A 144179-nucleotide genomic window follows, 5' to 3' on the forward strand; every position below is an offset into this window, starting at 1 on the left:
GGTGGCTCATGCCTGTAATTCTAGCACTCTGGGAGGCCGAGGTGGGAGGACCGCTTGAGGTCAGGAATTTGACACCAGCCTGAGCAAGAGTGAGACCCCGTCTCTACTAAAAAAATAGAAAGAAATTAGCTGGACAACTAAAAATATATAGAAAAAATTAGCTGGGCATGGTGGCGCATGCCTGTGGTCCCAGCTACTCGGGAGGCTGAGGCAGAAGGATTACCTAAGCAGAGGAATTTGAGGTTGGTGTGAGCTAGGCTGACGCCATGGCACTCTAGCCCTGGCAACAGAGCAAGACTCTGTCTCAAAAAAAAAAAAAAAAAAAGTTATACTTAGATTTTCAACTGTGCAGAGGGTCGGCCTCCTAACCCCCACTTTTTTCAAGGGTCGACTGCACTCGAAGTACTGGGAGGCAAGGATGAATAAAACAAGTCCAGTCTGGAAGACACACAAGTAAATAGAGCATTTGGCTATTAGGCTGCAGGTGCTGGGAGAGAGGCCAAGTGGGTAGGGGACCAAGGATCCTCCCTGGACAAGAGGACTCCAGGACCCAACCTAAAGGACCCAACCCAAAAACACCACGTGCAGGAGGCACAAAATCCAGACCGAGGGGATCAGAGAGGGCACTGCTGTGCCCTGTGGAATCGGAACCCTAAGCAGTTGTCTGTCCCCAGCACAGCGGAGTGCAGAGAGCAGAGAGCAGCTGGAGAAGGCAAGTCAGCACAAGGCAGGGGACCTTAGAGGTCACGGTAAAATGTTTGCTGAGAAACAAATTTAAGGCTTTCAGCCAGGGAGTAACTTGGTAGATTTTATTTAGGATACAGCCACCATCGCTCAGATAACTGTTTGGAAAATGGATTTTGAAAGAGAGCAAATCAAGAGATAGACTAGTCAGGAGGCAACAGGGAGGGAGGCAGGGACACGAGTGGCAGATAGTCAGAAGGTGAAGAGTGACCGTGAGGAGCAGGAACAGCGCATGGTCCAAGATGACCGCGTTTGTGATCTGGAGCTGCCTTTGACGGAAGGAGCGCGTCCTGGGAAAATGGTGGCTTGGCTTTTAAACACACTGCCTTCGCTGGGTCTGGGGGACGTGTAAGGGGTTCCGGACGCCGCAGAGGAAAGCACGAAACTCAGAGAAGAAACAGCACAGAAACCCAGAGGCGGGCAGTGAAACGGCACATGCGCACCGGCGCCCCGGGCGACGCGCCGAGAGCAGCGCACGGGCCACACCGGCGACCGGGGAGAAGGGGCCGGGCGCAGCCGCAGGGCGGAGGGGCGGCGAGGCCGGGGGAGGAGGAACGGCCGCCGGAGCGGAGGCCTGAGAGGCGGCCCGCGACTGGCCAGCAGGGAGGTCACTGGGGAGGTGGCACAAGCAGGGTCGGGGCGCTGGGCGAACTGCGCCTGGGGGCCGGGTGGGCCCCGAGCTGAGGTGACGGAGAGGAGGGAGCAAGGGTGGCAGTTGTTCTCAAGGCCTGGTGGGAAAGGCGAGTCCACAGACGGAACAGGAGCAGCAGGGGCTCCTCTGTGCTGCCACTTGCAGGATAAGGGAAATCTGAGCCTGTCTGTACCGCGACACGAGCTTTCGCAGCTAGAGCCAGGCATGAGGGGTAAGGTTAGGGCTGAAAACCCAAACCCGCGCTCCCCGACGACGTTTCCGGGACGGAGCAGCGCGGGGGGCGGGGGCGGGATGGGCACAGGCGGGCGGGCTCCCACCGGAAGGGGCGGGCGGGCTCCCACCGGAAGGGGTGGGGGCGGGCTCCGACCGGAAGGGGCGGGCGGGCTCCCACCGGAAGGGGCGGGCGGGCTCCCACCGGAAGCAGGCTGCAGGGCCGTAGCCACATCCGGAGCAGAAGCGAGGCTGCGCGATGCTCTGGGAACGTTGACAGGGGTCTCGATCCGGGTTCTCAGAGTGGGTCGTGCCTAGCTCTGACGGAAGCCGAGTGCAGGCTGGTTTCTCGTGCCGGGATCGAGAACTCGCTGGCCTCGCCCCATGCCCACTCGCCGGTACAGAGCGCGACCTCCCGGCCACCCACCCGCCGGGGGGTTGATCTGACTGTGTCAGAATGGGGGTAACTTTAAACAAGAGTTTTTTCCCTGGTACTGATTGCCCTTCCTTCCACTGCCATCCCCTCTGTCCCTCACCCCCGGGGGCAATGCCTGCGTGTGGTGCCCTGAGAGGACAGGCAGTGCGGCGTGGTGTGTGCGCGCCTGTGTGCGGGGGCGGGAACCGCCCACTGCACCCTCCGGGGCGGGCGGGGGCGCAGGCAAAGCACTGAAGCCCCCTGTGCCCTCCCCGGGGACCGCTGGCACCGCCACATGGAGGGTCCCTGGGACACTGTCCGGGTTAGGGCCCGTGGGAAGTGCCGTGTCTGTACTGGTCTGTCATCCTCTGGATGTCATTCAGTCCCTGCCTGCCCCTCCAACCTACACGTGGTTAAAGGAGAAATCCGATGGCAATTTTCAACTCTGCTTTGATTTTCTAGTACGGACATTGTTCTAGAACTGAGATGCTGGTGGGTGAAATATAACCAGACTCCTCCACAATTAGGCTCAATTATTATACCATTTTTCTGGGTAATGAAATTATTTTTTGTCCTTCTGGTTTTTACTGACAGCAGTTAAAAATTATCTTCGGACTTATTGGGAAAGTTCTTGGAGTTTCATCATAGGAATAAAATTAATTCCCAAGACTAACTCAAATTAATTCATTATCTCAATACTTTACATGTTTTTATGCTGGGGGATATGAAATTATTGTTATTTGACCATTTCTGGCCTACAAAATGAATATTTCATGTGGTTCGAACTAGGATTTTGAAGCATTGATGGAACTCCTATTTATGCGGGCAGGGTAGAGGAAGTGAGTTATTTACTGTCTAACTCTTGGGGAGGGAACTATTTTTTTCTTTAGGGAAACATCTTAGTGGGCATTTGGGTTTTGCAGAAGATTAAGATGAAACCAAGCTTATGTTTCCGAGACAGAAGCCAGCTTCCAGAGACGAGGAAGCTATATAATTACTCCCAGAATTCTTTCAGGTGGGGATGTGTGTGTGTGTGTGTGCGTGTGTGGGGGGGGGGGGTGTGGGGAGGGAGAGAGAGAGAGGTTTTGGAAGGTCACCTCCATAGGAATAACGCTGTGTTGTGATTCATTTCGGGGCTCAGTGATGAATCAGCACTATGTTTTCCTCTTAGGAGAGACACTGTGTCATTAGGCAATTGTCTGATGACCCGCACCTACCTCCGAAACAGATACCCGCCACCACCATCAGCAGCACATAAACATTTAGATGTAGCGGGATTTCCCATGAGCAGGGAGATTAAGCAGCGTTGTTGGGGGATGGGCCACACCCTGTCAGAAGAAAAGGTGGACATAAAAGGTGTCTAACTCTCCTTTCTTCCCCTTCCGTGCTACAGAAATCACAGCACAGAAGCACATGTAGAACTCGGCAGGGGCTGTCCCCAGGGTCCTCACTGTCACCCCATCAGGCTGCGTAGCTTCTCACCATGTGGCTGTGGTGGCGGTAGGAGGGCTCCATCTTACACACCCTGCCCCTGCCCTGGTGGGGACATCCTGGGTGAGTGGACATTCTTAAAGAGTAGAGAAGCTCATTTGATCAGATTAGTTTATGCAGAAGAAAAGGGATACTTTGGAGACCAGTGGGATTTCATTGAGAAAAAGAGCCTTTTTCTTCTTTGTAATTTGACTCTATAATTTGGTTATTATTTTTGTTTAATTCTACAAGCAGCTGGTGACAGAACTGACTCTACACAGGGCCATCTTGTCAATGTTAGCAACTCCCTTATTTATTTGCCTTGGAGAATCTTCCTCTCGTTTTGATATACACCATCAGAATCATGGCTTATGTTTGCCTGGCTGCTGCTTGAGACCTTACCAGTCAAAGAGGCACTTGTCCTGAGACCTCCTCTGGCAGGGTCTGCACCGTGAGTTGGGGACATCAGGGCACAGGATCAGGTTCCACATCAAGCAGGCACAGCTGTACTGGCATCGACCTGCCCTTCCCACCTTGCACTTTCTTCCCAGGACATCCTGAGTCCTGGACACCGGACGGTCACAGTCCCACCTGCTGTGTCATTTTTTAGCTGTTTCCTCCATCTGATCCCTCTGTGCGCACTTGAAACGCCCAGGCAGCTGTATAAACAGACCTGCTTCCTCTCTGCTTGTTTTCTACTCTTCCTTATTCAGCTTGTCTGCTTCACTGTGCTTTTGGCTCCCATTTTGGTCTTGCTCCTTTGAGTGGGCCACCCGACCTGGACTTCAGTTCCCTGAGGACCCCAAACTTCCTTGGACACCTGTCAGTCCCTAACTGGACTCCATCCTGATCCTCCACCCATGGGCAGTGGGAGGGGATTTTTGAAACACGTAATTTAATCTAGTAATAGATTTTTCAGGCATTCAGGAAGAGGAAAATGTTCCATACTGAAGACATAGAACGAAGCACCAGGTTTTCCTTGAATGTGTATGAAAATGCAGATTCCTGGGCCACACGCCAGCCTCCCTGAATCAGGGTCCCTTGGGAGTGAAGCCAGGGGGTGTGCATTTTATGACCTTCCCAAGTGTGTCTTATGCCTTCTCATGTTTGAGAACCACAACGTCTAGATTTGAGAGAAAGTGATTTCTCAATTTTATGTCATATATTTAAGAACCCCAGCAAAGCCTTGATCAAGCTTAGGACTGTCCTCACAACATTATTGCGGGGCCTGTCTCAAGTTATTTCTTTAAATAATGACAGATAATTTTTGAGCAGTTAACATGTCAGGTTAAATGTCAAATCTAATCTTCCCAACAACACTATGACATCAGTACAAGAAACTAAAGCTGCAAGGGGTTGAATGGCTTGCCCAAGCTCGCACAGCTAGTTAATCATTCAGTTAATATCAAAACTAGATGCTGCCACACACAAATACAGGAAGGGCGGATCAGGTGGGTAGCCTGGCTTAGGCTAACGCGACACAGACTTAACACAGAATTCAAAGCCAGGGAGTGACAGAGAGGCAAAGGACAGCCTCAAAAGGATGCTCATTTGGACTCAAAGCCACTAAGCAGACAGATGCAGTGTGAGTTCTCAGATGAACAAAAAGGACTCAAGTCCATCTACACGTGGGCTAGATTCCGGCTGGGCTAGGGGCTAACTCCATGACCAACCTCTTAAATTGGACTAAAAGGCAGGGAGAAGTAGATGTCTGGCGATGTCTAGCAAATTTGATCAGGGTAGACACCAAAATCAGAAAATTCAATTCAAATAACTGCCCTTGCCATTAAAATATTACATATTTTGTACCCAAATGATTCAGTTATTCGGGTAGTCAGTCCACAGTATTTAATGACCTCAGTGTATATCACTTGGGCTCTCAATACATGTCTAAGCCACTCTTTTCCAGTAACCCAGTGAAAAACAAAGTACACGGGAGAAGAAAAAGGTAGCCTCAAAGTAGTGCCCCTGGAAGCTGGAAGGAAAGTGTGAGCCAGCTTCTGTTTGGCCGTACACTTGACCGTCCCTGGGAGACCCATAGGTCTACTTTGTAATGTCACCAGCAGGTCTCCATTATGCATGTCCGATCTACATTTGGGACTGAGACATAGCTGCTATATGCACAGGGGAAAAAACTTTAATGTTATTTTAAGTTTTTTAATTTGTATTTTTATCAAAGCAATACACCTATAAAGGTTTTTACATTCAAATGTACCACAGATTCCTGGAAAGAAAAAAAGAAGTCTCTTGCCACCTTTTCTTCGATTCTGAGTCCCAACTCCCAGAGGCAACTCTTTTAGCTTTCCTTCTGGAAATTTCCTCTGTATTTTTGAATAATACACTTATATGGCTTTTTTTTTATTTTACAATTTTAAACATCATCTACTGATTTCCTGTGACACGATATTAGAAGCTAGCTCTCTTATGCCAAAAAAGCCCTCTCCCACCCCTAGACAGACTTTCTCTCCCCCATTCTTTTAATATAGCTATCTCATCATTTTTGGCCCAATCAGTATGTAATGTTTACATTATTAACAGCAATGTAAACAGCTCAAGGCTGAGCAGTATAATACACTGTGATTATATTTTGTTTCTAGTACAATGATGGTTTTCTGGAAATAATAAGTACATTCTCTTTATTTACATAGTTTTCTGTGTACCTATTACTTAGTCTAATTCTCCAAACAAAGCTACAAAACTCCTCTCAGTATAGACAAAGACATCAGGTATTGGACCAATATTTTTTCCTTGGAAATGCTCCTCCTGCAGGGGCAGTTCCCAGGCCTGTCCCACACGCCTGGCTCCTTCTGCCACAACCCAGGAGCCCCCTGTGACTCTCGTCTGTGTGGGACCTGAATCCCAAATCATTTTTCTCAATTGACTACTTCTTTCAACTAAGTTTACTAAGAAAGGGTGCGTGGCAAATGCATGTTTTTGAGAGAATGCCTGTCTGCAACCGTCTTCATGATGCCATCTGACTGCACCCAGGCGCCTGCACATGGAGTCCTAGGATAGAAATCATTTTCTCTCAGGATTCTGAGAACTTGCTACTGAGTTTTCTAGCTTCCAACAGGACTGTCGAAAAGTCCAATAGCATTTGAATTTTCATTCTCTATATGTGAGCTATTTCTGTCCTATAGAGTCTTTTTATCCCAGCCTCTGAAAACACATGCCCACAAACCTTGGGGAGGGGGTTCTCATTTGTCACATGTTGGCACGAGGGAGGCCCCAGGGCCTCCTATCTTCTGGTTTTGAGATTTTCAGTTAAATGACACCTTTGACAAACTCCTCCCTCCATTGCTTTCATTCTCCCCTGGAATTCCTGTTAGTGAGATGTGGGGCCTTGTGGATGGATCATTTCATTTTCTTGTCCTTTTCCCATATTTTTAAAATTTCTTTGTATTTTTGTTCCAGTTCCTGGGAGGCTTTCTCATCTTTATCCTACAGTATTTCTTTCTTTCTTTTTTTTTTATTTTTGAGACAGAGTCTCGCTCTGTTTCCCGGGCTAGAGTGAGTGCCGTGGCGTCAGCCTCGCTCACAGCAACCTCAAACTCCTGGGCTTAAGCGATTCTACTGCCTCAGCCTCCCAAGTAGCTGGGACTACAGGCATGCGCCACCATGCCCGGCTAATGTTTTCTATATATATTTGTAGAGTAGGACTAAAACAATATTTTAGTTTGTTTGATGGTGACTTGTTTTTTTGCTCTTAGCTAACAGCCAAATTCCGCTTCTGTACACAAAGCTTGCTTGCTTAGTGCTTGATTACGATAAAGAGCTAAAACCATGCTCAAATGCAGTTAAAAAAAAAGAAAAAACCGCACCGCAGGTGGCTTCCTGATAGGGAGGCCGGCTGTGCAGGGCGAGTGTCCTTGGGGAGAGAATCTCCTGGGAGGGAATCTCTTGGGAAAGAGTCTCTTATCAGAAATAACTAGCAACAGACTCCAGCAAAAAAAAAGTATAAAAGCTTTGTTTTTACCCCAGGGCGGGGTCCTGGTTCGTAAAGAGACCACTGCGTTGGTGCTCCGGGACTTGGACCCTAGCTCGAGCTAGTCAAAATAAAACTCCTTTGCCTTTGCAGCCTCAGTGACTCTGTCTTTCTGTTCCCGGGGCCGAGGGGAACCGGCTCTAACAATTTTAGTTTGCCAGCTAATTTGTTTCTATTTTTAGTAGAGACAGGGTCTCGCTCTTGCTCAGGCTGGTCTCGAACTCCTGACCTCGAGCAATCCTCCCGCCTCGGCCTCCCAGAGTGCTGGGATTACAGGCGTGAGCCACCGCGCCTGGCCTCTTTTTTCCCCACATTAAATTTTGTTTTAATGGTCTTAAAATTCTGAGATCAATCTTTGGTCAAGTTGTTTCCATTTTAAAATATTGATTTTTAAATCTAAAAACTTAAAATTCCCAAAAAACAACTATTCCACTGAGCATTCTTTTCCTTTTGAAGCTTTTTTTAAAATTTCAGAATATTACGGGGGTACAAACATTTTGTTTACATAAATTGCCTTTGTGCCCTTTGAGTCAAAGTTACAAGCGCGCCCATCCCCCAGACAGTGAGCGTTACACCTGCTGGATGTGAGTTTCCCGTCCGCGCCTCCCCCCTCCTTCCTGCTCCGCCCCGAGGAGCAGCGTTATTTCCGAGCGCGCACGAGCGCTGCTCGGCTAGTTCCGATGGAACAGGGCGGGGCGTTATTTCCGAGCGCGCACGAGCGCTGCTCGGCTAGTTCCGATGGAACAGTGCGCACGCGCAGTGTGTGCAGGCCTGCACTGTGCATTGCTGTCAATAGCCAGTCTTCTCTCCAGCACAGATAACTCAGATGCTCTATCCGGCCGAACAGCACCAAGTCAGTTCCACCGCAGACTGAGATTGGGGGGCGGGTGTGGGACAGAATATTCTTTTAGCTTCTGAGGTTTCTGGACAGACATTTTGCCTTGCTGCCCTCGTTCGCCTTCCTGTGAACTGTCTTGCTGACTCTCACCTAGGGGACAGCAGAACCATCCCAGGTCTGAGAAGCTCTTGACCCCTGTGACCCCGCTAGGAACCACAGCAACTGCAGCATCAGAGCCAGATTCCCAGACTCGGCGCCTCTGCCCTCTTCTTGCTGGATCAGACTTCCCGCACGCACGGGCGCGGCCTGGAGGGACTGGGCTTAGTGCCGGCGACAAACTGCGCAGCGTGCGGCGGGGGACGGAGGGGGGGCCATTCTTGCTGCAACGGCACCACTGGTGGGCAGGTTTCTGATGCTGAAGCTCTGTCGTGGGGCAGAACTGTTTTTAAGAGAAGCATGTCAACAGACGCTGCCTCGGTTGCTGTTTGTATTGGACAGAGGTGACCGCCAGGTCTGCTCTTAGAATCCCGGCCACCGCCTGACACACAGGGACAGATCGGCAGCCCCGGAGGAGCCCGCACAGGCCCCGCCAGTCCTGCCGCCGGCAGCGCGGTCCCGCTCCGACCGCCGTCCCCACGAGCACGCGGCTCCTGCCTGCTGTCACCTGAAAGTGATGCAGATGCCAGTGTGTGGGTTTTGGCAACTTTTAAAAAATGTACGTGTGACTGCTTTAGTGACTTCCTCGTACCTCCCCTGACTCAGCAGAATCTGTGTTTTAGCACCGACAATCAGCATTGCGCAGCGCACGGCCCAGGCGAAGAGCGCGCGAGCAGCCCGGCTGTGAATCCCGCAATGCGGCGGCCACGCGCGGGGAGCCCGCCTGTCGCGTGGGAGCCATCACGCTTGGGGTGAAGGCGAAGTTGCCTTTGGTATTTGGTTCTGAGGTGCGGTCGGCCAAATAGCCCCCAAAGATGTCCACACCCTGGCCCCTGGGACCTGTGAATATGTCACATTACACAGCAAAGGGACTTTGCAGATGCCGTTAAGGTTATGAATCTTAAATTGGGGAGATTATCCTGAATTATCCAGGAGGGCACGATCTAAACAGTAGAGAACCCTGGCTGATGTCAGAGACATGAGATGGGAGAAGAGGCAGGAGAGATTGAAAGCAGAAAGGGACTCAATTCCTTTTTGCAGGCTTTGAAGATGGGGGAAGTAGCCAAAGTCAGGGATGGCCTCTAGAAGCTGGGAATGGTCCCCAACCAACAGCCAGCAAGGAAATAGCAACCTTGGTCCTACAATCACAAAGAACTGAATTCTGGCAACAACCTGAATGCTAAAAAACAAGCAAACACAAACAAATGGATTCTACCCTCCACCTCTAGAAAGGAACGCAGTCCTGCTGACACCTTGATTTCAGCCCAGTGAAACCTGTGTAGAACACATTTAAGCTAACATACATTTGCAGCCGGGCACGTGGGCTCACACTTATAATCCCAGCTACTCAGGCAACTGTGGTGGGAGGATCACTGGAGCCCAGGAGTTCGAGTCCATCCTGGGCAACATAGCAAGACCCTGTCTATAAAAAAGGAGGAAAACTGTAAAAGATAATATCTCAGTGTTGGTCTGAGCCATGAAGTGTGGTAATTTCTTACACTAGTGATAGGAAACTGATACACGAGGCATCGGGGGCCGTCACGTAATGCTGACTGGTTTCAGACTCCCACAGGGAGCCATCTCTAGGGACCTACCTTCCTGCTTAGCCTTTAGTTTATCTGCAGCCCGACTTGCGTTTGAGAGGCTCTTTGCACATGAGCATCCTTGCCGGGTCTTACTGGCTTGGAAACTGCACCGCAGGCCTGGCTTTTCCTCAGCAATGGGAGCGTGGGGGGCGCTGCGTGCCCCTCGCTTCTCGGCTGCGTCACACTCAGTGCCAGGACTCTGGCTTCATCCAGCTCCCCTGGCTTCGCTGGCACGTCACGATGGGTGACCCCACTGGCCGGTGGTGGGGTGCAGGGGAGGGGCACATAGAAGGCAGGTGGGCCAGGGCCTCTTAGTTCTCCAAGACCCCCGGCGCCTCGGGGGGCAGGGTCCTCCCATCCCACATGCCTCCGTCACAGGTTGTTGTGAGGAAATGAAATGAAATAAGTTATGTGAACAGTGTCCCCCCCCTCTCTCTCTCTCTGTCTGTCTCTCTCTGTCTCTCTCTGTCTCTCTCTCTCTCTCTCTCTCTCTCTCTCTCTCTCTCTCTCTCTCTCGTGTGTGTGGGGGGGGTGGGGGTTATTCCCTTTTTATTCATTTGTTTAACTTTTTTATTGAAGTATGAACTATTTACCAAAAAATACACAACTTGTAATGACCTAATTCAAAGTGAGCAGACCCAGGATCAGAAATAGAACAGTGCCAGCATCTCAAGTGTCCCCTTCGTGCCCCCCTATTGTGCCCCCAAATATAACCACTCTCTGGTCTTCTAACAGCGTAGATTAAATTTGCCTATTTTTAATTTAAGTAATCATTATATAAATAGAAAAATATAGTATATAATCTGTTGGATCTAGATTCTTTTGCTCAACCTTGTATTTGTGAGATTCATCCATGTTGTCTACAGCTGTCATTCTGAATGTTTTAAAACTATAAAACAGTATATAAAATTAAGTTTTAGCTATACAGTTCAAATGCCATTTACAGCTATCATTTCTCCTACTTGTCTTAAAAGCTACCAGCAGGAGCAAGGAATTATTTGTATGTTAAACATATTCATGTAATGGGTCTAAAATCTCTCCTTTATGCAAAAGAAATGGCAAGGGAACCATGATTTGTCTATATCATCCCAGCCTGTCAAATGCTCCAGGTGCCTAATGGGTTTTGTTAGAATGTCTCTTGCCTGCTGCACCCCGTCAAATCCTGGGGGCCCTCGCTAGAGGCAGCCCCTCCCCACAAAGAAACATCCTCTAACTGCCCTAAGAACAAACAAGAGAAATGACAAGATCCAATCTTAGATGCTGATTTTTGCCTATATTTACGTGTCTGTGTGAATTAGCAGGGCCAAGCTGTCCATCTCCAGGGGAAACAAAGATTAAACTGAATGAGATCAGTGGTAACTACCCGCTCACACCAGAGTCTACCACCCAGTATAATTATGAGGTCACTAAAATTAATGAAACTTTTATTTAGCTAATGAAATAGCCTGTGGCAGATCAAATACCAACAAAATTCATTAACTTCTAATCTCAGGAGCAGGAGAAACAGATCAAATTTTATGTGCTAATGTTTTCAGAAACAAAACAAAATCAAACCACAGCAAAAGAAACGAGAGATATTTGGAAATTCATCAGCAGGTGGCCGATATTTCCTTTGTCTTTACCCTCGCGTCGTGTGCTGTTTCTGGCTCTGTACACAGTCATGTTCTCTGTTGGCAAAGGGCCCCCACAGACGTGACAGAAATCTCTGTAAAGGAGTGAGTGCCTGGAGCAGTGATACGGTTATTACCTAGACAGCAATTCATGGAAACGGCAGACAGTTTTCAGCAGAGCAGATCGTCGACAGCTTGGATGAGCACAGTGCACGGGTTCTGTGTTGGGGTACCCAGGAGGGGAACAGAGGCAGCCACCACTGCCCCTAAGCACTGGTTACTTTATTACCCAATTTCTACTTGCCCTTAAACACATTTGCTCTAGAAGTCAATGTGCTTTTATGGCAATGAAGCCAACTCAATGACTTTCTTTCATAAAACAAAACTTCCCGTCAGGGGCAGTATGTGAGGAAATGAGAATGTAACGACACGGATTGCAGACCTGGCGCAGAGAGCACAGGACTCCCTCCTGGGGCCAGAGCGAGTGCCCACTGGGGCGCTGGCCCCACAACCGGTAATTCAGCCCGGCAGAGGCAACAAGGCCATTGTCAACACCAAATTGCATGATCTTGGCTCCCAGCCCAGTCACTGATTTGTCAAAGGCAGAAGTGACCCCGTGAGCCATTCAAAGGTGCAGGTTACTTTGAGAGGAGAGGAAGTGGAAATAAAACCTATAAAGTGCTCCAGAAAAAAATCAGATGAGAAAGAAAGAAAATCAATATCCTGTAGTGGTTTATTTATAAACAAAACATCTCCCCCAATGCCTCTGGGGACTCACTTTCTCACGTGTCTCCACAGCAGACAGTGGACAGCAGATGAGTGCAGTTTGGAGTTGAAACTGACAACTTCCATCTTACACCTTTGAACTTCTTTTTATTGTTTTCCATTCCAGAATGTTCAAGGTAATTTGAGTGAATGTGAGTTACATTGTTCAGATTACAATTTCTAACCAGTCCGCCATGATCCTTCCTGAGCTCTGTTATCAGATTCCTCTACCAAGAACGAGGAGCCCTGTGCCCAACACTTCCTCGTGGACTCGCTCCACACAGCAAAGTGCAAGCTCCTCTGCTGAGCACACGGGGCCCTTCGTGATCCAACACCCCATCTCCCGCTCCTGTACCGGCCCAGTGCTTTCCAAAGCGAGCCCTCTGGTCCAGCCAGCCAGGCCCTTCCATGTCCCCTACAGGCCATGCTTGGTCCCAGGTTTATTCAGCTCTGCTCCCCCCACCTGCCTCAATTCTGTTGAATTCTGCTGATCTTCCTGTTGCATCTCAGAAGTTATTATCTCCGTGCAGTGCACTCCTGGAGCCAGGAAGATGTGGCAGAAACACAATACATGAAAAGGGACTTTGTGTTCTGGGGTGTTCCAGGGACCAGACGGAATGAAGGGAAATCTTCACCCAGGGGCAGAAAAGGAAATCCAAATGCAGCCAACGAGGAGCACAAGATCGTAGGAGCCTGGGGAGTGTCTCTAAGCTTCTGGTCCAGAGGGTGGACGAGGACACCGTGACAAATAGCCTGGACGCATGTTGGAACATGCTGGTTAGGTGTGGCCACAAGCCAGTGAGGTGAGAGTGGAAGTGATCATCCTGAGTAAGTATTATTTCTCTCTACTGTTTTGCTTTGTTTGACAGAACATTGGCATAAACCATTTCACTTGATTTCCTTTCTCTCTCTAATTGCAGTTGGTCAATTTATTTTGTATTTGGTCACCGTGGCCACAAGCTATCACCAGTGAAATGCAGACCTTATTTTTGTAATCTCGTAATGAGATTGAGTGACAGTACGTGGGAGGCAGAGTCTGGCGGGAGCCAGCAGCTCTGAGTTCTTGGGTCACTCATTTGGTGAGTGAAGTGGCATGCACCTCTTTTTATTTTTGAGGCAGTCTCGCTCTGTTGCCCGGGCTAGAGTGAGTGCCGTGGTGTCAGCCTCGCTCACAGCAACCTCAAACTCCTGGGCTCAAGCGATCCTACTGCCTCAGTCTCCCGAGTAGCTGGGACTACAGGCATGTGCCACCATTCCTGGCTAATTTTTTTCAATATATATTTTTAGCTGTCCAGATCATTTCTTTCTATTTTTACTAGAGACGGGGTCTCTCTCTTGCTCAGGCTGCTCTCGAACTCCTGACCTTGAGCGATCCTCCCACCTCGGCCTCCCAGAGTGCTAGGATTACAGGCGTGAGCCACCGTGCCCGGCCATCTCTATTTTTTTCTTAAGAATACTTTTGACTTACGGAGAAGTTTCAAGAACAGTACATAGAGTTCCCACACACCCCTTTCCCAGTCCCTCTGCGGTCACATCTTACATTACCAGGCTACCTTTGTCATACTTAAGGGACCGACCTTACTTAGCATCACTATTAACTAAATTCCACACGTTATCTGAATGATTTCACTAGTTTTCACCTTATGTCCATTTTCTCTCCAGGATTCCACAGAGCCCCTTGCATATCACATTTGGCTGTCATCTCTTCTTAGCCTCCTCTGTTCCATGACAGTTTCTCAGGCTTTCCTTGTTTTGGTGACCTAGGCAGCTTTGAGGCGTCCCGGGCAAGCGCGTTGTAGAATGTGCTCAGTCTGATGTCCCCGTGAGTAGACGAAGGCTGCGGGTCTGTGGGGGAGACCACAGAGGTCAGACGCCTTCTTGTGACGGCCTAACGGGTCACACTCCCAACATAGCTGATCACTGACGCCTTCGCCTTGATCACTGGGTCAGTGTAGCATGTGCCAGGGTTCTCTGCTGCGGAGGGCTTCCATGCTCCTGGGAAGGAACACGGGAAGGGCATAGCAACTGTGAGGGCTGGGAGGTCAAGGCTGCCTCCTCACATGCACCGTCTGGACTGCGTCCACACAGGCAGGTGCCTCTTTCCCCTTGGGCCTCCCTGGGATGGAAGTTTCAAGTGCCCTGGGGGCTTTGCCAAGCTTTCTCTTCCCTGTGCCATGATGACTGTGAACAGTGGCTTCATGGCCAGGACCCAGAGGAAGGACAATGACGACATGGACATGTCATGTGAACAAGAAATGAAGCATCGTTGTTTTGAGCCATTGAGATTTGGGGGTGTTTGTTACTGCACATTACAGAGCCTATTCTTTCTCAGGGAAAGGATCGTTGTAAGAAGAGATGACAGCCAAATGTGATATGTGGGAACTCAAGGGCAGAAGTCAGCAGGGTTGGGGCCACAGAAGGCCCAGTGTGTCCATTAGTGGTTTACAACTCAGCCTGGGACACAGCCAGACATGGGAGGTCTGCTCTGATGTGATGTGGCCTCCGTGGCTTGATGGGGGGCCAGATACCATTAAATCCCCCTGTCACAGGGTGAAGCTCTCCCTTCTAGATCTCTCCTAATTACTGCAACACACATTGATTTTGTCATACATCTCATCTCAAATCAAATCATCACCTCCCATCAATCATAGCCAAGACCTGCTCCTGACTTTGTATTTCTGACCCTGGTATAGTCCTCTTCTCTTTACCAACTCAGAATCTTAGTATTATTTTTGGACACAGCTTCTGCTGTGGTCAATCACTTGTAGAGGTTCTACCCACAATGTTACACTGACTTTCAACTTTTCAATTCTATGGCTCCCTGTCCACTTCAGAACCTCCTACCCTTCTGTCTGCACCATTATGACAGATGCTATTTAACTTCCTGCTCTCTCTTCACCCTTCCCTTCCTCCCTTCCTGGTGTCTGTCTCTAATCTAAAGACCTGATCAATTCTTTCTACTATGCGAACTCCCTTCGTGGTCGACCATTGGTCTTCCACAGTCCGGTTTCAATCTACTTGCCCAACTCATCTCCCGTTACCCCTGCACCTCAAACTCACAGCCCAGACAGCCTGCTGGGCCCATTTTCCAAGTGCGTGTGGTTCTTTGTGAAAAGGTCACTCTTCCTCTTATGCTTTAACCTCTTTTCTCCTTCTCCAAGTGACAGATTCTGGCAACCCCTCAATGCTTGGCTCAAATGTCATCTCTTCTGTGAAATCTTGATTCTTTTCCTATTCTGGACAGAATTAATCATTCCTTTTTCCTTTTCCAGTTTGGAAAAATCATATTTGCTCTTTGGTGTTTGACTCAAGAATCACCTCTTATTTTCCTTCTTTCTGTATTAGTTTACTAGAGCTGCCATAACCAATATCATGGACCAAATGGATTAAACAACAAGAATTTATTGTATCACAGTACTGGAGGCTAGAAGTTTGAGATCAAGATGTTAGCAGGCTTGGTTTCTTCTGAGGTCTGTCTGTCTCCTTGGCCTGTAAATGTCCATCTTCCCTGTGTCTTCACATGGTCATCCCTCTGTGTGTGTCTGTGTCCATCTGTGTTCTGATTGCCTTTTCCTATTAGGACATCAGTCATATTGGATTAGGGCCCACCTTTGTGACCTCTTTCATATTAATTACCTCTTTAAGGATTCTATTCCCAAATAGAGTCACATTCTGAGATACCTGGGGTTAGGAGATACCTGGGGTTAGGACTTCAACATATGAATTTTGGGAATACACAATTTAGCAAATAACATCCTTCCTTCCTTCCTTTCTACTTCTCTCTCTCTCTCTCTTTCTCCATCTCTTTCTTTCTTTTCTATGAAAAAGATAAGTTGAGCCCTGTACTTTCAGTAGGAATAAAGAGCAATGAATACATGGTCCTTGTCCTCAAGCAGAGTCTAGTCTCTTAAAGGGGACAGGCATGTAACCAAATAAGACCAAGCTCCCTTCAGAAGGAATCATCAGGCTCCTTTGGGGCTCTGTCAGAACTCTGTATACCAGGCTTCAGCTAAAGAACTCCCCACATTGTTCTAGAATGCCTTGTCTAGCTTCCCATTTCAGGAAGAAATAGTGAACTTCTTAAGGACAGGGCCACTTCAGTCATCTCTGAATTTACAGAGCCCAGAATTGTGCCTAATACATAATAAATGATCAACAAGTACTGGTTGAATTGAACCTAAATAAAGTGATGTTGTATTTTTATTCTTGAAGGATTTCTTGCTATGGATGAACTTTTTCAAGACTTAAAAAAGGGACAAGCTTCCTGGTTAAAGTCATGTCAAAGGTGGGCAATTACATCATATTTTGCTTTCAAACTGATACAAATATGGATTCATATCTAAAAGAAGCAATGTTTCTACAATATGGGAGGGACGACCTCAGAGTTTTCTTCTATTTAGAAATCTCGGCCGGGCGCGGTGGCTCACGCCTGTAATCCTACCACTCTGGGAGGCTGAGGCAGGTGGATCACTCAAGGTCAGGAGTTCAAGACCAGCCTGAGCAAGAGCGAGACCCCGTCTCTACTAAAAAAAATAGAAAGAAATTATCTGGCCTACTAAAAATATATATAGAAAAAAATTAGCCGGGCATGGTGGCGCATGTCTGTAGTCCCAGCTACTCAGGAGGCTGAGGCAGGAGGATCGCTCGAGCCCAGGAGTCTGAGGTTGCTGTGAGCTAGGCTGATGCCATGGCACTCTACCCCATGCAACAGAGCGAAACTCTGTTTCAAAAAAAAAAAAAAGAAAGAAAGAAAGAAATCTCTCAGGTCTTTTCCACTGCAATGAGTTATGTATCTAAAAATGATAAGTGCAATGACAAATTAATATTAGTTACCTTTTGACATGAACCAAAAATAAAAATAAGCCTTATGCTCTGTGAAAATGACCAAGAAGTTAATCAGAATCTTACAACAACTTGAAAACATTTTGAGGAAATAAAAAAGTACAAAATTAGAAATGTCTGACTTAATTATTAAATAACTAAGCTTTAACAACTAATTTATAGCTTGAACAGTCGGGTCTAGTTTAAAGTTACTGGTGACAGTGTTTGTAACCGGCGGTTGCGTGGGATCGAGGGCACACTGTGATTGCCCGACACAGAGTCGCACTCTGTTTTTATTCAGAGACTGATGGTGATTTCCCCTCAGTCTCATCTCCGTCATCTGCCCAGGAGGCAGCTTCTGTGGGAGAATCCCGTGTGGCCGTCTGGGGCTACTTGCACCCCGTCGCGGCCCAGGTGGCAGAGCTGCAGCTGGCCCCACTGCACCGGCAGCCGGGCCTGGCAGATGGGCAGAAACTCGAGAGCCAGGCAGGCCATGCTCTGAAGCTCCTGGTTGGTCACCGCCTTTTCAGCAGTGTCCTGCCCTTCCTTTTCCATCTTTTCGGGGTCTTTGTAGAAGTAGAGACCAGATGTGACTTCCCACAGGGATGGGGGTAGTGACAGCCAATACATACCACCCCTGGGAAGGGAAAGGCTGGGGGTGGCTGTGCTGTTGGCAGGTGCAGCGCAGCCACTGCTGGAGGAGTGACGCTTGACCCGCTGGAACTAGAACTGTGATGTGACAAGATGTCATCAAAGTAGAACAACGACAACAACAATAATACCAGCAGGCACTTACATAGCAGTTGCTATAAGCCAGGCAGTGTTCCGCCACTTTTATATATGTGAACACACTGTACGTTATTTTTTGTTTAATATCACAAACACGTAATATGCAAAAGACTATTAACTCCTATGCATTTCTAGTGAGATGCCGTTTCCCATTAAGTCTCTTAACAGATGACCAAAAAATATAAAAAACAAAAAAAAGCAAGCCTTACGTTACGAGAGGCTATCAGGGACCACCCAGCAAACCTTTTTAAAAAGCTACTTATGCCATGTAATTGAGCTCATAGAATTTCCTTTTAAGTATCGAATATATTATGCGACCAAAATCCAAAGTGATTCTTATGAACAAACAGCACATAGCTAAACTGGAAAATTATTCTGGGACCTCACACTGTTACAAAGTTTTCCCTTCCACAGAAGCAGAATCTTCTTCCCCAGAACATCCTTCTTTATTCCTTATGAGATCTCTTAGTGCAGCTCAAAACATGCTTGGTCCTCTGAGAAATGTCTGAGTAAACACAGCAGTCATTTGTCTTGGGTAGCGGCTTTCTTCCTTGCTAAACCTAATCAGTTCTTTTAGCTCTTCTTTATGTGAGATGTGGATAATGCATACGTGCATATAAAAGATACATTTACAAAAATGTGTGCACCGTGTGGTTTAGCAGGGGATGCTCTCTGCATGGCTACGCGAGTACGTGATGCGTTGATAAATCATGCACACGAGTCCTTGTGGGGCGGGCCCTGGTCAGTGCAACGGGAACACACTGCGTAGCTGACCAGTGCAACACAAGCAGCCTGAACAGTACAAGCCTGAACCACGTGGCTCCGCTTCTACACAGATTCTTCTCGATAAAACTTACCCTGACTGCACCTGCCTCTCCTGCCTCTTCTTCCACCTCCACCTCTTCCACAGTGAATATATTTTCTCTTCCTTATCATTTTCTTAGTAACATTTTTTTTTAGAAATGAGTTATTGCTCCGTTGCCCAGGCTGGAGTGCAGTGGCACAGTCGTAGCTCACTGTAACCTCCGAACCCTGCGCTCAAGCGATCCTCCCGCCTCAGTCTCCGAGTAGCTGGGACCACAGGTGCACAACACTGCACCAGGCTCTGATTCTCTTAATAATATTTTCTTTTCTCTAGCTTGCTTTACTGTAAGAACACAGTACATAATGCATATAGCATACAAAATATGTGCTAATTGACTGTTTATGTCATTGGTTAGGCTGCCAGGCAACAGTAGGCTACTAGTAGTTAAATTCTGGGAGAGTCAAAAGTTATACATGGACTTTCAACTGCATGGGGTCAGTACCCCCAACCCCCATGTTGTTCATGGGTCCACTGTACTGACACTGCCGGCCTCTCTTTTCCTTGGTGCGCAGTCAGCATGCATGTCAATTGCAGTTTTAGTTTCTTTCTTTCTTTTCTTTTCTTTTTTTTTTTTTTTTTTTGGAGACAGAGTCTCACTCTATCACCCTGGGTAAACTGCAGTGGCATCATCACAGCTCACTGCAACCTCAAAATCCTGGGCTCAACGATCCTCCTCTCTGAGCCTCCCAAGTAGCTGGGGACTACAGGCATGTGCCACCATGCCTGGATAATTTTTTCTATTTTGGGTAAAGATGGGGTCTTGAACTCCTGACCTCAAGTGATCCTCCCATCTGGGTCTCCCAGAGTGCTAGGATTACAGGCATGAGCTACTACTCCTGGCCTGTAGTTTTACTTTCTCCTAAGCGTATTTCGTTGCTTCGGTGTTTTTGTCTTTGGATCAAATTTATTTATTGTTTTGGTCAGAATTTATGGACAATCTGCAAAGCAGTAGCCATAGGAGGGATTGCCATGCTCGCATTAGTCAGGGTCCCAGGGAAAGAGATGATGCACTCAAAGGGGTCGCCGAAAATACTTAAGTTGACAGACTATCTAGAAAAGCCAGGACAGGATTAAGGAGACCAACAACCTGTAGCAAAACCCCGGAGATAAGCGACAAGCAGAGGCCCTTATCACCTCTAAGCCTGTTGGGGACCGGGAGACGGGGACACTTACCAGAACTCAGGGCTCTGGCTGTGGAGAGGGGCTGCCGACAGAACCAGAGGCTCCAGAGGGGGAGCGAATGTCTCTGAGAGAGTGCACAGGCAGGAAAGCTCAGCCTCTCTCCACCCTGCTACGGACCAAGCCCAGCAAAAAGCAGAGATCTCAGAAGATGACAGGGGAAGAGGCTGGTCTTCTGGGCCACATAACAGGGTTGGTGGGCTCTGGAGGGACAAAGGAAAAATCCAGCCCTACACAAAAGGCAGGAAGAGAACGACAGGTTCCCAGAAGGCAGGGACTATGCACACGGCACCTTTCCATGACCACGTCCAGTGTCTCGTGCAGGGCTTGACACACACATGCTCAACCAGGGTCTTAATGAACCCATGAATAGATTAGAAGTCAGATGCTCCTGAAATACAAGACGTTGCAACTAATAGGAGAGTACTCATGAATTCTGGCTTTTTTAGACAACCAACATGCCACATATTACTATTATTTAAAACGTCCTCTTCTAAAACAATATCTTTCTTTTATTAATCAACAAATATTAAAGGAGAATCTGATAAGTCTGGCTTTTCGGATCGTCCCTAACCTGTGCATGGAGGAATTGTCTTCAGAAGGGAGTTTCTGATGTCCTTAAGCACCTAAAATTTTTATAAGTAAATAAAAGCGCAAAGCTGTCCTGAAGAGAGAACCAAGGCTGCAAGGCACACAGCAGGAGGCGGACTACGGTTCAAACCCTCACTCCACAGCCGGTGTTTCCAGGGGTGGGTCACCCGCTCTCCGAGTGCCTCAGTTTCTTCACCCATTCAATAGAGTATCGACTGGCTTAAAAAATATACAAAATAAAATAAAAATAGGAGTAATAACAGTACTACCTCTTAGACACTCCTTTCTAGCAACTGTCCTACCTTCATCAAATGCCATCATATTGCACAGTGCATGTTCCGATCAGTCAATAACTTCTATTGCTTCCGACAACTCAAAATCTCTTCCTTTAATCTGTCATTGTTTGTTCTCTCCAGCTGACCCCATGGCTTGGTTACTGGACTCTGCCTTACTGTCTAGCTCATACATTAATAAATGGGCACCTTAGCTCTGCTCTGCAGCTCTGGAGACTGTGCTTAGAGCAGGGTTGCCAGAGACGATGCAGACTTTCAAAATGTAAGTAAATACAGATGATGTTTAGATAAAATGCAAAGTAAAAAATTTGAATTTCAGACAGACAACCAATATTTTTTTAGTATAAGTATGTCACAAATATTGCACGACAACCCCAGATCGGAAGCCATCTTTCAAATCAACCTTGAGTTCTGAGGCGCTGAGAAGCACTGCTCAGCTCGTCCATTGCCACGTTGTCCCTCTTTCCCTGGGGCCTGAGCACTGTCAGGGGCGACCCTATCTCACTCTGGGGAGGAGCGTGCGGTGCGGCGGGACGAGCTCAGGGAGTGGACAGCTGCCGGGCAGCCACGCGAGCCCAGGCAGCCCCAGCCAGTCCAGCAACCCAGCTCTTCTGGGAAGGAGGTTTAAACAAATACCCTCCACTGGGAAGAAAGAGATCACGGTGTCTGTGGGTTCTCAGTATTGGGTGTGTATGTAAAGCTGTATGAAATCGTGTGAAGAGATTAAAATTTTAATGACCACCCTTTGCACTCTAAGGATCTATCAAAATTCCGCCTTGAGCTTCCTGAGAAAGAAACTTCCTTTCCCATCTCTTGTCAATAAACTTAAATGGGTTCTGTTTGCTTTGGAAATGTATGAAAAAAGGGCTGGCCTTTCAGTTCCTGGTTTGGTAAGGACTGTTGAGAATCTGGAAGTCCTTGGACAGGCTAATGAAATGGAATTCTGAAGACACTACCCGGAATCTTATCAAATTCAAAGTGAACTATAAATTTTTATCACTTTTTGAAACCCAAGTGCAAGCCCAACTAACCTGGAGGTAGAATTGGGCCTGTCCACCTGGATCGGGAATGGAGGCAGAGGCTGCAACGTGTCCCACGAGTCCGGTGGGGCAGATCCTGGCTGACGTACGAAGACTCATTGTTTTCATCTTCATTATCCGTAGAAATACGCCCCAACTGACTGCAGAAAGGTAATCGAACTGATCAGCAAATTCATATTAAATAAGGCATCTGGAGAAGATATTTTTGACACTCAAAGTTGTGTTTAAAGTTTTGGGTTCTAATTCTTGTCATTTTATTTATTACTGTTAACTCTGCAGATAATAATTTTACCAGTTTTATTTCAAAATGTAGTCCATCTTTTTTTCTTTTAGAGCAATCGCTCTCACTCCCTCTCAACCATATACTTTTCCTCTGTGCTTACTTTCTGAATGTTAATATGAGTGGACTGTCCAGGTCAACATTCTGGAGGCAGCGGTTATGAACTGTCCTTCTACAGCCAGACGTTGTCCTGACCTGTGTCACATATTCACGTGATTAGTCCAAAAGCCTGTCTCCCCCTTCTCCTCCTACCTGCTCCCCCCCACTGTGACCAGGGCAAAATCCCTACATTCTCTAGGTAAGCTGAATGCGTGCCCTCTATTTTTGTAAGAATATAAGACAAGTTTCTACTCTACATGGACGATTGTTTCATTGCATACCTTCAAATCCCCTGGCTCTGCTATTTCTAGCCTTCGGTTGAACTTGGAAAAAGTAACTTAACCTCTTAAGTTTTCTCACCTTTCAAATGTAGAAAATAAAAATTATCTCTGAAGTTGTCTTGAGGCTTAAAGAGAATCATTTTAAACACTGCTGAGCACGTGCTAGAGGCTGTGACAGAGTCATGGTCTTCACTACGGAGCTGTGAGCACGTGGAGCTCTCAGGTCTAAGACTCACCCAGTCAGGGGCGCCCTGTCTCCCTCTGGGGAGGAGCGTGCGGGGCGGCGGGACGAGCTCAGGGAGCAGACAGCTGCCGGGCAGCCACGCGAGCCGAGGCCACGCTCGTCCAGGCAGCCCCAGCCAGTCACCGAGCAGGGCAGGGTACTCAGGCCTGGCTACTCCTGCCCACCGTAGGGCTGCCTTGAAGGGCAGCTGGCTCTGGAGCTTCCCCTTGGATTGATAGAGTGTCCCGTATGTGTCACCACCTGCGGTCACCCTATCCAGACTACTGTCTCCCCTTTATCTTCCCCACACGTTACTCCCACCACGAGCCTTCCACTCTCTTTACCCCATCTCGCTGTGTACTTCCTGGAGAACTGACACAGCGAGGACAAGTCCCCCATACACACCACGCTCAAATACAAGTTCACACAGTGATGGCGCCTGGTACACCTGGAAGGGAATAAAGATGGTAGGATTGGATCGGATTATAGTTGACCCGTGAACAACACAGGTCTGAACTGCAAGGAACCACTCACATGCAGATTTCCTTCCACCTCTGCCACCGCTGAGACAGCAAGATTCACCTTCCTCTTCTTCCTCCTCAGCCTGCTCAGTGTGAAGCCATGAGGATGCAGACCTTAGGATGATCCACTCCCACTGAATGAATACTAAACATATTTTCCCCTCCTTATGATTTTATTAATAACATTTTCTTTTCTCTAGCTTACTTAATTGTAAGAATACAGTATATAATACATATAACATGCAAAATAGTTAATCACCTATGTTATCAGTAAGGCTTCTAGTTAACAGTAGGCTATCAGTTGTTTTGGGGGCATCAAAAGTTACACATGAATTTCTGACTGTGTGTGGGGAGTGCTGGTGCCCCTACCCCTAGCATTGTTCAAGGGTCAACTGTACTGTTAACAAGCAAAGACCTATATGTATGTGGGGGGAGAGAGAGAGAGAGAGAGAGAGGGAAGGAGACAGAGAGAAAGAGAGAGAGAGACCCGAGAAGGAAGCAATGTGGAGAAAAGGAGGTACCCCTGCTCCAGAATTCACCCCTTGAGCTCCTTACTGAAGAGCTCAGAGTCTCAGCCGAAGCAGTAGAACTTCACCTGTTGACTGTATCCCATGCCCGGCTAGAACTCTAAAACTGTGTTGAGCTGAACTCCTGATCCCATACCTTAGCCAGCCCTGGGCCTCTGAATTCCCAGTATCTGGCGGGTTTTCAGAAGTCTGGTAACCATAGCAACTATTAGCATGAGAGATTTTCTTATCTAGAACTCCTGCCTGGTTCCTTACTTTGTCTTATTCTCACAGTTGTCCTTTAAGGAAGGATTTTTTTTTTTCATTGAGGAAATATAGCCTAGAGAAGTTGAGTAACCTGTCCCAGTTCTACCGCAATTAAGTAGCAGAGCCATGAGTTTGAGATTTTTCTGTCTGACCTCTGACCACTCTTACACTGTGTCCCTTTAGGGAGACTGTACTAGCAAAGGTATTTAGACCCGAACTAAATCTCTGATGCACAAAAGAGCAGGAACAAGGTTTATCCTTTACAGTTAAACCCAAACCAGTCTGAAAGTGAGCAATTTCAATGCAAAACTGTTTTATAGTGTCAATCTTGTTGACAAAGTCACAGGCTGTAGGTGGCCTATCATTCGGTGACTCTGCACCTGCTCCCCCCTTTGTCAGCTCTGCCCATCGTCAGCTGCATCCTGCATGCCCCGTCTATGGATCACACAGGCAGAGAGTCTTCTGCTCTTGTAAACTTTTGGAGTCACAGATCTCCCAGCTCCCACATCCCTCTCAAAAGTACCTGCAGATGCAAGTCTAGCCAGAATCATCTCATGATTAACAGGCCAGTGGAGACTGTCTTTGCTGGTGCTCATGTAGCCTGTTCAGCAAATTGTGCTAAAGGGTCACGACCCACCTCCTGCGAGCTGCCCACTCTGCTGCCAGCCCCCAACTGTCACAAAATGTTCTGCTTCTGATGGTCCATTTCTCCACGACCACAGGAAGCTTGAACTGAGCTGTGCTGCAGTTGCATAATTAGTTCAGCTCTTGGAAAACTGTGCTTCCTGAATGTTTTGCCAGCTCTATATGGAACTGAAGCTGTGTTTTATTCTCAGCACAACCACAGCCTAATAGGTTACAAACCTTCAGGGTTTGCAAACGTATGGTCCCTCCATCCCAGTAAATGCATTCTCCCCTGCTCAGGGCCTCTGTGAAGCAGGGTCCAGAGAAAGCTTAGCCTCGTGAGATGGAGCCTGACAAAATCCACCTGCCTAAAGTTCATCCTGTCTATGCAGAAACTAGCCTTGACTTCAATTTTCTTATACTACTGGAAATAAGGAAATGGGGTCTGATAAAATGTCCTATGTTTGTCAATTGTTTGTACAATACGATTGACACTTACCAGGGATAGACAGGCCATGGGGGACCTTGGTCCTGTGAGCCCTGGGGACATTGGAGATGGGGAGGAGGGCTGGCAAGAGTTGCTTGTGACAAAGTCACTTCATGGAACATGGAAAGGAAGTCATTTCTCCTCCAGGGATCCTGGCAAAATGTGGAGTGAAGAGGAGAGGCCAGAAAGCTGTGTAAAGGTCTTCCAGGAACAACCTCCAAGACCCAAGTGCAGATGCTGGAGCCTCCCCTTGGCCTGATGGCATTTCCCGTGGCCACGGCCCACCTGCGCTAGGGCTCAGCGGGGTCCGGCTGTCTAGGGCCTCACCAACCCTGACTCTTCCCGGCTTCCCAAGACCTTGCACCAGACTTCAAGCCCAGGACATAGCCTTTTTGCTATAAAAGAAGGTTCTTAATTTCCAAAGAAAGCACTTGAGGAACAGAAGAGCAGGTTTCTCCCCTATATAAGCAGAATAACTTTAAAACGGCACAAAAAGGAAGAATTTGAGAGAGATCATGGCAGACAGTCAGCAGGTTTTGCCTCTGGAATAAATACAAATGCCCTCATCTGTTTACCCGAGTACCTGGGACCCGCCGGTGGTGGGTGGGGCTGACTGGCTGGCTACATCCTTCCGGAGGGTCTTCCCATACAGGAGAGTCTGGAGGACTAAAAACTGCATTGCCTGGAGTCCCCTGCAGCTAGCACTCTCTAAGTTCCTGGGATTTTAGAGGCAGTCGAAGCAGAAGCAGCTTTAAGACTGTGTGTTCCAGTGTTAATTCTCCCACTTTGAGAGGTTGAGAGGCAGTTTGGGAGGTGGCAGGAAACTCCTGATTTGGGGATTAAAGTTCTGGCTCCAATGGCTGCCTAAGAATGAGTCCATTCTGTGAAGTGCTGAGAGTCATTCCTGAAACCCTGGGCTGATGCTCACCCCTCCAAACCTCCTAACGACTGTGTGAGCGTGTAATTCCCTGTATTCAATCCCTTTCCGAGTAACAGACATAAAGTGGCTTCTGTTCCCTACTGATACAAATCCTTAGTCAGAGACCCATCTGGTCCAAGCTTCATCTTTCCTTACTTATTCTATTCTTACTTCTCAAATTGCTTTTGAGGTTCTCTTCTTATCCAGCTTCACATTTTATTTACCCCTGGAAAAAGCATACATTTGAGAGTTCAGTAGATCTTGTTTTAGAATCTCACTCTCCCACTGATAATCCGCGTCACCGTGGGTAAAGTTTTTAGTCTCCAGCCTCTGTTTTCTGGTCTCTAAAACATGCCCAGGGGCACCTTTCCTGTCAGTCGGGGTGCAGCTCAGGAGAGAAGTCCTGGAGGCCCCTAGCAGGACAGAGGGTAGCACTAAACCGGTCCTTCCCACAGTGAGCTCCACGGTCATCAGTTATCATTTCCAGTGTTGGAGACGGTCACTGCCCCACCAGGGATACACAGCCCAAGCCCCTCTTCAGTAGTTGGGGTGAAAGAGAAGCTCGGTGTAGGGTCTTTCCTGTCCCCGTGTCCATGGGCTGGATGGCACACATCTCAGCGCCCGCGTGATGTCCCCAGAGCTTCATGGTGACACAGCCTCTGCTCAGTGCCCTGCAAAGATGTGGACTCCTCACCCCTGGGGATCTGCTCTCTCAGGCCTTGTCTGAGTCTTGCTGGAGTCCACGTGTACGTTGTCCAGTTCGTTTCTTTTTCTTTTTCTCTCCTTATATGTCTCTCTCTCCTTCGCTCCCTCTTTCTCCATTTCTGCGTTTTCCCACTCCCCGCGTCTGCTCATCGTTCTCTTTCTCCTACGGGGTGTCCGGCCCCCGCTCTGTTGCAGTGTCTGTCCCACTTCCTGTCATTCCTTCTTCCCAAGTTTGAATTGTCCGCTAACTCCGTGTGTTTCTGCCTCTCTCTTCCCTGTCTCTGTCCCCCTGCGCTTTCCCTGTCCCGGTCCCTCTTCCCCTGCTCTGCCGTCCCCTGAACTCGGCCTCCCTCAGCCTGCTGAGCTCCTTGCCTGCTCTGGGTCCCCCTCTGCTCCTGTCACTCCTTAACCCCCACTCTTGTAGAACAGGACTGAAACAACATTTTAGTTAATTCTGTGATGGCTTGCTTAATTTATAGCTAATAGCCAAAGTCCGCTTTTGTATACAAGGCCTGCTTGCCTAACTTATAGCTAACAGCCAAAGTCCGCTTTTGTATACAAGGCCTGCTTGCTTAATTTATAGCTAATAGCCAAAGTCCGCTTTTGTATACAAGGCTTGCTTGCTTAATTTATAGCTAATAGCCAAAGTCCGCTTTTGTATACAAGGCCTGCTTGCCTAACTTATAGCTAACAGCCAAAGTCCGCTTTTGTATACAAGGCCTGCTTGCTTAATTTATAGCTAATAGCCAAAGTCCGCTTTTGTATACAAGGCTTGCTTGCTTAATTTATAGCTAATAGCCAAAGTCCGCTTTTGTATACAAGGCTTGCTTGCTTAATTTATAGCTAATAGCCAAAGTCCGCTTTTGTATACAAGGCCTGCTTGCCTAACTTATAGCTAACAGCCAAAGTCCGCTTTTGTATACAAGGCTTGCTTGCTTAAACGCTTGGTTGCGATAGAGAGCTAAAAAAAAAAAATATATATATATAAAAGACCTGTACTCCCGCTGCGCGGGGTCCCTGCCCATGGAAAGAGACCACTGCGTTGGTGCTCGGGGCTTGGACCCTAGTTCGAACTAGTCAATAAACTCCTTTGCCTTTTACAGCCTCAGTGACTCTGTCATTCTGTTCCCGGGGCCGAGGGAATCTGGCTCTAACATTTTGGGGGCTCGTCCGGGATCCCAAATCCCCCGGAACAGAATCCGGATCCGAGGAGGAGTTGGAACTCTTGAAATCCGTACGGTGTAGGTGATTGGGCCCTGGGAAGAGACCGGCAGAAGACTTAGGCGGACACGCTGGTGGGTCGCTGGTCGGGAGTGACAGGAGACGTCCGTCACCCCCACGGTTGGTTTTGCTTTTTTTTTGGTTTCCAGTCAGTGGGAGGCACTCCCGAGAGGGGAGATGAGTCCGGGGCCACTCGGCAGTCAGTGGGAGGCACTCCCGAGAGGGGAGGTAAGTCCGGGGCCACTTGATGGAAACGGTGTTTGGAAAGGCGAGACCAGGTGGATCCGTTTGACGAGGAATCCAAACGGTAGCCGGCTAAGTTGTGTGTTGCGGGAGGCACCCCCGAGCGGGGATAAGTCCGGGGCCGCTGTCTGTCATTCTGTCTTTGTTTTGCTCCCCGTTGTCGTTACTTTGTCGTCTGGTCTGTGTTTTTCGCTTCTATGACGCGCCTGGTCTTGGAAGGTGCAGTGTTCTGGGTGCAGCTCTTCCTCCTCTGTTCACTAGCCCTGGTGTTTGGTGTCGGTCTATACACTGTAGCACCCCAGGCTTGGAGTACTCCACAGAAGTGTGCATTTACATTCTTCTACTGGGTCGTAGTGGGAGTCCTAGCGTGGCTCCGGATCGACCCTCCCTTCTAAGAGGTAAAGTCTGTCTGTCTGACTGAGTGAATGAACTGTGACTGTATGAGGTTCCACGGCTACGGCTACGGAATCTGAGTGGGTCCTAACCTGCGTTTCTGTGGCGACGTCGTACGGCATAACGGTGATTCACTCCCCTAAAAAGGAGTGACCGGGCCCGGGCTTTATACGGGTACACCTTAGCCAAGACGCGCCTAAGTTCCCGCGAGGGACGCAGCCAGGCGGACACCTGAGTGGACTCCCTTCCCCAATACCCTTGTGAGCATGGGTCAGACTCAGACAACGCCTCTATCTATCCTCATTGATCATTTCAAAAATGTTAAGGAAAGGGCACACAGTCTTTCCTTGGATATAAAGAAAAATAAATTTATCACTTTGTGTGAGGCAGAGTGGCCAGCCTTCGGGGTAAGATAGCCACAGGAAGGAACATTTGATGCTGAGCTTATTAAAAAAATAAAAGGGATAGTCTTTGGTCATCACGGTCATCTGGACCAAACCCCCTATATTATAGTCTGGCAAGACTTGGTCCAGGATCCGCCACCTTGGCTAAGGGCCCTCCTGCCAGCATCAAGGAAGAGGACACAAGCCCTAGTTACCAAAGAGATAAAGAAGAGTGGGGTGCAGGATCCTCAGCCCACAGGGTCACCTGTGCTGCCAGACTCTAATCTATATCCAGATTTAATAGACCTAGAGTGGCATACACCCCCACCTTATGATCCCAGGGTGGCCCAGGGGGCCCAGGCGGCTCCTGCGGCTCCCGCAGCCCAGGGGAAGACGGGGCCTCCGACGGGGGGGCCGGCGAAAGGCACTAGACAACGGACTGGACAAACTCCAGATCTTGAACCAATGAGGGCGCTTCCCTTGAGGGCCGTGGGACCCCCGGGAGTGGATGGGGAGCAGGCACATCAGTACTGGCCCTTCTCCACCAGTGATCTTTATAATTGGAAATCTCAAAATGCAAATTTCTCTGATAATCCGAGAGATCTAATTAACCTTTTAGATTCTGTCCTTTTCACTCATCAGCCCACATGGGACGACTGCCAACAGTTACTTAAGGTTCTCTTTACCACGGAGGAGAGGGAGCGAATCCAGGGGGAGGCTCGAAAGTTAGTTCCTGGAGAGGACGGCAGGCCTACTGTCAACCCTCGGGTCATCGACCAGACCTTTCCCCTTGAACGGCCGCCCTGGGACTACAATGAGGCTGAAGGTAGGGAGCGTCTCCGGGTCTACCGCCAGACTCTGATGGCCGGTCTCCGGGCGGCGGCACGGAAGCCGACCAATTTGGCTAAGGTAGGGGATGTTCGGCAGGGGCCCGAGGAGAGTCCAGCGGCTTATCTAGAAAGGATTATGGAGGCTTTCAGACAGTACACTCCCATAGATCCCACTGCAGAAGAGAGCAAGGCGGCAGTAATGATGGCTTTTGTTAACCAGGCAGCCCCGGACATTAGGCGTAAAGTGCAAAAAAATAGAAAGGCAGAGTGAGAAAACTTTGAAAGACCTGCTGGAAGTTGCGGAAAAAGTCTATAACTATAGGGAGACGCCGGAAGAAAAGTTAGAAAGAATGAGACAGGAAGATAGGAAGTTCCAGGCCGGTGAGGCACGTAAGGCAAATAAGGAGATGGCTAAGATCCTACTTGCAGCCATGGGAAGGGGACAGTCAGGGGCAGATGGCAAAGAACGACCCCGGAGGGAAAGACTAGGCAAGGATCAGTGCTCCCACTGCAAGGAGCATGGACATTGGGCTAGAGAATGTCCCAAGAAAAAGGGGGGCCCAGGGAGCAGAGCATCGCCTAAGAGAGTCTTACTAGCAGGGCAAGGAGAAGATAGTGAATAGGGAAGACGGGGTTCGGTGCCCCTCCCCGAGCCCAGGGTAACTTTGCAAGTGGAGGGGAACCCAGTTAGCTTCCTGGTGGACACAGGGGCAGAATACTCGGTGATTACCAAAACTACTGGAAAACTATCCAATAAGACTAGCTGGGTACAGGGGGCGACTGGAATTAAGCCCTACCAATGGACCACTCAACGAAAGTTAGATTTGAGCTCGGGGCAAGTGAGTCATGCTTTTATGGTCATTCCAGAATGCCCCACCCCATTATTAGGAAGGGACATACTCACAAAATTAAAGGCCCGTATCTACTTTGAAGAAGAAGGAATAATAATAACTGATAATAAAGGCAATCTTATCAGTAGCCCCCGGGTTACTCAAATCTTGACCTTGACTCAGGCAGACGAGTACCGACTGTATCAGCCCATGAAGATCAATCAGGAAGGGGAAATGAGCTACTGGCTTCATGAGTTTCCTGAAGCCTGGGCTGAGACAGGGGGAGCAGGATGGGCAAAGCATCGGCCGCCTCTCTATATTGAACTGAAACCAGGAGCTGAACCAGCCCGGGTCAGGCAATATCCTATGCCCCAGGAGGCCAAGATGGGCATAATGCCCCACATTCGAAGGCTTCTAGATGCTGGAATCCTCCGAAAGTGCCAGTCAGCTTGGAACACTCCGTTGTTGCCAGTGAGGAAACCGGGTGGGAAAGATTATCGGCCTGTGCAGGACCTCAGGGAGGTCAACGCGCGGGTCCTAGACATCCACCCTACGGTTCCCAACCCTTATACCCTGCTAAGCACCCTTCCCCCGACACAAACCTGGTACACTGTCCTGGATTTAAAGGATGCTTTCTTCAGTTTGGCAGTAGCCCCGCACAGCCAGGAAATATTTGCCTTTGAATGGCAAGATGAGGAAAGGGGAATTCAGGGGCAACTGACCTGGACAAGGCTGCCTCAAGGGTTTAAGAACTTACCCACCTTGTTCAATGAGGCCCTTCATGATGATTTGGGTGAATACCGTGCCAACCACCCAAAAGTGACTTTGCTGCAGTATGTAGATGATCTGCTACTAGCTGCCCCAACCCCACAGACCTGCTTGAAAGGCACTAAGGACCTGCTTAGGGTGCTAAGTGAACGGGGATATAGGGCCAGTGCTAAAAAGGCCCAGATCTGCAAAGAAGAAGTCACTTATCTAGGATATAAAATAAAAGGAGGTCAGCGATGGCTGACTGAGGCAATGAAACAGACTGTGTTAGGGATTCCCACCCCAACTTCATGTCAAGAAGTGCGAGAATTCCTGGGGTCAGTAGGGTACTGCCGTCTCTGGATCCCAGGTTTTGCAGAAAAAGCTCGGCCCTTATATGAAGGCTATAAAATGGGCCAGAAATGGGAATGGACTATGCAAATGAAAGACGCCTTCCGGGCCCTAAAAAAAGCTATGTTAAAGGCCCCAGCCTTGGCGCTCCCTGACCTCACAAAGGAGTTCCACCTGTTTATAGATGAGAGAAAAGGAATAGCCAAGGGAGTGCTTACACAGACATTAGGACCTTAGAAACGGCCAATAGCGTACCTGTCCAAAAAGCTAGACCCGGTGGCAGCAGGGTGGCCTGCGTGCCTGCGAATCATTGCAGCTACTGCTTTGCTGGTCAAAGATGCCGACAAGCTCACCCTGGGCCAGCGTCTGCACATCACCACCCCTCACGCCATAGAGGGGATCTTGAAGCAGCCGCCAGGACGATGGATCACAAACGCGAGGCTGACTCACTACCAGGGGCTTCTGTTAGACGCCCCTCGCATCGGATTCCGGACTCCTGCCATCCTGAACCCAGCCACGCTTCTGCCAGATCCGGTGCCAACAATGCCTGAACACAGCTGCCTTGAGATCCTGGCCGAGACCCAGATGGCCCGGAGTGACCTGCAAGACCGCCCCCTCGCAAACAGCGACCTGATCTGGTTCACGGATGGGAGCAGCTTCATCCGGGACGGACACAGGTATGCAGGGGCGGCCATAGTAGATGAGCAAGGCAGGCTTATCTGGGCCACACGCCTTCCACAGGGGACCTCGGCCCAGAAGGCTGAACTGGTTGCATTGACAGAAGCCCTTCGTCGGGCCCAGGGGAAGAGGCTGACGGTGTATACTGACAGCCGCTGTGCCTTCGGGACAGTACATATACATGGAGCTCTCTATAGGGAAAGGGGCTTCATTACAGCTGAAGGCAAGGAAATTAAGCACAAATCGGAGATACTCCAATTACTGGAAGCCATCCTGCTACCCAAGGCAGTGGCTGTGGTCCATACCCCGGGGCACTCCCTTGAGGGGGGACTCCCTTGAGGCCAGGGGCAACCGGGCCGCGGACATTGAGGCAAAAAGGGCTGCGGAAGGGCCGGTACTAACCGATGTTCTGCATCTAAGCTTGCCGCCCCCTGGGATGGGAAAGATGCCCCCCCAGCAGGACTATTCCAGCACGGACATAAGGTGGGCCACAGAAAAGCTGCAGGCGACGCCGAACAAGGACGGCTGGTTCCAAGACAGAGAACATCGCCTGATAGTCCCTGAGGCCTTAGGGAATCACCTACTAAGGCACTTGCACCAGACAACGCATCTTGGCAAAAAGAAGATGTTACAGCTGCTGGCCACGGCACGACTCAGATTCAAATCACAAGAGAAGACGGCAGAGGACATTGTCAAAAACTGCCGTGTCTGCCAGGTTATGCAGCCGGGGAAGGTCAGAGGGACCCATACAGGTACCAGGGAACGGGGGAGGCAACCTGGGTTGTTTTGGGAAATAGATTTTACAGAGATAAGACCAGGGAAATATGGGTACAAATACTTACTGGTCATGGTAGATACCTTCTCAGGGTGGGTAGAAGCCTTTCCTACTAAAGGAAAAACTGCTTTAATAGTGGCAAAAAAAAATATTAGAGGAAATAGTTCCCAGGTATGGGCTGCCAGAGAGCATAGGGTCTGACAATGGACCAGCCTTCACAAGTCAAGTTAGTCAGAGACTAGCCCGGGCACTGGGGACAGATTGAAAATTACATTGTGCATATAATCCCCAGAGCTCAGGGCAGGTAAAAAGAATGAACAGAACCCTGAAGGAGACTTTGACTAAATTGGTCCTAGAGACTGGCGGAGACTGGGTGACCCTCCTTCCCTTCGCCCTGTTCCAAGCACGGAACACCCCCTATCATTTAGGCCTAACCCCCTTTGAGATTGTGTATGGTGCTCCTCCACCAGTAGTGCCAAAAATAACTTTTGGGGCTGCGCCTAAAGCCCCAAAAGAGGTGCTACAGGCTGTGCAGGCTCTACAGCGAGTCCAGGGCCAGATTTGGCCTGCGCTCCAAGCTTTTTACCAGACAACCCAAGAGGGGAAGAGAGAGGATACTGGGCACCTTTACCAGCCGGGAGACTGGATATGGGTGAAAAGGCATAATAACAAAACCCTAGAGCCCAGGTGGAAGGGACCTTTTCAGATTATTCTTATCACCCCCACTGCCCTAAAGGTTGATGGTGTGGCAACCTGGATACACCACTCTCACGTGAGACCTGCCAGCAAGGATGAACAAGAGCAGCAGCAAGATCAGTGGAGGGCCTCAGCAGATCCAAAAAATCCCCTGAAGACCAGACTGACTCGTGTGGCCCAGTGATAGAAGTGCCTGGAACAAAGATGCTTGTGGATTTAGAACAAGAAAAATGAGACGCACATGCGGGGGAATTGAGTCCCTCTACTGTGCATCCTGGAGATGTGTGACCACCAATGATAAAGAGTGGAAATGGCAGGTCCAATCTCTTCTCATCGAAATGTCTTTTGTCCGGCCGTGCTCACGAACCAGAAAAATCCCTAAGCTCACTGTCTGAGGTGGTGCTGCAAAACCGGAGGGGACTGGACCTTATATTCCTCCAACAAGGAGGGCTATGTGCGGCCCTTGGAGAAGAGTGCTGCTTTTACGCTGACCACACTGGAATAGTTAGAGATACTATGGCTAAAGTCAGAGAGGGACTAGCAAAGCGAAAGCATGAGCGTGAACAAAGAGAAGGATGGTTTGAGTCATGGTTCAATAGCTCCCCTTGGCTAACTACTTTGCTTTCCACTATACTAGGACCCCTAATTGTAATCCTGCTCATTCTCACTCTCGGGCCATGTATCCTAAATAGGCTGGTTGCCTTTGTAAAAGAACGGGTTAACACTGTACAATTAATGGTTTTGCGACAGCAGTACCAGAGCTTAGAAATAAAAGACATAAGAGGCCCATAAACCAAATACGAGCAGGAGTGCTCGTATAAACAAAGAAAAGGGGGGAAAATGTAGAACAGGACTGAAACAACATTTTAGTTAATTCTGTGATGGCTTGCTTAATTTATAGCTAATAGCCAAAGTCCGCTTTTGTATACAAGGCCTGCTTGCCTAACTTATAGCTAACAGCCAAAGTCCGCTTTTGTATACAAGGCTTGCTTGCTTAAACGCTTGGTTGCGATAGAGAGCTAAAAAAAAAAAAAATATATATATAAAAGACCTGTCCTCCCGCTGCGCGGGGTCCCTGCCCATAGAAAGAGACCACTGCGTTGGTGCTCGGGGCTTGGACCCTAGTTCGAACTAGTCAATAAACTCCTTTGCCTTTTACAGCCTCAGTGACTCTGTCATTCTGTTCCCGGGGCCGAGGGAATCTGGCTCTAACACTCTCAGTCTGCAGCATCTCCCCGCGCGGACGACTTCTGCTTCTGGCGGCCGCAGCCTCCCCGTCCCCGCCCTTCCTCTCTGCTCAGCTCCCTCTTCTCCCTTTGCTTTTCTCCTGCTTCTGGCGCCGGGTCTCCCCTTCACTCCATTGTTTCTCCAAGTGCACAGGCTCTGTCCCCTGCTGTGTGTCGCATTCTTCTCCCTCACAGGCGTTCTAGTTATCCCTCCCTTACTCTCTGTGTCTGTCCCCCACCCAGCCCAGCGCACATTCACGGGTGCGGATAAAAAAGATATTCGTTGCCTGGAAGAGTAGCTCAAGCACGCAAACACGCCTCAGCGAGCACAGCCGGTGGGATGTGACTTGTGCAGAAGAAACACAGAGGGTCGCCAGACAGGCGCAGGTCACTTCCGCCAGCACGAGAGCCGAGGGCCTGCCCGCGGTGTCGAGTGCCCTGGGGACAGCCAGGGGGCGCAGGGTTGGCCCGAGGGGTCACAGGAGGGGGAAGCGGAGAGAGGGGTGGGGTCTGCAGAATTCCAGGGTCAGGGAGGAGCCCCACACAACACTTGGACCCACCGACCTACCCACATGGTTGTGTGGGGTGAGGGGGAGGAAGGACGTCACCGAAGGGCGTTAAGCAGGAAAGTGACAACACAGCGGATGTCTACCTGGACCTACTGCAGACAAGCAGGGGTGGGGCATCGGGGGTGGCCCTGACTCATCGCGGAATGATTTTAACCCGGGATAAACGTGGATCTTAATCAGAGCAAACAGGACTCAGAAAAATCCCACGTGACACCAGGGCCGAAGGGGTTTTAACACACGGGGTGGCTGCTGACCCCTGGTTGTGACTGACCGGGGGCCTGGGTGACCCGGAGATCACACAGCTGACGGCTCAGCTCCGCCCTTGCTCTGCCAGGTGCCTGCCGCTCACCTCAGCCATGAACCTCTCCAGAGAAGGGGCGATAGGAAATCTGCAATCTTTGTCCCCAAGCTTCCCGTGGTATCTGGAATATAGTAAGGCCGCAACATGAAATAAAGCCATCTCCCCCAGCTCCTTTCCCTGTGGACAGACAGCCACTCGGAGCTTGTGGCCCCTGGGGACTCCGAGCCACACGCGCCTACAGGCTCACCGCTCCCTCCGCCTCTTGTCTCCAGGACTGTGGCCCGACAGGGCTTTTCCACATGCAGCTTCTCCATGTCCGGATCCTGCCCCGCAACACCCCCGGCATCTCCTCTCCACACCGTCGTCAGCGGGCGCTTTGAAGCAAAAAGCGCTTGAAATCATCAACTGACTTCCATCTTAGGAAATAACCAAAAATGAGGACAGAAATGACTACAGAACAGTGTTAGATCCAATATTCAATGTCAAATTTTGTGCTTTATGGTTCTGAGATATAAACCCCCAGCTCGAGAAAATTTCTAGTACCTAGCTAACTTGTGTGAATATTGCTGGGCGTAGGGACAGAGATTACCTAAGAGTTAACATGCTTTGGCAGCAAGTAACAGAAAGTTCGTCTCAATCGGGCTTAAGCGATAAAGGATTTTGTTGGCTCACGGCAGTGGAGATGCAGAAGTTTGGGCTTTGCGATTCTCGCACTCTGTCCTCCTCCTTTGGAGACCTTTATTCTTACAGATGCAGGGAGCTGCCAACTGAGACAATAGTCACGACAAGTGGGAGAGAAAGTCTCTTATCTAACTGTGAAATTAAACTCCCCTCTTCATTCTGATTGGAATCATTTAGTATATGCACTTGTCCCTGAACTAGGAACTGTCACCAGGGAAATGCCACACACTGATTGGCTTAAACTTGGGTTCCTAAAATAATTCCTAGCAGAGGATTGGAATTATCTGACTGGCTTAGGCTGGATCTGGAGTCAATTCCCAAAACCACATTGTTCCTGCTCTAAAGAGGAATGAGGAGACAGATGTTCACACACAAAGAGAACTGCGGAGACGCGTCTAGTCCCTCACTTGGATCAAAGTAGTGTGAAAGATTAAAAAACATTCACAAGACAAAAAGTTGAAACTGACATTTCAGTAGAAGTGAGAAGTCCAAGCCAGAAATCCTGAGGAGGTCCCTGAACTTCCCATAGGATGTAGGAAGAGAAGTTTTGAGTTGGTTTTATCAAAGTCACAAAGAGCAGGACAGAACGACCCAGCTTTATCTGGGTAACACACATAGAATAAGTAACAATGCCTAACAATAAGTAGGCGAGGGGGCGGATAGTGAGGAGGGGGTATAATTGCACAAAAGCAAATGCTGGGGTGAAAATGCTGAAATATAATAGTCTCTGCCATTGGATAAGGGAACTGTGATTATTTTTCTCCTTTCTAGTTTTCCCAATATTCTTCTAATGAGAATATATTAATTTTACGATTAGAAAGTATAAAAATAAATGGCTGTTAATGGTGGTTTCCAGATGTAACTTACTCTGAGACGTGCCATTCCCATGACCCATTCTTTACTCGCCAGCCACAAAAGCCAAATGCACAGTAATAAATTTTCTGATACTTCTTATGCACTGAATTGTTAAGCTCTTGGGAGGCCTGGCAAGATAAAAGTCCCTAGTCAACAAGTACTCAAGGGCTGACACATCACGTGTTGAAACTGTGGTATATTTGTGGTTGAAGGCTATGCTTATGTTAAAAAGTTAATTGTTACTGAGTCAATAAGAGATAACTCTGGCTCCAGCAGAGAAACTGATTAAACTGGGAAGCCTCAGCAGAGCTCCCGCTGCAAGGAGAAGCACATTCTTGTCTCTAGGCGACTTTCCAGGAGCAGCAGGGTGAGTCCCTGGGAGGCAAGAATTCTGTGCAGTGACCATCACATGCACACACAGCGGCATAATAAAATCTTTTCTTGATACAGATAAAAACCAACAAACTCTTGTGGCACAAACTCACTTTAATCAGCTTCATTATTTTCTCTGTTTTGTACTATTTGATCATCTTCATTTCTCTTCTCTCCTTTCTTTTTTAATTTCTTTTCCACATTAACAGGGTTTGGATTAGCAAGGATTTCACTCACTGAACTGCCCGTGTGTCAGGAAGTGAGAGGTTTTGTATCCTCCTGGAAACCCTTTATTTGCGATGGACTTGGCCTGCCACGCTCTTAGGCACCAGAGCTGCCTCTTCTTTCCTCGTCTCTGCGCGGACGCTGCTGACGGGCCGCTGGCCAGGAGGACATGGGCTCGCCCAGGTCGGGCCTCCAGACTCACGCCCAGCCCAGTGGTCTCAAGACATAACTTTCTCTACTTGGAGTTTGGTGAGAACTATGAATTTCTTAACCTCGTATTGAATTTGGTTAAAATAAAAAATCCTAAGCCGGTAAAGGTCAACCAACAGTGAAGAGAATTTTGATTATCTTAAAATTATAGAGAAGAGACAGTAGAGATTTCTTGGTTTCAGCTCCTGGTGAGGTTGAAAAAATTCAAAGCCAGAGAAATTAAACTCATCCTCTAAATGTACACAGCGGGTCCTGGCAAAGGCAGGGTGAGGATTCAGGGTTCCTGGGACCCTGGTGATACCGGGCGGTCCTCTCTGCTCTGTGCCATGCAGCCCCTCCTGGTGACATTGCCAACACACGCTGCCCTAGAGCAACCACCCTTGCTGAAACCCCAGATGTGGGCATATCACAAATTGTATGCAAGAGAAAAGGAAATGTCTCAAAAGTATGGACAGACAGTGCATGTCAGAAGAACAATGGAAGTCAAAATCAGAGAGTGTCTTATGGGATCCTGGGGCACAACTACCCAGGAAAATGCCTTTGGGGAGGGAGAGGGACAGAGTGGGGAATGAAATCACATTCTGGGAACCCATTCTGGTGCTTTGGGAAGTGGCTCAGAGGAGCTGCGGTTCTGCTGGAACACCGCTGCTGAGGGCCACACTGATAATCGTAATAAATTTAACACAAGGTTTTAAAAATGGCCTCCTGTACCCTGTGCTCTACATTGTTCCCATTGTCCAAATGCAGCCTGAATTCTGTTAATTTTGCTAGAAAAGCGAACAGGGGGAAACAACATAAGTCTGCCATCAAAGGGACATCCAGCCTCTAGCTCAGCCGGCTGCCTCTGTGCATGAGCAGGCACCATTCCCCTCAGTGTAAGCGCCCTCCCTCCCCAGCGCAGCAGGACCCAGCGGAGAGTCTAGGCAACATCTTGCCTCACCCTGTGCATAGTCAGACACTGGCAAAAATAGTGTAGGTTACTGCCACTACTGTACGTTTTACCACCAGCATCCCTGGCTGCTAAACCGGTTGTGTTCTCCACCTACACAATAGTGTACGTGCTCCACCTCTCTTTACCCAAAATAGACACGAGCAGTGGACTGTGTCAGCCCTAACAGCCCCCACCTCCCGGTCTCACATTAATCTAGTCGGCAGGCCCCAAGCAAACCACCTCCCCGTGCTCATGCACCCGTGCAACGCCTTCCCCCACCCACAAACATTGTCTCTGGGCTTGCTTTGCCCCACGGACATTACCAAGTGGGATGCAAACAGAGGCTTGGGAAGCCCTCGCACACCGGAGCTGTCTCTCTTGGCACACTCCCCGGTGAGGTCTGGCTAGTCTCCACGCTGCAAGGAAAGTCAGCCTAGACTGCTGAAGATGGCGGTGCACAGGCACGGAACCCCAGACAGGGAGATCTAAAGGTGGAAGCCTACAAAGGGTCCCCCAGAGTCAGACTCCCCGCTGCACATCCCTCAACCACACACGTACACATGGGGCAAAAGAACTGCCTGGCAGAGCCTGGTCTACCCACAGGAGCACAAGAAGGAATAAATAGCTGCTGCTCGAAGCCACTACACGTTGGGGTGGCTTGTTATTCAGAAATAGGCAACTGAACCAGCACTAACCCCCTGCTGGGGGTTGTAAGGGGCTCTTCTGTATCCTCTCCGTACAGGAGCAGAAAGGGAGAGGGGAAATTAAGGCTGAAAAAATATCCTCAAGGAGTAATGGTTCTGCCACCTCCTCAGGCAAAGTCCCTTAGCAAATTAGTCTCTTTGTTTCTCTCTCCACTATATAAGGATAATAGCAACCGATTCTATACATGCCCAGCATGTGTCGTGTGGGGTTAGAAGGGATGATGCATTCATTCATTCATTTATATCACAACTTGGTTGAAAGAAGATTTAGGCAAGTTAGGGCAATAGATGAAATGTTTTTCATGCCCCATAAGCAAAGGTGGTTCATAAATTTCAGATAGTACAGTGTTTACCAAAATATTTTCTCCACCTATCAACTCGCTCTTTTCCCTAGTCTTCTCTACCAACATTTTCATAAGGAACATTTGTATTGTTTTACCTAAATAATTATTAGCCTAATTAATGATTGATCACCTTCAACTTTTTCCACTTTGAAATAGAAACACTTGGCTTTCAGCAGGACCTGATCAGTTTTGGGGGTGAAGGTCAGGCGATTTAGACAAGGGGCAAGGGTAAAGAAAGGGGGGCTGAATCGGAGATATGGGCCAATTAACCATGTGGCCAGGCCGCAGTGGACTGTCTAACTTTGGGTAGGCACTTGGGCACACGGGCCCCACCATAAAAATTATTCAGGGTTGTCACAAAAGTAAGAACTACTCACATAATGACCCTGCTCTCATTCCCACCCCTTAGACTGAAATAAAGTGACAAAGAAGGTAGGTTTTTTATTTGTTCAAAGTTATGGGGTACATGAGAAATTTTGTGACATGTACATAACATGTAATAGTCCAGTCAGGGTATTCAGGGTGTGTGTCATCCAAGGACAGTACACTTTTGTTGAGTACAGTCATCCTAATCTGCCATCAAACACTGAATTTATGCCTTCTATCTTACTGTACGTTAGTACCCTTTAACTCACTTCTCTTCATCCTTCCCCATCCCCCTCCAATGCTTGGAGTCTGTTATCTATTTTTCTACTCACTACCTCCAGGTATTCAAAATTTTTATCTCCCGCCTATAAGTGAGAACACATAATATTTGTCTTTTTGTGCCTGGCTTATTTCACTTAACATAATGACTTCCAGTTCCATCCATGTTGCTGCAAATGACATGATTTCCTTCTCTTTATGACTGAGTAGTATTGTGTTGTGTACACACACACCACATTTTCTCCATCCACTCATTCACTGATGGACACTGAGGTTGGTTCCATGTCCTTGCTGCTGTGAACAGCGCTGCAATAAGCGTGCGTGAGCAGGCGTCCCTATGACACATTGATTCCTTTTCCTGTGGGGAGGTACCCAGTAGTGACATTGCTGGATCAAATGATAATTCCATTTTTAGTTTTTTGAGAAATCTCCGTTGTGTTTTCCATAGTGGCTGTACTACTTTACATTCCCTCCACCAGTGTATACGGGTTTCCTTTACAAGGAGGTAAATTGTGTAGATAAATTAAGCGCATTGAAAATCCACTTATCAGTGACTGTGTGTGGGTGTGTCTGGTTTTAGATCATTAATGTGCAATAATAACCCGTGTGCGGGCCTCCTGACTTTGTGGTTTGGCCTGAGATTTCATTTCCGAATGACCATTGGGAGCCCAAGAGGATCCAAGAGAGGGAAGCACACAGGGGAGGAGGATCAGAGTGGGAGGAAGAAGTTTGGAGACTCTGGATGACTTTGGGGGGAGGCGGTTCTGTTTGGTTTTTGGGTTTTTTTTTACCAATAACTTTTGATGAATAAATGAGTCAAGCCAATCTAACTATTGCAGCTGTTATTGCTGTGGTTGATGACATCACAGACATCACAGAGTTCTAAGCTCCTACCGAGCACCTCTCCAGACACGTGAGCAGATGCAAAATGGAGCCCTGGACTGGCCAGCCGGGTTTTGTATGGTCTAAGTCCATGACAAATTGGAGAGCAAATGACAGTCAGCCTTTCTGATCTTCATGGTAAGATGTCAGTTTTTCTATTTGCTCCTGAAGCACGTGACTCTTTTCCACCAGCTCCATAACAATTTGGTTCTTGTCTTGAAATGCAAACTATTATCCCGCATCTGTCAGAGAGATTGATGCACGGGATATCTCCAAAAGTTTGTGTACTAAGGGATATACTAGAATGTCCAAGTTCTATTTGTGCTTTAAGTTGGGACTATAAGAATACACATCCTCAGGGGAATACTTTTCATAGTGACAACCAGTGTATGCCGAATGGCTATTACACCTCTAGCTAATTGACAGGAAATGATTTTTTTAAAAAAGCCATACGGAAAATGTTTCTCCATCTTGTGCAAAGGCAGGCATTTTTGGTACCCAAATTCAAGGCAAGAAAACAGAATCCCCCTGCAGAGCTTCCAGAAAGCAACACAGCACTGCTGACACTTTGATTTTAGTGCAGTGAGACCCATGTCAGATTTCTCATCTCCAGAATATAAACCAATACATCTGTGGCTGGAGTCAGGCTCAGCAGTGGGATGGCGTGACCTCATGGGCTCCAGGCTGCATGTCCCTTTCATGGGGGACATTCTTGTGCTTTGGACTCTCCAGAACCACAAGGTAAGGGTGTGGCCAGTGGGGGTCTGGGGAGGTGGGTGGTGCAAAGGGACAGTTCTGTGCATCATGTAGAATGTGCCCTAAGCCTGGGGAGTCCCCGTGGAAGAGTCCCCAGAATCAGGGAAAGGAGGCGGGGTGAGATGCTGCTCTTGTGGGAAGACAGAGGCTGCAGGGGGAGGGGCCAGGGTGAGCTGTGAGCAGAGAGTGGGATCCAGGGGTGACCTAGAGAGACGGGCTGCCATGCTGGGGCCAGGGAAAAGAATCACCTGTTGTTCAGCTCACATTCCCCTTCCTCCTCCTCCTCCCCCCTCCTATGCCCAAACCCTCCCTGCCCATTCCCCTCTGGCTCCCCCTCCATCTCAGGATGCCACACGGGGGTGCTATGGTCAGAAGGCCCAGGTCCCCCCATTTCTTACGTTGAAATCCTAACCTGCAGTGTCATGGTAATATCAATAGAAGATGGGACCTTTAGGGAATGATTCGTTCCTAAGGGCAGAGCCCTCTTGAATGGGACGAGGGCCCACATAGAAGACCCCAGAGAGCTGCCTTCTAGCACGTGGGGACACAAAGAGAAAGGGCCATGGACGAATCAGGAAAGGGGTCCTCGTCAGACAGCGAGCCTGCTGGTGCCCCTTGGACCTGTCAGCCTCCGACCTGGGAGAGAACGAATTTCATTTGCTCATAAGCCCCCGGTTCATCGGTTTTGTCGCAGCAGCTGGAATAAGCTAGGACGGGGGTGACAGGGACTAGCACAATAGGCTCGCGAGCACATTTTAATTTATTTTAAATAACTTTATTTGAGGTCAAAGAAAATATTTTAACATAAAATATTATGCTTTCTCTTTATGATAAATACAGGGTAAAATATGGGAAAGGGTACTGTACAGAAATAAATAGGGAAATTAAAATATTTATTCTGAATGATATCCATGTCAACTGTTATAGTTTTTTTTTTTTTTTCAGGTAGAAATGGTACTTTTTCTGAAACACTTTTAGTTTTTTCATAGTTCCAGCAGTACTTGGTATCTGCAAAAAGAAAAAAAATCCAGTGAGAGTCTGTGAGGTTCTGCTGGTGGCTGAGTCGGGAGGGGTGGCTGAGGGGGACGGACCCAGGGCCACACTGGGCTCCTGTGGGAGGCTACGCTGAAGTGGACAGTGACAGCCACAGGGGAGAAGGAAACCTCCCTGAACTTAAGGTCACCCTGAGGGGCAGGATATAGGGACCCTGTCCCTGCCCAACCAGGACCTGGTTCTATCAGCCACTTTCTTCCCTTGTTTGCAGAAAAGTGATGGCTTTTCATGCCTCCTGGTGGGGGACATGCTCAGTGTCAACCACCAGACTCAGAGACAGACAGCTGCAGGGGGAGGGGCCCTTGGCAGAGTAACAGGCCCTCTTATAACCCCACGTCACAGACTTTCAGGGAGGGGTGGGCGGCTGTGGGAAGAGCCCGGCTGTGAGAGCCAGCAGGGACCTCAGACTCCTCCACGTCCCGTCCCCCTTGGACTGACGAGAGCGTGGTGCCGAAGGGCTGAGACTCCACTAAAGCCACGTGACCTGTTGCTGACAACCCCGGAACTAGAACCCCGGCCTGAGGCCCTTTCCACACTGTTTGGAAGGAGGAGAGAAAGGGTCCAATGGAGAAATGAACAAGCCACTGCAGGCTGTGGGTCACCCTGGCTGGGACAGGGATCAGGATTTAGAAACAGCAAAAGTATTTTCCTAGAGAGGGTCGGCAAAGAAAGGAAGAAGGAGAGGTTCCAAATGGAATTGCACAGAGAGAGCAGGGACGCTTGCCTGGACTTGTGGAGGTAGAAACGGGAAGGAAATGGACAGAGAGCAGATGTCTAAGGACCCCATGGTCTATGAGGATTGATGTCCCGCCCTGTGCAACTACTTCTGCACTGACGTCACTTTAGGGTCCCTTCAGTGTCCTTCAGCTAATGTCGGCTCAAATGAGTCCACGGTGCCTGGACACTGAGTCCCTGCAAACGCCACCCTCGTCACAGAGCCCTGCACCTCTGGGGCTGAACACAAAGCTGACAAGGCCACTGCAGGTCTCCTGCCTGGGACCAGGTTCTAAGTTACTCTTTGCCATGAGCAATAAATGTGCTCACTTTTAACTGTTCTCATTCAGAGGTTGGAGGGAGTCACAGCAGGGGCTGCTCCTAGGGAGCTACAGGTTCCCAAGGATGGGAATGAAGGAAAACTCTTGAGTCCTGGCAGGCACATTCCAGGGACCTGGCTGGCCTTGCAAAGTCAATGATCAACTTGACCATCGAGACCAGACGGAGGTTACAGCGGCTGTTGGAGGGAACACACGTGGCAGAGAAAGAGCAGCGGGAGAGGAGCTGTCCGCTTGCACAGAGAGCAGCAGGAGTGTGTGTGTGTGAGACCGCAGGTGGGGTTACCTCTGCACCCGCAGCTGCAGGCCTGAGAAACTGCACGTGACTCTCCACTTGCTGAACAGCAACTTTCTCTCGCTCTTCCTCGGTATCAGGGCACTCGGGCCAGCGAGCAGGGGAGAGACCGTCTGGGCCAGTGCGGGGAGTCTTGGCTGGGCTCCTGGGAATCCAAGAACTAGAAGACAGACCAGAGGGAAGGGCAGAGGCTCAGATGATACAAGTTACCAGGACAGGGGTCTGGGATTCGCATCCTGTGAGCACTGGGCACTTCTCAGGAGCCCTCCCCATGGGGCCAGCCTGGGGCTCCTGACCTCTCGTGACTCTCATCTCATCCTGGGTACCTGGGGCTTGTCACCTCTCAGATGACGGCATGGCCTGACAGAGGAGGCCCAGGCCACAGGCTCCAGGAGGAGATAGAGGGGAGAGAGAGCAAGGAGGGGCAGGACAGGATGTGGGGCCTGGGAGGGCTGTGTTAAGACAGTCTGAGCAAAGTGGGTCCTTCTGAGAAGGAAACTGAGGACCTGGCCCTGCCATGCCTGCAGGTGATGAACTAGAAGGGCAGTCACAGGGGAGACTGATTTGGACAGTTTCTAAAAAAAGGTTGTGCTTTGCTTCAAAAAGAAGATTAAAGAAACGGAATAAAACCTGGATATGTGAGGAAATTGACCTGTGGGCCCAGGATCAACACTGTTAAAAAAAATCCATGTGAAATCACTATGTAAGTGATAAATCACCGAAAGATATAAGGACTAGACATGACATGGTCACAGCTTTCATTGAACAATTGGGCCCCAAAGTCCTCTCCACCCCTGCACGGTGACAGCAACCCCAACATCAGAGCCTCCTGCTCCCCTGTCCTGCCCACCTGGGAGGAGCAGCCACTGGTGCCCAGAGTCAGCGCTGGCTGCGAGGATCCAGGGGTCACAGGGGAGGCTCCATGTGGCAAAGCCACAGCCACGACCCCACTGCTGGTCCAGCTGGAGCTGCAGACAGTCAGTCACCAGGGCGCTTGGCTGCAGCTGTGTGTTTGCAGCTTGCACCTGTGACACGCAGGGGCTCAAGTCTCCACTCCAAGGCCCTTGGGGACAGGCCTCCTGCGTGGGGGCTGAAAGGAGAAGAGGCTTCAGTGGGAACAATCCTAGTGCTCTCTCTGCTACGTCCTCCCAGAACACCCATTTCTGATGTCCCTGCGGGTCAGTGAGACCACCCAGTGACTCTGGCAACACATTGAGTATATGAAGGAGATGTCACCAGTCAGGTGTGAGCCTGGGGAAGCAAAGATCCCAGGTGCCCAGGCTGGTGGAGACACTTCCAGGCACTGGGCAGATGGCAAAGCTCCCAGACCCACCTCCCCTCTGTTCAGAAAATTCTGCCCAAGCACCCGACAGGAACCAACGATGTCTCCAGGGTCAGCCTGCAGGGACATCACTCAGCCCAGGCAGAGGACTGAGCAGAGCGAGGCCACCTGGGACGCCAGTGAGACTGACCAGCTTTCTCATGGGAGGACTCACCCGCTCCATCCAGAACAGACTCGGCCTCAGGCTCGGCAGACAGGGAGGTGGCACTTCTGATCGGCTCTCGGCAGTCAGACAGGTCAGCACCACCAGGAGGGAAACCCTGCTCCGTCAGTGCCTGTGACAGCCCTGCGGTCCCTGCGTCCTCCTGCAGCTCACTGGGCACACTGGGGAGAGGAAGAACCAAAGATGAAGGCAGGAGGGGTGAGACCCCTGAGCACCCCGCGGGGCCTGACGGGAAGTACAAGGGGGGGTTCAATGGCGTGTGGCCTCCCTTCGCAAAGGAGGCAGGACACCCCCTCCTCGGCCTTGGGCACAGCTCGGCTGCCTTGGCCATGGGGGCGAGAAACAGAGACAGAGAGACAGAGAGAAAGAGAGAAAGAGACAGAGACCACATGGCAGTGCAAAGTGCACTGACAAGATGAGGAGCTAAGGAGGAAGAGACCCCAGATGCCCTGTCAGGTGCAGGCAGGACCCACAGCACACAGGGACCCATAACCTTGGGTCAACCCTGGGGACAGATGACGGTGAATTTCACATGCAGCAGTGCAGGGAACACGGGGCCTGAGGCCCTATAGACTCTCTGAGATCTTGTGTGTTCTAGGTCTGCTGTTCCAAACTTGTGCCATGGGGAGACTGTTTGCGAGGACATTCCTGTCAATGACCCAAGGCCACAGTGTGGACAGCAGACAGGCACACCCTGCTGGTCTCAGCCTCACGCAGTAGACCACGTGATCTATCCAAGGGCAAGACGCCCTGAGACTGGTCAGTTCCCTTGGTCAGACTCACGCTACTAGGGCCACGAAGGAGATGGACCATGGGGGAGGTGACACCCTTGCTGCAAGGCTCTGCCAGCTCCGGGGCAGTGAAGGCATCAGTACAACCAGTGGGCTGGGTTTGCCTTGAGCGTGAAATCTTGGTGACTTTGGCCTCACATTCTGTCCTTAGACACCACCCTGCCCTGGCATGTCGTACTCTTGCTTCTAGCCCCTGATAATTCATTGTCACCTGGAGGCCAGTGATTCTAGATCTTCTTCGTCTTCCTCCTCTTCATAGTTCTCTGCAAACAAATTGAGAAATGTCCAGACATTAAATAGTGCCATTCCCACTGTGACACACGCTGGGCCCATCTGTGCCTGGAGACAGATGACCCGTGTGACCTCGGACACCCTTAGAGAGCTGTGCCCATCTCGTCTGCAGACGTTGACGAAGTAGGGAGGGACCACGTATTGATCCATCTTGTAAAATGCCCCCAACATGGCGGATCGTTGTCATGGTGAGCTCTGAACTTACTGGGAAAAGTTATATTTCGGTCTCAAGGTCACAGGACACTTGCACGGGTTTTTTCCGGATTTCTCCAGCTATGTGTCCCGTCTCTCTTGATATCAAGGACAACTCCACATGTGGCCATGACAGGTGTATTTCCTCTGGTATTCCGACACACCCTGGGCAAGGAGCAGTTGAATTAGAGTGGACAGAGAGATTGTGCCTGGAATCCAGGAACTACGGTACCATTTGCACAGACACAGGCAAGACACCAACCTACTGGGACAGTCACTGGTGCTTTTGTAACAAGTATCAGACCCTGCAGGACAGGTCCCAAGTCCCAACATGAAAGAACGGGCTCGTGCAGACCCCTGCCGTGCATGGCCATCAGCGGTGGCTGAGAGTCGGTGACAGTTTCTGCAGTCTCCCCACTCTGCCTAGCTCTGTGGTGCCCACTGTGACCTTGTCGTTGTGTCCCCTGGGTAAGTGTTTGGCCTGGGATTTGGGAGTCACCTGGCTGCCTGACACCCCTGATGTCTGTGCCTAACGCTCAGATGGCCACCTTCATCCACATCAGTGTGTTTCCAGAGTCTGCTGGCATCTCTCTACCTGGTGACAGGTGCGGGGCACAGAGAACGTGGAGGCTCCCTGGGAGGACACTGGGACTCATCTACTTTATACCAGACACACTCACCAGCTGGACCCGGGCAGGCGCAGTCGTCTCCTGCATCGGGCAGCAGGGCAGTGGGAAGGGCGGCGGGACGCAGAGAGGTCCTGGCCACTGGAGAGGGTGACACGCTGCTCATGCAGTGAGGTCTGCTGGGTGGGATTCGCCTCCTCCTCCTCCCTGCTGAGCCTAGGGGTGCACAGGAGAGTAGGTTAAGCTGAGAGAGATCGGGCACCGCGGCATCCCCGGCTGGTCCTGATCAGGGGACACAGGCAGAGGTCCCAGAGGCGGCGAGGCCACCCCTGAAACAGGAAGACAGCCCTCCTCGGACTGCGGCTCAGGGCGGCTGCCGTGGGGTCTGAGGTAGTGGCAGGCGCTCAGTGCACTGGCCACAGGGCACAGTGATGAGGACAGACACCGCCCTCCCCTGCACGGGGCAATCAGGACATGCAGCGCAGCGACCCGCAGCACATGCCGCAGCTGCTGTGCGTTTGAGTCCCGCTCTCCCTGCCCAGCTGCAGGGAATAGACGCACCTGAGGCAGCGTGGCCTTTAGGAGATCTCGGGCCTTCTAGGCCTTGTTCTCTCAGTACTGTGAAATGATGTGACATTTTTCTTTTTCTTTCTTGTCTCCGTATACTACCTGCTGTGGAATCCCTGCCAAAAACCTTAGGCCACCCTTGCAGAGAGAAGCTGTGCCTGTCCTCCCAGTCACCTCCCATGGGAGAGGGAGGTGGTCACCCTGAGTGCAGGGACACCTGAGACTGGTTAGCTCATCTGGGGTCACAGGACTCCAGCTTATTAAACTGGAGAAATTGGTGGGAAGTGGAAACCAGTGTAAGAACCACCAGGTCGACAGACGCATCTTGCCAGGCAGGCCGGGTGAGGGGATCTAGGCTGCACCCTCTGCTGCTCCCTGGAGCGAGATCTCCAGGGGGTGCTGTGGCGCTCATAGCTCATGACTGTCACACTCACCCGGTCTCCATGGGCTCTTGTCCTTCCTGTGTGTTGCTGTCACCTCGAGTTGCTGCAAATACAGTCAGACAGGACCAGTCACCACAGGTACTTGTCTCATGGTCAACACAAACCCAGGGGCCTGTGTAATGCATGGAGGAAAGTACTGCTGGTGGGAGATCAGTTTTCCCTGGGGAATATTCCAGAAGGCCTCAGGCTATGTCTTCTGAGAAGTGGCTAGGCTTCCTGTTCTGAGTCCCTGGGCAGACTGTCCCTGAATTGGTCCATTAGTGTCACACTGTCCTCTGTCCTGTGTCTGGGCAAACAATGAAACATATTTTCCCAGTGAACAGGAAGAGCTTGCCTAGTGGCTCTAGACATGTGGCTACAAGATGCCGTCTTTAGTCATCAGCTGCTGTGGTTGCTATGGGTACAGATGGGATGATCCATTGAGATCAGGTGATGGGTGCAATCTCCATACTCTCAAATAGGAAAGATCTTTGCTGCTACTTAGAGAACAGGATACTTTTCATTCAAGGATATGGAGGGTGTCAAGGGCCCTGCCCTGTTTTCAGGGATAATTCCAGACTCATTCAAGAGGTGTTTGTATTCTGGTGGATAGACGGCCATTTATCAAGGACAGGTCAACATAGAGAAGAGAGAGACCATGGTCTAGAGTTGAGGAGTCAACACTATCTCCAAAGACATAGGCAAGAATATCCACCCAGTCAGACAGTCACTAATGCTCAGAGTATGCTGTTCGGATCAGCATTTAGAAAGGACATTGCAGGAGACAACAGACATCCCATCTGCAAAGAATGGGCTCCTGCAGACACCTGTGTGCACATGCGTCAGTGGTGGCTGTGGTTTGTCACAATTTCTTCAGTCTCCCCACTCTGTGAGCCCTGTGTTCACCACCCTGAACCTGCCATGGAGCCCAGCAGGCATGGAGCCTACCCACAGGACAATGTGGAGTCGTTCCCTTATAACAGAGCACTCACTAGCTGCATCCAGCGCACTGGAGACTCCCTGCTCATCAAACAGGATGGCACCGGTGCAGGGAGGCTGGTCGGTGTCACACAGGTCACGGTGACTGGCAGAAGTCAGGTGGCCTTCACCCAACTGGCTCTGCAGGACTCCATTCACCTTCTCCTCCTGCTCCACACTGCTCAACCTCGTGGGATAAAGAATAGGACCAAACCAAGAGGGACTGGACACCAGATCCAAGGCGGTGCTGATGACAGGCATGAAGGACTGGCCACAGAGTGCAAGGGGCTTTCATTTTGAAGAGAAAGAAAGCTATCCTGTTATGATAAAGGAAGAATGTGGGAGCCTCGAGGGCAGGAGTGAGAGAGGAGCAAGTGCTCTGTGCACTGGCCACGTAAGGAGATGGTGAGGAAGGGGACACTGTCCCCTTGGTACCGTGTTGGCAGACAGCACACACAGAGAACCACGCAGTGGCTCAGCCTCCTGCGTGGACCGTGTTGACTGTTCCCGCAGCAGCACAGTGGGCACAGGCTCCTGACAGTGTAGGTCAGGAGCTCTTGTGCCTTCTAGGACCCTGTCTAGCAATACGGTGACATGGTGCAAATATTTCAGTCTGCTCATATCCCCTGCTATGGAGTCACTTCCAACATTTGAAGGCCAACCACACAGAAAGCAGATGGGCATCTCATACTGAGTTCAGCCATGGGAGGGAGAACAGGTAGAATCTGTGATTGTAGAAATCCTTAAGACTGACTTTTTCTCCTAGTTACTGGGAAATGCCTTGAAGACAGTGAACAACCTTGTTAATGGAAGGAATTTTTCACTGGTTGTGAGAATGTCATCAAAGAACAAACAGTTTTCACACACCTTTGCTGTGAAATTTGTGGCTACTTTGACACCTTGACCAGTGCAACTGGGCCCTCCCATATTTTACCCACCCTCCTCCAGGCCGTGCTTGCTCATTGCTACCTGGGGGCTGGTGGTTCTTCTTCCTTCTCCTCCTCCTGATCTTTGTGGTTTTCTGCATAGAAATTCAGAAATGTCCAGTCAGACATTGAGTAGCTCCACACTACCCCTACAAACACCAGCAGATATCTCTACATGTGGACCGTTTCTATGGTAAGAAAACCTAAGGCATAATTGACCAATTGCTGGAGTATGAGTCTGCAGAAATTTGAGAAATAAAACAATAGGCAGTTGCAGTCACAGAAGTGCCCAAACCCTCAGAAGTGTACTCCTACTGAGCATCACACTGGAAGGTCTAATTGTTTCAATAAGACAAAGAAAGGAAATAAAAGCTAATGTCTATATTAAAAAATCCCAAAGAATTAGCAATGAGGGCACCAACAAAATGCTTCTGGAATGAATAAGCCATTGGTAGCAAGGTTGCAGGATACAGAGCTAATATATGCAATCAATTGATGAGTTAAATATCAGCAATGAAGAGCTGGAATTTGAAATTAATACACAATGCGATTTAAGGTAGCTCAAAAAAGACATTCTTAAGTATGAAGCTAATTACATATGTATAAGGTCCACTGAGGAGTGGGGAACCTTGGGGCCACATGTGTCTTTCCAGATCCTTGAGTGTGGCCTTTTGACTGAATGCAATTTTACAGAACAAATCCTTGGGATTGGTCACCTAGATTTGGGTCCTTGGACACAACACACAAAAGCAAAACCCATGAAAAAAGAATTGATAAGTTCAAGGCCATGGTGCATCAGGAGGAAGGACAGAGTGGGGACATTGGGACCTCCACCCTGAGTATTCTGTCCTCTGCTCCCGCTGGCCAGCCCTGATCCTGTCGTGGCCATAAATGTGACGTGCAAACCAGGATAGCTGGGTGAAGAGCCACATTGTGAGTGGAGTGTCTTGCAAGCTGGCACCTGGGAGCAGCTCAGAGTCCTGAGGGCCTGTGGCCACTCACCTGGGCTGAGGTGCTCTGCCAGCCTGCGCCCCTCCGCCAGGTGCTCACGGAGGTCCTGGCCCTGGCAGCTGTCAGGATTGTCCTGGAGGAGGATGGCCTGCAGGTGCTGCTTGAGGAGAAACGAGCCGTCTCTCCCCTCTCGCAACACCTGCCTCAATTGGGTCAGCTCTCGGGCCTGCTGGTCAATGAGCCTGTTGGCTTCCCTATGGTGGGAACAAAAGCAAATATGAAAAGGCACAGTTGACAATAGAGTATATGCACAGTAGCAGACAGTTCTGTGAAGGTGTCCCCAGGAAGCCTTCCAAGTGCAATTCTAGCACGTATTTGGTGACCTGCTTGTGGCAAAGAGAGAGAAGAATGTGCAGGGAAAGCCTCCCGTGCATCACAGAGTGTCCCTGTGAGATCCTTGATGCTCCCTTCCTGTTTCCTTCTGTAGAGGAGCCAGGTGTCTTCCTGAATGGGCTTCACAACGGTGTCCCTCAGTCCCTCACTGTGGCCAAGGCCTTTTCCACGTGAAGACACACCCAGCACGTTCTGCTGTGACTGGACATGCAGCCACAGGAAGCAATGTGCCAGCTCCAGCTGGGGCCAGTTGAAAGCATGAAAGACACAGGATAACCAGGCCAAGGGGACAACGTTCTTTGGGTAACAGTCTCAGAAGCCACATTCAGTCAGGGTGAGTGTGATTCAGAGTGAATGGGACGATGACTGCACAACACTGTAAAGTTTTAATTGTATGTCTGTGACGGGTCCAAGTGCAGTGTTGTCACAGGGATATATCACACAGTGTGGAGTCGGGGCTTTTAGTGTTTCCATCACCTGAATGCGCAGTGTGACTACACTCAATGCTGCTGAGTTGTCACTGTCCTTTGGTTACCTTTATGTTACGTGACTTTCACCCTAACAACTTCTTGTTTGGAAGGAGAAAACCTGGCTCTGAGTCACAGTTGTGGGCCAGAATACATCCTTAGTTTTGTTTTCATCTTGTTTTATTAATATCTGTGAAAAACATGCCGGCCTCATGCATTCCTGCCATTGCCCTGGCAAGGTGGGCTCTTAGATGTCCCAGCTGAGCTGCCCACATCAGAGACTCACACGTCCCCCTGTCTGCCCCACACACAGCAGCCTTACCTGAGCTCGTCCTCCAGGGTCGGCATCTCTGCCCACTCCTCCTCCCAGAAGTCCAGCCTCACCCCCAGCACGGACTCCAGGACATCCCTGAACTTGCCACACTCTGAGAAAGATACACACGCTGGCCTCAGTGGGAAGCTGTGGCCACTGCCCACAGGGGAGGTGGCAGGGTCCCTCCAAGGGACCAAAGTGTCCGCAGTCCCAGGTCTTATGTGGGGATTTCTACACCTTTAATTCTCACCCTCCCATCTCCATGGCATTGAGAATCCCTACTGCAAGATGAGGAAGGAGAAGCTGAAAGGCACATAAAGGTATTTGGGAAAAATCGAATTGGGATTTAGGACAGTCAGAGTTCTCTCCCCCAAGGTCTGACTCTGATCACGGGCCTCGTGACCAAGCTGCAGCCTGTGACGGAAATCACTGAACTGGGCACGAGGCAGTGACACCTGCACAGCTGGGAAGGCCCCGAGGACCCCACGATTTGTGGGTCCCTCGTGCTGGGAATGCAAAGAGTGCACCAGCCTCTCACAGGTGGAAATCGCATCCGGATGCGCCTGTGGGAGATGCCAGGTGTTAGACCACGAGGACCCGAGAGAAAATTCCCACACGCTAGTGAGGCTCGGGTCACACTGGAAGTGAGAGACCTGCGAGCTCACAGTGGCTCCTCTTGTCAGGCTCTGCTGTAAAAGCGACACAGGAATTAATGAATGTATCATTGCAACTCCAATTAATAGGTGATACAATAGCACCATGTAAACAGAGGAGGAAACTGTGGCACACCATAGACAAACAACTTGCATTGGTGCCCGGAGACATTCCCAGGGTCCCTGCTGTACACATGGTCTTCAGCCTTCTTCCATCTTCTTCCTCTTCACAGTACTTCACATGCTTATGTTATGATTAGATGGAAAGGTGTTAATAAAACACAGTTTGTCCTTTCCCAGAACTCATCTCTTCACCTCCATAACAGGCTTCAATTTTTAATCTTCTCTTTAATTCCTTTTGATTAAAAATAATCCTCTGATTTATTGGAAAATAATTTGGAGGAAAAGGATGCAAGCTCAGCCTCAGAGTTGCGAGGTTCCTTCCAATCCTGCTGCTGTGCGCGTGCCCTGCTCCCAGGACCCCTCAGTTGCTCAGGCTTCTCTTTCTGGGCAGGACAAGGGCTGGCAGTGGCCAGGCGCACTGGGGTGGGGGTGGGGGCCCATCCCACACACTGCTTTGCTTGTCACAGGGGCTGCTGCTGTCCTCCTCGTCCCTTGTTCACACGTGGGCCAACATCTGCTAGATCAGGCCATCATGGTCCACCTGCACCTGCTGGCTGTCCTGTGTCCCTGAAGGTTCCCCAGCTCAGGGGACACACAGGGGTGGGAAAGTGTCCCTGACATAACCAGAAGCACCATCTACCTTCCAGCTAAGTTTCAAATCACTTTCTTGGACTCAAAGTAGAACTGGTGTCCCAGGATGCAGAGCTTCTCTCCCACCAGGGTCGGCCCCCTGGACAGGGTCACTAAGGATTGTCACAACTGCCATTAGGAGCACGCTCCTCTGGAAGCTCCTCTGAAGCAGGGGCTGTGTCCATCCCAACCTTCCCCAGGGGGCAGCTCAGTGCTTTCCTGTTGGGCCTCACCACAATTGAATGGAAGCTCATCAGTCCCAGAAATTACAACCACAGTGACGTTATGTGACTGCAGGATTTTGTGCAGTACACAGGCTCCTAAGAAAAACAGGTGTAGCTTGTGCCCAAATCACAGGCACTTCCTTGGAAGCTGCAGAAATAAATAACTGACATTTTACCTCATGCCCCACCCTACTCCTCACCTGGAATCATGGCCAAACTCTGTGTGCCTCAGTTTCTCCATCCTCAGAAAAACAGGGTTAAAATACCCCCTTTTCCCTTCTTGGGAATATAGCAGGATGAAATTTATTTTGATAAAGGGAAGAGAAGCACCAAGTCTAGAAACTTTATTTCCTCAGAGAGAATACACACAACCATCTGTCACTGAACATGGTGAACCTACAGAACTTACTGTATTTCCGCAGCTGGTTGGCCAGGGAGAAAGCAGTTGATTCGGAAATGTTCAGTTTCTCCCTGAGGTCCAGAACCTGCTGTTTAGCCTCCACCAGCTGGGAGCGCAGTTCCCTGTTTTGTTCCCAGATGTCCATCTGTGCCCTCTGCCTGGACAGAGAGCAGAGGGACCCTGCCATGCTGGCCGCTGTGGCAGGAGAGGCACAGCCAGGGACTGGGGAGAAGAAATCCAAACACACGGTGAGTGAACAACAAATCAAATGCAATAGGTTTCATCAGGACTGAGGGAGACCAACACTGGACTTCTTCACTTACTGTCGGAAAAACATGATCCACACCCCACAGCACTCAACAGTCCTTCACTTTGTACTCAATCAGGCTCAGGACGCCAGAGCTCAGAGCTGAAGTCACTGACTATAGCTCAGAGCCCAAGAAAAGTGAGCCAGTGGAGCTCAGCGAGCCACGTAACGGTCTTCAGTCGCCATAACAGAATTCTGTGCGGGTGCACGGAATGTTAGGAGCCCTGCCCCCCAGGTGCCTGGGCCATGCCGATGCACAAGCCAGGTGGTCTGGCCTAAAGGGGACACCACTGATGGGGACACCCCCTGAGCAGCCATGCTCCAGAGTGGTGTAGACACGTGCTCATGCCACAGACCCCTTCATTTCTCAGTAAATCTCAGCACGTTTCCTCTTGTCCATTCCCATGTCTGTATGGAAATATCTAGGCAGGAACAGTTTCCCCACCAGTTTTATTTCCTTCATGGTTGTGTAGTCACCCCACCATTTCTTTAGCATGAAAACAGATCTTAGGACTTTTCCTAAATTAAATAATGTCAAACTTTTGCGATGTAAAAATGTAAATCTCTCGTGACTTTCTTCTCCGCATCTTCTCCCATCCCTCCAAATCCATTAGAAAGTATAGAACAAAATTCTGTCCTGTCTGAGTGTCCCTGCTGCATTCCAGGGTTACGTTGGCTTCAGTCGTCTCACAGGGGGCTGTGTCTCTCCTTGTACCTGCGTCACGTGTGACCTCCCACCACCTATGTCCTCCCGTGTGTGGGGTGCTTTGGGTTGTTACTTCCTCTCACTGAACATTAAACTTCATATTTGCTGCTAATGGATTTCTTTCTACTCCCTTGTGTTCCCTTTCCCAGCCGTCACAGTGATTAAACTAGTTCATGTGCAGGTGCTTGAATACATGACGTGACCATCTCTATTGAAAAGACTTGTCAACCTCATGGCAGGTTTTACATTTTTGGTCATTTCATTCACATGCTGCACAGGACAAGGATCCAGAGCACCTTTATGAAACCTTGTTCTGTAGCTCTGTGTGTTGACCTGAAACGGTTGAGCTGTGGTTGTGTTCCACTAACTGAACATGGGAAGGTCAAGGTCATGACTCTGGCTGGGGTGATGAGCCTCCATGGTGCCCACATGCAATGTGGTTTAGGGACACAGCAGGTGAGGCTGAGCTGAGAGGGACAGGCAGGCAGGGGAGAGGGACCCCTGCGCCACCTCCTCACGTACTTGGCTTCCAGTCCCACCCAGGTCTGATGAGCCTGACACCTGGGAGACGCCCTGTGGCCCAGGTCTCTGCAGTTCACCTGCTGGACCTGCCTGAGTTGAGGGAGGAACTCGTGTCATCATGGGCCCCGAGCGTTCATGTCAGAGTGAAGGAAGGAGGACTGCTTGGCCATGTTTGACAGTGTCTCCCTCCACCCTAAAACACCCCCACACTACACTGTGGAATGACATTGGTTATGAGATGTATGTTCAGCCCCAGTGGCCAATGGGTCCCCATTTTAACCAAACACAGTTTTTGAAAAGATAATATTTCTGTTTCTCTAAGCAGCTCACTCACAGCTCCACAGCAGGCGGCCAGTTCATGTGCTGTATTGTGGCCACTGTGCTAAGTTCCATCTGCTTCCTGCTGTGTCATCCCCAGGGGACCCATGTCATTCCTTGCCCATAGAAGCAGAGCCATTTTTCCAGCTTATTTGCTGCATTAAAGACCTTCTGATCTGGTGTACAGGGCCACCATTTGGGGCAAGTGGAGAGTGTTTTTGCTCCTGAAGTCACCAGGTGCTGCGAGATGCAGTCAGGTATCTCCCACCACAGGACACTGGACCCGGCTCATCCGTGTGTTCCCCAAAGCGTCACTTTCTGAGCAGGTTCTTGACCTTTGTAGAGACCCGTTGCCTGACCAGACATCGTGCAAGGATTTCCAGTCCGTCACTGCGCTGCTTCTCTTCTTGCTGCTACAATCTAGACATGATCTGTGACGTACACACATGGAGAGGACCCATGCTGAGGATGTGTGACACTACTGTGACACAAGAAGCTGGGACACTCCCTGCAGGATGTTCTCCGCATGGTGTGGGCATGAATCAGGAGGAGGGGCATAAAGCCCAGGGCCGTCACTGCTCCTCATCATCCTCTTCCTCATCAGCAGGGGAGCGAGGGGGTGAGCTGTTGATTCCCCACCTACACACACCCCTGGCTGAATTCAGAGCAGACAACTCTCAGCTCCTTTCAGTGGGGACCGGAGCTCCTGTCCTCTGCCCCCCAGTGTGACGAGCACAGGACACTACCCACAGGGATCAGGAACTGCCCTCGCTGAGCTCAACTGACTTAGCTCAGCGTCCCTAGGTGAGCACAGATGTCGGATTTTTCACACAGGGACAGGGTGGACAGACAGTGAAACAAGGGTGTGGGACATTTCTGTGTCTCTGAGCACAAGAGTCACGATGTTCCCCGAGCCTGTGAATGCAGAAAGCCAGTCCAGCCCCAGTCCCTGCGTGTTCCCTGCAAACACGGAAACAGCTTTATTCCCTCCACACTCGTTCTTTACTGCGAGATCTGAGAGTAAATTATGAGCTACTGAAATTCTAAAAATAGAGTCATCGTTTAATTAATTTTGATGCGATGGGAGATTAGGAAGGTATGGAAACATGTAATTACCCACAAGAACAGGGACCAGCGTCACCTTTCTGGCAGACATGGACTTAAGGGTCCCACTAAACTGGCCTCATGGTGTCTCCAGGTGGCCATGACGGAGTCAGCAGCTCCCCCTGGAGACCTTGGCTCTGTTGACCTTGACACGACCTGGAGGCAGATGCTGGTGGTGTCCCGGGAGGTCAGGAGTGTTGTCACCCAGGGCCCACCAGCTGCTGGAAACAAACAGAAGGGGGACCAGGACAGCCACTGAGGTCACCCCCACACCCCATGGGACCCTCCCTCACCGTGACCACACTTGCCACGATGCACGGCCTACCGGTCTGAGAGCTCCGTGGATGCTGGGACACGGTTTCACCAACTCCGTGTTCACGGTTCCCACTCAGGCCCGGCACCAGGGGGCTCCCCGCAGTGGTCGTCAGTGACTGAATAAAAGTGGTTTCTGACTCCAGCACCCCGTCTACACTCCTTCCCTGAGTGTTCTGTGAGAGACACCCTCCTTCCTGCCAGGGAGCTGCACGTCTCCTTCTGTAGAGAGACCCCTGCCCTACAGTATCAGAACTCAGGGACAGTCCCCTGTGGGGGTCTGGTGACACCGGGACTGCTCTCAGGAATTCCCTTCCTGTTCACTGCGTCATGGGGATGACGTGTCTGTGACCTCTCCGCCCGTTCCCTGGGCTGCCACCAGACCTTTCTCAACTGAAAGGCACAGAGAATAGCCAAGTGTCACTACTTCATGTGCAAGGGTCCCCTGTCCCCGGGTCACTGGCCTAGAGCAGCATGTCCACCCTTCTCCTGCTCAGCCCACCCTGACCTGGAGGGCGTCCACTGCCAGGGCAGCCCCAAGGACGAGGCTGCTGGAGCTGGGCAGGGTCTCACGGTCACTTCTTCCTCCTCTTGGGGTTGGTGCTTCCCTCAGTGTGAACCAGCTCTGAGTCCAGCCTGTGGGTGTCCTTGGCCAGGTGCCTAGGACCCCAGTGCCCTGAGCTCCTCTCCCATCCCCACTGCTCTGTTCAGGCTGGCCCTGGAGGGTTTGGGTGATGACAGGCGTCTCTCAGTGACTCCTGATCTCTAAACCCAATTTGTCCTCATTCTCACCCCGTGAGTGTCCACCTGCACCACCGTTCCCGTGTCCTTGTTTCGGTCATTCTCATCCCCCAACCTGCCGGCTCCCCTTCCTCCATCTGCTCCCTCAGTTCTGAGTTCTCAGGGTGTGGCCTCAGCTCAGGGCCCTGCAGGAGATAGTCACAGTAAGGACCAAGGTCAGGTCTCCACTGCGGGTCACAGGGCACCTTTACCACAGCTCTGCCCACAGAGACTCAGAGCAAACCCGGCAGGAAGGTCCCTGGGAGAGGTGCAGTTGGAACCTTCACTTCCTGATGGGGAAACTGAGGCCCAGAAGGACTAAGAGATTCTCCCCAGCTCCCTCACCCCTTGCTGGCAGCAGGGCCACCTCACAAGCCTGGGCCTCAGCTTCCCTGTCCAAAGCACCGAGCTCTACCACCAGGAACTCACATCTCTGTTTCTGGGATTTGGGATCCAACATGGCTATTTCCACTGTTAAAACATCTCAGATGTCTCCATCCTGGGACATATCTTTTATCACAGTTCTATAGTTCTTAGCCCTATATTTTGTTCTTTAAGAAGAGGGTCTTGCTGTGTCGTCCAGGCTGGCGTGCAGGGCCATGAACACAGCTCACAGCAGCCCCAGACTCCTGGGCTCAAGGGATCCTCCTGCATCAGCTTCCTGAGTAGCTATGACAACAGGTGCCCACCAGTACCCAGAGCTCATTTATTATTATTATTGTTAATATTATTTGTAGAAATGCTGTGGTATTATGTTGCCCAGGCTGGTCTTGAACTCTTGGCCTCAAGTGATCTGTCTCCTAGACCTCCCAAAGTGCTGAAATTACAGGCTGGATCCACTATGCCTGATCCAGTTCTATTATTTATACTCAGTTTTCAATCAATGACTGGTCTCAGGTGACAAAGAAACACAAAGGATAAATTATATGTAACAGAATCACAAAAGAAGTATATTAGGTGATTATCTATAATCTCTTCAGTAGGAAGATGATCTTCAGCAGACCAGGGACTCTGTCCGCCCAGGTGATGACAGGTCTCCAGTGTCCCCACAAGCACCTGCTACAGTAAACAGTCAGTACTAATCAAGTGAATCATTCCCCGTCACTAAGAGTCATTCACTTTTACCAAAGACCTCTCATCCCAACCACCGTCCCAGCCAAATTCCATCCTGGGTCAGTGCGGAAGCAACAACAGCACAGCGTCGGCTCAGCAGATCTGAGATTCAAATGCAGCTTCTCGCAGGCCAGGGATGCTTCAAAGGAGAATTTCTCTACCCTCTTTGAGGCTATAATCCTCATGTGGAAAATAGGGCAGCAGTCACCACTAGGGTTTGGGATGGTTAAATAGAATAACATGAATCTGAAAGGCATCCCGGACTTTACTAGACACAGAGCTAAAGAACATGCATGTGAGTCACTGGGACACTTGTTAAAACATCTCTGGAGATAAGGCCCAGGAATCTATTTCAGAGAAATATCCCTAGAGATTCTCACGTAAGAAAAAAGGCCACCATTAAATGCACATCCTGGGAAAAGGTCCCCAGAACTCTGATAGCCACAGGAACAACTCAGCTAGAGCAGACCACGTCCCATGTCCATGGTGGCCTTCCTTTGGGAACTGTCCCCTTTTCCACATAAGGTGTCCCACCTGGTAGGGGACACAAGTGGGAACCCCACTTCCCCAGCCTGGCTTTTAGCTCCTCCATTCTCCTTTAGGTTTCTCCCTCTGATTTAATTGCTGGGGAACCTCAGCTCTCAGGTGGGTCATTGTTTTAGAAACATCCCTCTGATTTTCTCCCCCTTGGAGATAGCCCGGGCAGAGATTGGTTCTGGTTCTCTGCAGTCCTGGACTTTCCCTTAAACCATCCAGGTGAGGTGAAAGCAGTCGGGACTGGCAGAAGTCAGCTCAGCACAGAGGACCCCGAGGAGCCTGAGACCACGAGGGCAGCCCCCACGGGAGACAGTGGGAACCATGCCATGGTCAGTGTGAGACCAATTTGGGTGGGAAGCATGTCCCAAGCCATTAAGGGAAGGTGCTGTCGTGAGGAGGAAGAGGAAGAAGCAATGAGTGTGAGAAGAAAGAGAAAAGTAATGATTCCAATGAAGATGAAATATGTGCAGAGCCAAGAGCCCAGAGGCAAAGCCCCACGTCACAGAGGATTCATCCAGGCTTTGACCTCAATCAAGCACTCACGCAACTATTGATGCTGTTTAATTATAGCCGTCCTAGTGGTGTGGACTGGGGTCTCATTGTTGGGTTCTTCCACGTTTCCCTTATATCTAATGCTGTTGACCATCTACCATGTGCTTCTTTGCAATTCATGTATCTTGTTTGGAGAAATGTCTATATAATTCCTTTGCCCATTTTAGTTGGATGTTTGTGTTTCTGTACTTGAATTATAAGAGTTCATTATATTTTCTGGGTATAAAATCCTTAATAGGTTTATCATTTGCCAGTATTTTCTGCTATCCCATGAGCTGTCTTTACAATCTCTTGTGAGTGTCTTTTGAGACAGGAAAGTTTTTAATTTTGTTGGCGCCCCATTTATCTGTTTTTTTCTTTCTTCTTTTACTGCTAAAGCTTTTGGTGACATGTTTACGAAACTGTCAAATCCAAGGTCATAAAGATTTCCCCCTACATTTTCTTCTAAGACCTTTAGTTTTAGTTCTTAAATTTAATTATTTTATCCATATTCAGTTAATTTTTAATATTTTGTTTGGTTAAGATCCACCTTGACTCATTGATTGATAATTTTACATGTCTACATGTGTAAAGAGATCTTCCAGTCAGTGGGATAAACTTATATTTGTTTCTTCTACGAAGTTTTCATTATTTCCAAATGATTTAAAGCATAATAGCAAGTAAACATTTTTTAAAAAATTCTCTAAGACAGTAGAAGTCATTCTGAATGCTAACCTGTAAAAAAAGTATTGAAGTGGAACAATGGCATTGTCATAAGCAGTCCCACACTGCCCTCTGGTGGCTGCATGAGAAAATGGCAAGAAGCCGAGGGGCTCCCTGGTTCTGCTGGCAAAAGGGGAAGACACTCAAACTTAGATACCCCCAAGTGTTCTGTGTCACCTTCCTGAGAGCTCACACTGTGTCAGACTCTCATCATCACCGCCTGGATTCCCCAGTGTCCTCCCGACTGGGACCCTGATGCTGCCACCTCCACACTGTCAGTCCCTCACCGGGCTCAGCCCCCACAGTCCTCTCACCACGTCCTGCTCTGCCTCCAAGACCTTCCTCTCCACGGCCCACGACACGACGCACGTCACCCCCCCCCACCTTGTGGTCCTGCTCACTGTGGCCCAACATTCTCACCCAACCTCACTTCCCCCCAAATTGTCCTTGTGCAGATCGTCCCCTGGGGTCAGGCTGTCCCCCCCAGCCCTGCACCAGGGACCTTCCAGCATCCAGGTCTTTGTGCACAGGCTCCTCCCTCGGCCTGGTGGCCCCCATAGTGACTGAAGGCACAGTTTGCCACCGCGAACCATCATTCCAGTGGGACACTCACTAAGAGCTGGTGAGAGTTCCTGCTGGGCTCCTGGGGAAACATCTCCCCCCGACACGCCTGTCTGTGGAAGGAACTGTGAAGCCCAGGGACGAGCGTCGCACACTCGGCAGGACTGAAGGGCACTGAGGCAGGAATCTCCCCCAGGACCCAGCACGTCACCTGGTCCCTTCTCTACTGTCCCTGGAGGTGAACTCACTCCCTCCCCACCTGCCTTTCCCTCCCTGCACGGTCGTGGTGGTCTGGAACCTTCCTGGGAATGTGGCCAACTCCTGACGCCCTGAAGGCTCCTTCACGTTTTTACTTATTTAGCCTCATGATTGTCACAAAGCTCATCTCCCCTCGGCTCCCTTAGGTCATTCAAATATTTGAGCTGGGCGTCACCACACTATGGTGTCGAATGTCAAGGGTGATCATTGTCAGGTTTCTCCTGTGTCCAGCTGTGTGGCCCTCACGGATTCCGGACCCTCCTCCATAGACTGTTAGACAGGTGTCCCTAACCCACCCTTGCCCCGGGGAGTCTTGTCCTCCCACGGGGACGTTCCATTTGCACCACTGCAGACACAGACCGAGGGGCTGTCCACGCAGCCTGGTCTTGCTGGTGGCCCTGAGCTGCGTGGACCCTCTTCCCGCCCTCCCCTGAATGGCTGCAGAGCCAGGTCTCCCCAGCCTGGTCCCACAGGGGACGGTTACAGCACGGCTGGGCATGTGGCACGTTCCTGCTGCTGCCCAGAGCCTCCTCCCTCCGGGCGGAGCCTGCGCAATCCACGCTGCGGAGACGGAGATGCTGTCCCAGCACAGGGCGAGGGACAGCGTCCGTCACACTCCCGACTTCCGTGCCTGGTGTTGCATGGCTACGTGGAGAAAATCCTTGCTAAAACATCCACGTGTCATTTAGGTGACATTCGTGCTGTGTCTGCCGGGGCTCTCCCTGCAGGGGGAGGGTGGGCGGGGCAGACCGCCTGTGCCACCGCTGCCGGGCCCGGCTGGGCACTGCACACACACACGGTTCACACTATCGCAGGGAGGCCACGCAGGAGGTGGCCTTCTGTGATTGTGACCCCACTGCAGAGGAGAACTGGCCTCTCCTGGCCCATGATTAGTGATGCCTGGCAGGGCCGTCCCCTCCCACACTCAGCTCCCTTCTGAGACCTGTGTCTGAGCATCTCCCGTCCTCCTCACGGGAGCCCAGGCCTGGCGGGGTGGTTGTGCGACTGAGCCTGGAGCTTTCCAAGGGCCCCAGGACAGCCAAGGTGAGAGCAGAGACCCTGGGGACAGGGCGGGAGAGACAAGGACCTTGGAGCCCCTGGTTGATTGCCAATGGGTCTCATGGAGCTGCAGCTCCACCTGCAGAGTGGAGGCCCCGCCCAGGACATGCAGGGGACATGAGATGCCACTCACAGGGGAGACTCGGGCAGACCCTGCTGTGCACATGCTGCAGGGGCTGGGACCTGCCTGTGCATCTGCGGCCTGCACAGGGCAGTGGGGGCCAGGCTGGCAGAGACACGGCCAGGTGCTGGGAAGACGGCAAAGCTCTCAGACCCACCTCCCCTCTGTGCAGGAAACTCTGCCCAAGCACCTGACGGGAACCAACAGGGTCTCCTGAGTCAGCCTGCAGGGACATTGCTCAGCCCAGGCAGAGGACTGAGCACAGTGAGGCCACCTGGGATGCCAGTGAGACTGACCAGCTTCATCACGGGAGGACTCACCTGCTCCATCCAGAACAGACTGGACCTCAGGCTCGGCAGACAGGGAGGCGGCGCTTCTGATCGGCTCTCGGCAGTCAGACAGGTCAGCACCACCAGGAGGGAAACCCTGCTCCGTCAGTGCCTGTGACAGCCCTGCAGTCCCTGCATCCTCCTGCAGCTCACTGGGCCCACTGGGGAGAGGAAGAACCAAAGATGAAGGCAGGAGGGGTGAGACCCCTGAGCACCCCGTGGGGCCTGATGGGAAGCACAAGGGGGGGTCCAATGGCATGTGGCCTCCCTTCGCAAAGGAGGCAGGACACCCCCTCCTCTGCTTTGGGCACAGCTCGGCTGCCTTGGCCATGGGGGTGACAGACAGAGAGAGACAAAGACAGAGAGAGAGACAGAGGTCACAGGGCAGTGCAAAGTGCACTGACAAGTGAGGAGCTAAGGAGGAAGAGACCCCCCCAGACGCCCTGTCAGGTGCAGGCAGGACACACAGCACACAGGGACCCATAACCCTGGGTCACCCCACGGCCCCAGGCAGCTCTTCAATGGATCCTGCAACATGTTTGCTGAATGTGCAGCAGTTTTTCTGAAATGTCTGCAAAGGTAGGTTTATATCTGGGGCATCGTGTGCCTAGTTGCTGTGCCTTCTTGACATGAACTTTCTTTTGTCTAGTTACGTTTCTTCTGTGGAGACCCTGCCAGCAGGCTGGGCCGCAATGAAGACGGCAGGGACGCCTCCTGATATTTTTTTTTTTTTTTTTTTGAGGCAGAGTCTCGCTCTGTTGCCCGGGCTAGAGTGCCGTGACCTCAGCCTAGCTCACAGCGACCTCAAACTCCTGGGACTACAGGCATGCGCCATCATGCCCTGCTAATCTTTTTTTCTCTATATTTTTAGTTGTTCAGCTAATTTCTATTTTTTTTTTTTTTTTAGTAGAGACGGGGTCTCGCTCTTCCTCAGGCCGGTCTCGAACTCCTGAGCTCAAATGATCCTCCCGCCTTGGCCTCCCAGAGTGCTGGGATTACAGGCATGAGCCACCACGCCCGGCCCCTGTTGAGCTTTAATCAGTCATTTTTTACTCGCATTACTCAAAAATGCCTTAACTGATATCCTGGCCCCTAGCCTTATCCTCCCTTCAATCTGTCCTCAACATAACCACCTGCTACATGACTGATGTCAAGTCACAACCTGACCACGTCACTCACCAGCTGACCCCACCCCGCCACTGAAGTGATTCTCAGTCTTGGCCGAGCATTAGAATCACAGGAGAGAACATGTAAAAAGCCTGATGCTTAAACCACACTTCAGCCCAGTGAAGTTGGCGTCCCTAGAGGTGGGGCCTGGGATTACAGTTTCCCATGCATCCCAGCGACTCTAGCACCCAGCCAGCACTGAGAATCCGTAACCTACAGGAAAAAGTTCCAGATCCTCGATTAGGGCCACTGGCTGGCTCCTGCCTTTCTTCAACCTTCTCTCCTGCCACTCCCTCCCCCTCACTCCCTTGCTGGCTCACTCTTACTTATACTTTGAAAGTTTGAGCTCAGCCATCACCTCCTCCTGGAGGCCCCCCAAGACACGGGGTGGGGCAGGCCCCGCTTCTCTGTTATGCCAGGGACCTGTGCATCTCTCAATCGTTGCATCAGCCTCACAGGATTATCATTATCTTTTGATTGTCTCCCTTGAAAGATGGTTTCTTGAGGGCAAGAATTGTGATTAATTTTTGTATCCTAGCACTTGGCAAAGAATAGGCACTCAGATATTTGAATGATTAAAAAGTGAATACCCAAATATGTTCGGTAATATTTAAATAAAAACTCTAGTAAGGGACAACTACATAGTATTTCATCAGTTGCCCACATTAGAGTTATTTCAAGTTATTTTTACCAAAGCAACAAATATAACAACGAGGCATGTTACAATCGAGGCATGCTCAGTTAGCTTCAGAAATAAAATGACTCCTGACTGCACAGCTCCATGACGCCCCATCTGCAACTGCCAACATTCCAGGATGCGCTCATCATGCCGTTACATGTGGCCCAGGCCCAACAGAACCGGCATGTTGCTGACAGAGAGTGGACAAAGGCCTGTTCCTCCTCCTTTAAGCGAAGGAGCCCAGGGAGACTGTGGCTCTAGGAGCAAACACTGGCTGAAACCTTGACTGCCCCCCCCCCCCCCCCCCCCCCCCCCCCCCCCCGTCGAGCTGGTCTCCCGTCCCTTTCATCGCTGTGGAAACCATCCTGGCCAGAGGGCGGCTTTCACCGCAGCCACGGGATGTGACCTGCAAACCCGTAAGTGGCGGTTTTAGGTTGGCAGGTGCAGAGAGAATATTCTTTGACCAAATTGCTCCTGAAAATATTAAAAGGTGATATTACTGAGCTAGAGAGTAAAAACACGCAGATGAAAAGTTTATTAATGGAAAGGCTTTTACCTTATTCAATTTTGTTAAGTATTTTTCTTGCACACTGTACAAAAGCCTCTTCCACATTCTCTCATCAGCGTACTTGTCTCCAAAAACATCAGCTCTGAAATTGATATCAAACAAAATACAACACCACATTTAGAAGATGAATCATAATTTTCACTTACTAGGAGCCCATTTAGCATTCTTAGAACAGCAGACAAAATATGACATAAAACTATGTAATTCTGTAAATACAAAATCAATATGTGTCAGTTATGTTTTTTAAAATGTTAGAAGCATTCTAACTTTTTCTGAAAAGCAGCTGCCATCTTGTGTTAGCACTTAATCCACTGGAGAGACGGAAGGAGCAACGAGGCTTCTGCAGCCAGCACGACTGCCCAGCGGGAGAAGGCACCGGCCGCACGGCTCTGCCAAAAGCAGCAATTTCCTTCTTCAAACAATCTGTATGTTACCACAAGTACAATCTACACGTCTTTGTACTTTCTAGGGGACTGTATCACAATTTGTCACTCTGCCCGTGGAAAGGCCTATAGGAATGAGCGCTCCTTTTACCCAGCAGAGGGACTGCCAGTCCTCAGACAGGCCTGTTTCGCTGCTCTCCAGGCAAACCACGACCTCTCCAGCCTCTTGTGTCCTCACTTGTAAAGATGTGGACATTTCAGTCACATGAAAATTCCTTTTGTGCTTTTAACATTCTTAGCTTCTGTATTTCTAAACAGATCTTTGAAAACTGTCATGATTCTGGCTTATGTGTTTCTCTCATGTTTATTTTCTTAGCAAGAAACTAGTCAGTTTCCAAGAATGTAATACAGTAGTCCTAGAATCCCATCAAACACCGATATTAGGATATTGTAGTTCTTGATTGGTTCTAAAACTTAAAGTTATTTAAAATGTCTGAATTTTGGCCAGGCACAGTGGCTCACACCTGTAATCCTAGCACTCTGGGAGGCCGAGGTGGGAGGATTGCTTGAGCTCAGGAGTTCAAAACCAGCCTGAGCAAGAGTGAGACCCCGTCTCTACTAAAAATAGAAAGAAATTAAGCTGAACAACTAAAAATAGAAACAAAAAACTAGCCAGGTGTGGTGGCGCATGCCTGTAGTCCCAGCTACTCAGGAGGCTGAGGCAGAAAGATTGCTTGAGCCCAGGAGTTTGAGGTTGTAGTGAGCTATGATTACGCCACTGCAGCCCGGGCAACAGAGAGAGACACACGTGTGTGTGTGTGTGTGTGTGTGTGTGTGTGTGTGTGTGTGTGTCCATTGCCCCCCCCGCATATATATAAATAAATAAATTTCACTTTAACCCAAGATCTCTAATATTCAAAGATCTAATACTAAAAAGTCATATGAATGTTAATAGATTTGCTTTTATCATCATAGTAACTTTTGTAGGCAGAATGCAATATACTGAAAATACACTAAATAAGTCTAAATTTATAGTAAAAACAATCTCAAATTCTACATTTCCTAAATATAACCTTGAAACTCCAATAGATGTTTTAAACTCAAAGAAATGTTGTTACCCCCCAAATTTGCCATTTGAAAAACAGTAAGAGATAAAAGGTCACTTGCCATTTTCTTGAGCAAATCTGGAGGCTTCTATGAACGTAACTTCGCGATCTGCATCCAGGTCCTTCTTGTTTCCACAGAGGATGATCACAATGTTCTGACTCGCTAGCGTTCTGGCATCTGTTAACCAATTAGTAAGCGCATTGTAGGTTTCTCGGCTGCGTAATATAAGATTGTGAAAATAATACATGCATTTTATAAAGCTAGCAACTCTTTCTAGTCATTCTCACTACTCACACTGCTTTTCAACGTTTTGAGGTAATGGCAACAACACCTTTAAGGTAACTCACATAACCTGAATGCACCAAGTACATGACACACTCCCAGGGTCTCTTTCATTTTGTTTCCAGAAAAATGAGACAATAAGCCAGAGAGTTTGTTGTTTTTTGTTTGCTCAAGCAAAAGGAAACAGAATTTCCTTCCTTTTTTTTATGAATATCTGTTGAGCTCTTAGTATGTGCCAGGCACAGTCCAGACATTGACTGGTGAGCAAGATGACAGCTGATGGCTGCCACCGAGTCAACCCTGCAACGTGCTGGCAGGGTTGTTTTGTAGGAATTTATCACACTGACGCTTTATAAGGACTCTGTGATGGACTGCTATTTCCCCCCCTTTTCCATGAGAAACCTGAGGCCCAGAGAGATTAATTAAGTTGCCTAAAGTCACACAGCAGCCAGTGGTAAAGCCAGGACCTTGCTGACTCCGGGACCCACTCTCAAACCTGCTGTTTCCAGCTCTCATGTGTCTAAAGACAAATTTCTGACCATGACACTTTGATACCCTGATTGATGACTTCACATCTGAGCCTCTCACCGGGCAAGCGCAGCGCGGGCTGGGCCGGGAGCTGCCTGCCTTCTCGCAGAGCACCCAGCTCCGAGGACACGGCCTGGAGCAGGGAAGCAGCCGGGTGATGTCTCCTCACTGAACTGGTTCCCACCTGGAAGGAACCCCTGATGATACCGTTTAGACGACACCTTTCTAGGTCTGTGCTGGCAAACACTGAGGTCAGGGTTATCTGACGGAATTTCTTCAGGGCAGGAATGTTCTCTAACCTGCCCTGTCCAACACAGAAGGCACCAGCCACACGTGGACCCTGAGCACTTGAAACGTGGCCAGTGCAACTGAGGAACTAAATTTTTTACTTTATTTAATTTCATTTAAATTGCCATAGGTAGCTAATAGCTACAATATAAATGTTTCACGTTAACTTAATTTAAACCTCCAATAACCTCACGAGGATGACATGATTATTATCACCTTCATCTACGGACCAGGGAACCAAGGTCCAGGCGGCTGAAGCACCTGTTACCAGCTGGTAACGGGACCAGGACTGGAACCCAGGCAATCTCCACCCAGAGTAACTCACTTCTAAGAACTCACCACACAGAAAGCTTCGTGAACCTTGAGGAAAGTGTCCAGGCATCATGTTAAGAAATGTAATGAAACATGAAAAATTGCTTTATCTACCTAAAACCTTGTAAACATGTTTCTCTATGTGGTAAAGTAGTGGTGGGGGCTCGTTCCAAGACCTCTCAGATCCAGATGGAAGTAAGGGGCTTCCTGGGTGACGGCTGCACCGCCTGCCCCGGGCACCTGGGTGACGGCTGCACTGCCTGCCCCGGGCACCTGGGTGACGGCTGCACCGCCTGCCCCGGGCACCTGGGTGACGGCCGCACCGCCTGCCCGACACCTGGGTGACAGCCTCACTGCCTGCCCGGGCACCCACAGCACACGGCACACACAGCACACAGTGCGCCTTGCCAGGGCCGGGCTGCAGACGCGGTGCTGGGCGGCCTCCTCTACCCTGGGAGCTGGCATCACCTGGTGATGTCGCAGACAAGGAGCACCCCGGCTGCGCCTCTGTAGTAATTTCTCGTCACGGACCTGGAAGAGTGACACTGGCTTTACTTCCAACCAGCTGAGACCCTCACTACTAAATACCATCTTCCCACAAAAACACCCACGTTTGCTTTGTGAACCACAACACAGGGCAGACGTTGTTCTAATATAGAAACGTTTGAAAGACACTGAACACACGTGTGGGGAGCTGTGCTGTCTGAAACCAGGTCACAGGAACGACAGGAGGTGGGGAGGCCGGCCTGGGACAGGAGGACGCTCTCTCAGGGCCGAAGCAGCCACGAGTGGACGTCGCCCTGAGACTCCTGAGGAGGGCGAGGCATCTGCAGGCAGAAGAGCCACCGCCAAGCCCAGGCGGGCTCCCCAGAGTCCCCTCCGCCTCTTCTAGGGAACAGGGATGTCCTCAGATGGGAACCGCCTCGTCTCCCGGCCAGGATCCACGGTCACCACTGCCCATCACCAGACAGGAGACCGATCCCCGGCCCCGTGCCCTGCGCACACTCGCGGGACTGTTCTCTCTCAGTAACACGCTTTCTCCCCGCATTACCCATCTCTCCCCCTTTGCTGTATCTTTTTCCTATCAGCAAAATAGAGGTGGCCCTGGCACCTACCATCCTAAAACACCAACCAAAAACATGCTGGCGGTCCTGTCGGCGACTCTCCCTCCGGCCGCCCGCAGTCCTCAGCCCTGCCTCCGCCGCCTTCTCTGCTGCGCCCGCCCTGGGTCCGTCTCTGACACTCTCCGCAGCAGCCTGCCGAGGTCCCCCAGCTCCGTGTGCCCAAAACTAGTGGGCACTCCTGTCCTCGTCCACCCCGCCTTTGCGGCTCGCCATCTCCGGGTCTCGCACCTGCCGGCCACCGCCACCCCAGCGCCGGACCCTCTCAATCTGCCCTGTGGGGACTGCAGCTCCACTGCGTGGGTCCTGGCCTCTCTTTCCTGGTGACATTCGACTCCAATTTTGTCTCCAGCTCAGACTGCTTCACTAAGACCCCACTGATGCCCCCACACGGCCATGAGACTGCCTGATAAACACAGCAGACTTCACATTTACAAGACAGAATTCCTTTTGGTCCCTCCCTCCAGGCCCATGCTGGCCTAGGAAGGGGCATCACTCCCTGCCCAGGCTCCACAGCAAATCACCCCCACGTTTATCCTCGACTCCTTTTTGTCCACCTCCACGTTCGATCTCCGGCCAAGTCCCATCCCTCACACCCCACACATCCTGCTCCAGGCACGCCTTCCCCTGTCACCTGCACCCTCCGCACCCAACCACCGCCAGGCCTCTGCCCCCACGCTGCGGTCGCCTGGCAGCTACCCCGCTGCCTCGCGGGCCTTAGTCCTTCTCCAGGGCAGCCCAAGTCCTCAAAGCCAGCCCTGTGCTCAGGCTGTCCCCCCACCCACTGTGCCAGGCCACCGGAGACTTAACCTTCCTTGGTGAGTCACTTCACTTTTTCTGGTTAGCAAAGAACTTGCGTTCTGCTTAGCACAGTAACTGAAGTGTTTAGGAGAACACCAACTCCCTCTCCCTTTCACTCCACTGCCGAGCCCAGCCCTCACCCACGATCCTGACTCACCACCACCAAGCCCCACTGCTGCCCAGCTCGTTGTGTGGCCTGGAACATCCTGCTCCGTAGTCCTGGCTCCCTTGTTCGCTCCTCCTTTTCCAGATCAAACACTCCCTAACCTTGGCTACCTTCCCTCCCCACATTAAGCTCCAATAGTCTGTTTCTTTCCTGACATTTGGCCCAGCCCTGTCACTCTGGGACAGTGTCTGGCTCTGCTGCCCAGGCTAGAATGCAGTGGGTTCACTGCAACCTCAAATTCCTGGGTTCAAGTGATCCTTCTGCCTCAGCCTCCTAAGAAGCTGGGATTACAGGTGCATGCCATCACACCTGGCTAATATTTTTTTTATTTTTTGTAGGGGATGGGGGTGGGCTCTTGCTATGATGTTCAGGCTGTTCTTGAACTCCTGACCTCAAGCAATCCTCCTGCCTTGGCCTCCCAAAGTGCTGAGATTTCAGGCATAAGCCACTGAGCCCTGCCTGTTTCTTAAGAACTATATTCATCATCACTCAGAGGTGAACCCTATTCAACTTCTCATGATATTCAGATGGTTACAGGCAATTGAACTCAAAGAATAGTGCTGTTAGGATTATGTCAGCAGGATGAATGGATAAACAAAATGTGGTATATCCACACAACAGAGTATTATTCAGCCCTAAAAAGGAAAGAAATTCTGACACATGCTACAACATGGATGAACCCTGAAGACACTGTGCTAAGTGAAATAAGCCAGTCACAAAAGGACAAATACTTAAATGAGAGTCAAACTCACAGAGACACAAAGAAGAACTGTGGTTGCCAGGAGCAGGAGGAGGGAGAGTGGAAAACTGCTGCCTAATGGGGATGAGCAGCAGTTTGGAAGATGAAAAAGCTCTAGAGGTGGATGGTGGTGACATCTGTACAACAATGTGACTGTACTTAATGCCAATGAACTGTACACATAAAATGTATATTTTATGTTACCTATATTTTGCCATAATAAAAATAAACAAACAAATAAATAATGCATGCCAGGCTTAATCATTTTCATTGAGTACTTTTACAACCCAAGAAATTGAAGGGAAAATGGTCAAGCTCGTCAGACTAACAAGAATATTGGAATTTCTTTTTTTTTTTTTTTTTGAGACAGAGTCTCGCTCTGTTGCCCGGCTAGAGTGAGTGCCGTGGTGTCAGCCTAGGTCACAGCAACCTCAAACTCCTGGGCTTAAGCGACCCTCCTGCCTCAGCCTCCTGAGTAGCTGGGACTACAGGCATGTGCCACCATGCCTGGCTAATTTTTTTCTATATATATATTTTTAGCTGTCCAGATAATTTCTTTCTATTTTTAGTATAGATGGGGTTTTAGCTCTTGCTCAGGCTGGTCTCGAACTCCTGACCTCAAGCGATCCTCCCGCCTCAGCCTCCCAGAGTGTTAGGATTACAGGCGTGAGGCACTGTGCCCAGCCCAAATATTGGAATTTCTGAGTTTTGTTCAAGACCCTCTTCTATTTAAGAAATAAAGCCCAATACATTGTATAAGTTGTAAAGAGAAGAAGAAAACCAGGTCAAGAAGCTGGCAACATGTAGGCAATAGCATGTCTTAAGAGAGAAAAAGAACAATGTATAACACAGTTTAAAGATTCAAATGTTTCTGTACATAGGTACACAGAAAAATGAATTTCACAAATCCGTGTAATCCTGGAACTTAAACTATTCATATAGCTAAGCATGGACTTTAAGAAATATTTGTTCCAGGCCAGGTGTGGTGGCTCATGCCTGTAATCCTAGCACTCTGGGAGGCTGAGGTGGGAGGATCACTTGAGCTCAAGAGTTGGAGACCAGCCTGAGCAAGAGTGAGACCCCATCTCTACTAAAGATAGAAAAAATAAGCCAAGTGTCCTGGTGTAAGCCTGTAGTCCCAGCTTCCTGGGAGGCTGAGGCAGGAGATTTCTTAAGCCCAGGAGTTTGAGGTTGCTGTGAGCTAGGCTGATGCTACAGCACTCTAGCCTGGGTGACAGAGCAAGACTCTGTCTCATAAAAAAAAAATCATCATTTTCTGCTATGGTAATTTTGCTTAAATATACTCTATTATTATTACTATCCAGCTTGCATCATAGTCTCAACTAGCCAAAGGGTAATATATCTATTGAACTGTACCTTGCTGGACAAAAGATATATAATTACCATATTTACAAATATGTCATGGAGCTCAGGCGGTGATGCGGGCACTGGGCAGTGATGGTTGGCTGCTGCAAATACAGATGGAGCTTTGCTGGCTCTTCCTCCAGCCAATCACCTCCTGCTGTGTAGCCTGGTTAGTGACAGGCCACATTCCAGTACCAGTCCATGGCCCAGGGGATGGAGACTGCAGTTGTAGCTCAAATGTTACACATTATATGTTTGTATCAAAATATCACATGTATCCCATAAATATGTGCAACTGCTTATTATATATCCATAATAATTAAAAATAAAAACTAATAAGCAAACAAAAAGATAATTATTTAGAGTAAATATAAAATCTTTTGGTTTGAAAACCTTTTGGGATCAAATATTAATACATAAAAATGCTAGATAAAGTATATCATACTTTAAAAATGCATAGCTGAGCTTTTAGGAAATCTTCAGACGCTTAGAACAGAGAAGAAACTGAAAAAAGCAATGAGGGCCTTGGGTGGGGGGCTGCTAGACTGAGATTGGCTTTAGTGTCTGTTTGGGATGGGACAAGAGCTGGTGTCCACGTGACAGAGAGAGTACGGAACTGAATCTGAGTTTTCTTCAGGGTTAGGCCCGAAGTGAAAGGGTGAGATGAAAAACAAAAGCACACTCACTAGCTCAGGCAGGCAAGGAATCTTCCCTGACTCTGCCTGCTCTCTCAGCAGAATGGGATAAACATTCCCCTTTGAAAATTAATTATGGGCTGGTACCACAAGTAGGCTTGGGATTCAAATTTAAATAACCATGTGGACAATGAACCCCCAAGTTAGGAAATTAGCAAAAATAAAGGTGGCTCTAGAAAGGAGTATCACTGAGATGCCCAGAAGAAGCAAACGCAGATCACTCTGGAAGGACATATCCTCACCCAACACACACAATCCCCACACGCACCGCTGCTTCAAAAATAAACGTAAGACCACAAAACCCTCAAGGAAACAAGCCACCAGGAGTGAATCAGCCAGACTATACTTTAGTCCTTCAAGATTTCAATAAAAGAACAACTCGATAGGCTGGGTGTGCTGGTTCACACCTGTAATGCCAGCAATTTCAGAGGCTGAGGCAGGAGGGTCGCTTGAGGCCGGGAGTTTGAGACCAGCCTGGGCAACACAGCAAGACCTTGTTCTACAAAAAATAAAAAAAATTAGCTAGGCACAGTGGTGCACACTTGTAGACTCGCACCTGTAGACCCAGCTACTGGGGAGCCTGAGGCAGGAGGACTGCTCGAGACCAGAAGTTTGGGGATGCAGTGAGCTACGATAGTGGCACCACACTTCAGCTTGGGAGACAAAGACCTTGTCTCAAAACAAAGCAAAACACACAAAAAAGAACAACCTGATAAAGTATCTTCAATATGATCAATACCATAAAAAAGGAAGTGAATCCTAAAAAAAAAAGAATAGGATGTCTTGAAAGAATTAATAGATTTCTATTAATAGAATCTAGAATATCTACAAATAAAAATTACAGTAATTAAAATTACTCAATGGATATGTTAGAAAGCAAAGTGGGCAAGACTGAAGAGAGAAGTAGTGAATTAGAATAGAAACTGGAGGAAATTACCAGGCACCAGTATAGAGAGTTCAAGATAGAACATATGATAGAGAACTTAAGAGATGGGGAGGATTGAAGGAAAGGGTCTAAAAGGCATTTTGGAATTAAAAAAAGAAATAGGAGAATGGGGGTAGAGAGACAACATTAAAAGAATTAATGGGTGAAAATTTTATAGAATGAAAATTAAAGGATTGTTAGAATAAAAAATAACATTGAATCATGTGAATAAATAAGAATCCATACATAAATACGTAATTGTGAAACTGCAGACCAAAGACAAAGGCTGTAAAAGCAATTAAAAAAAAAAAAAGGAAAAATTCCCCACAAAGAAACTCGGTGTCTAGACTCCAAAGGTCAGAAGCAATGGGGTCCTATATGCACAGGCTGGGGGATGGGGGGCATGAAAACAACCTAATGTACCATTTGATGTACAAAAACTACCCTTAAAGCCAAGGTGGACTTCTGCTTCCAGGACGATGGATAAGTAGTTTTCCCTGTTTCACTCATTAAGTACAACTAAAAACCCTAGATACTATATATGTGTGTGTGTTTATATATTATAGAGAGTTGAAGACAGAACATGTGAAAGAGAGCGTAAAAGATGTGGTGGATTGCACATATACATAAAAAGATGACGCTGCATGGGAGAGAGAAAAAGGCAGACGGGCCAGGGACTTCACAGCCTGAGGGATGCTATGGTGGTGAGTTCCCTGGGTTTTCCTTTTGCCTCATATATCTCAGACTTGAAGGAGAACAAGCTGGTAACCGAGAAATGCCAATGGGTACAGATGAAAAAAGTCCCAACAAAAGCCTGCTCTCTCTAGAAGCTACAGGACCAGGAAAGGGGCAGCTGAACAAGAGAGAAAACTCTTACACAATAACCACTCTCCTCTACCCAAGCATCACAGCAAAAACTATGGCCCACACCAGTAAAGGCCAAATGGGGAGCCTAAACTTCCACCCTGGCAAGGCTAACAAGGCACACCAACACCCCCACAGAGGGGGTGTCAGAGAAGACCAAGTAGGGTGCTGGGGCTTTCTGCTGACTGGGTAGTGAGCTCTTCTGCCCCTGCTACTGTGTCAGGGGAGACCACGGGGAAGGGCACTAGAACATGTTCATCCCCACCCAGCAGTAACAAGAATCCCTCTCACCTGTCAGTGGAGGCCGAGTGAGGAATCTGGACTTCTACCCCCACCTGCTGGTGATGAGGTAGTACCCAAGAAAGGAAGCCAATTAAAAGAGCTAAAAAAGATCCAAGTCTTGTAATGTAATACAAAAATGTCCACGTTTCAGTTGAAAATCCCTTATTATACCAAGAACTAGGAAGATCTCAAAATGAAAGAAAAAAGATAATCAATAGATTCCAACATCAAGTTGACAGAAATGTTAGAATTACCTGACAAAGATTTTTCCTCACAGTTGATCAAGAGAAAATAATTATAGCTACTTATGTGTAGTGTAGTAGCAGCTGCAGCAGCAGCAAGAGTAGGAGTAATTGTAATATTTCAATTTTAAATTTTTTACAAAAAATTATGTGGTTCCAACCTGGTCTCCAAAGTCCTCTGGGAATTTCCACAAAACCACAGGATCTGTAAATAATTGACACACATCCTTAAACAGAGGCAAAAGAACACATTTAAAGCAACAGTCCTGGTTAAATACTCTTAAAATTGTCAAAGCTACTTTAATTATAATTTTTAAATTTCTCTTGAGACATTTACAGTTGATGAGGTTCACTTCTTTTCCTTGATTGAGTTAAATATGTTGAACTTTTAAGGGTTTTAATGACCCTTGGAATACAACAAATGAAATTAGTAACTTAGGCCATCAAAAACCATTACTGTATTTCTTTTAGCAACTCACTTTTTTATTTACATGTCATAAAGATTCTGAACTTTGAATTTTCAATTTTAACTATGCCTACAAAAATATTGGTTTTAATTTGAAAAGAAAATTTTAAATGTGGTAAACATGTAATCACATACATTATAGCCCTCAGGGACTAGTCTAAAATATACAGCTTAAATTTCCATTTAAAATCCCCAATAAAAATTTACAAAAATTGTAATAATGTTTGCTTCATATTGGCTTTAAGAGTCCTAGACTTTGCAGTAATAGGTGAGTTGGCAGGCAGGTATAAGGCAGCTTATTTAAAATACAGTTGGTATTTGCAGGACAGTTCAGAGAAATTTTTCTAATATAGCTAGTAATTTGGTAATTTATATAAATCAATATTGCTTTATAAATATTCACATCAGCTTTTTGTTTTCTTTATTTCTCACAATACTTCTGTTTAGCATAAGAAAGTGAAGTTTTAGTTGTAATAATCACTAATAAATATGTTGGTCATACACTTATTTTTTAATTTTGTCAAAAACTTCTGAATACTTTAAATGTCTCTTAAAAGGATAGTGTTTAATAATAGATTATTACTTCTGACAAAAACCTTTGAAAGCCCAAGATAAAATATGAACAACAAGTACAACCTATATGACAGGGTTCGAACTCCACTCCAAGGAAAAGGCCCTGGTGGACCAAAGATCCACACTCCAGGTACTCAACCAATGGAAATCTACAGTTTATTTCTACTACTCCATATTGCTTTTTAAGAAATATTATTTAAGGATGTATAATTTCAAAAGTTTTAATTCCAAACTTTAATAAATGTCTAGCAACATTTTTAGCATGAGCTACTTCCTCCTGTGTTTTTATTTAACAGAATATTTTTCAAATATTTTAACTTAAAAAAAGCATGCTTTCTAGAATTAAACTTTTTACTTATTAAGGAGTAAAAAGTTCCCATATAAGTTAACATAAATAAATCATTTAAAACATCTTATATGAAAATAATGTATTACAAACTTATAAAGGTAATATTAAATGATTATGTCCTCATGTAAAACAAAATGTTTCCATTTCTAAAATAAATTTGAAATGCATTATTCATCACCATAAAATACTCAAACATTAATGTCCTGTGGATAACTATGTTCCCAGGTGGAAAAAATATACATATGTGGCAATTTTAGCAAAATGGTAGATGCTAAGATCTAAATCTCATAAGACAAAAGTATATGATGGAATCTCCATCAAATAGGAAACAAAAGTTACTACCTTGATAAATTACTACAATAACTAATAGCCACGTAAACAAATCATAATGCAGAAATGTTACATAATGTTCTCATAAACAATGGAATTAAGAGGTTTCACTGTGAATATTTCAAACAACCCTTCTAAACAACTCAACTTTGTAGTTCTTGTTTGAGAAAATGTTTGTGACAAGTTTCTTACACGTTGCTGTGCAGCCCTTACCGTCTGCCTGTACTGTTTGCAGCATTTACCTAAGTGTGTTTTCCTGTCTCGCTTTTCCTCATCTCTTACTCCACCAGTTTTTTCTGTACACTCTGCTTTTCCACACAGGGAAAACAAGTAAATACATGAAAATAGCATCTACTGGTTTCATCACGAAGTGGAAAATATCCTTTTCTTCTCATTAAATGAATTTTATCCTTCAGCACTCAAAACTTTATTATAATCATGTGCATCCATATTTTGAGATGGATTAACTTGGTTCCTGCCTATGTGATTAGATTTAGAGCACATCTGATGCATCTTTGTGGCAACTTTTCAGAAGTACTGCAAAGGAAGAAACAAAAGAGCTCTGAAAAATATAATCCGATTCTACAACTTTATGCACAAAGACCGAATTTTCTGTTCCCTGAGGATTACTTTCCAGATACTCAATCTGATCTGGCAATATTAGGTCAATTTTATGCTGATTTTATGAGTGAAAGGATGAGAACCGCTGGTGGGAATAATCGCTGCCAGTGATGACTGATACACACTGCGTTTCCTTCTTGCTAACGTCTACTAGTAATTCAAAAGAGACTCCATATCTTAATTTAAAAAAAAACTTTGCTGCCAACAATCTAGAAACCAAGTAACGATAAAAATATATAACTTCATTTTGACATAAATATTTCTTATTTTAATAAGAAATGTTACAGTGTAGTAAAAAAAATACAGATTTTTATTAAATTAGTAAATTTGGAAGGTGAATATTTAAAGTATGATTTGTGTGCCACCATCACAAAGATTCCAAATCCATTAAGGGTTTTTTAAAATGTAAAGTAAGATAAATTCAGCAGTATATTCTTTTCTTTCCCAATCAGATATTTCACATTTTCTGGCCCTTAATTAAAAACAAAAGTTAAAATTACTTAGAATACTAATGTGATTCTACTTCACTATAAAATTATGCAGGAAGAAGTTTGTAATTTTCATAAGTGAATAATATTTATTTAATTCTGTAGAATTCAATGATGAAATATACAATATCTTTAAAATCACACATTTGTAAAATTGCAAATCAGAGACTACTTTTGAAAAGGTAGAATGTATCCTATTAGTGTTTTGCATGATTATAGCTTTCTGTACTTGATTTACCTACATTGTAGAATCAGAACTTTAGTGTGAGGAAATTAAAGTCAAAACAATGAGGAGTTTGTCTTAGCCATACAGCTAGCTAATGTCAGAGCCTGGAGCTTTCTTAATTGAGATGTAAAGAATACTTACTTTAAATAATTTCCAATAATTCATACATTTTTGTGGCACATTTAACTTAAGTTCAATTTATTTCATTGAAAAAGCTATGCGGTACTAAAGAAACGGGAAAAGTCCCTGCCGGGCACTGACCTACGACACCCATGGAGGAAACCTAGTTGTTCAAAGCTTTGTCTCAGGCACGGTTATCAGGCAGAAACTCTTCAACTCAACTTGAAAAGTCACCGGCTTAATAACGTCAAAAAACACGACTAATGAAGGAATGAGGTCTCCTAAACATAAATGAGCAGAAATCATTAAAGAAAATGTGTGATTTTTGTTCTTTCACCTGGAGGGATACAATGGTGAACAAAGCAGAGTCCTTACCACTCATAGAAAAGAGGAGCATCAAAACATATAATACAGTAAAATTTTATGGTACTAGCTGCATAGGATGCTGCAGGAGCACATAAAAAGGAGATCTAACCTAATTTAGAGAGCCACTACAGGACTTCAGAAGGAAAGGACAGGAAAATTGACACTCAGGTTAGATAAGAAAATGATGATTTGTGCCATACAGTGGGCAAGGGAAAATGCTACTTAGTGGAGAACCAATATGCGTGAAGTCTTGGAGGTTACAAGAAAACAGAACACATTTTAGAAACTGAAAAAAAATCTAATATATCTAGAATGTAGATTGGGAGGGAGACAACATCAAGAGATGAAGCCGGATTGGCAAGGAAAGCCACTGAAGCAGACATGGCACAAACCAGGTGAGGAAGAACCACCAGAAAGGTATGGTGAATGCAGCTGGAGTGTGTGTTGTCACGAAGTCAAGGGAACAGAGTGCATCTAAAAGAAATCCTCAAAAATGCTGCAAACATTGAAAAGTGACAACTGAAGAACTGCAACTGTATTTAAAGACATACAGCCACAGTCAGATGGGCTTCAATTAAAAGGCAGGAAGAAGGATGCAGATTTAAGATTATGGAAAGAGTGTGAGGAAAGAGAGACTGTATGGAGGAAATTTATTTAAGAAAGGCTATAAAAGGCAGAAGAAAGTAAAGGTGGGTAGAAAGGTTAAGTGTGACAGATTTGTTGTGTTTTAATTTCAGACGGGCACAGACTTGCACATGTTTAAAGGCTGACAGGAAGTGATGAGCTAGCAGAGCACCAGAGAAAGAAAGAGTCTAAGATCCCTGAGAACACAGCCAGGGCTGGAATCCTGGTCAGGACGGTGAGACGAGCCTTAGACAGAAGCTGGAGGACGTGTGCCATTGTTACAGGAAAAACAGAAGAGAAAGCCATAAATCTAAGTAAATCTGTTGTGGTACAAAAATAAGAGTTTTGTGTAAAAGTTGCTCATTTTTTTTGTTTAGTAGGAAGCTCTCTGCCACCAAAACATGCAAATACATTTTAAAACAGCTATTTTCAGTTGAAGATATACTACATATATATGAAGACTGTAGGATTGAGAAATAAGATGAAATAAATAAATGGAAGCATAAGTAGAATTATGAAATTAGGCAGCTTAACTTCTGGTCTTCTACCTATGAGTAACACAATGCTTTCCATCTGTGATCAGACGCAGGTATTGAAAAATAGCGAATCAACTTCCTTCTCCACTTCTCTAAGTTGATTTTAAAAGAACAGTGTCTCATCTGCTTATCCAAGTATCCTATGTAACTATCATTTTCTACATGTGCTAGTATATGAAAAAGCCTGAAAAGCACGAAGTTTAATAACTACAGTTAAAATTATAATTTTTATTACATCTGCAAAGTAGTTTTCAAACCCACTAATCATTGTAATTTTATATTCAGCCTGATTGCAAAAAAGGATTTCAGGAAGTATCTCAATCATTTAGGGCCACAAATGACCTTGGCGAAACCAGAAAGCCAGAGAACCAACACCATGCCATTTTTCCTTGCATGTACCCCAGCAAAACACAGATTTACAGCATTGATGGAAAAATATCACTCATTCTGACAAAGCAGTAATAAAAAAAACACAATATTACAGACTGCACAACATTACAAACGTTAAGACTACAAGCAATAGTGAAAACAAAAACAAATTCATTGCTGAAAAATCTTAAATTCAGACTAAAAATAATCTTGATAAAACATAATCAGATGTGTGTACAAATTATTTTAAAGCTAACATGTAGATGAGAATATAGAATTTTAGTATCTTTTTAAAGGTCTAGTTCAGCAGTTCTCAAACTTTAGCATGCAACAGAAATGTCTACACATCCACACTGTTGAGTCCTACTCACAGAACTTCTGAGGCTGGTCTGAGAACATGCATTTCTAACATGTTCCCAGGTGATACTGACACTACTCGTCTAAGCACCAGACTTTGAGAGCTAATAGCACAGATCATGTATCTCTCACAACGATTACCATTATGTGTCACATGTTAAGGAATTTAATACTTCCTGATTGTAAATATTCTTTCTAATATGGCAATAAATAATTAAAAATTCTCTTTATTACATATTTTTTTATTTGACAATAGGTAGATCTTCACAGGGCCAAGAAGAAACACCACCCAGAGCAATTACAGCAGGAAATATTTTTAGAAAGAAAAACACTACCAAAATGTTTTTAAAACCCTTTCTGTGCTAGTAAGTCTACTAATAGGATAATTCTACTTCCATATCCCAAAGAAAAGAATTTTATTTCAAAATTGAGTGTTTTATGACACTGGACCTATATAATTGATGGAGAACTTTAGTTATGTGAACATAAAGATATACTGGCTATTCATTTCCTCTATGTACGCCACATACAGACACATTGACAGTCCATATCTAAACAAGACAGACATCTGTCTGTACCTTTCCATGTCAGATACGTGAGGAAATATTTTTTGCTGTGGTTTCTTAGAATGCTTTGCTTTGTAGAATTTAAGCAATTAAGTTCCAATTTGAACAACAGAAGGGTAAATGCACAGTAGGTGTATCTGTGAATGTAAAAAAATTTAAGGCTTTTGTTTATTTTGTATTTTCACAAAAAGTTTCATTATATATGGATAGAATCTTAGAATTTTCTGAATGAGAAAGGACCTTAAAGGTACTTTTTACCACTCGGACTTAGGAAAGTTATATTTCATCCTGCGTGTCTGGAGCTAGTAACTATCGAAGCCAAGACTGGAATCCAGGTATCCCGGCTTCTAGCAGGACATCCTCTCTGAAACATGCCGCTGCACATACAGCACCACACAAGTAAACCCAGTTTGCTCTGGTTGGTTACCTTTGACTTTAATGGTCATTCACTGGACAGTAGTTTAAAGTACATTCACACTTAATTATCTACAAGAAGATATTTTCAGCAAAACAAGTATTTAAATTTTTTTTGTAAAACAATGGCCTAAATCTTACAGACTTCCTCTGAACAATACTTGGAAATCTGTATGTGAAGAAACCTTGTAAAGAATATTAATAGTATTCAAATTAATATCCTCTCAATCTGGAATTAAAATAATTCTTCATATAATCATGTTAAGTTTGACTTACATGCACAAAAACCTTATAGAAATGAAAACATTATTTCAAGATCTTTTACTTTATAACCAGTTGCAAATATAGAGATCACACTTCTATTTGTTGCTTTATATGATGTACACATTTAAAAGCAAGCAAATTTGGAAATTTGTCCATTTGTTCACCATCCTAAAAATGTACATAAGCAGTGATAGAAATAAAATCTAATGTAATGATCCCATTGTGATTATCTTCATTCTAAAGAGTCATCTGGAAAATCAAACTGCTTCTACTACTGTAAAATAATTTTGGTGCTTTTGAAATGCAAACCATAGAAACAACTTAATGGATAATTCTAGTCGTTCTAAATATTTCTCCCCAGAATAACCTAAAATTAGCATCACAACTCAAAATAAGGAAGCTCTTTTTGCTCATAGATTAGCAAATTCTAACTAAGGTAATGAAAATGAAACTTCTAAGAATCTCATATAATCCATACCGTGTTAGATATATCATTTTACTACTTCCACTCCTTTTAAATAAGACCTATTATAATAAAATGAAAACTCTCATCAATCACCTGATAGAGTAATTCCAAACTTAACCAAACAGGGCTAATGGGTGAGAATTGAATTGAAAACACCTTGACAAAGAAAGCAATTTCTTTTCTTCTCACTCCTCTGAAGCTGTGGGTGATCATGGTAATCAAACCATCAACAGTGAGGGGCCATCTGTCCCAAGGGCCCTTCGTGAGAGTTAAAACAAAAAAAATCAACAACAAAAAAGGTGAAGAAATGCTGTTCCACAGATGTTCAATTTTGATTAATCTATGACAAGGAACTTCCAACTGAGAATCAATGTTTTGACGTTTTTCAGATATCAATCATAAAAAGCCAACACTAAGTTTTTATAAGAACACAGGGGAAAAAGAAGTTAATAGGTTGCCTGCAGAAAGATGATCTGTCATACAAAACCTGATATACCTTTTAGTCAGCTAAGATGTGCATCCTATCCTAAAGCAATAGCTTTTATTATGATTCCCTTAAAGAGGAAGGAAGACAAGAGGCCATGTTTTAATTTAGCATGAGACAGTGTTTTTTAATAATTCTTCCTACAAGTATGTGATTAAACAAAAAGACAACATGTATTTTTATTCACAATATCCCTTATATTTAACTCTTTGAACTAAAACATTTTAAAGAAACACAGCCTTAGCGTGAAACTTCAGAAATGTAAAATTAACTGACCCTCTCATAAAACAGTTTCATTTTATTCATAACATTTAATTTTCATATTACACCAAAAAATAATTCTGTGTAGAAATGCAAACTTAGTGAAGGCTTTTCCCATTTGACATAAAGATAGTTTGAAGTGCAACAGACTCCTGGCACTCCTAGATATAACACACAGTTTCAATAATTTGGAAATAAGCTAAAATTTATGAGTAGAATCATACCTACTATTAAAATGACTCAAAGTTTACTAAGATGAAAATATTTGTAAGCTACATTAAGAATTACTAAAAATATTTTAAAATGAAAATACAATAAAACAAAATATTAAAGAACCAAATTAAGCCATGTGTCACATTTCTTTCAGAATACATCCAAGTTAGGATCAAATTAAATGTAGAATATACTTAAGACTCAACAAATAAATTCACTAAGAAATTTACTGTAAATGCAATAACTACTTATCTTTTTATCTAAAAAGCCTAGGAATTGATTTTGTAATCCCAGAGAGATCTCATATCAGGCACAGGACAGAGGCAAATATAAATATCCTTTGGAAGAAGAAATACTCAACTCAGGTCTTGCCAAACATAAATTTGCAATTCAAAATTACTATAGAGGAAGGAAGGAAGATGGCGGAGTGGAGGTGACCTCCTGGATTTGTGCTCCCGGTGAGGAAGACGTGGATCTCCACCTGCCACAACGCTAGAGGATTGCTTCTCCACAGGAACGGTGGGGTGAACCCACGGAGAATCACCGTGGGACACGGGGAACAGGAAAAAACAGAGGCGAGTGGGAAATCAGACCGAGATAATTTGGAGAGTGCGAGATGGAAAACAGACAGCGGAGTGCGGAACGGCCGTGCCTGCCTCACCGGCGAGTGGGGCGGGTTCAGCCCCACAGCAAAGCGGCTTGATCTCCCCACTGTCCCCCACATCCACTCGGTCAGGGATCTGACTGAAATTGGTGCAGAATCACCGCGGGAGACGTGGAGCTCCGAGGACAGGTGACATAGGCGGGCAAGAGCTTGGACTCTGGCGGGTCTCCGCGGTGCTGGTGCCCTGTCTCTTAAAGGGACAGACACGGACCTGCACCGAGGCGAGGGGCCGCAAGCCTGAGGTATTGAAGCGGGACTTTTTTCGCTCTTTTCTCCCCATGCGGCAGCTCTCCGGCTGGGGAGCTGCTGCGGGCCCTGGCGCCTGCCGAGCTCTGAACGCTCTCGCGTGGTCGCCATTTTGGTTCCCACAGCTAAGCGGAAAGGACCTTGGACTCTGGCAGGCCTCTGCGGTGCCGGTGCCCTATCTCTTAAAGGGACAGACGCGGACCTGCACCGAGGTGAGGGGCCGCGAGTGTGAAATATTAAAGCGGGATTTTTTGCTCTTTTCTTCCCGTACGGCAGCTCTCCGGCCAGGGAGCCGCTGTGGGCCCTGGCGCCTGCCGAGCTCTGAACGCTCTCGTGTGGTCGCCATCTCGGTTCCCACAGCTAAGCGGAAAGGACCTTGAACTCTGGCAGGCCTCTGCGGTGCCGGAGCCCTATCTCTTAAAGGGACAGACGCGGACCTGCATCAAGGCGAGGGGCCGCGAGCGTGAAATATTAAAGCGGGATTTTTTTCTTTTCTTTTTTTCTTTTTATCTCTCTCTTTCTTTCTTTCTTTCTCTTTTCTTTCTTGTTTTCTCTTTCCTCTTCTTGTTATTCATATTGTTTCTCTCTTTTTTTTTTTCTTTTTTTTCTTTTTTCCTTTCTTTTTCTTTTCTCCTTTCCGGTGGCCCTCCAGCCCAGGAGCTACTGTATACTCCTCAGTGCTTCAGACCCCCAGCTGTGATTCCTATCGGACCCTGAAAATTGCCCCCCAGTGCCAGTGATCTGCGGGTGGGCAGGAACAATTGTGCGGGCCAAGGTCTAATTGCTGCAGAGCCATAGGGTGCCAGGCGACTTCTCAGGAGGCTCCATCCCCTGATCCATAGACCCTCTCCAGGTCCCCTTCCCAGGTGTGAGCACTGAGTGCTTCCCTAGATGCAAGAGTGTGGAGCCCGGACCTTGGGAACACTGGGACAGTGTAGACCCTTGCCCGGGGGAGCTGCAGCACCTGGGGCACTGAGGGAGTGAGGGCACTGCCTCCTCTGCCTAGCCAGTGTCTTTCCTGCAGAAAGAGACAGAAACCACACATCCAGAGGAAGAACTAAAAGCCGGGGGGGGCGGGAAAGAGAGGGAGAAGACGCTTTCTGCTTGCAAATAGTGTGAATCCTGCCTACTAACTGAAAGTCCACAACACAGTGATTTAACTTGCCAAACTGGTCTTAGGTCAAGCCAACCCTCTGGGGGTGGACCCATCAGAAGCAGTCCCCCAACTGAGATAGAAAAAAAACTCTAAACAACACACAACAGTCTCCCCCTCTAGATAAAGGAAGCAACATACCTAGACTGTTTCACAACCTAAGAACAGAGTACAAGACGTGCTGTTAACTAGACTAAAGCTGTGAGAAAAGATCTAACAATAGAGCCAGATGGGAAGGGCTCAGCGGAAAAATATGGGGAGCACAAAAAACCAAACGGAAACCTCGCCCCCAAAGAGAAACACCAACTCTCCTCCAATTGGCACAAGCCAGTTTCAGAATACCAACATGTTACCAGAAGAATTTCAGTCTTGGGTTATAAATAAGCTGAATGATATACAAGAAAAAATTGACATCCAATGCAAAGAAACCGCAAAAAAATTCCAGGATTTGGAAGAAAAATTCACTAAAGAAATAGACATATTGAAGAAAAACCAAACTGAACTTCTAGAAATGAGGGATTTATTCAGGGAGCTACAAAACACAGTGGAAAGTCTCAAGAACAGGGTAGATCAAATAGAAGACAGAATCTCAGAGATTGAAGATAACTCCTTCCAATTAAATAAGACAGTCACAGAGATAGAGCAAAGAAATAAGAAAAAAGATCAGAGTCTTCAAGAAATGTGGGATTATGTGAAGAAACCTAACGTGAGAGTTACAGGCATCCCTGAAGGTGAAGAAGATAATAAGCAAGGGCTGGATAAACTATTTGAAGACATAATAGAAGAAAATTTCCCAGGCCTTGCTAAAACTTTAGATATACAGGTTCAAGAAGCTCAAAGAACCCCTGGCAGATTCATAGCAAATAGGAAAACACCACGCCACGTAGTCGTCAGACTGACCAAAATATCCACGAAAGAGACCCTTCTTCGAGCTGTAAGGAGAAAGAAACAAGTAACATACAAAGGGAGACCCATTAGAATTACGCCAGATTTCTCAACTGAAACTTTACAAGCAAGAAGAAGTTGGGGCCCCATTCTCACTCTTCTGAAACAGAATAATGCCCAGCCTAGAATCTTGTACCCAGCTAAGCTAAGCTTTCTATATGAAGGAGAAATTAAGACATTCTCAGATAAACAAGGACTGAGGGAATTCACCAAGACAAGGCCACCCCTCCAAGAAGTACTCAAAAGAGAGTTACACATGGATCATCACAACAAAGACCCACGAACGTAAAACCACCCAAGAGCTAAAGATCAAATTCTAGCCACCACAATGGCTCAAGAGAGAAAACATAGCAATGAAGTTCTACCCAATAAGATAAACAGAAATCTATCCCAATTATCAGTTCTCTCACTAAATGTCAATGGCCTGAATTCCCCACTCAAGAGACATAGACTAGGCCAATGGATAAAAAATCACAAACCAAGTATCTGCTGCCTTCAGGAAACTCACTTAACCGGCAAAGATGCATTTAGACTGAAAACAAAAGGATGGAACCTGATATTTCAAGCAAATGGTAGCCAAAAGAAAGCTGGTGTGGCAGTTTTAATTTCCAATAACTTAGTCTTTAAACCAACAAAAGTAATAAAAGACAAAGACGGTTACTACATACTGGTGAAAGGCACAATTCAACAAGAAGACATAACCATACTTAATATATATGCACCCAATCTAGGCACACCCAGATTCATAAAGCAAATCCTACTCGATCTAAACCAAATCATACACAACAACACTTTAATAGTCGGAGATTTTAATACCCCACTGACAGCACAGGACAGATCCTCCAAGCAGAAAATAAGCAAAGACATAGTAGAATTAAACAGAATGTTAGAACAAATGGGCCTGACTGACATCTACAGGACATTCTACCCGAAATCCACTGAATATACATTCTTCTCATCAGCTCACGGGACATTCTCTAAGATTGACCATACCCTAGGTCATAAAGCAAGTCTTAAAAAAATTAAAAAAATAGAAATCATACCCTGCATCTTCTCAGATCACAATGGAATAAAAATAATAATGAACCCTAACAGGAACTCTCATTCCTACTCAAAGTCATGGAAGCTAAACAACCTTCTCCTGAATAACAATTTTGTAAAGGAAGAAATTAAGTCAGAAATCAAAACATTCTTTGAATTAAATGACAAAGGTGATACAACTTATCAAAATCTATGGGATGCAGCTAAAGCAGTCCTGAGAGGAAAATTCATTTCCATAAATGCCTATTTCAAAAAGACAGACAACTTACAAATAGACAACTTAATGAATAGACTCAAAGAGCTGGAGAAAGAAGAACAGACTGACCCCAAACCCAGCAGAAGGCGAGAAATTATTAAGATCAAATCAGAATTAAATGAAAAAGACAACAAAAATACTATAAGGGAAATTAATAAAACAAAAAGTTGGTTCTTTGAAAAGATAAATAAAATAGACACACCACTGGCTAGACTAACCAAGAGCAGAAAAGAAAAATCTTTAATAACTTCCATCAGGAACATGAAAGGAGAAATCACAACCGAAGCCACAGAGATACGTGACATTATCTATGACTATTACAAAAATCTTTATGCACACAAATTGGAAAATGAGGAGGAAATGGACAAATTTTTAGAAACACACAGCCTTCCCAAGCTCAATCAGGAAGAAATAGAATTCCTGAATAGACCAATATCAAGAACTGAAATTGAAACAGCAATAAAAAACCTTCCCAAAAAGAAAAGCCCTGGTCCAGATGGGTTCACACCTGAATTTTACCATACATACAAAGATGAACTGGTGCCCATCCTGCATAAACTATTCTTCAATATTGAGAAGGATGGAATTCTCCCCAACACATTCTACCAAGCCAATATAACATTGATACGAAAACCAGGAAAGGATGCAACAAAAAAAGAAAACTACAGACCAATTTCTCTCATGAACGTAGATGCAAAAATTCTCAATAAAATACTAGCAAATCGTATCCAAGTGCTGATTAAAAAAATAATTCATCATGACCAAGTAGGCTTCATCCCAGAGATGCAGGGGTGGTTTAACATACGAAAATCTATAAACGTAATTAACCACATAAATAGAAGCAAAAATAAAGACCATATGATCCTCTCAATAGATGCAGAAAAAGCATTTGACAAAATTCAACACCCTTTTATGATAAAAACACTTAACAACATAGGCATAAATGGGACCTACCTAAAAATAATACAAGCCATATATGACAAACCCACAGCCAACATCATACTGAATGGGGAAAAACTGAAAGCATTCCCACTCAGAACTGGAACCAGACAAGGCTGCCCACTGTCCCCATTACTTTTCAACATAGTATTGGAAGTCCTTGCGAGAGCTATCAGACAAGAGGGCAGAATCAAAGGTGTCCAAATAGGGACAGAAGAGATCAAACTCTCACTCTTCGCTGATGATATGATGTTGTATCTGGAAAACTCCAAGGACTCAACCAAGAGACTCCTGGAATTAATTAACGAATTCAGTAATGTCTCAGGTTACAAAGTCAATACACACAAATCAGAGGCATTCATATATGCCAATACCATTCAATCGGAGAACCAAATTAAGGACTCAATACCTTTCAAAATAGCAACAAAGAAAATAAAATATCTAGGAATATATTTAACTAAAGAGGTAAAGGACCTCTATAAAGAGAACTATGAAACGCTAAGGAAGGAAATTGCAGAACACGTAAATAAGTGGAAATCCATACCATGCTCATGGATTGGAAGAATTAACATCGTTAAAATGTCTATACTGCCCAAAGTAATCTATAGATTCAATGCAATTCCCATTAAAATACCAACATCATTTTTCACAGATTTAGAAAAAATAATTATACACTTTGTATGGAATCAGAGAAGACCCCGGATAGCAAAAGCAATCTTAAGCAATAAAAGCAAAATGGGAGGTATTGATTTGCCAGACTTCAAACTATACTACAAAGCTGTGGTTCTAAAAACTGCTTGGTATTGGCACAAGGGCAGGGACACAGACCAGTGGAACAGAACAGAAAACCCAAATATAAAACCATCCTCATATAACCATCTAATCTTTGACAAAATAGACAAAAACATACTCTGGGGACAAGAGTCCCTATTCAATAAATGGTGCTGGGAAAACTGGATAGCCACATGTAGAAGACTGAAACAGGACCCACAGATTTCACCTCTCACAAAAATCAAATCACGGTGGATAACAGATTTAAACCTTAAATGGGAAACAATTAGAATTCTAGAAGAAAATGTAGGAAAGACTCTTACAGACATTGGTCTAGGCAAAGAATTTATGAAGAAAACCCCTAAGGCAATCGCAGCAACAACAAAAATAAACGACTGGGACATGATTAAATTAAAAAGCTTCTGCACAGCCAAAGAAACAGTCATGAAAATAAACAGACAGCCTACAGAATGGGAAAAAATTTTCGCATACTACACATCAGATAAAAGACTGATAACAAGAATCTATTTAGAACTCAGGAAAATCAGCAAGAAAAAATCAAACAATCCTATCAAAAAATGGGCAAAGGACATGAATAGAAATTTTTCAAAAGAAGACATAAGAATGGCCAAAAAACGTATCAAAAAATGCTCAACATCCCTAATCATCAGGGAAATGCAAATCAAAACCACAATGAGATACCACTTAACTCCGGTGAGAATGGCCTTTATCAAAAAATCCCAAAACAACACATGTTGGCGTGGATGCGGAGAGACAGGAACACTCATACACTGCTGGTGGGAATGCAAACTAGTGCAACCCCTATGGAAAGCAATATGGAGATACCTTCAACAGATTGAAGTAGACCTACCATTCGATCCAGCAATCCCATTATTGGGCATATACCCAGAAGAACAAAAGTCATTCTTTAACAAAGACACCTGTACCCGAATGTTTATAGCAGCACAATTTACAATCGCAAAGATGTGGAAACAACCCAAGTGCCCATCAATCCACGAATGGATTAGTAAACTGTGGTATATGTATACCATGGAGTACTACTCAGCTATAAGAAATAACGATGATACGACATCTCTTTGGTTCTCCTGGAGAGAGCTGGAACCCATTATACTAAGTGAAGTATCCAAAGAATGGAAAAACAAGCATCACATGTACTCACCAGAAAACTGGTTTCCCTGATCATCACCTAAATGTACATCAGGGAAGGATACCAATTGGATATCAGACTGGAATGGGGGGTGGGGGGAGGGGATGGGTGTATGCCTACATGATGAGTGCATTGCACACCCTCTGGGGAATGGTCATGCTTGAAGGTGCAGACCCGGGGAGGTGGGGGAGGGAGGGGATGGAGGTATGACTACATGATGAGTGCCAGGCGCACTGTCTGGAGAATGAGAACAGATGCGCTTGGGACTCTGACTTGGGGGGATGGGTGGGACATGGAAAATGTATATAACCTAAACTTATGTACCCCCATGATGAGCTGAAATAAAAAGGAAAAAAATAAAAATAAAAATAAAATAAAATACAAAATTACTATAGAAAATCTAAACACCTGTGATTATAACCCATCAGAAACAGAATTAAAATATTTTGTTTTGCTCCTGCCTCAAAGGCTTTTGATATTAAAGTTATCTGAAACAACATATATAATAAAAATATCTAAAACGTTTAAAAAAGAAAATAAGGATTCCAAGTATGAGCAAACAGTAAGAGATTTTTAAAGACAGATTTTGAAAACTAGAACTTCAAAAATATAATTTTTGAAATTAAAAGCTCAATGGATAGAATAAATAGCAAATCTTATAAAATTGAGAAGAGAAATAGTGAAATAAATCAGACACAAAAGATAGTAAACAGAATGAGGCACAAGGATAAAAACAGTGAGAAACCTAAAGGAGGTTAAGAAAAATGGGGACCAAAATAACAACACAGATCTATTTAGAGTTCTAAAAAATCAGACCAAAGAGAATGGAGTGTGTGTAATGGGGGAGGGAAGAAAATAATATTAGAAGAAATAAAGACTGATTTTTCCAAAACTGGCAAACAACATAAGCTTCAGATTCAGAAAGCACAACAAGCCCAAGCTAGAGCTCAAGAAAGACATTTGAGGCCTGATAACGAAGTTGCAAAGCACAAAATGATGTCGATAACTTTAAAAGTATCCTACAGAGAAAAGAGATAACTAGAAAAATAGACACGTTATTACACTGATAGCAGACTTCTCAATAGCAGCAATGGAAGCCAGAAGACAGTGGAATAATATATTCAAAACCTTTAAGAAAGTATCCTTGTCATTTAAAACCGTGTAAACAGAAATGTAGGCAAAATAAAGATATTTTCAGAAAGACAAAAACTAAAACATGCACCAAGAACAGATTCTCACTAAAGGAGTGTCTAAAGATTGTAACAGCAGGAAAAAAGAATAATTCTCCCTAAGGAAAGTGTAAAATGCAAGAAATCATATATTTCATGTATGCAGACCAATATATACAACAATGTTTATTGAAGCACTGTTTGCAATTGACAAAGTTTTAGAAATAACCTTAAATGTCCATCAATATGAAAATGGTTATATTATTATTATTCTATGACATACTATACAGCCCTGAAAAAGATTACAGTCTTGAAAAAATTACATTTGCTCATATGAAAAAAAATGTACAAAATACAGTATTAAATGAAAAAAGGAGACTAGATGAAGCCAGAAAGATAAGAGGAAACAAGGAGAACATAAAGAACCTTAAGAGTCATAAAGAAGAACTTGCCTTGAACTCTGGGAAAGGAAGCCACAGAACAGTTTGAGCAGAGAGGTAACATGGTCTCACATATTTCAACAGGATCACTCTGGCTTCTGTGTTGAGCATAAACTGAAAAGTGACAAAATAATGAGCCCAGGTATGAGGCTACTGAATAATTCAAATAATATTTTAAATGAACATCCTGGGAAAAGAACTTTCACCTTATAGATACTAGGACTAGAATTCAGACATATATTGACAATCTGTGGTGAAATAGCAGGGAAGACAGCAAATAATATAAGATTTATAAGATGATCCACCCTCCTGAGACAGAATTCATCCCAAGAGCAATAGAGGCCTACGAGTCAGAGGGAAACTCTCCCAGTGGATTACAGCGGGTGTTTATGAACCTGATCTAACTCAGGGACCTTGTCAGCAAGCGGGCACTGTGGAAAGTGTTTCACAGAATGACTAATGAGCTCTAGGTCTGCAGAACTTCAACACAGACCATAAGAAGCTGCCTCCCTACTCCGCAGGGACTGGACTCACAGTGCGGGCTGTGAAGGATCAAGTGGCGCTGAAAGTACAAAGGACCGGCAACACCATCACGAATGGCAGCCCAGGTGACAAGAGCAGCAGCAGTGACACAGGGTGCACTTCAGTGCTCAAAGGTGACGGCACGCGTCCCTGCCAGCACCAGCCAGCGTCACCAGCATCATCCTGGTGGAGCACCAAGCAAGGTCTGGAGAGACGACTGCGTCAGTCATACGGAGACGACTGCAGGGACAGGCATGAGGCACAGCAGCTGAGGGAGACGAGCGATTCCTCCACCTGTGAGACGCCCCTGGGGGACCACGGACATAGGAACCAAAGTGAACACCTCAAACTGGACTAAGACCCAGAAGGCGCTCAGATAAAGGTCGTCAAGCTGCAACAACTGAGTCTGAATTTCAATGTGTCATCTCCACCCTCAAGTTAGTGATGCCTATGGACTTGTGGGCAACACTTTTAAAATATCTATGATAAAATTAAGAAACTTGTTAATGACAAAGTACAATGATAAGCAAAACAAGCATAACCCAGGTATTATATTTCAGGTCTCTCTTGCTATACTATGAAAGAAGTAGAGATGTGAACAAATATTTCACTGTTACTAATTAAGCATTTTTTTAATTCTAAAATCTTCCCTGATAGCATCTTCCTTAACTAATAATGAGTTTATACCATTAACCTTTGAGGTCAATATTATGATTGGTAAATATAACACTGATATTGGCAAAAAGAATCATTTCCTTGTAGGGACAGAAAGCTGTTAGTCTGAACATGCTTACCAATTATTAACTCCTAGAGTAATTTTCACTCATTTTTCTTAAAACACATAATATCAAGTTATTGGGAATTATATTAGAAAGACCTTGCTAGGTATTGAGAATAGAAAACAGTGATCTGGTTTTGAGGCCAACTAGACTGAATTCTACTTCTATAATACACAGACTGCAAGAGCAAACACAATTTCACACGGATTATTTGTCACGTGAGTTTACCTATGAAAATAACCACGTACTGGAGATTATAGGCTAGAGGGGTCACAAGAGGCCTTGTTCCCTCTCCCTGCGTGTCCGGCTCCTTCACATTACACCAAACTGGGTGTATCCATTTACACTCCGCACACACACTACCACGAACCTCCCAAGTTTCCCTCCTGCAGTGTCCAATAAATCTAATGGTTCAAAGTTCTTCCCAGTAGGATGGTCTGAGTGCAGTGGTATTTACAACTAATTGATCACAACCAGTTACAGATTCCTTTGTCCCTTCTCCACTCCCATGGCCTCACTTGACCAGTCTTAAAAAGTTCTTCCCAGTAGAACAGACACTGGAGACTCGGAGGGGCAGGGGGGTGGAAGGTGGGAGGTGGGAGAGGGGTGGGAGATGAGAAATTACCTAATGGGTACTAAGTACACTCACTGGGTGAAGGTGACATAAAAAGCCCAGACTTCACCACTATGCAATATGTCCATGTAACAAATCTGCACACGTACCCCACAAATCAATAAAAATTTTTAAAAAATAAATAAAAATTCTTCCCCATGTCCAACTAAATCTCTCACAAGAGAACTTAACTCTTTTCTCTCTTGTTGAAAAGCTGGAACATCACCACATGTAATTTAAAACAAACCCAAAAGCTGTTACTGAAACTCCATTTCCCGTATCTCACAAATTATTTCCTCTACATAAATGTGGTGGTTCTCAACCCTTTCTGTTCATTAAATTGCCTAAGGAACATCATTTAAAAAAGAAAAAGGTGGCCTCTTTACCCTATCCCATACCATACTAAATGTCTGCAATTAATTTTTGTTTAAAACTCCCCAGGTGATTCTAATGTGTAGCGTTGGTTGGGAACAACTACCTCAATCTTTCTGGAAAAAAAAAAAAAAAATTTCAGCCTTTTTTCAAGCTTCAGGTGTTTCAAACTAGACTCAAAACTACAACATAATACATAATTCCACATGTAAAACATTAGTGTTTTTTATAGATGTTCATAAGCATAAAGCAAAATTTCGTATCTTAAGCCAAATTTTTCCAATGACTTCATTACACCATTCCCTTAGTGTCTAAACTGATCATACCCTTCTCACTCTACTAATGAAACCCAGGCACCAAAGCTGAAAATCTCAGAATCAGCCTTAACACACCTTCTTCATCCTCTACATCTAATCGGCTGCTAATCATGTTAGTTCTTCCTTTGAAATGTAGTTCTCATCCATTCCTCTTCTGTCATATTCTAACCCTACTCTAAATTCTTACTAACTAGTCTGGCTCACACTTAGCTCTTCTCATCCCACTGCCACTAAATTAATTCCTTAAAACAGTGTGTCCTTTGTCTTGGTTTTTAGAAACAGGGTCTCGCTCTGTTGCCCAGGCTGAAGTGCACTGGCACAATCATAGCTAACTAGAGCCTTGAACTCCTGGGCTCAAGCCATCCTCCTGCCTTGGCCTCCCAGGGTGCTGAGATTATAGGTATGAGCCACCCCACACCCAGCCTAAAATAATGTTATTATGCCCCTGTTCAAAGAAAAATATTCAGTGGCTTCTCACTGCTTACACTGAGAAAACCCAATTCCTCAATCTATGTTGGTATTTAATACCTCAAGTAGAATATTCAAATTTTAACACAATAAATAACTCTACATATTAAGACCAGTCAATGTAGCAAACTTGGCACTTCTGACCCAATTCCATCCTACCTAAAATTTATTTCCCTCTACATTCCAATATAAATTTTCTATTCAATCCAGGCATCCAGTCTTTCACGTACATAAAATGACAAATTCCAAGGATTTACTCATACTTCAATACATGCTGTACCCCCTTCCTCAAATACTATGTTCACTTTTATCTGTATCTCCAAATTCTTTGCTCTGTTCTGGACCACTGCTGTGAGGCCTTCCCAAAACACTGCAACCTCACGGACGGTCTCACTTCCAGGCAATACATATCATCTAAGCCAGTTATTTTGAAATATGTTATACTGCCTTACACTTCTACTTAACTATTTTATATTTCCTCACTTAAATAAAGATCCTGAAGGCAGAAATCATGTTTTTTATTTTTTCTGTATACTTCATAAAAGCAGTCTTTTCAATTTTTTTCATGGAATTTATTTTTCATTCCTTCCAGCCAATGGAAATATATAATGCATATAAAATTCTTCCCTATCATATCACTTTTTTCAGAGTAAATCTCATGACATTAATTTACTTATATCAACGTGCTTATTTTAAGTAGCTAGCCTACTTTAATATAAGTCTGATCAATTCTGATTTAAAGGCAATATAATGAATCAAATACTTGTTGATATCAAAGAGAGTCAAGTGTTCCACCCTTATATGTTTTCACTAAAGATAACAAGCAAATGAACAGGGTAAAGCCATCACTAATTAAGAAAGCACCACGCTTCAAGAAATAAATGGTCAATTAAACAGTAATTACATAGAATAAATAGTAATTATGCAGAACTGTCCTTGGACATTGGCTGCTGATGTGTTTTAGTTAGCCTCCATAACGTTGAACACAAGTTCTCAAACTTTTTGGTCTCAGGAATTATTTTTACTCTTAAATATCACTGAGGTCATCAAAGAACTACTGTTTAGGTGAGTTACTGCAAATGATGTTTACTGTCCCAAGTACACACTTCATCAGTCATTGGAGCAATAACTTCATCCCAAAGCCTATAGAAAAGTCCACCACCTACTTGTGAAAATGGGAGTAAAAAAGGCTAATAACATATCAGGATTATCATGAAAATAGTTCTGACCTCACAGAACCCCCGAAGGACTCCAGAGGATCCCCACAGCCCCCCAGACTCCATGTGGAGAAGCACAGGCATAACACAAAGAATTTAGAAAACAGCATAAAATCATGTTTAAATGTCGCATAAGCTTTTAAAAAATTAAGATCTTCTTTAAAACCTATGAAAAAGTCAAGGTATAATTATTTATTTGTTACATAAATATATTCCCTCTTTATAGGTACAAGGGAGAAAAAGATTTCAAGGTGAAATGCCTTTAGAGCACACAGGTGTACCCACACATATAGATGCAGGTGGTGTAAATCAGTGCAGTGAGCCTGCAGGAAACAACACAAGGATGCAGTAAAAAAGAGACCCCAGACCCCTTCTCAAGAAGGCAGCATCATCCAGCTCCAGCCACGTGGAAAGTGGGCCCAGTGTTGACAGACACTGTGATTTTTCAAGAAAAGCTAGAATTTTTATGAAAAAAAAATCACCTAATTTTATGTTGGGAAAAATAATTAAACATTTCATGAATACCATGTGAGCCTACATACACACATTGCCTAGAACAGCGCCTGACACTTCGGAAGCCTTACGTCATTAACTATCATCATATTCAGTACTGTCAGGCAAAAGGGGGAAAATGGTAAGACACAGATGCAGACATTTGGCCATGGTGAATGGAGATAATGCATGAGGCAAAATGACTGGCTGTTATTTTTTCTTTATCTTCACATAAATCTACCTCATTCCACCCCCAGGACCTTCCTAAGTCTGGTCACTTGTTTTACACCATCCTTGCGTACTTCTGTCTCAAGGAACGATTCCTTATCAAATTTTCATCAACTATTTATTAGCTGAAAACTTAGAGCGCTGCACAGTAGCTCACCGCCCACTCCGACCTAACGTGTACATTTCACGTGTTTCACCTCTTGTCTCTTTCCTTCAGCTCACTGCCACCTTCTACTTTCTACCCTTTTTCTTCGCCCTTACCTCTTTATCACTGGATATCCAGCACAATCTCTAGCCTCTGTTTCTCCCCCTCTTTCTCCTTTTCTGTTTTTCAGAGTAAAAGTGAAACGAGGCAACCACGGGAACAAGCGCCTCATACTACCAAAGGGAGTCAGAGCAAGAGGAGAGTCATTACACGATGACACCACAGCATACTGCACCTTAGAACAGCCGCAAACAATACAACACAAGCAGCTGCTCACCCACATCTACACGTGGTTACTCTCAGGAATAAGTTACATACACTAACACAGCCAAGCAAAGAGCCCAAGTGCAGAAAACCTTAATTATTGTTCAAGACTGATATCTGATTGACAGGAGAAGGAGAAGCAATTGGTCCAGATCGATAGGTCCAAGCCAGCAGGTGACACAGGGATTAGCACCTTAACTTCCATCAGTTCTAAATGGATTATAACTAAATTCTCAGTATTGATAACATTAATATCAATATAAGATCAGACAGAAATCTCCAAATTCTTTTTACACTAGAACTACAACCATCTCCTACCTGGACTTGTATACTATTTCATAACAACACTGACCACCTGAAGACCTGTATGTACTAACAGAATAGGCACCAAAATGCCACAGACCAAATAGGAGTCTTAATATGTACCAGAGACGTGCTCTACCCAACTTTTCTATTTCTGCAGAGATACACGATCATATTAAATAAGGAAACTGGGGAAAAATGAATAAAAAGGATCCAGATTTTATTCTCGTATAATGAAATAAATATTCATACCTTGACAAAAGTCCGTAATGCAGCTTTTTAATTAGGGAAAAAGAGCAAAAGACAAACATTACATATCTATTGTTTCCTGCATTTATAGTGTGGTCTGCAACATATACTTTCCAAATTAAGAAGTTTAAATATATGTTTAAGTACTGTAAGTCAAAAGACACAGTTGGAAATACATGTGTATTATCAGAACTCAAGTATCCATCGCTGACAGTCATCTGCTTGACCTGTTTTCACAAACACAACACACAGACCTCGATGAGTGTTTCTCCTCCTGCTCTTCTACCTTACCCAACACTTTTCCCCTCTTACTGGCTTATTTTGCCGTCAGAGGTTAAACTGTTAACCCTTCACCTTCCAGGAAAGTTTTTTTTCCTCTCTTTATAAAAGGTTTTTCACAGTGTGCAGCAGTGGGATTAGCTCCTCTCTTGGAGAACAAAAGCTGTGTCTTTGTCTTCCTTGTTTGTGCCTGGAGCCCTACATCAGAGGAAGCTGCTCCTACTCAACACACACAATGATGAGATTGTGAGGAAACGAAAGCCTGGCCTCTCGGTGTCTAGACTCTCACCCAACCAGCTAGCCAGAGAAAATCCTGTCAAGCACTCAGCTGAAAATTAACTAAGGTATCCTGTTGAGAACCTGATGAAGATGTTATGTGACCACACGGTAAAACTTTCCATTGTTGCACATAAAGATAAGAGAAAAACCTTTAGAACTCAATGCTTTAACAATCTTGGTCACCAATTCACACATGGGTCAGTAAATGTATTTTACTAACATACAACCCCTTCCTCTATACGCTCTCTTAAAATAATACACAGGCTTATTTATGACATTCTAATCTCCTGCACTTAAAAATCTAACTAAAGGATACATTCAAAAATATTACAATAGACCATTTTTTATTTGCAGTTTTTATATTAGATATTTCTCGTTAGAAAGTTTACTATTGTGTTTATCGCTGAAGGAACTGGTCAAAATGCAGAAGTCAAAAGAAAACTGTCATATCTTTTCACATCCCTTAATATTTATATATTTTACAAGTTTTTAATATTGAACAAAAGACAAATAGTAAACCAAAAGCAGATATTCAATTAAAGCTTTAAAACAGAAGTAAAGTCATACATAAAACAAATCATACTTATAAAAACTATTTGTAAATTTTTTTAACCTGTAAAATGTTAAACACATTAAACAAATTTAAATTTGGTCATATGATGTCAGTAGAAAAACAATTCCCTTAAGTATGTTAAGTTATGGGTGAGTTCATGAATATTTACAATGATTGTGGGGAGGACTACAGTTTTTAAAATATAACCTTATAATTCACATCCATGGAAACAACTAATGCTGAAAATTATTAAGTGAAAACTTATTATATATGATTATAATCATATTAAATAAGCTCATAGTGAAATCTGAAACGAAATGCACAAAAATAGATATTTTTATGTTATTGGTATAAAAAGAATCTTTTTCCTTTTTTCAAAATTGTCCATAATATTTAACATGAATAATGTAAAAAATAAACTGTGCAGAATAATCAGAATAGTTCAAAAGGCTACAATGGATAGGAATTCATGAGAGGTAAGAGTGCAACCACTGACTATAGTATTCAGAATTCAAGAATAAATCATGGGTTACATAGTTCATACAGTAATATAAATTGATTCCCCAAATTTTAGGAGAAATATAAACATGCCCTTTTTTAACCTATAATGATGATTAGCCTGACAACTTCAATAGGTCATGACCAACAAACTTCACAAAAGAAATAAATTTATTCTTATGAGGAAAAAAAAAATCAATGCTTATACATAGCAGATGTCTGATTTGGAGAAGTATGTGCTATTCTTTTAAGAGTCACATGAAAATTGGCCGGGCGCGGTGGCTCACACTTGTAATCCTAGCCCTCTGGGAGGCCGAGGCAGGTGGATTGCTCGAGGTCAGGAGTTCGAGACCAGTCTGAGCAAGACCCCGTCTCTACTAGAAATAGAAATAAATTATCTGGACAACTAAAAAAAAAGTATATATAGAAAAAATTAGCTGGGCATGTTGGCACACGCCTGTAGTCCCAGCTACTCAGGAGGCTGAGGCAGTAGGATCGCTTAAGCCCAGGAGTTTGAGGTTGCTGTGAGCTAGGCTGATGCCATGGCACTCACTCTAGCCTGGGCAACAAAGTGAGACTCTGTCTCAAAAAAAAAAAAAAAAGAGTCACATGAAAATCTAAGCTTGGCAAAGAACACCATTTAAATTGAGGACTTTGGAACAAAATGCATAAGCAATGACTGGCAGGAAATGTTAAATATTTCATTCCTACTTCTGTAGAAAAAAAATGTATACAAAATTTAACAAAATTAAAAGGAACATTTGATAAAACAGAAAAATATAAGAAAATAAATTTAGTTAAATCTATATATGTATAATAGTTAACAGAATGGTACAAAACCTAAGATTAAATAGATCTATCATGCCTATCATTAAATATCTTTTCTGTCCATGAATTATGCCTAAGTAAAATGATGGAAAAGAGACAACCAATTAACCATGACTCTTAAAAATCAATATTGTATGTATGTTCAAGACATGAAGGAAACATTTACCAATGGTAATTTCTAGAATATGGGATTAAGCATGATTTATATTTTCTTGTATATGCATGTCTTTATTTTCCAAATTTCCATCAGTAAGTATGCATATATACTCATAAATATACTATATATTAATACATCCATCAGCATTAGACTACTATCATAGTTAATAGAAAAATTAATTATTTTATAGAGTAACTTAACTTTGGAAACAAGAATGCTTTATAACAAAACATTCTTATTTGAAAGTACTTCTGTATAGTCACTTCCTCCAACAAACCAAAAATCAAGAATTTCAATGCTTCCTTTAAAAATTTAAATTTGATCTGGCTTATGATAAAATATATTAACTTTCCAACTTCTAAAAATTTAAGAAAGCTTAATGTTAGAAATAAATCATTCTGAGAATAAATGAAGCACAAGGGAAGAAAAGGAAGAAGAAAATATGGGAGAAACATAACGGAAGGCTACAAAAGAGAATGCTATGGCATGATGGAGGCCAGTCAAGGTTTTTCCTGTAAGAACTAATTTTTAGCTAATATGTGACACTTTTATGAAGCTTGTTCACAGTTTTAAGTGCTTTTCTACTACAAATGTAACTGGCCATTTTTGGCCAGCTGAGCTAGAATTAGCACAAAGAGTAACTCCATTCCCACCATTCTTCCCTGCTGTCTCTTTTTAAATCCATTGATACGTACAGCAGCTTAAGTTTAGAAATTAGATAAGAAAGGGTTTGCATCAGAGGTGAAGGATGAAAAACAAAAGGAAGAACAAAAAACAAGTTTGGGCCAATAACGTGTCCAAGCTGCTTGGACTGGGGTGAGCTCCTAAAATCATACAAGATGCCGATTCAGTACAGGCATGAGTGGCCAAATGACCGTTGATCTACTTAAATGTTTTTTCCCTTTTCCCTCAGCACTTGGTCATAAAGTTAAAGATGACATTTTCCAATCTCCCTTATACCTAAGTAGTATCACTGTGTGACTAAGTTCTTAGCAAGGAAAGTAACGTATCAAATTTTCCCCTACCTTGCCTAAGAAATTTCTTCCCTTAAGTATTTCTCTTGCCTGTCCTGTGGCTTAAACTTGGACACAGTTAGTGACCCAGCTTTGAATGCAGATGAAAATAACAGTCTAAGGGCTGGGTATAGTGGCTCACATCTAGCACTTTGGGAGGCCAAGACAGGAAGAGTGGTTGAGGCCAGGAGTTCGAGATGAGCCTGAGCATGCATGAGACCTCATCTCTACAAAAAACAGAAAAATTACCCGGGCGTGGTAGCACGCACCTGTAGTCCCAGCTACTCAGGAGGCTGAGGCACGAGGATCACTTGAGCCCAGGAGTTTGAGGTTGCAGTGAGCTATGATGATGCCACTGCACTTTAGCCTGGGCAACAGAGCAAGACCCTGTCTCAAAAAAAAAAAAAAATAAGTACTGACAGTTAAATAGGAATATTCCAATAACTTTTTAAATAATTTCTGCACTTTATCCATTTAAGATTTAGCGATAAAACAGAAAATTGAGAAAACATTACATAAACACTCAATTCAACATAAAATTTTACTTTTACTCTTACTTACAGATAGCATTACTTTTAGGGCACAAAAAGTTGTAACTTGTTAGACACTAAAATATTAGTTATCATACTACTTAAGTCCTTCTTCAAAAGAAGAAAGGTTACTGATTTTTGCATGGGTGAGTTTAGCTTTTAAAAAAAATCTTTAGAATTTTGTGCCAATTAGCCATATAGAATGTATTAATCGCAACCTAGAGAAACCAAAATTGCTTACTTTAATCATTTATTATATTTCAAATTTTACTAAGCTGGATAAACTTAAAATACACATGAAGATGTTTCTAAAAACTAGTGATTTAAACAGTAACAGCAGAAAGACAGTAATAAAAGCATGGCAGGAATAGAAGATACAAACTGGAATGACTAGTTCATGAACAGTAGGAACCGGTGAAGGGAGGAAGGAGGGAGTAAACCACTCACAAGTCTTTATGAAAAGGTAACAACCTCTCTTACTCGTGCATAGATTGAATGTTATATAAGGCAGACTGATCTATCTTTCAAGATCACTTTAGCATGAATTTAAAGTTATGGAAAATCCACATTTTCCAAATGAATTTAGCCTATTTTACCAACAACATCAGGTGAGCATTATTCCACACACCTTAGGTAATGCTATGATTATTTTCAAGATTAATTCATAACAAATACACTACAGAATAGATTTAAACTGGAACTGAAAAAATAATATATCCATTTGAGTACCCATTCTGCAAAGAGGACTTCACTGGGCCTGGAAAGAATGCAAATGGACAAACTTTACTCCATGTAGGACAACACAAAATAACTTCTTTAATCAGAGAATGTTCCCTGCAACTTAGGATCACTCTCTGCCCGTGGACATACCTGACAACAGCAGCAGTTCAAATAGGCCAGAGGTGCAGCAGGCAGGGCTGGTGGAGCCAGAAATGTGGGTGACTTCCTACCTAAAATTAGCTGTGCCCATTTCACCACAGCTGGGTGGGGCTCCTCTATTTTAAGGTGTACAGCTCTAAACTGCTTAAGAGAAGATAATTGCTGGCTGGTTTCTGGAGATAAGAGTGTCAGTAAACTTTCCACCAAGGCTTTAGGATAGCCCACTAGTCTCCACAAAACCCCACACTTAACCATCATGCTATCCAGGATCTGAGTGCACTACAAGGAAGGTCCTACACTGGAGATATCCATGAAGATGCACCATGCAAAGAAATATTAGAAGAACAAGCAAGGAGACATTCTTCATTCTTGTCTGCTACCCATGCCCACACACACACATGCACATGTACAATATAGCAAATGTGGGGGGAAATTATAACAATCATGATATTAAAGTACTATACTCTCATATTTTCAGGAAATCATACAGAACTGACAACTGAAACCCTTCCAAGTAATGTGACGCCATTGTTTCTCTCTCTCTGAAAGTGCTATGCCACTAAAGTAAATCCAGCCCAAGGGGCTACTCAGTCTACATTCTGCATTCCAGAAACATTAGAAGGGAATTGGTGTAGCTTCCGTTGATACTGGCAGAGAATCTGCCTTAATGTTTTTAAAAAGATGCTAAATTTTCAAACACAAATGAAAGAAAATGAAAAGACAAACCCTTTCCCAAAACTAACAGTAACTTTATCAATGAATCATGGTAAAGTTGAGTTGTAAGTTATATGGGCTTAACACACACCTGAAATTCAAGCTGCACAGATAACATTCATGATTTCTATATCCCCAAGGCAAAGACCTAGCATCTGTTACTACCAGAAACCTGAGACACTCAATGCAGAATACACATTTAGTACTATTATTTTCTGATACTATCATGTTCCAGTACTCCACAATGTTAACACTTGCTTTGACAGACTCAATCAGTTATTTGAAGAATTTACAGAACACACATACCTTCATTTTCAGAGCCATGACATTTCACTTTCAATACCAAGTCAAAGGTTCTTTCTGGATTGGCCCTAAAAAAAAAAAAAAAAAAAAAACTTTGTTATATTTATTTCCTATAACAAATAAGCATCTCCATAAAGCTTGTATTTTCTTAATTCTAAGACTAATCTTGTTCTTACCTCTACATATTAAATGTAACTATATGACTACAGTATAGCAGAAATAACAATGAAAATGTTTCTCAGATTAGAAATTTAAGATTACTGATATTTAGGAGCTGAGATCTGAGACTTGGGGCAAAGCATTTAACCTCTGAGACTATTTTCTTACCTTAAAGAAACAAATAAAGTGCCTTGTCCACTTCACAGAATAATTGTATTACAAGTCAAATAATATATGGGCAATTACATTATAAATCAAGTGCTGTATAAATGCAAATCATCGCTTTTATCTTATTGCATCCAAAATTGGAAGGCCAGTGTGTCCCTAAGTGTTTTTAGATCCTGCCAATGGAGCTTAACACAAGCTCTCAGCCTTTCTTCCAAGGACTTGCAATCTGAGTGTAAATGACGAATACCTGGCTCCACCTGCCACGTTCTATTGATAGATCACCATAGGACATTTGTAAAGGTCCACGAATGGGATACTTTGCATATACTTTCCTTGAGATGTATTTACGGTACTTAGGCATGTTTAAAGTAGCAAACTATTCAGAGACTCGAAAGATAACAAAAAAAGACTTCTTTCATACCAATTATCATTGGGGAAACTGGACATCAGCCCCCAGATTAAATTTTCCCGCTACAAACTGTAAGGCTGATTTGCATCAGTCAGAACTTACTGTTTTTACTAACTTGCCACACGTTTAACCTATTCATTGGTTAAATTTCAAATTGTAAATTGAAATCTATTAAGACACTTTTTTTTTCAAAACAGAGTTCTGTTTTATCTCTCTTTCCATCAGAGGGTAAAAAAATAGGCCTAGTCTGATACCACAAGTCCAAAGTGTTACGATCTTTCAGTTATTCCTGCTGACGAGACTTTAGTGTCTCTGTATTACACATTGGCTGTTTTTAACACGTACCGCCTTCAAGAAAATAAAGCCAGCTCTGACTTCTAAATAAATACTGATTTTTAGAAAATTTTTGTTACAAGACATGATCTAGAAACATAGAAAGTGACAAGCCATATAAATTAATTCACAGATACACATTTCCTCAGCCCTCCCACCATTAACCGGTTTCAGTGGGAAAAAATCTCAACTCTGATTCCTTCTGCAGCCTCCCGGGTGGACTTACTCCCCCTTTCCACCAGCTGTCAAACAATGAAAACAGTTCCAAATGACACAATTTTCCTATTTGCCTAATGCCCTTTAGTACCTCTCTTAGGGGTAAAAGTTAAACATTGGTTCAGTCATGCTTCTGTGAGATCCGAAAGGCCGTTCCCAGTGACGGGAACACACGACGCTGACGGGGCGCGGGCGGCGGGAGGCGGCGGGGAGGGGGATTCTCCCCGGAGTTTCAGGAGGGAAATGCGCAGCTCAGGCCTCCGAGACACCTAGAAACAAAATCACCATCGTCATTAAACCGCTTTTTACCCAATCTCCTGAAGTAACATAGCCACTGACGGATACTGTAGCGCACACACAAAGTGCCGTCTAGTCGCGTGGCATTTGCGGGCACCGTGCAGACCCGGCGCCTCGTCCACAAACGTCAGAGGCCAAGTTAACGAGAAGAAACTGCAGAAGGAACAGCCGCGACACACTGGTCAATGCAAGTCAGAAAGACACGGTGACCTGGATGCTCAGAAAGCGCTTCAAATAGCGACCGCTCCACCTCAACGCTCCTCCCTCCCGGAGCCTCACAGGGCAGCGACCGTCCCGCCGGACACACCCGGGACGGGCCGGTCCCCTCAGCGGGCGGCGCCGCGGCCGCCCCTCCCCCCCGACGCGGCGACACCGGCGCTCCCACCGCCGCGCCCGGGCAGCGCCGACCCGCCGGCCTGGAAGCCGCCGCCCCGGGCGCCGGGGTCGCGCCGCCGGGCAGGGGGCTCCTCACGGCCGCGGCGGTGGCGGTGGCGGCGGGCCCACGCCCGCCCCCCACCCCCCAAAGCCTCCGCGACAGCAGCGGCGTGGCCGGCCCCTCTCCGCCGCCCCCGCCGCCCCCGCAGCCGGCCTCGCAGTTCCTGCGCCGGCGCCGCGGCACCTTCCGCAAACCAGGAAGTCGCGGGCGGGCGAGGGGCGCGCGGGGACGCCCGGCGGCTGCACCTGGGCGGCGGCTGCGGCCCGAGCCGCGGGGAGGCGGGGCGGGGTCCCAGCGCCCGGGCGGCCGAGGGCCACGTGGCCCCTGCGACCGAGCCGCACCGCCAGGGCGCCCCGCGTCCTCAGCACGGGACCAGCCCTGCTGTCCCAGGACAGCCCGAGCTCCAGGGCCTCGCGGCTCCAACCGCCCCACACCAAGTCCCCGGAAAAGTCCCGGGACTCGCAGCGTCCCCACCACGCGCCCACGGACCGGGTCCTCCCGTGTCAGATGCGAAGTCCCAGCTCGCGCCGCTGCTCGGCTCCTCCTCGCTCCGGCGGGCCGCGGCTCTGCGGCCCCAGAGACGCGGCGCCTGCTCGGCAGGGACAGGGCTGCGCCGGCCTGCGCCTGTGGGCGACGGACGTCACACCCCGCACACCGCGCTCGCCACGCAGTCAGACGCCACGCACCACACACCGCACACATGACACTCATACACCACACAGTCACACACCCCGCACACATGACACTCACCACACACCACACAGTCACACACCCCGCACACCGCACTCACCACACAGTCACACGCCACACACCACACACATGACACTCATACACCACACATCACACACACCACACACCACACTCATGCACCACGCACATGACACTCATACACCACACACTACACACCGCACACATGACACTCACCACACACCACACAGTCACACACCCCGCACACCGCACTCACCACACAGTCACACGCCACACACCACACGCATGACACTCATACACCACACACTACACACACCACACACCACACTCATGCACCACGCACATGACACTCATACACCACACACTACACACCGCACACATGACACTCACCACACACCACACAGTCACACACCCCGCACACCGCACTCACCACACAGTCACACACCACACACCACACACATGACACTCATACACCACACACTACACACCCCGCACACTGCACTCGCCAGTCACACATCACACACCACACACACCACACACATGACACTCATACACCACACATCACACACTACACACACTACACACCGCACTCGTCACACAGACACCACACACCACACACATGACACTCATACACCACACACCACACACATGACACTCATACACCACACATCACACACCACACACACCACACACATGACACTCATACACCACACACCACACACATGACACTCATACACCACACATCACACACCACACACACCACACACATGACACTCATACACCACACACCACACACATGACACTCATACACCACACATCACACACCACACACACCACACACATGACACTCATACACCACACACCACACTCATACACCATGTTTTTTATGAACTCGTTATCCTGTTCCATAAGCAAATCAAATCAAAATACAATGAACTGGATAAAAAAATATAGTAATGCATGTAATAGACACAGAGCATAATAGTTAAATGGCTTCTAAAAATCAGTCTAAAAGAGTAAAAGATACAAATAGACATTTCATAAAAAGATATATAAGATCTTAAACAAATGAAAAGTTACTTAACCTCTTAATGTGGGAATGAAAATTAAAAAAAAACACTGAGCTACCAATTTTTACCTATGAGATTGGCAAAAATCCAAATGTTAACATCACACTCTGTTGGCAAGAATATATTGTTGCTGAGAAAGTAAATTTGTATGTTCTTTAAAGAAAACTGTTTGGAAATACCTGTCAGAATTACAAACACACAGCCTTTCACCTAGCAGTTTTTCTTCCAGGAGTTTATAATAAAGTTAAAATTTTACATATTTATATTTAAAAGACCTATGTATAAAATTTTTTGTTGCAACCCTGCATGGAACTGCAAATAATGCAAACATATATAAAGAATCATCAATAAGTTACCAGCTAAATACATTTTCAGAACTCACTTAATGAATGACTGTGCAGTTCCCCCAAACAGTGAGAATACTCTTTATGTACCCTTACAGAGTTTTCTTTAGATACATTGTTAAATGTCTCCCTGAAGGACATTTGCGAATGTGTGGGGAACATTTTTGGTGTGGTATCTGGGGAGAGAGGGAGGGACTGATACTAGTATCTGATGGGGAGAAGCCAGGATGCTACTGAACATTCTATTAATATGATATGCAGGACAGCTCCCTGCAGCATAGAATTGTCCAGCCCAAAATGTTCACAGTGCTAAGGTTGAGAAACTCTGCTTTAGAACGATGATCACAAACTGATTATATCATATACCCATTGGGCTAAGGGTTAGGGAGGGCTAGAAACTCCTCACTGTATTCCATTTCCTAATTGTTGAATTATGTTCCTATATGTACATACACTATTCATGCAAAAATAAATAAGTAGCATTATCATCTACTATTTTTTTAAAGTCATTGTTGAATCTCTTTACAAAGAAGTCTTTTAGGAGGTGTAAAGAATAATCTTTGATTTGACTTGTTTGTTTTGTTTCTTCCCTATGGCTCCTTGTTCTTTTGAAAAGCTCAAGACATCTATTTATACATGAGTTGTTTCAACATGGAAGAAGTGTTCTTTCCTGGAAAGGTCCTCCAAACAATAGAGTAAAATAGGGGCGTGGAATTTTGATGTATTGTATCTGACCAAACAGGCTTTGGTCCCAGCAAACACTGGAGAGAATTGTAACCTAAATTACTAGAAGTTATACACGTGTAAGCCAATGTTTTCTCAGGGCCAAGGACAAACATTCTTATAAAAGGAACTGATAGCATAGAGGTGCCTTTTACTGCTGACACTGGTGACTTTCTCTAAGGACCTCTAAAGATTTCCCTGGAATCATTTCATAAATTTACTGTACATTTTCACTATTAGTGGTTCCTGTTCTGTTTCCCCACTGGATGTTAATATTAACAGAAAGGCTGTAGAATGTATTTACCATTAAATCTCTACTATCCTTCTTAGTTACTACTGCGCCAAAACTGCTTTGCCAAGATAGAGCATTCACTGGGTCCTTGAATGTGCCACAAGCCAAAGTCATTGTGATCAAGGTGGGGCTTTGCCCAGTGTTCCTCATGGCTTTGCCTGGCAGAGTCATTTCAGGAGTCTGTGCTCTATACTTCCTCTTTCATTTTAGTATGGGCTCTTTCTCTAATAATCTTTTCCTCTTTATTTCAGGGTTTTCTTTGAAATTTCAGTTATTGTCCCTCCCTGTCTCCAAACAGTGACATCAGCAAGGAGCTACCTGTATTATCATGGACAGGGTGAGAATAAATACCAATTACCCCCAATCTACGACCATTCACTGTGCAAGCAAGTAGCCCCATACGTTTTCATTAATCTTTGTTTTTCCTTAAACTAGTATGTGAATTGTACAGTTAGAAAATTTAGGGAGTGAATCTTCACCTTCCAAAAATATCAGCTTTTTAAAAGAACCATTGTAAGATTCCTTCACATAGTTATGACCTTTCAGCCTAACACATATAAAAATGAATCAATTCCTAATATTTGGCTTCCACCAAGACGATGTATCTTGAAGCTGACAATCAGCTTTGTTCCTTCCCTAAATTCAGGAAACCTGGAAAAAGCAGCACACTCTCAATAAGAACAAAAATTTAATTCACCCTGAAAACCCATAAGAACACTGGTCTTTAGAATTAACTGACCTTCTGTCAAGAAATAAATTCATCAAGAAATATAAGCAAGCTGTCATTTGTAAAGACCATACGTACTTTGAGAGTTTTTGTTTTCCAATTTGCAATGTTTAGCAGTGCCAAACCATGCATGCAAATTTTTATCCAAATTTGTGATTTTGTGATTTTTGCTTCTACACCGGCATCTCTTTATTCCCTTGCCCTTCCAAGAATATACGTGCCTTCCCAGAGCACAAGTAGGTCAATGATACCCCAATTTAGTTGGGAGAAATTGATATCTTTAGATACGTGAAAACCAACTCTTTGGCTGCTGTGAAATGAGTTTAACGGGCATGATTTGCAGGCATTACAAAATTTTGTCCTTACTGTGAAACTGAATAGAGGTAACATTGCTGGTGAAAGTTGGTGCTTTGTAAAGTAGCGTCTTCACTTTCTCAGCATCTCCAAAATGCATTTTATTGATGCCACATAGGATTTGGGCTTTTGCAAGCTGAGGGTACGTTGTGAGTCTATATAGTAGGATTCCTATTTTTGGCTGGCACTATGGGTGTTCCTAGCTATAATGTCACATTTCAGAATTTTTGTTATTTTCAACACATTCATAATTGTTTTGAAAATCATGGAATGTCTCTTGAATTTATTGAAGGGTTTGCTAATCCACATGCCAGACATTATAAATGTGCCTCAGAAATCAGGGATGGCCAGGAGAGGCCTGGAGCCAAGCCCCAGAATTCTTGGCCTTGAGGTTTGAACGTGCTCATGTATGGACCCCCAGGAGCCCTTTGATTTGTGTGTTCCCATCTCTGTGCTTGTGCACATGTGCCATGACGTGCGCAATTAATTTGGGAACCACTTCTTTGAGCATATAGTAAACTCTTAAATAAGTATGGTCTGATGAATGGATTTAAGAGAATTTTAGTGCTCATTTTCTTTTTATTTATATAAATTTATGGGGCACAAGTGCAATTTTGTTACATGTGTAGATTGCTTTAGGGTATTGTATTTTCTCATCATCCACCCTCCTCCTCCCCCACCTTCCGAGTCTCCATTGTCTGTCATTCATTGTTCACTGTTTATACTATTCATTTCCTTAAAATATTAGCCTATGTAGTCTCTTAGCCCAAAAAGAAGTAAGAATCTATGCTATGGCTTATCCTAGCATCACTAATATAATTCCAATCTAGAGGGCCAGGAAGTCTGTGAGATAAACCTTCCAAATAAATAAGATTACATGAAGGATCATCTCTATAATTTGTAGGACTCAGTGACAACCAAAAGTGTGGGTCTCTTTGCACAAAATTTACTAAGAATTTCAAGATGACCCAACAATGGATTGTGTCAATTTTTAAATATTATTTAGTTTACAGTTTTCCTTAGATACTTAAAATGATGCAATAGGAAAGGAAATTGTTAAACTATAAAAAGGTAAAGGGAAGTGATTGTGATATATTAGGAAAAAAGCAAGAAACTTCTAGTCAGAAAGTTATAAGTTTGAATCCTGGCTCTTAATAGTGGTGGAAGCTCAGTTTTCTTATCTGAAAAATGGGACTTCATTTTTTTGACAAATATTTATTGACAAACCTACTTATTCTGGAAGATTTATATTATTTAATCCTCACCATAACATCATGAGCAGGTGGTATTCTTTTCCCCAATTAATATATGAGAAAATCCTGGCACAAAGAGGTTTAAAAACTTGCTAACGTGTTCATTAGTATAATAGTAAGTATCTGAAACGGGGCTAGAGCCCAGGTGATCTAGCTCCAGGGCTCACACTCAAAATCACCCTGCCTGACTACCATCTTCTAATATATGTTATTAATGCATCATTGGATTGTAGAATAATAATAATAACAAAAATTAAAACCCACAATTCAGGCTCAGAATCAAGGCTCTGTTACTATACGATGACTCTTCTGGCACTTAGAGTTTTCTAGGTCTCTGACATTACAACCCCGGAACTTTCTCATAATTGGGCAATAATACAAACCAGGAGATAGGTAATTATTTCTGTTGTTGTTTAAATCTAGACAACTGATTACAAGAAGCAACAAATCAAATAATACTCTTTTGGAGAGACACCATATATGGCATTATACTTACTGGAATTCCTTATGAAAGGAGTTTTCTTCCCAGATGGCCCCAAATGTGGTTTTACGGTTTCCTCATAAATGCTCTTCTGATTATCACCAATCAAAAAAAGAAAAAAAAAAAAAAGAAAAAGAGACCAATGAAATCACCAAGGAAGCCATGGAAGGTACGTAAGGTTAGAGAATAACAGATTACAAATAAAATCGCCAACATCCATTTAATGCTTCATTTTGATAAAGAGAAATCAGACTGGATTTTCATTATCAAATCTATTAATGAATTATATAGTTACTCATAACTGTGAATTTGCAGATTTGATCTAAGACTATTTTGCAGTTCCTACAGAATTGCTATTAGAAGTCAGGGTTAAGCCAGGCACAGTGGCACATGCCTATAGTCCCAGCTACTCAAGGAGGTCTGGGGGGAGGACCACTTAAGTCCAAGAGTTCAAGGCCAACCTGGGCAACATAGCAAGACCCCATCTCTTAGGGGAAAAATAGGGGTGGAGAGAGCTCAATGACCTTGATTGCAAACCAAACTTCTCAGAAGTCCATGGAGCATACGGGGGGTGGGGGGTGGCATGGGGTGGCGGACTGCATGGGAGATCTACCATAAAGGCTTAGATCTTTCACATTAGAAAAATCCATGAGTTCAATGACTGAGATCTAGAAACCTTTAGGAGCCAGAGGAGTCATCATCTAGTAATTTAGCATCAACTCTGTGGTTTAGTGGTGGTTTTTCATGTTCAAGAAGGGGAATTGTTCAAACAATATATTTGTTTTGAAATGTTTCCAGGACCAATGCAAACACCAAGTGGGCTGCCCAGAAACCACACATTGTTTCCTTCAGACAAAAGATAATGATGCACTAACGAGTTTTACCCTTTATTGCCCTCTCTGGAACACAGCCTCAGGAAGAAAGCCCACAAAACCAAATTGTTAGTCCCAAAATTTACAATATTTTCCAATGATCCCTACCCCTTTTTCCTTAAGTGCTAGTACTGTGTTAAGTATTTGTGTTGTTTAACTCATAAATTCCAACCTCATGTAATCTCAAAAGTGCCCTCCCAGAGAGAGAAAGGAAATGAGTGAATGAGGAAAAAATAATAAAAGCCTCACTGATACAGGGTACTTCCAGGAGACTTACAGCACTTCTGAGATGTTATCTAATTCTGATGTATTTCGGCCTCATTAACAGGGAGGACAGTAACAGATTAATATTTTAAACCATGGAGAGGGATAGTGAGGCAAAAAGGTGCTGGACTAACACGGCCATTTAATAACAATCATTTAGTAAAATACTCAAGACTGTGAGTGGAGGAAGTTATGATCCAATTGATTAGACTGGGGAGAATATGATATGTTTGAGGACTTATAGGATTCGTTGGAATCATCTGTTGTTGTTTCATTGAAAAACAAGATTAACAGCACAACTGCAGGACTTGCGCTGAAATAATCCACACCCCTTCCCTAACCTCACCGTCTGCTCCCCTCCCCCTTCCTGCTACCCTTTCAGTCTGCAGCAAAATTTCCAAAAAAGTGTCGCTTATAGTTACTGAGTTACTGTTCCTACTTCCATGCCTCTTGTTCTCTCCTCATCCTCGTTGAGAATGGCTTCCTTGTTGAACATCACTGAAGTCACTCTTGATAAGTCCACCGTGACCTCCGTGTTGCTAGATCCCTCAGCCATTTTGTCTCTCCGCCTACTTGATCTCAATCACATTCCAAACAGCTGCCCAGTCTTTCCTCTAACACCTTCTTCTCTTGGCTTATGTGACACCACTCCCTCCCCGTTTAACCTATTCACTTCTGGCTGTTTCTTCTCATTCTTCTCTTCTGGTTCCTCCTTCTCTGTGTGACTTTTTAAGGTTGGAGGGCCCCAGAGCTGTGTCCTTAGCTCTCGTTCTTCTCCAGTTCTGTCTAAATATATTCATCTGCATCCCTAACTTTAAACATTGTTGCTCACCCGATGTTTACATCTCGCTCTCACCTCAACTTTAGACTTATATTCAACAACTTACCTGAGTTTTCCACTTGGATATCTGATAGACATCTCAACCTTAATGTGGCCAAAATTAAATCCTTGATTTCTACCCCAAACTCCCTGTTCCTCTAGTCTTTCTTACTTCAAAAACTTTGCTTCACTCTCACATCTAATGGAATATTCATCCTGTTCTTTTATCCCTGAAAAGTGTCCTAAAGGCATTTTCCTCTCTTCTTCCCCACTGTTCTCACCCTAGCCCAATCCACCATGACTTTTCATTTATAGATTATTCCAATAGCCTCCTAAATGGTCTTCCACTTCCATTCCCACCAGTATACCTTCCTTTCTCTGTAAAGCAGTAACTGTTCTAAGTTTTTGAGACATAAAATTAGATCATGTCAATTTGCTACTTTAAACCCTGTAATGGCTTCTCACTAAACATACAATAGAATTCAAACACTTTATCATAGCTCAGTGGGCCATTCATGAACTGGTCTCCATCTGCCTCATTCTCATCTCTTGGTACTGTCCTGCTAGTCCACTAGGCTCTAGCCACATTGGCCTTTGTCTTCTAAGGGCTGGACAAGTTTGTCCCCATCCCGGTTCATCCCTATGCTACCTGTTCCCTCTTCCAAGAAATCATCCCTTCTTGCTATTGGGGTCTCAGGTTGTATCCTCCTCCTTAGAAAGGTGCCCCCAACCTCTCAATCTAATGACTTCCTAGCCCAAATCATTGTCTCTCCCATTATCTTGTTTTATGTTCTTCATAGTACTTCCTGCTATCTGAAAATATCTTACTTTTATGTCATTTACGATTTTATTATCTGTATACCATTATTAGAATGTAACTTCTAGGAAAGGTGGGGCCATCTCTGCTGTATTCCTAGTGCCTGCAACATACCTGGCACATGGTAGGTTCACAATAAGTATTTGTTGAGAACGAATTAATTTATGTCTAGTTGGAAGTGCTGAAGTGGAGTACTTTAAAATGGAGAGCTCAGGAACAGTGATTGGGATTATAGAGAATATTAAATGTCTACTAATATGAGGGCATTAACTTTTCAAATTTTAAGGGAAATTTTTAACAAATTCCTACCAATAAACTGAACTATGAATGTGTGTTACATGAAAATTTTATATGGAATGATTTTTAAGACTTTTTTATATATAGTGCTTAAAACATGTAGGATCTCAGATGTTATATTGCTTTTATCATTTTTCTTTAAAATCAATGTCTCAGGGAAGTAAAAATGTATTTCATTTAATGGAGAGCAAATTGTATTGAATTATTAAAGTCTTATCATTAAAGTTCTCTGTCTATGTGTCATGTAACAGAAAGCTCATGTACAAAAACCCAGAATTATTGTGAGGGCTTGTTAAAAACCAGATTGCTGGGCTCCAAAGCACCCTATCTCCTTCTCAGAGTTTCTAATTCAGTAGGTCTGGGTAGTGGAGTAGGAGGGAGGGTGCAAACATTTGCATTTCCTCCCAGGTGATGTTGATGCTATTAGTCAGGGAACCTCCCTTTGAGAAACTCTGATCAAGATTAATAGCAGCTGTGAAAGGAGGAAAAGGGCCTTAGTAGTAGGAAAACAGGTGTAGTTATTACCTCCAGAATTATTCTACTACCTTGTTCCTAAGTTATCCAAACAAATCATTTCTTTACATTTTATAATTTTGTATTAATATTGAAGGATATTATCCTATTTGATGCTAAGACGTTTCCCTAACTAGTAGGTATCTATTTCACACACCGTCAGAGGTTTTCATCCTAATGCTCTATTCACATGTGTTCTTCATTCTGCACCAGCAAATTCTTCTCTGTATTTATGTTGAGAAGAACCAACCTCACATAACCTTCCTTTGCCTCTCACTGTTCCCTTGTATTGAAACAGCAACTGGGTCTTCAGCAAAAATCTATTATGCTTAAAAACCATTTGCCTGAGCAAAGATCACCATGAAATGGTTGGATAGGTGTCCTGAGAAGATGGAAATCTGATCAATGCTCTTTTCTCTGCCGCTGCTCAACTTCCGTCTGGTTTGCTGGCTCCTCCGCCGGGTCAGGAGTTTTGAAGCGTCGGTTTCCACACTCATTCTTATTAGGGGCTGCAGCGGCTTCCTCATCCATCTTTCCCTGGACCACGGACACTTGATTTCCCAAACAGATACAGTCGCCCCTAAGGATCCAAGGGCAATTGGTTCCAGGACCCCCTGCAGATACCAAAATCCACAGATGCTCAAGTCTCTAATATAAAATGGCGTACATTTGCATAAAACCTGTGTACATCCTTCTGTATACTCTGTCATCTCTATATCACTTATAATACCTAATACAAGGTAAAGGCCACGTAAATAGTTGTTATATTGTATTTTTTGCATTATTTTTATTGTTGTATTATTTTTTATTGTTTAGCATTTTTCCCCAAATATTTTTGATAAGCCGTTGGTTGCATCCACTGACATAGAACCCATGGATATAAAGGGCCAACTATACTCAAACTGACTAAATATTAGAGTTCAAAGGTCTCTTGGTGACAAACTAATTCTACTTCTAGTTACCTATCTTATTGCAATAATGTAAAATGAACATGTACACAAGTTTCATAGCAGTATTCCTTATAAAATTGAAGATTAGAAGCAACCTAAGGAAAAGAATAGTTAAGTACTCTGAACACACATATGTGTTACATTGTATAGTCATTGAAAGTTGTTTATATTTCTCATTAATGTTTTCTGATTTCTCTCCAAATGTTCTACAAATAGCAACAGAAATTTTGTAACAAAATTGAAATTATTTTAAGGAAAACAGATTAAGTTTTTTTAAAAGAAAAGCAAATTCACTTGGATCATACTATAGTGCCACTTTCCACCCAATGCAGATGTCTCTTTTTTCTCTCCTTGAAGAATAATCACAAAACCTTCATTGACATATTTTCTCAGAGATAATGAGCCTAATAGGCTATGAATCAATCCATGCACTTTTTTGTTTATGAGAATAATGTTTGATTTTTGTTGATTTAGACTTAACCACGAACTGAATTCACTCATCAAATAGTTTTAAATCAAGTAGAATTTTTTTAAATCTCCATTTCAAATAATTCCTCTGCTAATTCATTTCTTTTAATTGAGGTGAAATTCACACAACATAAAATTAACCATTTTAAGGGCACAATTCAGTGGCCTTCAGTACCTTCACAAAGTTTTGCAACTACCAGTTCTATCTAGTTCCAAAACATTTTTATTGCCCCCTAAAAGCAACCGTGTACTCATTAAAATGAGTCATTGCCCCTTCCTCCCTCCACCCCCAGCCCCCGCCAACTACCAATCTGCAATGTCTCTGTGGAGTTATGCATTCTGGATACTGTTCATCTTCTGTGTGTGTGTGTGTGTATGTGTATGTGTGTGTGTGTGTGTGTGTGTGTGTGTTTTAAATTTATTTGATTTTATGTTTAAATTTTTAAAATTTCTTTTAAGTTTCAGAATATTATGGGGGTACACACACTTTGGTTATGTATATTGCCTTTGCATTGCCCAAGTCAGAGCTACAAGCATGCCCATCCCCCAGAAAGCGTGCACTGCACCCATTAAGTGTGATTTACCCATCCCCTCCTCACCCCTCCCACCTGCCTGACACCTGATGAATGTTACTTCCGTATGTGCCCATAAATGTTGATCAATTGGTGCCAATTTAATGGTGAGTACATGTGGGGCTTGTTTTTCCATTTTTGTGATACTTCACTTAGAAGAATCTCCTCCAGCTCCATCCATGATAATAGAGTAGGTAGTTCATCATTTTTTATGGCTGAGTAGTACTCCATGGTATACATAGACCACATTTTATTAATCCACTCATGTATTGGTGGGCACTTGGATTGTTTCCACATCTTTGCAATTGTGAATTGTGCAGCTATAAACATTTAGGTGTAGATGTCTTTATTATAGAATGTCTTTTCTTCCTTTGAGTAAATACCAGTAGTGGGATTGTTGGATTAAATAGTATTAATAGTTCTACTTTTGTTTTTTTGAGGTGTCTCCATATTGCTTTCCACAGAGGTTGCACTAGTTTGCTGTCCCACCAGCAGTGTATGAGTGTTCCTATCTCCCTGTATCCAGGCCAACATTTGTTGTTTTGGGACTTTTTGATAAAAGTCATTCTCATTGGAGTTAAGTGATATCTCATTGTGGTTTTGATTTGCATTTCCCTGATGATTAGAGATGTTAAGCAATTTTTCATATGTTTGTTGGCCATTAGTCTGTCTTCTTTTGAATAGTTTCTGTTTATGTCCTTTGCCCACTTTTTAATCCCAAGATATGAAATCATCCTCATATAGCAGTCTGACCTTTGACAAAGCAGACAAAAACATACATTGGGGAAAAGAATCCCTATTCAATAAATGGTGCTGGGAAAACTGGATAGCCACATGTAGAAGACTGAAACAGGATCTTACCTCTCACAAAAATCAACTCATGATCGGTAGCAAGCTTAAACCTAAGACATGAAACCACAAAGAATTTTAGAAGAAAATATTGGAAACACTCTTTTATATATCGGCCTACACAAAGAATGTATGAACAAGACCCCAAAGACAATCACAGCAACAACAAAAATAACTAAGTGTGACCTGATCAAATTAAAAAGCTTCTGCACAGCCAAGGAAAGAAACAATCATTAAAGCAAATAGACAACCTACATAATGGGAGAAAATATTTCCATGCTACACATCCAATAAAGGGCTGATAACTAGAATCTGTATAAAAGTCAGGAAAATTAACCATTCGCCTTTTAAAGGGCTATAGTTGTTATTTTTAAAAATTCACATATTGAGTAAGAATACTTCTCCCTGCCTGTCTGTTCGTTGGCCCTAGCTTGGCTCTGGAGTAGCCCAGGGGGGCTTAACTGTGGCTTCCACATGACAGCCCTTCAAATATTTGGCTGCAACTCTGAGGAATCGTGGTCCCTTGACACTGCATCCTTCCCATCCCTGGGACTTCCACCAAATACATATAATTTTCTTTATGTCGAACACGCAGAATTCCTTCTATGACCCCTTCCACCATAATAGATACTGCCTGTAGATTCTCTTCAACTTTTCAACCTCCTGCTCAATGCACATTGACTGAAAGAGATCCAAACTTCGTGGAAAATTGGAAAGGAGAGGGTGCAAAGAGGTCATGAGAATCAAATGAGCAGGTTCCTGGGCAGACTTATCACTGCACAGAAGTGAATGTCAACCTTCGCTATGGCTGAGTCGCAGTGAGCTGGGGCCCTCTCCCTGCAATGCCGTCCACAGAGCTCGGAAGCCACAGCGCGCAGGCTTGGGAAGAAAGGCATCCTAAGTGGAAACACACGTCACAATTACTTGCAAATCATCTCCCTCACATCTTCCTGTCACAAATCATTAATGAAGTCCTCTACGCTAAACATGGGAAAACTGCTCAAAGAAAGGAGAGACATCAGATCTAAATTTCAATTAACGTTAACGCTGATTGCTACATATGACTGCATTAGTCTCTGGTCCTTATTAATGAGGATATAATTAATGAAGTGTGCCCTGGGCAATGGACCAGAGACTAGATAATTATATTCTAGACAAATAATTTAGGCTTTGTTTTTTAGAGTATGGGGTGCTTGCTAAACATGTCATTTCTCATGTTCCAGCTCAGATCTTGAGTATCTGAATTTCCACGGTGTGTGGACCTGGGTTCTGCATTTTTAACAAGTTCCCAGGTGTGTCTTGTCTATAAGGAAGGTTGAGGTCCGCTTATATTAATAAAAGAAAAAGAAAGCCTTTATTGAATTTGTGTTGCATACAAATAATAGATATTATTACTAGAACTCACTCTATGGGAAAATGTGCCAATCCTTGTGCAGTTAGGCTGATCCAAGGAAAGACCTAAACGGAGTTATAAAAGGCAGAATGGACACCCAACATTATGAGCACATGTGCACTCAGTAAATATTTGCTGGATGAATGGTACACTTAAATTTGCTTTATTTCCCAAATAAAAGGCAAAGGAATGATTCCTCTAATCTCCCAGGCTTTCCCCTTCTCAAATATAGCTTCTGTCATTTCTCTGAAACATTAGATATTCTTTCATTTATTCAATAACTATTTATTGGTCATCTACTATGTGCTGGGGTCTGTGCTGAGTTCCAGGGAAATGGTGATGAACAAAACAGACTTGGTCTCTACCCTGATGGAATTTTCCATCACAGAGGAGTAGTAAGTTAGGTATTTTGGGAAAAGATTAATTATCTGACAAACAAGAGAAATCTTGGAAAAAGTAGAGGGAGCCTCAAACCCAGGCACCAGCTTGGTACGTGCCTCATTACGTTTAGCTTTTCAGGGTATTTTGGGCTCCTGATGTTGAAGTTCAGAAAATACATTTTATCCTCTCCTCATGATTCCATTTACTTCACTCAGCAGATCCTTAAATATTTGGAAGGCTAGATGAATTACAGTTTATCGGCAATGGTTTAAAGCATAACAAACAGGATTTAGTACACAGTATCTTCACTTCTCCCTCACTGTCTTCTTGTTCCCACTCACCCCCACCCAGGGGAGATTCTTCCCCCAAGGTGACTCCTATCCATGCAGTAAAGACTTTTCTGTCTTTACCCCACCTGCCTTCTTCCAGTCTTTGCTGTTCCTGCTTTTCCTTGTCTGCCTTTGTCAGTTTCCTTTCCTTTCTCCCTTGAGAAGCTGGTGGTCCTCAGAGTTTCACTCACACACTTTTCTTACCCAAACGCTGAGTGATCTTATTACCCCACACAGCTGTCTCCGAGACGTCTTTCTTTCCTTGTGCCATAGAAACTGCCTGTCCCCAACAACCAGCTCTTCCTCTGATCTTCCCTAAGCTGGTGAAAACCAGCCCCAGACCCATCACCCAGTTGCCTGAAGCAGGTACCTAGATTTCTCCCCATTCCACATCCTGTGTCCATTCAATTATTTCAACACATTAAAGCCCAAATATCTAAAATGTTGCATCCATTTCTATTCCCACCACCCCTTAGCTCAGACCCACACCATTTCTTTCATGGGTTACTCAAAGAGCAATTAACTATTTTCCTATAATCAGGGTTATTGTCCCTTTCTGTTTATTTATGAATGAAATCAATGTCTTATTCCTCTTTGTATCTCAACCCCCAGGAAAATACATGGAACATGTAGAATGAATGAATGAATGGGTCGATTCATGCACACAACTTTAATAAAACTGCTGCCTGTTACAGGCCCATAAATGGAGAATGGTTTTGGTATTGGTTTTCATTTTTAATATGTTTTCAACACTTTTTCTTCACTTTTTCCATAACTCCATATCCACCGGCATGTTTTAAGTCTCCTGGTTTTCTCTGATTATGTTTGTTTTCCTTGGTCGAGAGCCTTGAATTTGCCCTCTAATTTGTCTGAATTCTACATCAGTTGTCAATAGGAGTTAACTTGAAAAAAGTAGGGTGCATAAGACTTAACAGCGACCAAAGCAGACTTCTTGTTTCAATTAAATTACTTAATATGGGTCTTTCCAGTCCTCTATGGACCCATTAGCCAACAGAGTGTTTTGAAAAACTGTCAGGAAAGAGAGGTTGCAGAATTCAAGAAGTGAGTGGTGATTAAGAGAGGAATGAAGCCTGAGGTCTTTCTTCATAACATTTACACGTGGACATAAAATTTTTATGTATCAGAGAACTCAAGAGTGACTTATTCTTCTTGTACAGCATCATTAATGCAATCCTCATGCTTGCAAATAATAATATAATATAATAATGTACTCTAATATACTTCAGTGGACTGTTCTGCAAACATTTTTAATTCTAAATCTATGACCTCTCACAAACTTTTCAATTGACATCTAAAATTTGCAGTGGATATATTATTTAAAAAATATTGCAAACTGGATGTTTTAAAATAAAATGGTGACAACATTTTTTAATGTTTCCAGAGGAATCTAAATACCATGGCTATTTTATGCCCACTGCTGTACATTTAAAAAAAATGTAGAAATACTCCTTTAAAGGAAATTTTACATTGTATCTTTTTCTCCTTAAATTCATATTTCACACTAGTTCCAACCACAGAAGTTTTTCCTAGTAGGTTTTGTACTGGAAAGTCTTTTATTTCTCCTCATTCTTTACTATGACAAAAAGTGTGCATGTAAATTTTAATTTGAATTCTGTGGCCAGCTTTATGTGTTTCCTGGGATTGATTACTCATTAGAGTGAACAACAGTATTTGATCAAAATAGCATAAGTGGATGTCACAAAGCTGATAAATAATTATTAAACACAAAAAAGGTAAATTTCAATTATTTTCCTCTCTTAAAAAGATGCCTCGGCTGGGCGCGGTGGCTCACGCCTGTAATCCTAGCACTCTGGGAGGCCAAGGTGGGTGGATCACTCAAGGTCAGGAGTTCGAGACCAGCCTGAGCAAGAGTAAGACCCCCGTCTCTACTAAAAATAGAAAGAAATTATCTGGCCAACTAAAACATATATAGAAAAAAAAAATTAGCCGGGCATGATGGCGCATGCCTGTAGTCCCAGCTACCCGGGAGGCTGAGGCAGTAGGATTGCTTAAGCCCAGGAGTTTGAGGTTGCTGTGAGCTAGGGTGACGCCACGGCACTCACTCTAGCCTGGGCAACAGAGCGAGACTCTGTCTCAAAAAAAAAAAAAAAAAAAGATGCCTCATGAATGGAGATATTTTATTGTTATTTATGCTTTCATAGAGGAATACTACTTATTCCTAGAAAGAGGCAGGGTTCAGCAGAAATTCTTTACTCTCTGTGTGTATATGATTATATAATATACATAGTGTATTTTATTAATATATTATATTTTATATACATTAATATATAATTACATATGTAATATATACTAAGGAGATGTATTCACATAAGTAAATTGTAATGAAATGTGCTGTCTTTTTTCTTTCTTTCTTTCTTTGATTTTTTAGGACAGGGTCTCACTCTGTCTTCCACACTGGATGCACTGGTGCGATAATGCTCACTGCAACCTCAAACACCTGGGCTGAAACAAGCTTTCTGCCTCAGCCTCCCCAATACTTAGGACTACAGGTGTGTGTCATCACACCTGACCTTTTTTTTTTTTTTTTTTTTTTTTTTTTTCAGTTTTTTGTAGAGACAGGGGTCTCACTATGTTGCCAGGCTGGTCTTGAACTCCTGGCCTCAAGCGATCCTCCCACCTTGGCTTTCCAAAGCACTGGGATTATAGGCATAGAAATGTGTTTTCCTAAGAGCAATGTCTTGATTTCTTAAAATCCTTCAAACTTACATGTGAAAAATCACATATAGATCATTGATGAGATATCACCTGTGAATGTAATTAGATTCTTTTTCAATTTTGATTTAAAGCAAATTATTAGAAATGACTAGCAAAAAGATTTATTTGTCATTTACTTTTTAGTGAGGGTAACAATGCTTAGAATTGTCCCTTTGCTTTGCACCCTAAAGCCTTTGTCGTATGTCAGGCTGTACACCCCCATAAGAGTGGGTGGGATGGCAGCTGCCCCTCTCTTTTGTAAAGCGAAAGAAGAGAACACGAACGAGGCAGGAAAGGAGAACCTGTTTGTCCCATGGTGGGCACCTTCCCTAGCTGATCTCTTGGAAGCGAAGGAACACACAGAGGTTGAGGGTTTATACACTGATTCCTCTAATACTACACTTGAACACACACTCCTTGGAAAGCCTGTCTGTAACCCCCAGGGTTAGACATATGCTAGTTTGAAGACCATTTACCACAGAGAATTGCTGGCCTAGTTAAGATGAGAGATAGGAAAGAGTATTGAGTTGGTGGTTGAAGAAATAAAGAGGAGCAGACAACCTGGGGAAGAGAAGGAAGATAAGGACCTGCAAAAATTATTGTTGCTGAATCATACGCAATGGTTCATTTGATTTTTTCAAATATTCCATTTTTAATCCTTATGTTTACTTCGGATTTTGAGCCTAGATGTGTATTAAATCATTATGATGAAAGGCTCACACCTACTGAAAGTATCACACCTACTGAAAAGTTAACCCAGTTTTAAGCTCTTATTGATAGTTTTTAAAAAAAAAAAAAAAAAATCACATCTCTGCCAGTGTAGGTAAATCATATTCAATCATCCAGTCTTTCATTCATTCATACCTTAATAAACATTCAAAACTAGGCCAGGCACGGTGGCTCACGCCTGTAATCCTAGCACTCTGGGAGGCCGAGGCAGGAGGCTCGCTCAAGGTCAGGAGTTCGAGACCAGCCTGAGCAAGAGCGAGACCCCGTCTCTACTAAAAATAGAAAGAAATTAACCAGACAACTAAAAAATATATAGAAAATATTAGCCGGGCATGGTGGCACATGCCTGTAGTCCCAGCTACTTGGGAGGCTGAGGCAGGAGGATCGCTTGAGCCCAGGAGTTTGAGGTTGCCGTGAGCTAGGCTGATGCCACGGCACTCTAGCCCCGGCAACAGAGCAAGACTGTGTCTCAAAAAAATAAAAATAAAAAAATAAACGTTCAAAACTATTCTCTAGACCCACCATAAATCACTTTAAACAAAGATTGAATACCCGTGTCTTCCAATTTCTGACACCACAGTAGGGAGCAAACACGGCTCCCTATGTGGAGCTACATGGAGCTACATGGCTCCCAGTGGCTACACGGCGTCCACTGGCTACAGCAAGGCAGTCAGGTATGTCGATGGCAAAAGTGAGGGGCAGAGGAAACATGCAGGTTTCACAAAGGAAACAGCATTGGAATGAAACCTAAATGACTAACAGTGGTCAGAGAAACATTTCAGGCAGGGGTCAGATGTGGTAGCTCATGCCTGTAATCCTAGCACTCTGAGAGGCTGAGGCAAGAGGATCACTAGGGGTCAGGAGTTCGAGACCAGCCTGAGCAAGAGTGAGACCCTGTCTATACTACAAAAAAAAAAAAAATAGAAAAAAATTAGCCAGGTATGGTGGTGTGTGCCTGTAGTTCCAGCTACTCTGGAGGCTGAGGCAGGAGGATCACTTCAGCCCAGTATTTTGAGGTTGCTGTGAGCTATGACGACACCACCACTCTAGCCCAGGTGACAGAGGGAGACTCTGTCTCCAAAAAAAAAAAAAAAAATGAGGCAGGGAAGACAATGAGGTCTTGTTGATGGATTTAATATGTTAGAAGATAAGCTAGGATACTCTCCAGTAACTCAACAAAAGTGCTTTAAATACTAATGAGTTTAACTCACAAACATGAAGTCCAAGGGTAAGCAGTTCCAGGAATGCTTAGTTCAATGGCTTAAAAACATACTCAAGAACCCAGTTGCTTTCCATTTGGGGTCTACCCTGCAAAGATTTGACTTTCATCCCATGTGCCCACCCTTATGGAGGCTGCCATAGCCTCAGTCATCCAATCCTTGCATAAACACAATCCTTGCATAAACACAATCAAAACCAGAACAGCCATTTCTCCTGGTGTGTCTCTTCTTGTCGGGGAATAAAACCCTTTCCCAGGAGACTGGATCTTACATCACAGTTGCATTATTGCCCATGCCTGAATCAATCACTTACAAGAAGAGTAGGATGATCAATTGGGTTGGACCAACCAACTTTCAACTGCATTGTGTGTAGAAAAGTCTATGAAGAACTTGAAACTCAATACCTGGACAAAATTGTGGTTCTGTTGGAAAGGAAAAATGGGATATTGACTCTCAGGTAGTAAATTAACAGAGTCTGCCTGAACTCTCAGCTCTCTGGCTTAGGTGAAAGGATAAATGTTGTACTCTTCATTGAGACAGGATCCATCAGAGGAGGAGCAGATGTGTGGGAAATTATGGTGAGATTTGGAACATACAGAATTTGGGGTGCCTGCGGGACATTTGGGGAATGTTTGCTAGGCAGTTGAGTATAGGGTCTGGGAGTCATGAGCAGAGTGCTGCTAGGTGAAGTCATAGGCATGAATAGAATTCTTGGTAGAAATACCAGCAATGAGAAGACAGGGTTATGAGAAATCCTTGAGGAAGATTCATCTTTAAGAGGAGAACAGAGAAAGAAAAATCAAGAAAAGAGGTTGAAAGACTGAGATTGAAAGAGGAAAAAGATATTTTCTCTTGAATTCTAGAGGAAGAACAAAGGGATGACAGTGCATAGTTTTGTCAGACTTTATTATGGGCTTTGCCACCATGCCTATGAACTGTCACACAATGAGAATAATGAAGTAGCTGGAAGTAAGAGTGAACAGGAAAAATTGATGGAGTACATGGGCAGAATGTTTTTGATTTTGCACAAATCATTTAGACAGGCCTCACTAATTTATTTTGTCTATTATATATACATAGACAGAAAATCTATTCTCTGCTCCCAGGAAAGCGGAAGCCTGATATCATAGCTTTCCTTGAACACACAGTGCTGTTCTAGAAAGGTGGAGGAAGGGGACTGGAGAGTGCAGAATCCCTGCAGTATCATTGGTGACTTGGGCAACAGTCTAAAATCTTTATTTGAAAAAAAGTTAGGTGCTGCCTAATGGCTGCAGAGAACAATGTCAGTGGCTATAAAATCTTTAATGGGTGGCTCATAATTTCTTCCTTCCCTTCAAATAAAACTCATGGTTCTTTTTGCTCAGAGAGTTCTTGGATTATGACTTGATTTCAGTGCCACATTCCTCATGACAGCAACACAAGACAGCGGGTGGCAAGTGCCATTAACACCATTTTACATGGGGGAACCCGGAGAAGCCTGGGAGTGAGTCACATAGGGTCACAGCATGGCCAGCTCAGGGCCCAGAAACCATGTTCTCCCTCCAATTCCCCAGTGGATGTGACCTAGAGAGAAACAACCTATATGTGGGTAAACCCACAGCTTTCAAAGACCTTTCCCATCCATTTCCTTATTTAATTTAAGGCTTTGCCACAATCTTGCGACAGTGTTATATTTCCTATCTTGAACTTATCCCAACCATTCCTTCAAAGACTTAGAACTTCGATTATAAATTCCCTAATGATACACTGGCTATCCAGAGTCAAAGTAAATAATGATAATATCATTTCTTCTTTGGAAATGGAAAACGTTCTTTAAAAAAATAATAATAATATAATTTTTCCAGATGAAATGAAGCTTCTCCTGGAACAAAATGATAGTCAATGTTCCATTCAGAAAATGCCACTTGGAAAAGTCAATGAATCCATTTGGATTTCAAACTTCTGAGTCATTTGGGATCCCCTGATCTCTCTGCTTTGAAATTGTGAGCCACTTCCTATTCTTTTTATGACAGTTCAGAAGATTTACTGTTAGAACTTCTTATTTTTCCTTTCCTAATATTTTAATTTCTCTCATTCAGAATAAGTTGCAATCATTCTTTTTCAGTCACAAGATGGCTGCATTTGAGCTTAATATACAACCCCATGTAATCAGAGAGACGCGAATTAAAATAATCATAAGATGCCATTTCAAATGTTTCAGGTAGGCAAAGAGTAATAAATCTGGTAACACCGAGTGTTAGAGGTATGTGCTGTAGCAGGGACTCACGTGTTACCCAGGGCAGAGGAGGCTGGTACAAGCACTCGGAAAGCAACTTGACAAAACTTAGTCAAGCTCAAGTGATACAGATCCTATGACCCGGCATTTCCACTTCTTGGTGTTTCCTCTAGAATAACTCTTAACAGATGGACATAAATAAACACATACAGAAATATTCAGTGCAGGCCTATTAGCAATAGTGAAAAAGTAGAAGGAACCCAACTGTTCCTCAGGAAGATGAATGGATTGACTGTGTTTCATATTCAGCAGTGGACAGTAGAGACTCCTACAAATATCCATGTGCAGATGATCTCAAACACATTCTTTTTGGATAGAAAAGTTGCAAAAGGGCCGGGCGCGGTGGCTCAAGCCTGTAATCCTAGCACTTGGGAGGCCGAGGCGGGCGGATTGTGTGAGCTCAGGAGTTCGAGACCAGCCTGAGCAAGAGCGAGACCCCGTCTCTACTAAAAAAATAGAAAGAAACTATATGGACAGCTAAAAATATATATATAGAAAAAAATTAGCCGGGCATGATGGCACATGCCTGTAGTCCCAGCAACTCGGGAGGCTGAGGCAGTAGGATCGCTTAAGCCCAGGAGTTTGAGGTTGCTGTGAGCGAGGCTGATGCCACGGCACTCACTCTAGCCCGGGCAACAGAGTGACACTCTGTCTCAAAAAAAAAAAAAGAAAGAAAAGTTGCAAAAGAAGAGTGTGGTACTGTTTAGGAAAAAATGAATTACACACATACAAACAGACTGTCATACACAAAACATACACACTGAAAACATCAACAGGGATGATATAGACTGACTTTAGGATGCTGGTCATGTCACGGAGGGTATGAGAACAGAATGATATTTTAACAGTCTCTATATTATTTTTTTGCAAAATTGAAAGATTGCAAAATAAAAATGAGAACTATCAACACTGTTTTCATCTTGCTGTTGAGTACATAGGGTGTGTTATATTCTCTGTCTTGCTCTACATTTGAAATATTTCATAGTTATACATGTTAAAATTGAAAGCTCCTGTTCTGGCAAAAGAGCCCAGCAGTAAAGGGAAGGTGATGACTAAATCAGATAGAAAAAGTCTGGAGCAGGACTTGGCACTGGTTTTCTGTAAATGGACAGAAAGTCCATATTTTAGACTGCAGGTGTTAGGTCACTGTCTCCACTACTCACCCACTCTGCTTTTGAGACAAGGCAGCCTTGGACAAAACATAAATGAAGGGGTGTGGCTATGTTCCAATACAGCTTTATTTACAAAAACAGACCTCAGGTTGGGTTTGATCCGTGGGCCATGGTTTGCCTCAGTTTACGGTTTCTAGAGGTAACTGGTTTCAGCAGACAAGCCATCTTAGGCTACAAGGGTGATGCTGGGGCCAGGGAACATCCGGATCTTTTTCTAGAGAGTTATTTGGGCAGATAGACCATTACTGTCCCAGTCTAAGAACCCAAATCATCAATGCAGTATCTTTAGTAGCGGAGGCTGTGGCAGTATTAGAACTCGTAAAAATAATCTCTGAAGTTTAACATTGTTGGGGATTTTGCTTTGGAGGTTTCTGTTTGAGTCTTTCTTCACTTTGGTGGTGACAGCAAGTTTATGCCAGGTGTGCCTATCAATATTCAGCCCTGGGAGCCTCCCTTCAACCTTCCAAGGATGCCCGGGAATTCTTAGGTCACAGAAAATGTCTCAGCCCCATCCCAATCCCCATTCCTGCATAGCCCCGTACTGCCTTGACCTGACTTCTACAACTCAGTAAGGTCACCCTGGGAGGGAGCTCATCAGCTTAGCTGTACCCTTGGCCTTTGGTCACTTGCGTTCACCTGTCAGGAAGGATGACTCAGCACTGCTGTAGCCTTTCCTAGAAATCAGGAAACTGTATTGCTCAAGCTCCTGTTGGCAGAACCCTCTTCAGGTCTTGACACTTCTAAGAAGGGCTGATAGAAGGGCCCTGGGATGCTTTAGCTGCCTAGATACTCGACTGCTTTGGCCTCTGCAGCCCCTGTTCTGGTATCTACCACGGCCAGGCCCAAGGGCGTTCACTTAAGAGAAAAACACTTCCACCGCCTCTCTCTCTGCACCACCAGCTTTGGCCAACCCAGTCTGCTCAGGCCATCAGCATTCACAGTCCTGACACCCCTTGCCAAGTGACAACATCGCCAGGCCAGAAGGATGGTTCATAAAACCAACAGCATTTATTTATGAGTTTCTTCTGCTAGAAGCCAACTACAAGATGTGAGAGTAAAATGAAGTATCCTCATGCTGTCGTTCCTGGCAGTTGTCACAACATTCTTGAGAAGTTAATTGTACGCCAACCATTTTTCTGAGTAGCAAAGTGATTCAGGACAGAGCAGGATGCTAAAGTACTAAATTCAGGTCCTGGAGGGGCCCGGTGACGTATGCACACAGGGACAGTTGGTGAACTGGAGACAGAGGCATGCACGTTTGTTCTCTCCCCCAGGAACCCTACGCCACCAAGGGCCGGCAGAGGAGGAGCTTGGCTTCATTGCTTTAACGCCCTGAAGAAAAGAGGCTGCAGCCTCATAGACACCAGGGCAGAACGCCTCTGGCCTGTTTGCCTGTTTGGACACTGAGATGCCACGTTACTGCTGCTGGGTGTGAAGGAGGAAAGAAAGGAGACACAGGAAAGGATAGAAGAGCCTGAGGTGGTCCCAGTCATCTAGATTTCAGCAGCCTCTCTTCCCTTTCCTGAAAATTGGAGGTTTGCTTTTCTTCTTAGGTTCCTGGGAGACACAACTTTTAAAGGTGATGCTTTGAAAAGTTTGAAAGCGTTCAAAGGACGCATGTTGTTAAACCGCCGCATCTACTACTGTTGACTATAGGAGCTTTGGTCCCAAATGAGTCTGAGCACGTTCTCTCCGACGACGAGGTGGACCTGCTGAGTGGCCGCACGCATTTCTGAGCCCGTCCACCCCGCGTGGGAAGCTGTTCCTGGAACCAGGATTTGAGGACCTGGCTGACTCTGTCAATCTTTCCTGGCTGGGACTCGCAAACTCTTGGTTGTGTTTACCCAGGATGTTAATAATTTTGGAAATCATTAAAATGGAACCAAAATACTTTCTTTTTAAGAGGCTACTGAGATCACAAGTCATTCCGCAAATATAATAAGCTGTGTAAGCTGAGCGTGTCCAATACTCGACACTTGCCACGAGCCAGCTGGAAGCGTGGCCATTTTCATATGACACCTCGTGTGTGGAACTAAGGAGGAATGAGAAGAGCCTTCTAAAAACTAGGCCTTAAAAGTGCAATAATTGTGTTGGACAAACTGTTTAAAAAAAAAAAAAGAGAGAGAGAAAAAAAAAATTTCTTTTTGTCCCCGCTCTCTGCTCTCAACTGCCCATTGTCATCTCTGTGACCTAACTCCCGTGCTTTCGCCAGTGTCATCATCCTAAGGAATCCCATTAGGATTTTAAGGGACCCGCTTAGTTGTCACTTTCTATGCTCTTCCTGTTCCCTCTCCAGGCAGACCCAATGCTTTTGCTTTGCACCCTCACTGTCATTTGGGGTCACTGGTGTTCATCAAAGTTACCTGAGACAATTCTTAAAAATACGGATCTCAGATCTCACCCAACCTACTGATTCAGAATGCTTTGGGGTGGACCCTGGAGTCTGCATTCTAAAGCACCGCAGGCGATTCAGATGTTGTTGCTGGCAGGACCACGACTGTGCGAACCTAGGCCATTGCTGCTGTTTTTAGCCAAGAGGCAGTGGTGCTCACCTGCAGCTCAGATTTCACAGCCAGGATGCCTGGATTTAAGTATTTTACATGCTACTGGTTATATGATCTTGGCAATCTCTCATTGCCAAGATCGCATAACCAGTCCTCATCCATAAAATGCAGAAAACAGTAGAACCTACTTCATAGAACTCTGATAATTAAATAGGTTCATACAAGAAGGGAAGCTATCAGTGTCTGATGTGCTTTGAGAACTAATAAATATGTGCTACTAACATTAGCATGGATAAATTTATGACATTTATTAACAATTTGAGGAATTCAACATGCTTAATATTAAATTTTAGTCATTCTCTATACTTTGGGCTGATTAATATAATATTATAACTAATATTCGCTATTATAACTATATAGTGACATATAGGGAGATTATTGTTGCATGTCCACTTTAGGGGGTGCATGTAAAAGGAATGGGAGTTTATTCAGCTCTGTAAGTGGTAAATACGCAGACAGAGAGTGAATAAACATGAAGACGATGCTGATGACAACAGCTGTGTCGGGAGCTACAGCTGTGAGACGAGACGGTTGTCATCTCTGTTGCTGGGTAACTGCTAGTGTGCCTTGAGGCCACTCAAGAAACTACAAACATTGAAAGTGGGAATTAAACTTTGAAGTCCATCTTTCCCTTTAGTCAGACCTCGGTTTGCCTCCTACAAGACACATTTGAGACAGAGTAAGACTCATTGCTCTGCGATTCCCATCCCTGTTGAACTTGTGTGATAGTGTCCTAACACAAAGACTGAAAATATAATACATTCCTGTAAGCAAGCTTTGCATTGGCATCAGACAGTTTTAATGCAACCTGGAAAATGTCTCTGTTCACTACCAGGAATTGGTTTTCACTATGAGAATCTAATTTATGACTCATTTGAATGATTTGAATATCTGTGTGCAGATGTCCCGTGCTAAATGTTATATATTACTTATAAGTCATGCTAAGCAGAGACGCAACAATTTTCCTAGTCTGTGTCCATTTCTAGCTTGAATACTCGTCTTTAAGAAACTTGCGAACCACACCCACCTTCCTTCTACTTTTTACTTATTAATTTTTCTAATCATATCCATGTCTAGTGGTTAATTTTGATGGCTCTGGAGGTAGATGCCTGGCTTTAAGTCCTGGGCCATTGCTCAGTGGTCGTGTGACCTTGGGCAAATAACTCAACCTCTGTGGGCCTCAGTTTCCTTCATTATAGAGTAAGGATAATAATACCACCTCCCACTTCAGGCTGTTTTTAGGATCAAATGAAATATCTATCACCTAGAACATACTAAAACACAGTAAATGTTGGTTATTAACTATTATTGGTACTTCTGCAAACTGGCTCGAGCTATCTCTTGACAGCATTTGCTTTGCAATTCTGTGATTGTTCAACATGTGTGTGTTTCCTAACTGTATTATAAATTACTTGCTGACCATTTTGTCCCTCTCCTTGTCTTGGGGCATTATCTGGGTGCCATCAACAGCAGTACACAAATGTACTATTTAGTCACTTCTCGCCTCCACCTGCCGCTGGGCAACCAGTAGTCAGCCCCGCCCCGCCTGTCTCTTCTCGAAATAAAACAACTCTACAGCACTAAAAGGAAAACCGCAGATCGCGCACTCCATCGTCCATCCCAACCAACCCCTCTGACTATTCTTCTCGTTGCAGGATGTTCGGAGGCTTCTCCTGTCCTTGTTCCTGGTGGCCGTGCTGGCGAGGGTGGCGGGAGCCCGGGAGAACCGGCCGGCGGGCGCCATCCCCTCTCCTTCCAAGGACGGCAGCAGCGACAACTCGGAGCGATGGCAGCACCGGATCAGGAGGTGCTGGCCTCCAGCCAGGAGGCCCTGGCGGTCACCGAGAGCAAGTACCTCAAGAGTGACTGGTGCAGGACGCAGCCACTGCGGCAGGCGGTGGCGAGCAGGGCTGGGGCAGCCGCCGTCCTCCCCCGCTCTGCCGGGCCAGGGCGACTCCTAACATCCCGCGGCACGTGGAGGAGGAGGAGGAGGAGGAGGAGGAGGAGTCCTTCCCGTCCTGCGCCTTCTGCCAGGCCCAGCGCGTCACCTCCGTCCTCGCGGAGCTGAGTGCCCCGGCCTGGACCCGCCCTTCCCACTCAGAAAACTCCAGAAGGTGAAGCAGCGCAGGTGCGTGCCCGTGAACCCGAGCGACTCGGCCAAGCAGTGAGCGTCCCCGAGGGCGCAGGCCGCTCTGCACGCGCCCCCGCCGCGGGTCGCGCCGCCCCCGTCCCCGTCCCCGTCCCTGTCCTCCGAGCCCACTCACGCGCTGCCTGGTGTCCCCACCCCCGCAGCCGCAAGCACGTCTCTTGGGGCTGACGGTGTCCTTGTCCAGCACGTGGACCCACCGCAAGTGGAGCTTTGCCGATGTGTCCCTGACCGACCCCGGCCCCACCAGAGCCTCCGGAACCGGGTTGTGGATCAGGCCCGAAGAAAAAGGCTGGAAAACCACCGCCACCCGCCACCCAGCCGTCGGAGTGACCTTGCAGGTGATGCGCTGCCAGTCCGGCAGTGATGTTTCCACCGTATTTCCCTGGCCTCCCCCGACACTCCGGCCCGCCCCCTCCCGCAATCAGCGGAGGGCGAAGGATGCGTCACTCTGCTGAGCTGTCCCCAGACCTCTCCTGCGGGTCCCTGGACCTCTGGCTGGGCTGGGCGCGCTCCCTCTGTGATCCGGAGGCTGCCCTGGGCCTCCACTGTCACGCGGCTGTGGACAAGTCACATGAAGATGTCCATGGACAGGGGGTCTCTTCGCAAACCTGATACCAAGAAGACAACTTGAGCCACTTGGATCCCAAAGTGGCCTTCCCTGGGGACCTTGCTCACAGCAGGCCACACCCTCCCCCACCCTGAGCCACCATCACCCCTTCTTCCTCACTGTCCCCCCCAACCCCTTTGTGGACTGAAGACGAACTCTGGTGTGCATGCTATTACCGCTGCAGTTAGAATATTATCACACACAAAAGTCTCTGTATTAACGCTGGTTTTATAATTGACCTATATTGTAAAGAGCTGTTTAAAAAAAAAGTATTATAGACCTATCCATATATTGTTTCACATGTTTTGCCTCTGGCTTTGCAGCACAATTCTGAGTAAGGAGCACAGCAGGTGATGATCTACCCAGAGATGTTTTTAACTCAGAAATAATGCCTGGTCAGCAGTTCACTGCCATGCACCTAGTTTAGATTGGGCAGGGAGATGGGAGGAATCGGATTTGACTTTGAATATTACGTCATGGAAGCTACTAAAGCATTGCAGCACAATGTAGAAATCGGGTTGGGACAGATGGGTGTCGGGAGGGGAGTCGTTTTAACCCAAAACTCAAAAGCCTGCCCATGCGGGGTGAGAAGGCCTGCTATTTTCACTGCCATGACACTAAGCAAAAAAAAAAAAATCCTGTTAAAAGAAAGAGATATTTAACAATATAAGGAGTCAGGTCACTTTGTGGTATAGGAGGAAGGGTGGACTATAATATGTAGAATAGCAATCTAGTTGAACTGTCCTGCAGAAAACAACTCTCTTCCTTTTCAAAGTATAGACTGTACCAAGGTCCCTTTCACTTTAATAAGGGATTGTCTAAGTTTCCGTGTTGTGGACTCTTGATATAAAAAAGTAGAGATAGTTTATTTTCCAGCAAAATGATACTTTCTTTGGGTCCCTTTGCTAAAATGTCCTAGGAAGTCTTCCCTGTGAGTAGTGTGTATGGAATCTGACTAATGTGACTGAGATGCCCCTGCTGGGAGTCAGCATGTTTTGCAAACTTTTCCCTGGTGTCTCCCTAGCCAAGGGGGCTCCTGCCAAGGGAGCGGTTCCCTAGTATGTGAGAGAGACCCTCTCCCAGCGTCTCTGGGGACTGAAGCTTCCTGACACTAGGCAGTGGCAGTAGATCTAGAGACACTCACCCAGAGAGCACGATTGGGCTTGGGTGTGTTGGTGGATCTATTTCAGGCTCTGCACTGCAAGGCTCTTTCCTGTCCCTTCTGTAACACCATGAGACCCGAGCAGCCTGTGCTGTTGGAAAGCGCTCGGCCTCGTAAATGGGTAAACACAGCCTGAAACAAGGAGGCAGAAATAAGAAATCTTGAAGGGCTGGAACCTGGGAATGGAGAGAAAAAGTAGAGAGGGTGTCCAAGGGCAGAATTGATTTTTGCATTTAGCGGAAAACCCCAAGTCAGACTCCGTGGCAGAATGCGCAGCAGGAGCACTGCGAGGGAGGCAGTGTGATCACATGACACGTGATCAGACTGGAGGCTAAGGGGGTGCAGTAGGAGGGGAGTGGAGGGGAGTGTCTGCCCCAACTGCAAAGCCAGCCCCTATCATGTTACTAACACAGAACCCACCCAGATAGGGGGAAGACGAAGCTGAGAATTTGCAGAATGCAAACATGAGCACACTCTCTGTTAAACCCAGCCGTGGGTGTAGCAATGAGAGCAATATGGTATGCTGCAGTGTGAGGCTCCCTCTGGAGGCTGTTGTGTGGACAAAGTTTACCTTCTGATGGCTCAAATTGTATTTAATTGGTTTTTTTGTTCTCTTTATAAATGAAGAAAAGCTGTAAGTATAATGTAATTATTTTATAGGTATACTATTAAATTATAGAACAAATAAAGGTACTTTAGGGTTATATGTGATCCCGGTGTTACGTGCCATGAAAGTGGAATTCTGAACTTGTTGCAATGAACAGTGAAGGAGCCCCGTGCGTTCAGAGCGCTTTTGTCTGACACAGTGAGTTCAAGCCCTAGCCAGCTGTCACCCCCGTCTCCTTTGGGTGCCGGCATCTGCAATGAGAGTCAGAATCAGGCATCCAAGGAGCAGAGGTGGTGGGTGGGGCTCTCAAGCCTGGTCCTTGGGAGCCTCCAGGGCTCTTCCAGATCTCCCGCCGCCTGAAGACAGAATATTCTCACTGTGCTCTCTGAATAAGGAACACCGAACAAGGAAGACTTGAGAAATTCCTGCCAATAGACATCTGCACTGTTACGCTCCTCTTCCGTTTAGCAGCCGGTGCACACCGCACCCGTCTCTTCAACAAGCCAGAATGTGTCCTCAGTTTTGTTCCTTTCCTCATTGACTTCTCACGGGTTTCAACATTTCTTAATTTAAGTACTTGTTAGTTTCACAATGTCTCCATTTTTCTACTAATTGACTTATCTGCCATTCAAGTAACTCAATTATCAATAAAAAATAAAAACCTTAAGAACATTGCATATGGTTGATTCACTGTGTGGACTTCAAACGAATTAAATTCAACTTACTAATAAATAATTCATCTCAATTAGTAAATGGGACAGAATAGTCCACTTTGGGATTCTAATTCGCTTATTTTTGAAGTTGGCTGACTAACTTTTAATTTATAAAGTTGAGAAAAGTGAATTTTTGCTATTGCTCAAACAACATAGAATGTATGTATTCCTAGAAAGCTTACCTAATGATTAATCTAGCACCACTGATTATTAATGTCTGCATAGGAGATAGCAGTAAGACCAAATCATAAATAATGCAATTAAAACTTATTGATTATCATGTTATCTTCTGAATCCTACTTAATCTCCAACCTTGCTTCCCTCTCTGCCCAGTTCCACAGCCACTAGGCCTCATGCACAGCAGGCAGCCTATCCACTTGACCAAAAGCCAAATACAGGAAACCATGCAGTTTTTATTGTTGTCCTTTGTATTCATTTGTGTTTCTGGCTTCTCCAGTATTCAGTCTAGAATATGAGGCAAAACAAACAAAACCAGGGAACTTACTGCCGTATTGTTCCTTGAATCCTGAGTTTCCTACCTGGTCTGCATCCTTTTCTCCACCTTTTAGGATCTTCTTATGTTTGTTTTATATATGTATATATACAATGCCTAGAGATTTTAGTGGGAGGAATAGAGAAAATGTGTCTACTCCATCTTGCCCAGAATCAGAATACCCCTGAATCTTTATAAGTTTTATCAGCCACTTGCTAAGGTGTATAGAGTGTGCAATTGCCAAGACCTCCAACATACCCCATATCTCTCATCTGGTCTCATCTGATAATCATATGGTGAATCAGGGTAGTGTTTTACAGAATGTCCATAAAATCCAGGTCCCTCAGGTGTAAGAACTTACCTAGGCTGGGGCAAGACCGTAAACATAAACTTGTTCATCCCATGGGAATGCAGAGTGCATCTAGTTCTCCTTCCTATAGGTACGGCAAAAACCCTCACATTTTCCAGATCAAGTTCTGGAGGTTGTTTTAATCTGCTCTAACAAAAAGAACACATTGAATACTGTAGCTACAGTATCTCCTGCCATGTTCCATTTGATTTTTGTCAGAGCCAGCAAAATATGACAGGGGCTACAACAATATTAAAGTCTTTGAGAGTTTTGTTAATTTCCTCCATTCCTTCTGTAGTTCAGCATTGTTTTTCTGATTTACTCATTTTGCTGTGGTGAGGAGCAGCTTTGGAAGCTTCCACATGTTCCTCACTACTGCAGTATTTCTTACTTAACAACTCCAAGAGTCAATATGAGGGTTCTTCAAACTGCCAAGACTGTCCCTTCCAATCATGTATTTGGAAATCAGAAATCGGGGGAAGAATCACCAGGATGGTCCATGGACCGGTGAGCCCACTGAGAGCCAGACCTTAGCTAGGACTCTAGCAGCCCTGTGGGTCCCCAAATTAGCAGGGAGCCATGGTGGTTCACTGGGGCACCAGGTTATTAGTGTCAGTTCAGACCTGGTGTTCAGTAATTCTCAAAAGTCTTGAGTATTCTTTTCTCCAAAGCATATTGATCTGAATAAGTGGTCCTAAGTTCCCTGATTAAGGAGTGGGAAAATAATAAATTAATAGATTTGCCCTGTTATTGCAAGGTTGTAGGAATCACCCACTCCTTCAGCCAGTGGAATCCAAGTCTGATCCGGAAACTAGGCAAGAGATTGTGCTTTTTATTGACCTGCTGCCCTCTGCTTCTGATTATCCGTTATTGGTTTCTTTTGACTGTGTAAATTAAGCAATACCCTTGTTGACCCCGTGTCTATCTTGTCTCCAGGAACACCATGTTCTGTTCACATCTCCAACAGTCCTTTCACTGGAAGCCATTACAGTCCTATCACGTTTTGCAACACCTGTGCTCACATTACTTCTGGAAGCTGAGCATCGCTACCTGGCTTATATTGTTTTGAGATCTTGCTACTCTCGTGTCCATCAGGGAGCCTAGTTTTATAACAGCATCTCTTCCTACAGTTGTCCCTGGCCAACAGATGACAGCACTGCTGAGCTGCTCACTAATGCTGCTGCCCTTCTCAGGAGCACAGGCGTCACTGCTTTGGGAAACAGAGACTTTACTAGAACATAGTTGGCTAGTGGGGTTTTTTTGTTTTTGTTTTGTTTAGCTTTACATAGCAAATGCACTTTAGCATGCCCACTTCTCTGAGCCTTTGGATCCTTTTATCTACCATGCGTCACGAAAGTTTTGCATTTCTGTTTCATTGAGTGTAGATCATAGCATTTGTGGCCCTCCAAGAATCATCCTAGCAGCTTATTACCACCATCCCTGGGGGATGTGCCACAGTGATAATCACAGGAGAGTGCTCCCACGGTGATAAGTATCCCTTATCCAACTGAATGTCCTGCTCCCCTTCCTTGATCCTGCAGACCCAGGACACATTCTCCTGCTGCTTCTCCTGGCTCCTGCTGCAACTTCACTGTACACCCCCTCTCCTTCCTTAGCCCACCCCACACAGCCGCAGTAGAGGGAGAGCTTAACAACAGGCCTAAGTGGGTTCAAGGAAATTTGGGATTTTGGAGTCTCAAGTGCAACTACTTGGGTACTTCCCTCCCAATTTCAGGGCTTCTACTCCTTCCCTATTAGGGTTCTAACCTTGGCACAGGAGACTTGCTGGAGATGAGAATCCAACTTTCTCTGAAACAGCACTCCTTTTATAATTGAGTCCTTCTCTGACTGCAGGAGACTAGGGCCTGATTAAATGCTGCCAAAGAGACCCTATCTGTGGCTTTCACGCTCCACCTGAATTGATGATTGATTAATTACCCTGAGTCTTTCATTATCTCATCAACAAACCAGTGCCACTTGGAAATAGGTATCCAATCCCAAAGTCCTTATGGTCACTCTGTCCCTCATAATTTTAAAACACCAAAGATAATGCACCAGTCAGTGAGTCCTTCCCACCATCATCCCATCCTAGTTTAGCCCCGGGTGAAGTTTTAACATATACTGCGACAGCCTGCCAGGGGCTGGCCAGCAAGGGAGCCATCTCCACATCTGGTTGGAGTGTCTTTCCTCGGGCTGCTCCTGGACCTGCCTGTCTTAGACTGGTTTCCCAAACTCTGAGAAAGGGTTGTCAGCAGGTTTATGGGGGAATATTGCAGAACAGAGACCCGTAAGGGTGTGAGGAAAACAGAATTGTGCAGCAGGAAAAACAATCTGGTCACAACTGAGGTCTGGTCTGATCTTATGGGGAGTTCTGGACCTGGATGGCATTTTAGAGTTGTCCCACATTGAAGCAACGGGGTCAGCCTTTGTAACCCACATCAGTCAGTCACCGCCCACAGGCCATCTCAGGAGGGGGCATGGATTTCCCTTCACTAAGGACAACTCCCGGTGAGGGATCCAGCCCTTATGTTCAGCGGGGCTCAGGGTGCAATGCAATGGGTGCATCAGGCCTAAAGAAGATGTCTGGGCACAGCACCATAACAGCCACCTTTCTGTGTGTGTTAGGGGTCAGGGGCCGGGGTGGAAATGGGAGGAAGGAGGAGACACAGAGAGTAACGAATATGGAGGGCCTTGAAAGAGAAGCTGAGAAGTTCCACTTGATTGTGTAGGAAATAGAAAACCATTGACAGATCCGATCAAGGGTTACCCTAGCCCCAAAATGGAAGGTGATTGGACGGAGCAGAATCAGATCCAGATAGGCCAGCCCAGGGGCTCTCTTGCAAGGATGTAAGCTGAACATTAGGGCCAGACTAGGTAATAGCATTGGATCTGAAAGGAGGAGACAAATATGTGAAATATTTGCAGAATATGGTGACGAAAAAGACATGTTAGTGCAAGACATGGGGAACCCAATGTGAGTGAGGATCTGGTATCAGAAGATATTGTACTAATGTGGGTCTTCATAGATGTTGGGTCTGCAGTGATAGTGAAACAATATGAAAATCTTTTCCCTCATTTGAAGACATGGAACTGGAATTTGAGTGAGAAGCTAGTTCTAGAGAAACTGGTATAGGAGCAGAAAGATAGCAACTAAATCCATGAACATATATGACAATTCTAACAGAGAGGGAGAATAGAGGAATAGAGGGCAAAGTAACCTTAGAAAACACTCCTTTAAAAGAATAGGAAATTAACAATAATATATTATATAGTTTCAAATAGCTAGAAGGAGGCCACTGAATTCCCAACACAAGGAAATGCTAAATGTTTGAGATGATGGATATGTTAATTATCCTATCCTAATCCTGATCACTATACATCAGATGTGCTGTGACATGTGTACTCCATGAATATATACAATTATTATGTGTCAAATTTAAAACAAAATTAAATAATGGAAAGAAGAGGGAACATCGGAAGACATGAATAGCAGTCCTCAGGCCATGTCTGCCCACTGCATGACATAAAAGTGGGACCTTCCAATGCTTCATGTCACGGTCTTTCTCTTGCTGTACACAGTGCTTCTGAGCCTCCCCTCCTCCCCCCCCGGGCGTCTCTGCTGCCACAGAGAATTTCAGCTCCTCCTCACCTCCCTAGTGGTGACCCGCCTTGCTCTGCTCTTTGGGCAATGCTACTTCTTTCTGATGAAGTACTGGTGGCCTGAATCCCACCCCTGACTCATTCCTGAAGGGAAAGAGCATGTTTAATCAACTAGGCACACATAAAGTCCCGAGCTACCACCTTCATCTGTCACATTCTGCTGCCAGGACCTTCTTCCTCTAACAAGACCATAGCTATTTAACAAGATGGAATTGCTCATTTATGGGAAGGAGGTCCTGGATACCAAATTATGAATGGGGTGTCTAATCAAAGCTGGAAACTTTACATTTTATGTTTGAAACTTTAGCAAAAATGGTTTGAGAGTTATCCAAATATTTACATCTGGAGTTTCTTGCTTTCTGTTTTTGTTTTTGCCATGATGTGTGCGTGTTTGTGTGTGTGTGTGTGTATATATATATATATATATATTTTAATTTTTGTTTTATTTGAAGAACCAAAGAATATACAATTTGTGTTACCATAGGCACCACACGTCTGATTTTCCATGTGCTGGAAGGCACTCTGTGGATGGAGTCTATTTCTAGCTCTATCCTGGAATTCTGTAAGCTAAATATTCAAATTTTTGATTCTCACTCCTTACTTGGAAAATATGAGCTTGCTAATTTATGAATATGCTGACAAATTACAGACATCACTTATAAAGCAAAATATGTGGACATAAAATAATTGCTGTGGGGCCATATTTAGATTGAGCCCATAACCATATCGCTTGCTGGGACATGGTGTAAGTATATTGATGGGTTCTGACTCCACAAGCCTAAAACAAACAAATAATAATTCTTGCTATTGATTAACCTGTAAAGTGTAAATTGGTCCTATGGTCCATTGCATGGATTAGAAAGTGATGTTAATCTCTAGAAAACC

General features: G+C 45.2%; 1 protein-coding gene, 1 long non-coding RNA gene and 1 pseudogene across 12 annotated transcripts; 1 reads left to right on the top strand and 2 right to left on the bottom strand.

The window, feature by feature from the left end:
• Nucleotides 1–46804: 46804 nt before the first annotated feature.
• On the bottom strand, nucleotides 46805–67395 carry LOC123627703 (putative neuroblastoma breakpoint family member 5). Of its 9 annotated transcripts, XM_045537385.1 has the most exons (10): nucleotides 55631–55835; nucleotides 53601–53703; nucleotides 52470–52672; nucleotides 51511–51562; nucleotides 50556–50728; nucleotides 49576–49627; nucleotides 48629–48790; nucleotides 47962–48113; nucleotides 47677–47728; nucleotides 46805–46835 (listed from the first exon to the last, which is right to left on the bottom strand). In XM_045537385.1, the coding sequence occupies exons 1-8, from the start codon at nucleotides 55806–55808 to the stop codon at nucleotides 47990–47992; spliced, it is 1047 nt and encodes a 348-aa protein (XP_045393341.1). In that variant the 5' UTR covers nucleotides 55809–55835; the 3' UTR covers nucleotides 46805–46835; nucleotides 47677–47728; nucleotides 47962–47989. The 9 variants fall into 9 exon arrangements, 2 of the variants coding, with proteins under 2 accessions (XP_045393341.1, XP_045393342.1); XM_045537386.1 differs by lacking the exon at nucleotides 47962–48113; XR_006731436.1 differs by lacking the exons at nucleotides 46805–46835; nucleotides 47677–47728; nucleotides 47962–48113; ... (5 more) ...; nucleotides 53601–53703; nucleotides 55631–55835 and adding exons at nucleotides 58015–58799; nucleotides 58904–59816; nucleotides 64894–65063; nucleotides 67305–67395.
• A 1473-nt stretch (nucleotides 67396–68868) lies between these two features.
• LOC123627706 lies at nucleotides 68869–108332 on the bottom strand. Of its 3 annotated transcripts, XR_006731446.1 has the most exons (4): nucleotides 108004–108332; nucleotides 107740–107917; nucleotides 106367–106431; nucleotides 68869–69021 (listed from the first exon to the last, which is right to left on the bottom strand). It is a non-coding gene; the product is annotated as an uncharacterized LOC123627706 (long non-coding RNA). The 3 variants fall into 3 exon arrangements; XR_006731444.1 differs by having other exon boundaries at nucleotides 107740–108332; XR_006731445.1 differs by lacking the exon at nucleotides 68869–69021 and adding an exon at nucleotides 104286–104324 and having other exon boundaries at nucleotides 107740–108332.
• A 26859-nt stretch (nucleotides 108333–135191) lies between these two features.
• Nucleotides 135192–135722, top strand: LOC123627710 (annotated as a pseudogene).
• The last annotated feature ends 8457 nt before the right edge of the window (nucleotides 135723–144179 follow it).

Source organism: Lemur catta, chromosome 26, assembly GCF_020740605.2.
Source record: "Lemur catta isolate mLemCat1 chromosome 26, mLemCat1.pri, whole genome shotgun sequence".
In the NCBI taxonomy this organism is placed as follows: domain Eukaryota; kingdom Metazoa; phylum Chordata; class Mammalia; order Primates; family Lemuridae; genus Lemur; species Lemur catta.

Bases quoted from the DNA above. Each gene is read 5' to 3' on its own strand.
- LOC123627703 (XM_045537385.1), bottom strand. From the start codon at position 55,808: ATGGCAGGGTCCCTCTGCTCTCTGTCCAGGCAGAGGGCACAGATGGAC. The intron at 52,673-53,600 runs GTAAGGCTGCTG...TTCCCACCATAG, and splicing joins ACCCTGGAGGACGAGCTCAG to GGAAGCCAACAGGCTCATTG. The intron at 48,791-49,575 runs GTGAGTGTGACA...GTGCACCCCTAG, and splicing joins CAAGAGCCCATGGAGACCGG to GCTCAGCAGGGAGGAGGAGG.